This window comes from Cricetulus griseus, chromosome 2 (assembly GCF_003668045.3).
Source record: "Cricetulus griseus strain 17A/GY chromosome 2, alternate assembly CriGri-PICRH-1.0, whole genome shotgun sequence".
NCBI lineage: Eukaryota > Metazoa > Chordata > Mammalia > Rodentia > Cricetidae > Cricetulus > Cricetulus griseus.
The window spans coordinates 398,676,838-398,816,486 of NC_048595.1; the positions used below are offsets into that span (position 1 = coordinate 398,676,838).

Sequence of the window (139,649 nt, forward strand, 5' to 3'; positions counted from 1 at the left end):
CAGCCTGAGCTATATAAAGGTGGGCACTTTACTCCCAGTACTTGGAAGGCAGTGGCCAGCCTGGTCTACAGAGCGAGCTCCAGGACGGCCAGGACTCACATAGTGAAAAGGAGTCTAAAATAAGAATATATCCGTCGAAGGGTACTACACATTTCCTCCCTAGTAATGCAAGCCATGAGGGTTACCTAGTATTTTAATTCTCTTGAAATTTAAAATCCTGACTGAGCATGAAGGTGGTAGGGGTTGGCCATCCCAAAAGCAAAGAGATCGTGTTTGACCCTATGAAGCACTCATCCCTGACTTGGGGGGGAGCACTTCGTGGGTGCCCTTCCGGTCCAGAGCGGAACCCTGCCCCGCCAGGTTTCACGTGACAAGCAGTGTGGCGGGTAAACTACAACTCCCAGAGCGCCACGCGGCCGGCCGGCCGGCGTTGCACCTTCTCACTGATTGGCCACTAGGGATATTTGAAAGGAGGAGCTGGCGCGGAAAACGAAGGCTATCTTTAGGATATTTGGGAGGCTCCGACTGGAGGTTAGTCCTAGACCTGTAAAGAACGGCGACTTTGGGTGAAGTAAGGCTCGAAGGGTCTCCTGCGAGCGTGTTCAGGCCGAGGTGAATGGCATTCCCATTCCTGACCTCGAGGGGAAACGGGGCGCCTCCCTTGCGGAGACCTCTGGGGTGGCGTGGTGGGGACAGGAGGACAGGGGGGCGGTCTGGAGGAAGAGATTGGACAAGTTAGTTTATAACGGGAGCCCAGCGTCTAGGCATAGGATTTTTGGCAGGATTCTTTTCCTGCTTCAGTCTCTTGAATACTGCTACAACCTTCCATCCCGTCTTTCCTCCGGTTATTCCCATTGCAAATCTTCGCAGCCTTCTACAATCCATTTCCTTCTCACTAGCCTTTTGCCATGAGGAACTTCAAAGGAGTCAACTTCGCGGCTCTGCTATGCAGCAAGAAGGACGTCCAGGAGCTGCTGTCTGACTTGAAGGTAGGAGAGCTTTCTGACTCAGGCACACCTAGTTTTCTGATTTGTCTTTTCTCCTTTTCTTTTTTTTTAAATTTTTTCCCCATACTGGGGATTGAGCCCAGGAGCAGGAAAGTACTTCACCACTGAGATATAACTATTTTCTTTTTCTCTCTTTCTTTCTTTCTTTCTTTTCTTTTCTTTTTTCTTTTTTTTTTTTTTCGAGACAGAGTTTCTCTGTAGCTTTGGAGCCTATCCTGGAACTAGCTCTTGTAGACCAGGCTTGTCCGAATTCACAGAGATCCGCCTGTCTCTGCCTCCCGACGGCTAGGATTAAAGGCGTGCACCACCAACGCCTGACAGATAACTATTTTCGATTTAGTTTTAGTTTTTTGAAACAGGGTCTCTACATAGCCCTGGCTGTCTTGGATCTCAGAGAGAGCCACCAGCTCTGCCTCCCAAGTGCTGGGATTAAAGGCATGTGCTGGAATGCCTGGATTGTTTTCAAATTTTTTAATTGTTATCAAATTAGTGTCTCACTAAATTGCCCCAGCTGGCCTTGAACACACTCAAGCCCAGGAAGGTCTTCAACTTTCCACCCTTTTTTGTTAAACACAGACCTGTGCCACCAAGTCTGATGTGTTTTGCCTGAACTTGGAGAGGTATGGGGGAGGGAGAGGAGTCCTTGTCTATGTGACCCTATTTCTAGTTCCTTTTCTTTCTCTACCTCCTTTTCTGTTCGTCCTGCTTATCATCTCTTTCTGTTCCTAGGAGTTCCTGTCCAGATCTCGAACTGATTTTCCCAGCAGCCGATCTGATGCTGAAAGAAGACAAACCTGTGACGCCATCCTGAGGGCTTGCAACCAGCAGTTAACTGCCAAGCTCAATTGCCCTGGGCATCTGAGGAGTCTGTTGGACCTGGCAGAGCTGGCCTGTGATGGCTATTTGTTGTCCACCCCACAGCGCCCTCCTCTCTATCTGGAACGAATTCTTTTCATCTTACTTCGGAATGGTTTGGCTCAGGGAAGCCCAGAGACTGTGCTGTGCCTTGCCCAGCCTCTCCATGCCTGTTTGGTACAGAGCTCTCGAGAGGCTGCCCCTCAGGACTATGAGGCCGTGGCTCGGGGCAGTTTCTCTCTGCTCTGGAAGGGAGCAGAAGCATTGTCAGAGCGGCGAGCTGCATTCTCAACTCGGCTGAAGGCCTTGAGCTTCTTAGTACTCTTGGAGGATGACAGTGTCCCCTGTGAGGTTCCTCACTTTGCTTCTCCGACAGCCTGTCGAGTGGTAGCTGCCCATCAGCTGTTTGATGCTAGTGGACATGGCCTAGATGAAACAGATGCTGACTTCCTGTATGACTTGCTTTCTAGGCATGTGATCAGCCTCTTAGTAGGTGAGGGTGGTCGCTCTTCTGGTCCTCTTTCTCCCCAGAGGGCCCTCTGCCTCTTGGAACTCACCTTGGAACACTGCCGTCGCCTCTGCTGGAGCCACCACTACCACAAGGCTACCCTCGCAGTGGCAAAGGCTCGTGATCACCTAGAGAACAGCTGTGTAGCTCCCAGCCTCCAGTTATGCCATTTGGGGGTTGAGCTGCTGGAAACTGCAGAAAAAAAAACAGGGGCAGTGGCCCAGCTTCTGATCAAGGCATCGGCTATTCTGAGCAACAGTCTGGAGGCACCATTGCCCCCACTTCGGGCATTGTATGACAGCTGCCAGTTCTTCCTTTCAGGCCTGGAGAGAGGCATCAAGAGGCACTGTGGACCTGATACCATATCGAAGCTCTTTGCTTTTGTTGGAGGGTACTGCTCCCTTGTCCGGCAGCTTCGAGACGTGAGTTAAGGACTAGAGGTTGGGTGGGGATGTGGTTCTGTGAAGAACTGGAAGTTCTGGGTCCTTGGTAAGCTGCTGTTTGAGCTGTGCCTGGTAAGCATCTTGTTGAGCTCACCGTCGCTGAGTTTCAGGCTAACTGCTCTTTCCTTCTTCAGGTCTGTGACGTTTCCTCCAAGCAGCAGCAGTCTTTGCTTCAGATGCTCTTCCAGGGTCTTCACCTCTTCACTGGGATGGTTTACGACTTTGCCCAAGGCTGTCAGGTACCATCTGGGAATCAAGAAATATGTTTGGTCTTAGGGTCTGAGGTTGCTTCTTAGAAGAGGTTTGGGGGCTGGGCGGTGGTGGTGCATGTCTTTAATCCTAGCACTCGGGAGGCAGAGGCAGGTGGATCTCTGTGAGTTCGAGGCCTGCCTGGTCTACATAGTGAGTTCCAGGTCAGGCTCCAAAGCTACAGAGAAACCCTATCTTGGAAAAAAAACAAAAACAAACAAAAAAGAGCTTTGGGGTTGCTTTGTTTGGGGCATAATGAAAGGTGGAAGACCCAGTGGACCTTGCATGACTCTTCTCACCCTTTAACCTTCTTGTCCCATTAGGCAGCTGAGCTGGCCCAGCTAGTGGACAGTTGCAGATCTACTGTTGTCTGGATGCTGGAGGCCTTAAAGGGCCTGTCGGGCAAAGAGCTGACTGACTACCTGGGGTTGACTGGTTAGTGCCTTGCTGCTCAGATACACAGTTTTGGGGGAGGGCTGTCACATGGTAGGCTGCCAAGTAGTACTTGCTGTGTATTTCTGACCAGTGAATGCCTTAGGTTTGAGAACTGTGTATAAGGATCAATCACTGTGGTTAATGCCAGGAGAGACATGGTGGGTCTTTTTATGACAGTGGATTCTGATTTTTGTCTTATATTTTGCAGTTTGATTTGGTGTTTGTTTTATAAAAACGTTTGTGCCTAATATGCAATATTACAGCCTTTATATTTGTTAGTTTTGTTTTTTTAACCAGTCACTCTATGTAGTCCAAATTGGGCTCAAACTCATAGCAGTACTCCTGGCTCAGCCTCCCAAAGTGCTGGGATTACAAGTTATATTTTAATTTTTTGCTTTTTGAGACAGTATCTCTACATAACTCTGGCTGTCCTGAAACTTACTATGTAGACCAGGCTGGCCTCGAACTCAGAGAGATCCACCTGCCTCTGCCTTCCAAGTTCTGGGCGTGCGCCACCAACTCCCAGTTTGGGTAACTTTTTACCAACATGAGTACATGTGTATATGTATATGTACCTAATGTGTATCTAGTGCCCATAGAGGTCAGAAGAGGATTCTGCAGTTACAGCCAGTTGTAAACTTCCATGTAGATGCTGGGATTCAGACTTGGGCCCTCTGTAAGAATAGCAGGTGCTCTTAAAACACTGAACCACCTCTCAAGACCCATAACTTAAACTTTTAAGAACCAAATAATGCTGGTATGGTGACACATGCCTTTAATCCCAGAACTGTGAGTTCAAAGCCAGCCTGGTCTACATGGAGAGATGTATACATAATAAGACCCTGTTTTTTTTTTTTTTTTTTTTTAGGCTGGGCGGTGGTGGTACATGCCTTTAATCCCAGCACTTGGGAGGCAGAGGCAGGGGGATCTCTGTAAATTGGAGAACAGCCTGGTCTACAGAGCAAGTTCCAGAACAACCTCCAAAGCATTACAGAGGAACCCTGTCTTGAAAAACCAAAACACAAATAAGACCTTGCTTTTTTTTTTTTTTTAAGATTTTATTTTTATTTATTATGTATACATGTATATAACACTCTGCTTCCATGTATATCTGCACACCAGAAGAGGGCACCAAATCTCATAACGGATGGTTGTGAGCCACCATGTGGTTGCTGGGAATTGAACTCAGGACCTCTGGAAGAGCAGTCAGTGCTCTTAACCTCTGAGCCATCTCTCCAGCCCCAAGACCTTGCTTTTTTAAGAAACAAAAAAGAACAAAATGAGGTAATGATCAGCCTGATCTACATAGCAAATCCCAAGCCAGTCAAGGCTAAATAATAAGACCCTGTCAATAAATAAATTCCAGGTAAAATAATCACATGCTTCAAAATTAAAATTGTTCAAAAGATTACATAGCGGTTCAAACATTGGGGAAGCTAAAACAGGAGGATCACAAGTTGAAGACAGTCTGGGCTATATGGTGAGTTGGAAGTGAAGGTCAACCTCTCAGAAGAAAGAAAGAAATAGACCGAGATGTAGCTCAGTGGCAGAGCATTTGTTTGAAATAAATGTATTAGGCCCTGGATTTAGTTTCTAGTGTAGGGGGGTCATATGGAGCCAGGCTGTGGTTGTGTAGGCCTTTAATCCAGCAAGCGGGAGGCAGAGACAGGTGGATCTCTGTGAGTTAAAAGCCAGCCTGGTTTATATAGCTAGCTCCAAGTTATCCAGGGCTTTTTCACAGAGGAAACCCTGTCTCAAAAACAAAAACAAAAACAAAAAAAGTCATATGGTATAAAAGGTCTCTATTCTCCTCTCAAGTTTCCCTTTGCAGAGGCAATTACTATCTTCTTCTTCTTTTTTTTTTTTTTTCTAATTTATTTATTTATTGAGACTGGGTTTTACTATGTTGACCAGGTTGGCCTCAAACTTAACAGAAATCCACCTGCCTCTGCCTCCTGAATGCTGGGATTAAGAATATGTACCACCACACCTGGCTACAGTGTATATTTTGAGAAATTGCATTAGGTTGAGAATGTAGAAGAGTGGTAGAACATTTGCCTAGCATGTGCAATACCCTCAGTTTAGCCTTAGGACTTCCCCCTCCCCTCCAACTCTATAAATACTTTACTGACATTTACTCACTCATTCAACAAAACTGCCAAGCAGCTGGCACCAGTGGTGCTCGCCTTTAATCCCATTACTCAGGAGGGAGAGGCAGGTGAATCTCTTGAGTTTGAGACTGGTCTGGTCTACAGAGTGTCTTCCAGGACTGTTTCACAGAGAAACTCTTTGGGGGGGGGGGGAAAAACTAACTAACAAAAACTACCAAGCAATATTAGATATATCCTTGTCCCTGGAACCATGCTCTTGTTTTGGGGGAAAAGGTAACTTAATAAATGAGTTATTAACATGTTAAAAAGTGAGAAGAGGTTGACTGGAGAAATGGTTCAGCAGTTAACAACCCTGACTGCTCTTGCAGGGGACCTGGGTTCAAATCCCAGCACCCATATGGCAGCTAACAAGCTAACAACCATCTGTACCTTCAGCTCCAAGGAATCTGACTCATTCTGCTGACCTCTGTGGGTACCTGGCATATATATGGTACACATGCAAGCAGGCAATGTGCTTTTTGTGCTTTTTCCAGACAGGGTATCTCTGTGTAGCTTTGGAATCTGTCCTGGAACTTGCTCTGTAAATCAGGCTGGCCTTGAACTCACAAAGACCTGCCTGCCTCTGCCTCCTGAGTCTGGGAATTAAAGGTGTAAACCATCACTGCCCAGCTTCAAATTTAGAATTTTTTGTTTTTTGTTTTTTGTTTTGTTTTTCAAGACAGGGTTTCTCTGTGGCGTTGGAGGCTGTCCTGGAACTCTCTCTGTAGACCAGGCTGGCCTCAAGCTCTGAAATCTGACTGTTTTTGCTGCTGGCTTCAAAACAAAATCTTAAAAAAATATATATATATATTTTTTAAGCAGTCAGAGCTGGGCATGGTGACTCACCCCTGTTGTCTTAGCTTTAGTTGAGAGAGAATTGCCATGAATGCAGTGTCAACCTGTGCTACAGAGTGAGATCCTGTCTCAGAAACCAAGAGTTGGTACCAGAGAGATACCTCATCCAGTAAAGGCATTTTCGGCCAAGGCTGATGACCTGAGTTAGATCCCTGGAATGCACATGATAGAAAGTGAATCAATTCCTTCAGGTTGTCACGCAGCCTTCACACAGCTCTGTGGGATATGAGCACATATACACAAAATACAGGGTTAAAGGAAGTGGTGAAAACGGGAGACAAGTAGTAGGATAGGAATAGAAAGGGAAGCTGGTGAGACGACTCAGTGGTTGAGAGCATTGTCTGGGCCATGCAGTGGTGATCTCTGAGTTTGAGGCCAGCCTGGTGTACAGTGTGAATTCTAGGACAGCCAGAGTTAGTTGAGTATTTACTTTCTTAAAAAAAAAAAAAACAAACAAAAAGCTAGACTGGTGGCCCACATCTTTAATCCCAGTATTCGGGAGGCAGAGGGTGGCAGATTGCTACACAGAGAAACCCTGTCTGGAAAAACCAAAAACAAAACAAAAAAATCTCTTTTTTTTTTTTTTAAGATTTATTTTATGTATGAGTGCTCTATCTGCATCTATGCCTTTATGCCAGAAGAGGCTTCAGATCCCACTATAGATGGTTGGGAGCCACGATGTGGTTGCTGAGAATTGAACTCAGGACCTCTGGAAGAGCAGCCAGTGCTCTTAACCTCTGAGCCATCTCTCCAGCCTGTCTTTTTATGAAAGAGAGAGAGAGAGAGAGAGAGAGAGAGAGAGAAAGAGAAAGAGAGAGAGAGAAAGAAAGAGAAAGAGAGAAAGAGAAAGAGAAAGAAAGAGAGAGAGAGAAAGAGAAAGAAAGAAAGAGAAAGAGAAATAAAGAAAAAGTCCAGGAAGGGGACAGAGTACAAGTACCATTTTGAATTAGGTGTTTAGGGTCTGCCTGGTGGGTGTGCGACTTGAACAAAGACTTGGAAGGTGTTAGCTATAATGCTGCCTAGGAAAGAACATCCCTGGCACAGCAAATAACCAGTTCCAAAATGTTGAAGGCTGAAGAGGGAATGATGTTCAAGGAATACAAAGGAAGGGGTTGTGGCTTTAGTGGCATGAGGGAAGGAGGAGGTGGCAAGATAGGTCAAGGTTCAGCTCTCCCTAGGAAGTGATGAGGGGCTGCTGGTGTGAATCTTCTCACAGGGGTGGTGGGCAGCAGCTGATGTGGAGCCCAAGGAGAGACTTGTCCTCCCTTGTGTTCCCTGATGGTCTGATTTGATAGTGCTCTCATCCAGAAGCTGATGAGCTGACTCCAGGATGAGCCTCTCAGCCAGACAGGGACATGGAGCCACTGTGACGGTCAGTTGTCCCTTCTCTCCCTGCAGCCTCTTACAGCAGCAACTTGGCCTACAGCTTCTTCACTCACAGGCTCTATAAGGAGGCCTGTGCCATCTCGGAGCCAGTCTGTCAGCACTTGGGCTTGGCAAAGTCAGGCATTTGTTCTGAGCTGCCTCCTGAGAAGGTAGGAGGCAGGAGGAGGTCATGCTGGTGGGGGCCTTGAGTAATGGGAAAGAGCCAGCCTGCAGCTCTGCAGGACAGTGGGGTGGGTACCAGTGTGCAGGGAGCGTTTCCCTAACCCCAACCCCTGCTTGTACTGTTACCCCCCCACACTTCCTGTCCTCCCTCCTTCCTCCTTTGTTTTTGTTTGTTTGTTTGTGTTTTGTTTTGTTTTGATACAGGGTCTCATTGTGTAGCTTCAGCTGCTTTGAAATTTGCTATGTAGACCAGGTGGGCCTCAAACTCAGAAGAGCCCCACACCTGCCTCCACCTCGCAAGTGCTGGGATTAAAGGCGTGTGCAGCCACACCTGGCAATCTTTTTCTTTGAAATGGCTGATTTTCACTTTGGACTTCTTCCTAGGCCAGTTCCAATCCTAGCTTCACACGAGAATCACCTGAGTGAACTTCAGAGACTTTCTCTTCTAATACTTGCCTCAATTTAATTACATTCGATTTTTGCCCTAGAGCTCAGACATCTACATATTTTATTTTAAAAGTGTGTGGGTGTCCTATCCCCGTCCCATCCGTTGTGTCTTCCCCCAACCTCCCTTAAGCAAAAAAGAGTTGAAAGGATGGGTTGGCTGGATTGGCAAGTGACGTGGGTAGTCCAGGGCCTTGAGTTATATCTCAAGTGAGGGGTGAGCATCTGAAGGATACAAGTGGAGCCATGACATGAGGTTGGCATTTGAATTGCTTTCCTGCCACTGTGGCAAACAGTGCAGGGCATGAGCCTTGGTAGTAGGGCTACTATGGTAGCCTGGGCAGGAAGGAAAGAAGAGGATGGTGCAAGAAATCAAGGCTTAATCTGAGTTTAACCAGCCAGGGAGGAAGAAGGAAGCTCTAAGAGTAAGAGTGGCCCTGCATTTCTGTCAGGACCAGACAGTGCCCTGTGCTGAGGAAAGGTCCCAGGATGTGGGGCAGGTCTTTAACTTTGTGGATATTTATCATAAGGGGCCCCTGACGCGGAGACGGCCTGGATGCTTAGTTGTCGGGGTGTGTAGAGATGCAGGAGGACTGCCTGCTGTCCTTCCTTTTGTTGAATGTGTGCTCTGTTGTGCGTACACTCATTGGCTCCATGCTCCAACTCTAACCTGTCTCTTGTCAGCTGCATAGGTGCTTCCGACTGCATGTGGAGAGTTTGAAGAAACTGGGTAAACAGGCCCAGGGCTGCGAGATGGTGACCTTATGGCTGGCAGCTCTGCAACCTTACAGCTTTGAACACATGGCTGAGCCAGTCACTTTCTGGGTTCGGGTCAAAATGGATGCAGCCAAGGCAGGAGACAAGGAGCTACAGCTGAAGTGAGTTGAAGAGGAGGACAGTTATATCTGCCCATGGATTGGCCATATCTCTCTGTATAGTACTGGAACTTGCTATGTGGGCCAGGCTGGCCTTGAACTCACAAAGATCCTTCAGCTTCTACCTTCCTAGTGCTGGGATTAAAGGCGTGTGCCACCATGACCAGCCTCCTCCTTTTGAGAAAGGCAATGATTCATTCATGCATCAGTTACACTTTGAGTGCATGCCAGCCATTAGGTATAGAGGGCATAGGGGTAAGAAGCAATGTTCTTGTTTGGTTTGGTTTGGTTTATGCTCTACTTGGAGAAATACAACAGTGCACATTGCATGTATATTTCATGAAGACAAACTATGACCTGTTTAAAGAGGGATGAACTTTAGGTGGGTTACTTAGGCAAGTCTTTTTTAGAGAAGTGATGTCTGTAAGCCCTGAAGATGTAGAATCCATCTTCAAATGCCTTGGGATAGAGAACTCACAGAATAGAAAAACAATGGGATGGAAACAAGCTTGGGAATGGGAAGTGGCTTGAGAAAGTTAGCATGGAGGATGGAGATAGGATGGGGCTTGACATGCCCAATGAGGCAGTCTAGGTGGGCAGAAGCCAGGCCACACAGGGTTTTACAAATCCTGGGTACAGGTTTGGATGTGATCCCTCAAGCAGCCCCCTACAATAGAGGAGCTGTGTAACCTGATTAAGAGTTTTAAAGGCACAACTGAAAGAAGTACCGTAAGTGCCAACTTAAGGCTGAGGCTCCATAGCAAGGATGCAAAGACTCTTCAAGGTGTTGACCGAGGTGCTGATCTGCCCTTCAGGACTTTGCGAGACAGCTTAAGTTGCTGGGACCCAGAAACACAGGTCCTGCTGCTGAGGGAGGAGCTGCGGGCCTACAAGGCGGTGCGGGCTGACACTGGTCAGGAACGCTTCAATGTCATCTGTGATCTGCTGGAGCTTAGCCCTGAAGAGACAGCAGCTGGAGCCTGGGCACGAGCTACCCACCTGGTAGAACTGGCTCAGGTGCTGTGCTACCACAACTTTGCCCAGCAGACCGACTGGTGAGAAGGGATGACTAGGGAAGCTGCTTTTGCTCCTTGCCCCTAATATTACTGTTCTGGGGTTTGGTTTCCTGCTCTGTTCTTGAAAACTCCCTTCATTTTATGATCATTGGAACTGAAATGTGTCCAGCTGTCTGTAGTGGGCCCCACTTAAGTGCATCTGTCTTTACAGCTCTGCCTTGGATGCTATCCAGGAAGCCCTTCAGCTTCTGGAGTCTGTGAGGCCTAAGGCACAGGAGCAGGATTGCCTTCTGGACGATAAAGCACAGGCCTTGTTATGGCTCTACATCTGTAACTTGGAGGCCAAAATGCAGGAAGTGAGTGCAACTGAGCCTGTGCTACTGGACATGGACCAATAGTTTTTGTCCTGGACTGCTCCTATTGAGCTGGTACCAGTGCTAGTTTTTTTTATCAGTCTCTCTTCTCTCTCAACCAGGGTATTGAGCGGGATCGCAGAGCCCAGGCCCCTACTAACATGGAGGAATTTGAAGTCAATGACCTAAACTATGAAGATAAACTCCAGGAAGATCGTTTTCTGTACAGTAACATTGCTTTCAACCTGGCTGCTGATGCGGGTGAGGGCAGTAAACATAGTGTGGATGACAGATACCACGAGTGTGAAAGAGGCTGGGCTTGTGCTGGGGATGTGGGAGAGTGAGGAGGTGGCTGCCACAAAGGCCAGAGAAAGCCAAGTTCTTTCCAGATGGCCAAGTAGAGAAAGTGGTCACCTTCTTCTGATTTGCAGCTGAGTCCAAATGCCTGGACCAAGCCCTGACCCTGTGGAAGGAAGTGCTTACAAAGGAGCCTGCTCCAGTTGTGCGGTGTCTCCAGCAGACGGCAGCTTCCCTGCAAATCCTCGCAGCCCTCTATCAATTGGTGGCAAAGGTAATGGGACAACTGATGGAGGCTGTGCCACAGGGTTAAACCAGAAACTGAGCTCCTTCACCTTTGACCTGCTGAGAAGCCACACAACCTAAATGTTAAAGAGAATAGGCTCTGCTAGGTGTGGTGCCCCACACTTCCTATGCTCGCGCTTTGGAGGATGAAGCAGGAGGATTGAGTTACAGACCAGCTTGCATTACAAGGGCAAGCTGGGTGGTGGCGCACGCCTTTGATCCCAGCACTTGGGAGGCAGAGGCAGGCGGATCTCTGAGTTTGAGGCCAGCCTGGTGGACAAGAGCTAGTTCCAGGACTGGCTCCAAAGATACACAGAGAAACCCTCTCTCGAACAAAGAAATAAAAAACAAGGGTAAAGTCAGTGGGTGAGTATTTGTCCAGCAATACAAAGTCCTAGGTACGATCCCCAGTGCCCCAAAAAGGTTTGGAAACAATAATTTCACCTTTGAGTATTGTTAACAATCAGCACATAATGCATGGAAAATATTTTGTGTAAATGGAAAACTCAAACATTAGCTTTAAGAATTACTACATTTGGAGCTGGAGAGATGGCTCAGCGGTTAAGGGCACTGGCTGTCCTTCCAGAGGATCTGGGTTCAATTCCCAACACCCACATGACAGCTTACAACCATCTGAAACTCCAGATCCAGATGATCTGATGCCCTCTTATGGCCTCTGGGCACTGTAGGAACATGGTGTACATTTATGCAAACAGAAACTCATAGTTTTTTTAAAAACATCTTAGAGAGAGGGGGGATCTGTTGTCTGTTCTGTTTGAATTATCTCCGTAGTGTAGGCAGGTGTTGAACTTCCTGTCCCTTTCTGCCTCAGCTTCCCAAGTAGCTGGGCCATTAGATCCTGCTTCCTCCCACTTAAGAAAAAATTATGTGCATGAATGTTTTCCCTGTCTGTGTGTGTATGTGCACCACATGCATGCCCAGTGCCTGTAAAGGTTGGAAGAGGGGTCAGATCCCCTAGAACTGAATTACAGATGGCTGTGAGCAGCCACGAGGGTGCTGCCAATCAAATCCTAGGCCTCTGTAAGAGCAGTCAGTACTCTTAACCACTGAACCATCTCCCCAGCCCCATTTTTTTATGTTTGAGAGCAGATCGCATTGTGGAGGCTAGAGAGATGGCTCAGAGGTTGAGAGCACTGGCCGTTCATTCAGAGGACCCACTCCCCACATGGCAGCTCATACCTGTCTATAAATCCAGTGCCTCTCTGGCTCCTTCACACAGACATGCATGTAAGCAAAACACCAATGCACATAAAATAAAAAAATTACTTAGAGAGAGAGAGAGAGAGAGAGAGAGAGAGAGAGAGAGAGAGATCTCATTGTGGAACCTAGGCCAGGGTTAAACTTGCAATCTCCCTGCTTCTACCTCTGGGTTTTAGGCCTATGTGACCATATGAGGCCCAGTTTTACACACTTTGAAAACTATTCAAAGTGTGTGGATGTGAGTGTGGCAGTCAGGGAGTCACGTCTCTCCTTCCATGTGGGTCCTGCTATCTAATTTAGGTTATCAAGCTTGGTGACAGGAGCCTTTATCTGCTGAGCTATCTCACCAGCCTGCCAACTTTATTTTTATGTATAAAAGGGGCTTCACAGATTGATACTCTTCCTTGGACTCATCCCAAATTCACAACCAGAAAAAGGAAAGCCAAGTGGGTGTGGTGGCGTACCCTTACAACCCCAGCTACTTGGGAAGCTCAGACAAGAATCCCAAGCTTTAATCCAGCCTTAAGATTGTAATGACGTTCTGTTTCCAAAATTAAGAAAAGGCTGCGGAAGTAGCTAGGTAGCTTGTTGAGTATGTTCAGGGTCTGGTTTAAACCCTAGTTACCACCAAAAAATAAAATATGGTTTTAAAATTCACACACTTTGTTATTGTGAACTTTCAGGGCATATTTCCAGCACAAGAAGGTCAAAATGCTAGCTCAGACCTAGGTTTGAGTCTTGGCTCTACCACATGAACACTTACAGGAACCTAATCTTTCTGAATCTTAGTTTCCTGCTCTATACAATTGAGATTAGAATTACTATGCAAATTAAATGGGCATGGAAACCTGGCACAGTGCCTGTTATACAGTAAGCACCCATTTACCAGTGGTGATTGGCATCTAGGCTTTTTAATTTAATTTTTGTGTTGCTGGGGATCACGTCCAGGAATTTTGCATTCTAGGCAAACAGTCTAGTAATTGAACTACATTTCCTATTTACTTAGTTTTTATTTTTCTATTTATTTACTTATTTTGGAGGCGGGGTCTCACTGTGACAGTCTTGCTTGCCTAGAACTCCCAGTCTAGATCAAGCTGAGATTAAGGGTGTCATCACCATTATTATTTTTTAATTTTTTTTTAAAAAATAGGGTCTGTCTATATAGTCCAGACTGGCCTCTGACTCACAACTATGGTCTTATCTTAGCTTCTTCAGTGCTGGGATTGTAAGTATAGCCACTTTGCCCTGTCACTATGGCTGTGCTTTGAAACAGCAGGGGCTGTGGTCTTAGCATAGGGGAGGTAGAGGCTGGATAGGAGTTCAGAGCTGGTCTCTCTCTCTCTCTCTGTCTCTCTGTCTCTCTGTCTCTCTGTCTCTCTCTCTGTCTCTCTCTCTCTCTCTCTCTCTCTCTCTCTTTCTTTTTTCCAAGACAGGGTTTCTCTTTGTGAGGCCCTGGCTATCTTGGAACTCACTCTGTAGATCAGGCTGGCCTCATCAGAGATATGCCTCAGCCTCATGAGTCCTGAGATTAAAGGTGTGCACCCACCCACCCCACCTGCATCCCCAGGCCAGTTTGGATAACATAGCCAAGTTTGAGGCCAGTCTGGGTCACATGAGACCCTGTTCCAAAATAGACAGAGAAAGGGGAGGTTGTTAGGGTAGTTTACAGATCTCCTGAGCAGGTTGATAGATTCTGAATGTGTATGAACACCCTGAGGTCTAACATTTCAGAGGCCTGGGGATGGTGTGCTGTGTGTGTGTGTGTGTGTGTGTGTGTGTGTGTGTGTGTGTGTGTGTGTGTGTGTGTGTGTGTGTGTGTGTGTGTGTGTGAGTGATAGGCTCTCACAGGAGCAGGGTTAACATGCTGCTTTGGGATAACCAGCCCCTGCAGGCTCTGGAGACTCTCCTGCTCCTTCAGACTGTATCTAAGAGACTACAGGACCACTCAAAGGCAGTCAGCACCTCCTGTCAGCTTACCCAGCAACTCTTGAGCCTTGGCTGTCCCAGCTATGCCCAGGTAAGTGCTGGCTTATTGAGTCTGGGGCTCCAGGGGGCAGGTGGCTTTTAAAGGTTCATCTCTCCTTGAGTAGATGGGGTAGTAAAGAGGCAACTTTCTACCCAACCTTTGGCTGCAGCACATTAGAGCATGGGAACTAGAGGCTTCTCTCCTGCCTATTACAAGAGCTGTCACTTAGGTCTGAAGATCTGGCCTGTTTCCCACCCATTTCTCTTGACTTAGTTGATGCAACTGTCGTACTTCTAATTGGCTTTCAGTTTCTCCACCCACCCCATCTACCTTTTTTCTTTTCTTTTTTTCCCTGAGACAAGGTTTCCCTGTGTAGCTTTGGCTGTCCTGGAACTCTGCCTCTGCTGGAATCAAAGGCATGTACCCCCTCCCCCACTTCCTACCCCCCCTTTTTTTCTTGGCAGTTGCTCATGGTTGAACCCAGGGCCTGAGGCACATTAGATAAGTGCTTTGTTGCCACTACACTAAAACCCAGTTTTGTTTAGGTTTTTTTTTTCCCGTTTTGATTTCATCTTCTAGTTTCTGCCAGTTGGCACAGATCTGATCATCTCTTTCCCTCCTAAAAGACTCTCATGGCTTCTCATAACTCAAATGATACTATCCTGACTTTATAACACAACTTTTTTTTAAAAAAATCACTTTTTCATTTTCTTTATATTTTATGTATGAGTGCTCTGCATGTATACCTGCATCCCAGAAAAGGGCATTAGATTGTATTACAGATGGTTGTGAGCCACCGTGTGGGTGCTGGGAATTGAACTCAGAACCTCTGGAAGAGCAGCCAGTGCTCTTATCTGATGACCCATCTCTTCAGCCTCCTTTCTTTTTTTCATTCTTTTTTTTTTCTTCTGAGACAGCTTCCCTGTATAGCTTTGAAGCCTGTCCTGGAACTTGCTCTTGTAGATCTGGCTGGTCTCCAACTCACAGAGATCTGCCTGCTTCTGTATCCCAAAAGCTGATATTAAAGGCGTGTGCCACCACTACTGGCTTCTTTTTTCATTCTTTTTTTTTTTTTTTTTTTAAGGATTTTATTTGTCTGCCTGCACTCCAGCAGAGGGTACCAGATCTCATTCAAGGTGGTTGTGAGCCACCATGTGGTTGTCAGGAATTGCACTCAGGACCTCTGAAAGAACAGTCAGTGCTCTTAACTGCTGAGCCATCTCTCCGGACCCTTCTTTTTTCATTCTTTTTTTTTTTTTTTTTTTTTTAAAGATTTTATTTATTTATTATGTATACAGTCTTGTGCCTGCATGCCAGCAGAGGGCACCAGATCTCATTCAAGGTGGTTGTGAGCCACCATGTGGTTGCTGGGAATTGAACTCAGGACCTCTGGAAGAACAGTCAGTGCTCTTAACCGCTGAGCCATCTCTCCAGCCCTCTTTTTTCATTCTTAAAGGCAGAGATTTGAACTTCAGACCCTGAGGGGCATCATAAGCTTATGTAACTTTTCTGTCTTTTTGTTTTACCCAGGTGACTGAGGGGGGTGTTTCTCTATTGCTCTTTAGGCAGCCGTGTGTGTGTGTGTGTGTGTGTGTGTGTGTGTGTGTGTGTGTGTGTGTGTGTGTGTGTGTGTGTGTGAGAGAGAGAGAGAGAGAGAGAGAGAGAGAGAGCGAACTGAAAGTGTTCTAAGGCTCAAATGCATAGCTTTATGTAGATTGTAATATTTGAGATAATACAATATTCAATGCCTTGCTTGCAACTGCTTTACTCCATTTTAATCTGAAGAGCCTATAACTAGCATTCCGCTGGCATCCTCTGTCTTATTGTTTAGTTATACCTGGAAGAGGCAGAATCAAGCCTGAAGAGTCTGGACCAGACTACTGACATATACCAGCTCCTTTCCCTGACCTGTGCTCTGTTTCGAAGTCAACTCTGCTGGGCTTACCAGAAGGTAATTTCCACTGCCCACGTTATTTACAGACAGAAATTCAGTAGAACCCAGAGCTTGCCTGTATAACTAGTGTGATAAACCAGCTTGCTCTAGGGATCCACTGCCTTTCCTTTCTAATGCTAGACTCATGAATGTGTTGCTGTGGCTGTCTAGTATTTCCATGGGTTCTGGCGCTCTGAACTTTGGTCTTCAAGCTTGATGTTTGCATGGCAGAGTCTTTGTCTAAGAGCCATCTCCCCAGCCCCTTTTTTGTTCTTTTGTTTTGTGGTGCTGTGGATTGACAGGGACTTCTGCATGCTATACTAGTGCTGTCACTGAAATTCTCTTCTTACTTTCCTAATTCTCAAAGGCCCTGGACCTTGTGAAATTTTTGGGAATTTCATGTTATTTTTCTGGCCTCTGAGATTTTCTTGCAGCTAGGCAGAATGTTCAGGACCCTGAAAAGCAGTCAGATTTCCTCACTGTAGTAGACATTAATTTCTTTCTTTGCCTGTTTCTGCAGTGGAAAGATACATAAAGGGCTTTAGGAACTGGGGAAGACAGCCTGGTATGGTAATCATCCCTGCAGTCCCAACACTCTGAGGCTGGGGAAGGAACTAGAATTTGAAGTCAGCCTGGCCTTGCCTAGCAAGACTTTCTCAAAAAGAGGAAACAGTGGTTTGGGTGTGAGGAAGCACTGGAGCTCTGATCTAGAAAAATCTAGTAGGTGCCAAAACATCTCAGTTTTTCTCCAAATTAGCTGTGTCTTGATCATTTCTTGTTCTGATCAAGCTCTGGTTTTTCTTTTCTTTCTTTTTTTTTGTGGGGGGGGAAGTGTTGTTTTTTATTGTTTTGTTGTTGTTTAGAGACAGGGTTTCTCTGTGTTGCCCTGGCTTTATAGGCCAGGCTGGTCTTGAACTCAGAGATTTGTCTGCCTCTGCCTGCCCAAGTGCTAAGATTAAAGGTGTGTGCCACCACCCAGCTATATGTGACTCTTCTGGCTTTTTGTCTCTCCCAGGTGCCGGAGGGTGTTTCTCTATTGCTTTCTGTCCTTCGGGATCCTGCCCTCCAGAAGACATCCAAGGCTTGGTACTTGCTACGTGTCCAGGCCATGCAAATCCTGGCTTTCTACCTTAGCCTCTCATCGAACATTCTCTCAAGTGCCCTGCGTGAGCAGCTCTGGGATCAAGGTGAAAGAGGGAGCTCTTAGACAATGGTGGTGGTTTGTCTGTTGTCTGCTCTTTACAGCGGTTTGCCCATGCTGTCCAGCATGTGAAGCAGCCTATCTAAACAGCTTGTGGTAGCAAATGGGTTTCTCTTCACCTGCTGCATCTAATCACTTAACCAGTAGCTGCTTGGAATATTAAACTAAAAGGAATTCTAAGACACCCCTCAGGGGACCTCAGGGAAGGAGTTCTGTGATTGATTAGCTCTGTATGCCTAAGGTGCAGAAGTAAAAGAATGTCTTATGCTTGGGGTTTTTTTTCCTTAGTTAATCAATCAGTCAGTTAATTGATTAATTAATTTTTTGGTTTGTTACACAGACAGGGCTTCTCTGTATAACAGCTCTGGCTGTCCTGAAACTCGATTTGTAGACCAGGCTAGCCTCAGACTCACAGAGGTCCTCCGGTCTGTGCCTCCCAAGTGCTGGAATTAAAGGCATATACTACCACCACCCGGCTTGTGTTTGCTATCCTAGTTGAAGGTGTTACACATGCTGCTGCAATCATCTTTTTCCACCTCACTCACTACAGGCTGGCAGACCCCTGAGACAGCACTCATAGATGCCCACAAGCTCCTCCGAAGCATCGTCATCCTGCTTATGGGTGGTGATGTGCTCTCAGTTCAGAAAGCAGCAGTGGAGTCACCCTTTCTAGATTACGGTGAGTGAAGGAACAGGAGAGCAGGACCCTGGGCGATTGGGCACACTAGATAAGACGGGTTGGCTGCTTTGTCTCCAGAGTAGCTGGCTGTGGCCTGTGATGAAGTCTTGTCTCTTTCATTCACTACAGGTGAAAATCTAGTGCAAAAGTGGCAGGTTCTCACAGAGGTGCTGAGCTGCTCAGAGAAACTGGTTGGCCGCCTGGGCCGTCTGGGGAATGTGAGTGAAGCCAAGGCCTTTTGCTTGGAAGCACTGAAACTTACAACCAAGCTGCAGATACCTCACCAGTAAGTGAGAGGACTCTAGCTCCTGCCATGTGCTTTTGACTGTGTGTATTCCCCAATGATTGCAGAAGTTCCGCATTTATCTAGAGAGAGAAGGCATCCTGCGGCTAAGTAGGAAATTCCTAGTTAATCCGGGTTAGAAGCTAGTAGGACTGATAAGTCTGTACAGGACACCCCAAATACTGCCTTTCGATAAGTTCCTATACCCATGGGAGCTTGGTGAGGAATGTAGTTGGGAAATGTACCTGAAGGGCGATTTGGAGTGAGACTGTACAGAGGGTTCCCTCAGAGAGGCCGTAAGTCAGCTTGAGGACTCAGGCAAAGATGGTGAGGGCTGGGCTAGGGAAAGAACGAGAGAGTCTCTAGGCAAACAGCCTTCTGTTAACTGGTTCTCTTCTCACAAGGTGTGCCCTGTTCCTTGTACTGAAGGGTGAGCTGGAGCTGGCCCGAGGTGACATTGACCTCTGTCAGTCAGACTTGCAGCAGGTTCTGTTCCTGCTTGAGTCTTCCACAGGTGAGCTGCCAGGTCCCTCCCAGGCTTGGTGGGGAGGATCCGTATTGCAACATGTCCTTATATGTAAAGGTTTGGCTACATTCTGAATCAGACAGGTCTCTGGTACCAAGTGACATTGAATTCAGGCAGAACATTAGTGTCCCTCTTGCAGAGAGAATCTGCACAAGCTCAACTCTCTCTGGCTGCTTTTCAGTACTGCTGAATGCCTTTGGCTTATTTTATTTGTTTAGCTGTTTGTTTGTTTGAAGAGCGGGTCTTCCTGTGTGGTCCTGGCTGTCCTGAACTCACTATGTAAGTTGAGCAAATCAGGCTGGCTTTAAACTCAGGAGGTGCAGGAGGTATGCTTGTTTCCTCAGTACCAAGACTAAAGGTGTGTGCTAGTACACCCTGCTACATTTTAGCGGGTTTTTTGTTTTGTTTTGTTTTGTTTTTTTTTTTGGTTTTTGAGACATGGTTTCTCTGTATTGCTTTGGAGGCTGTCCTGGAACTTGCTCTGTAGACCAGGCTGGCCTTGAACTCACAGAGATCCACCTGCCTCTGCCTCCGGGTGCTGAGATTAAAGGTATGCACCACCAACCGCCAGGCTTAATTTCTAATTTTTAAGACTTTATTATTATTATTAGTGGTGGTGGGGCTTTGTGCTATGGCAGACTTGTGGAGGTCAGAGGACAACTTTTTAGGGTCAGTTTTCTCCATCTACTTTTAAATGGGTTCCGCTCAGCTTCTCGGGTTTTTTTTTGTTTGTTTGTTTGTTTTGTTTGTTTTTTGTTTGTTTGTTTTGTTTTTAATGGACTATGTTGGTGGAACATACCTTTAATTCCACCACTCTGGAGGCAGATCTCTGAGTTCCAGGCTAGCCAAGGCCATGTAATGTGACCCTGTCTCAAAAACCAAACAAAATAATTATTTTAGGGCTGACAATATGGCTCAGTGGATAAAAATGTTTTACATCAAGGCTGACAGTTTGAATTCAATCCCTGAGACCCACATAGTGGGATGAAAAATGATTCCTAAAAGTTGTCCTCAGATCTCGACATGCATGTGTGCCATGTTCATGTCCACACACATTAACTGAAAATAAGAAACAACTATTTGGGCACTGGAGATTAAAGGTGTGTGCCACAACGCCAGCTTTTCTAATGTTATCTGTTTTATCTCTGCACCTCCCCTCTCAGGTGAGAACACAGAGCTTTGAGTTACAGGAGTGGGGTGTAGAGTGGACTGTTGAGTCCTTGTTGAGTGAAAAGAAATACTAGGATTTTTTTCTGTAAAAGAATTGCCCTGGTTTTTTGTGTGTTACACAAACGTTCTGAGTAATCTGTAAGTAAATGGCATGTACATTAGGTTGAACCTTGTAGACTTCTGGAGACCGTTTCTCAGTTTTGTAATTTTTGATCTTCTCTCTCCCTAGAGTTTGGTGGGGTGACCCAGCACCCGGACTCTGTGAAGAAGGTCCATATGCAGAAAAGGAAGCAGCAGGCTCAAGTCCCCTGTTCTCCACAGCTACCAGAGGAGGAACCTTTCCTAAGAGGCCCTGCCCTGGAGCTGGTGGCCACTGTGCTCAAGGAACCTGGCCCTGTCCAACCCTCTACAAATTCCTCCCCCGTCCTGAAAACCAAGCCCCCGCTCAATCCTGGCTTCCTGTCCCACTCACCCACCTGTGACTGCTTGCTGTGCGCCAGCCCTGTCCTTTCGGCAGTCTGTCTACGCTGGGTGTTGGTCACTGCAGGCTCAAAGCTGGCCATGGGGCATAAAGCCCAGGGTCTGGATCTACTGCAAGCTGTGCTGAAGGGATGTCCTGCAACTGCAAAGCGCTTCACACAAAATCTTCAAGCTTCATTGAACCACAGAACACCCCCCTCTTCTGTCCCAAGCCTCTTTGATGAGCTCATTGCTCAAGTGTACACACATTTGGCAATGGAGTGCCTGAACCAGACATCTGAAAAGAACTTGGGAAAGGTCCTGGCATCAGGGCTGAAGTTTGTGGCAACACGGATACAATACTTGGAGTTCTGGCGAGCCAACCTACTCTTGATTCAGGCTCTTGCAAAGCTGGCCAGCTTCAGCTGCTATACTTCTCAACTTTTTGCAAGCACCTGGGGCTGGCAGCCACCATTGGTAAAAAGTCCCACAGTCTTGGAGCCCACTAAGAATCGGAGACAAAAATGCTCTGGACAAGGGCGCCGGCAGATAGCCTCTGCTCCCCCACTCCTCCATAATATGTCTCAGAAAGGTCTGGAAGAGGATGGGACACCCTGTACCCCTAAGCCCTCAGGACGGGCTAGGCAGGCTGGCCCTCGTATCCCTTTTACCATATTTGAAGAAGTCCACTCTACAAAGAGCAAGCCTGAGGTTCCCTTGGCCCCCAGGGTACGTAGGAGGGTCCAGACTCGCCTCAAGGTAAGTTGGAATTGTGGTTAGGTGATAGTGACATGAAGATGGGTGTCCATAGAGCATGGTCCTTGTAGAGTAGCTCCCCATAGCCAAGTGGAGTGTTGTCTGTCTGCCCTGACCATGCATCTTCATTAGCTCTGTTCCTTACCTTGTCATCCTTCCTCTCTCTATTCCTTTTTCTCCTCCTTCCAAACTGAGTTACCATGCATGGTGTTTGAGAGTGGCAAGTACAATGAGGGAGGTCATCAGAGAGAGACCTGTTGATGCCTCCATAGTGCCACCTGCTGTTGGAAGGTATTGTTGAGAGTCTCTTGGCCCTTATCTCGTCCTTTCCTTCTATGGAAGGTGAACTTCAGTGATGACAGTGACCTGGAAGACCTTGTCTCAACTGAAGCACAACTTGTAGAGGAACCTAAGAGAAGAGGGACTGCTTCCCGGGGCCGGGGCCGGGGCCAGGGCCGGGGCCGGGGCCGGGGCCAAACTAGGAAGAGTCCAAGCTTGAAGACAGATGCAATAGCTGCTGTGAGTAGTGACCCTGGACACACCAGTCTCAGTGGTAGAGGTCATCGGACCAAGAAGGTGGCATCAAGACATTGTGAAGAAGAGAATTCTAAGACAGCCTTCTGTGTCCGGGCCAGTCTGGGACCTGAGATCATGAGAACTATTCCTGAAGAGGAGCTAATGGACAACCAGCTGGAAATGAGCTTTGAAGTTCTCAGGGGTTCCGATGGGGAAGACTCAGCCTCAGGTAGGGCTGCAAGGATAGGAAGCAGAGGCATGTGTTGTATTGTATGTGTTGGGTGTCCCTGGGACCCCAGGAGGGAAAGAAAGCCCTTTGCTATCTTTGGGAATATATTATAGAAGGGGAAGGAAGGGGCTAGGGCAGGAGGAGAGAGCATCTGAAAAGTTATGTTCTCTCCTTAGCTGAGAAGGCATCAGCTGCAAGCCCTCACCTACCCATAGGAGAATGTGAAGTGTTGAGACGGGACTCCTGCAAGGCAGAACTTCCTATCCTGTACCCTGACAAGGAGGCCAGTAGTGACCCTAGTCCTTGGCTCCCGCCTCTCTCAGCCCCTGTACCCATTGGTGAGTATACTGACCACCGAGGCTGGGTTACCTGGGGAGGGTTGAGCCCGCAGGTCTCTTGGTATCTGTCCTTTTTGGAAGACAAACTTTGAAAGAATTTTTCTTGAGACATTGTCTATATAGCCCAGTCTGGCTTTTAGGATTACAGATATGCACCATCATATTCAGCTTTGTGTGAATGAGAGAGGGAGAGAGTTAGTTTTCATGTATGTGTAGGTACACTTGTGTCATGTCACCCGTGTGTGTGTTCATGCATGTGTGTTTGTGTGTGGAGGACAAAGTTGACATCTAATGTCTTCCTTAGTGGAGTCCCCTTGTCTCTGCCTCCTCAGCACTGGGATTACAGGTGCATGCCACTGTGTCTGGCCGGCTCTTTAAATGGTTACTCAGTATCCAAACAAATCCCTTCATTCTTGCACAAGAGACCCTTTTAACAACTGAACCATCTCCCTTTTTCCCCCCAGTTTTTCCCCAGACAGAGTCTCACTGTGTACACCTGGAATGCCCTCTGTAGACCAGGTTGTCTTCAGACTCAGCAGAGATCTGCTTGCCTTGCTTCCCAAGTACTGGGATTTAGAGGCTCAGCTTTTTTTTTTTTTTCCAAATTTTATTTTTTGAGACAAAGTTTCATGTATACTATGCTGGCCTGTCTTCTTCTTCTTCTTCTTCTTCTTCTTCTTCTTCTTCTTCTTCTTCTTCTTCTTCTTCTTCTTCTTCTTCTTTTTGGTTTTCCGAGACAGGGTTTCTCTGTGGCTTTGGAGGCTGTCCTAGAACTAGCTCTTGTAGACCAGGCTGGTCTCAAACTCACAGAGATCCGCCTGCCTCTGCCTCCCAAGTGCTGGGATTAAAGGCGTGCGCCACTACCGCCCAGCAGGCCTGCATTTTTCTATGTAGTCAAGGATGACTCCTGCTTGATGCTCTTGTCTACCTACCAAATGCTAGGAGTACAATCATACACCAGCATACCACCATACCAGGTTTTTTTTTTTTTTTAAATCTCTCTCATTGTGGTCCCAGCTGGCCTAGAACTTGGGAATACTGAGCCTCGGTTTCTAAAGTTCTGGAATTACAGGCTATACAGTTCTACATCTTCCCAGTCTGGGCTCCAACTTCCTGGGTCCAGCAGTCTCTGAGCCTGGTTGAATACTGCATTTTGTGCAAGAGACTTAATATCTCCGAACTTTTGTTTCCTTCATTGTAAAATGGGGCTTTAGGGAGGGTAGGGTAGAGTGATGCCTGTTAGGAGTATTTCAACCCTCTTGGCACATTCCCTTGCTCTTACTATGGCAAGTGAGATAGAAATACCTTAAAAGGTACAATTAATTGTTTCTAGATCTTTCTACCTTGGATTCCATCTCGGACTCACTGAGCATTGCTTTCCATGGTGTCAGCCACTGCCCTCCAAGTGGGCTCTATGCCCATCTCTGCCGCTTCTTGGCTTTGTGTCTGGGCCACCGGGATCCCTATGCCACTGCATTCCTTGTTGCTGAGTCTGTCTCCATCACTTGTCGTCACCAGCTGCTCACCCATCTGCACCGACAGCTTAGGTGAGTACTGTTGAGGGTATACTGGGCAAACTGCCCGGTAAGTGTCCTAACTTGTGTGGAGATGGACTCATTCCTGTTTGTGTTGCCTATAGCAAGGCCCAGAAGCACCAAGGGTCACCTGAACTAGCAGAGCATCTACAAGGGCTGAACCTGAAGGAGAGGCCTAGAGATGTCCCCCTGGCCCGCATCCAGCGCCTCTTTTCCTTCAGGGCTTTGGGATCTGGCAACTTCCCCCAGGCAGAGAAGAACAGTTTCCAGGAGCACCTGGCTCTGATCCCCAGTGGTATGGTGTCTGCTTTTGGCTGGGTCTCCTGTCCTCTTACACAGCTAGTTGAACTCAGTAAATGAGCTTAAGTGCTTAAGTGATTGGTTAGTTTACCTAGAACTTGCTCCTTATATCTTATCTTCTTATTCCTTCCCTCTAAGACAGGGCCTTAACTATGTAACCCAGGCCTCAAGCTTAAAATCCTCCTTCCTCAGCCTTCTGGGTACTGAGATTTTTAGGCATGTACCACCAAATCATGCCCTGTGATTCATATATTAACTTTTTTTTTTTTTTCTTACACCAGATATACTCTGAAATTGACAATTTTTCTTCAGGTGTGTGTTGAGGTGTCTGGAGTCTTCTGACATTAAAATGAAACATGCTAAGCCAGGCAATAGTGGCACACACCTTTTATCCCAGCACCGGGGAAGCAGAGGCAGGTGGATCTCTTGAGTTTGAGGATAGTCAGGACTACACAGAGAAACTCTGTCTCAAAAAAAAAAAAAAAAAAAAAAAATGCTAACATGATATGAGCACTTACTCTGAATGCAGCCTTTGTTAATTGCTGTGAGGGGTACAAAGAAGTACCAGCTGCCTGTTGCCAGGAGCTGTAGGAGCAAGAGAGCTCACCTTGAACTCCATTGACAAAGGAAGACTTCTGGGAGTTGTCTTGAGGGACTCTGTAGGAGGCAGGTCTGCAAGTGCCTCCTGAGTTTATTGATTCTGAGTGTGTCTTGTGTGTATTAGGAGTGATTGTCTGTGTGTTGGCCCTGGCTACCCTCCAGCCTGGAACCTTGAGTAATACTCTCCTACTGACCCGACTGGAAAAGGACAACCCTCCAGTTACTGTGAAGATTCCCACTGCCCAAAGCAAGGTAGAGTTCCTGTACCAAGGACTAGATTTTGCCCTTCATGGACCTTGATGCCTAAACTCTGTCCCTATGGGATGGGAAGGTGACAGTCACTAGGTAAGCAAATCTCATAACTCCTCATCTCCCATAGTTCCCACTAAGCTCCGTGCTGAAAGAGTTTGATGCCATCCAGAAGGACCAGAAAGAAAACAGCAGCTGCACTGAGAAACGAGCATGGTGGACAGGGAGGCTGGCACTAGATCAAAGGATGGAGGTGTGTGCTCCCAGGGCAGGGCAGGGCGGGCGTGGAAGGCACAGAGCGGAGGGGGAAGGATCTTGACAGGGTTTCTCTGTTCGCCTTGGCTTCCTGGAACTCACTCTGTAGACCAGCCTGGCCTCAAACTCACAGAGATCATGAGTGCTGGAATTAAAGGTGTGCACCATCACCACCACCACCTACCTATGTTTTTAATTTTTGAGTGTCTCAGAAAATGAAAAGACAAAGACTTTTTTTTTAAAGATTTTATTTATTTATTATATATACAACATTCTGCTTCCATGTATATCTGCACACCAGAAGAGGGGGAGCCAGATCACATAACGGATAGTTGTGAGCCATCATGTGGTTGTTGGGAATTGAACTCAGGACCTCTGGAAGAGCAGTCAGTGCTCTTAACCTCTGAGCCATGTCTCCAGCCCCAAGACATAGACTTTTTAAGACTGATAGAAATTCCTCATTTCTAAATATGTTTCCTATCTAACTGCCCTAGGAACTCATCACCTCCTTAGAGGAGCATGTCCTGGGCTGCTGGCGGGGGCTGCTACTGCCATCTAGTGCAGACCCTGGCCCTGCCCAGGAGGCCTCCCACTTACAAGAGTTGCTGCAGGAATGTGGCTGGGAATATCCTGATTCCACTCTCCTAAAAGTGAGTTCAAAAAATGGAAGGGGAAGCTGTGGTGATGGTTTTCTACCAGCCAGGGTCACCCATACCCACTAACCATTATTTTCCTGTAGGTCATTCTTAGTGGTGCTAGAACCCTCACCAGCCAGGATGTTCAGGCCTTGGCATATGGGCTGTGCCCATCCCAGCCAGAGCGTGCCCGAGTGCTCTTGAGCGAGGCTGTAGGACGGGTGCAGGGCCAGGTGGCTCCTCGAAGTCAGCATCTTGTGTTGGTCCTAGACAAGGTAAAGAGCTGAGGCACTGAGCAGTATCCAGAGGGTAGTGAGCATGAGCTCATCTCTGGGCCCTTCAGACATTTGTATTTATGTGGCTGGGGAGAGTAACCTTGAAGTGTTTTTTCCCTAGGACCTGCAGAAGCTGCCATGGGAAAGCATGTCCAGCCTGCGAGCACTGCCTGTCACCCGGCTGCCCTCCTTCCACTTCCTCCTCAGCTATTCCATCACTAAAGAGGTGGGAAAACGGGGCATAGGGCCTGGGGATTCTGGAGCCATGGGAAGATAGGAGTAGCTGAACAATGGGTCAGTTTTGGAATGGAACTATTAGTATGCTGGGAGCTGGGCCTCCTGGACAGACCAAGACCCTAATTGACAGTGCTTTCCCCTCAGGCTGGGGCCTCATCAGTTCTGAACCAAGGTGTGGATCCACGGAATACCTTCTATGTCCTAAACCCTCACAATAACCTGTCAAGCACAGAGGAGAGATTTCGAGCCAGTTTCAGCAGGTCTGGAAATGAGGGCAAAAAGGGGGGGGGTAGAGACATCACACAGGGGCAATATATGTGCTCTTGCTCTAGAATCAGTTATTGCATCTCATTTCTGTCTCCTGTTCCCCTTTTCCCTCTTTGCTACATGGTGTCTGCCACATACTGACTTCTGTCTGTTCCTTGCAGTGAAGCTGGCTGGAAAGGAGTGATTGGGGAAGTGCCAAGCCTTGAGCAGGTGCAGGCTGCCTTGACAGAGCGTGACTTATATATGTGAGCGTTTGGGTCAGGGAAGTAGGGTGAGGTGCATTCTAGAGGACAGTATCACTATGGGTTGATTTGACATTGTAGAGTCTCTGGAAACCGGTAGGGGCCTAGGAATGATGACTCAATAATTATTTATGTCCCTTCCTCTGCCTTAGCTATGCAGGGCATGGAGCTGGTGCCCGATTCCTTGATGGGCAGGCTGTCATGCGGCTGAGCTGCAGGGCAGTGGCCCTGCTGTTTGGCTGTAGCAGTGCAGCCCTCGCTGTGCATGGAAACCTGGAGGGAGCTGGTATCGTGCTCAAGTACATCATGGCTGGCTGGTAAGGCCAAGGAATGAGACCCACTGTAGGGTATTAAAACTCTTGTCCCTATCCCCAGGTTTCTCCTGTCTCCTGTCTAGGGCCCTCCTAGAACTATAAGCCAAGGGAGCTCCTCATTGCTCGAAGCCTCTTTACATATCTATCACCAATAATGTTTTCCAATATTTCTGTTACATAGCCCTTACTTTGTATTTCTTTTTTCTTCGCAGCCCCTTGTTTCTAGGTAATCTCTGGGATGTGACTGACCGTGACATTGACCGTTATACAGAAGCTTTGCTGCAGGGCTGGCTAGGAGCAGGCCCAGGGGCCCCCCTTCTCTACTATGTCAGCCAGGCCCGCCAGGCTCCTCGACTCAAGTATCTTATTGGTGCTGCACCTGTAGCCTATGGCCTACCTGTCTCTCTACAAACACCCTGAAGCTGTTGTATTTATGGTAGAAGCTATGTGTCTACCTACCAACTTAGTTTTAACTATTTAGAATTTTTAAAGTGATTTTCCCTGGTGTTTTGTATGAAATGTTTCCTTTTAATGTGACCTTAATAAAAGATATACCAAGCCTCATTTCAAGAGCATCTACAGATCTGATAGCTCCTTCCCTCAACTCCTGCTGTGCAGATATAAGCAGGTGGAAGGAGCTTTGGGAAGAAAGCCAAAAGACAAAGTTGGGTGATAAAAATTTCTTTATGGTTTATTAAAATGCAAAATCCTGTGCACAAATATTAAAAAACAAAAAAGGGAGCCTGAGCTGAGACACAAGCCACCTCTACCCCCCACTGTTGCTGGCTTCCTCAGTCACATCCCCAATGAAAACCCCACCTCCTGAACAACAACAAAATGCCTCTCAGTTGGCTGGTAGACCAGTGACAGAATTCCCACAGTTGAGTGTGGCTGGGCCTTGGGTGATAGAGCAGGACAGAAGGTCATCAAAATGCCCCAGTGAAAGGCAAGCACAGGCAAGGAGAGTGTAGAGGGTGTGTTTAATGTCTCCATTGTCCTTGCCTCTGCTCAGTGATTTTAGAAACCACTGTTCTTCTCACTAGGGCTACTACACTTAGTCCAGATTCTATGAGCTTTTGCTACTCACAGACAGCTTCTGTCTCCCTACCTAAATTGTTTTGAGGAAGCATATATATTGTTTTTTCAAGACAGGACTTCCCTTGTGTAACAGTCCTGGCTGTCCTGGAACTCACAGAGATCCGACGGTCTCTGCCTCCCTAGTGCTGGGATTAAAGGAGTGGCCACCACCACCACCAGGCGGGGGAAGCATATATCTTACATTTATAAATCACTCATATTTAACACACGTAGCATAATTATGCTGGCACTAGACAGATGCTCAGCAGTTAAGGACACTGGATTGTTCTTCCAGACGACCTAGGTTCAGTTCCCAGTATTCAGATGGAGGCTACCAACTAAGTGTAACTCCAGCTCCAAGCAATCCAGCGTCCTTAACACTACACACACACACACACACACACACACACACACACACACACACACGCAGACAAAACAGACACACAAACTTAAGCTATATTTGTTGGTCGGTAGTTGGTGGCTCGTTAGCGTCCTTTCCACTTCGTTTGTCCTTTAAAGCACCGTTTCCACAAGCACCTTAGTGGTTCTGTCACAACACAGGCTCCCTCCTGGCCTGTCACCAGAGTTGTCCTATCAACGTGCAGCAGCGTAAACAGCTTTACAATCTTGCGGTTGCGTCCTAAGGACTTTCAAGAGTTTCCAGTTCCTTGAAGGCTAAAGCCCTGTTTTTTGCTGCTGAGTCGTGCTGGCTCTAGTATACTCAGCGTCTCCGTTATCCTCTATAAATCAAGCTGGAGATCCTTCAGAGACCCAGGGTCATAGAGACGAGCAGCGCAGAGCGTATCCCCGGGCGGCACCACAGAAATATCGCGGAGGCTGGCTAGAGCGGCGCACGCCGAGCCGGCTTCCTCTTCGGTAGTCCTCCTACCCAACATGGCGCAGTCGATTAACATCACGGAGCTGAATTTGCCACAACTGGAAATGCTCAAGAACCAGCTGGACCAGGTGAGGCCCAGTCCCTTCACCTTCCTCGCGTACCACGTCCTCCGGCCGCGCGAAGTCGTTCGCCCCGCGCCTTCCCGTTGGGGAGGCTTCCTTTCCCAGGGAAACCCCTATCCGGTCCCAGGTCCCGCCCCCTCTGGCCGAGCCCAGCTGCCCTCTCGGGTCCCCGGGCTGACTGACCCCTTTTATCTCCGTTTCTGTAGGAAGTGGAGTTTCTGTCCACGTCTATTGCTCAGCTCAAGGTGGTGCAGACCAAGTACGTGGAAGCCAAGGACTGTCTGAACGTGCTGAACAAGAGCAACGAGGGTATGGGTGAGGCGGGTGAGGGCACCTGGGGAACCGTCGCTAGCCCGCGTCTCTGCCGTGTCCTCCCGCTCTGGTTTTCCGTAGAGAAAACTGCCCGTTACGTAGTGTGTATAGCCACACAAGGCCCTGCATGCTGCCTACGGGAAAGCTAAAATGCACAAGACATCCCTCAGCTCCCGTCACCTCTGTTGCTGTTCTTTTCACTGTCTGGATGCCCCGTAGGAGCTCCCTCCCCCTAACGTCTTCACGTGGGAGCGGCCAGCCTTCCCCAGCTGTTTGTCTTCATTACTTTCACAGGAAAAGAATTACTGGTTCCGCTGACGAGTTCTGTATCCTTTCCACAGGAAATGCTACCTTACCTTCTTTCTCCGTCATTCCCCCAAACCGGGAGAATTTTGATAACAGTCAGCCAAAGATTTTAAGAACAATCATAGCCGGCATGGTGATAGGGAACCCATGGTGATCCCAGCACTTGGGAGGCAGAGGCAAGTGGATCTCTGTGAGTTCGAGACCAGCCTGCTCCACAGAACGAGTTCTAGGACAACGAGGGCTACACAGAGAAATCCTGGCTTGGAAACCAAAAAAAAGAGTCATACACATTTCATAATTCTCTTGTCTTAACCTAGGACCAGTAGCTATCCAATACTTTCTTTCCATCAGAGTTCAATGAAGAATTGAAGTGTAATGTTTCTCTTTGCTGTGTGGGATGTTCATCTAATATGGAGATAAAACTGGCAGTTGGTTAAAGCAATAGGGAAATAGTAAGATAGTGAAATTGGGAACTTGGCTCTGTTAGTTTCATCTTAATTGTGGCTCATTCCAAAACTACTTTTAATAAGAAACCTAGATTGTTTTTCCATTTGTTGAAAATAATCCGTGAAACCGCAGGCTAAGAGAGAAACCTAATTTGTGAAGATTGCTTAAGTTAAATAATAGTGATAGTGTGGTGCTGGAGAAATGGCTCAGTGGTTAAGAGCACTGGCTGCTCTTCCAGAGGACCAGGTCCAATTCCCAGCACCCACACTCCAGTTTCCAGGATCTGACACTTTGACACCAATGCACTAAAACAAATTTAAGTAAATTATTTAGTGGGTAAAAATGTGCAGAAACACATACAACCTCAGTTTAATCCAATAACCACATGGTGGAAGGAGAAAACCAACTCCCAACCTCCACACATGTTCCATGGCATACGCACTTGTGAAAACATGTATACAAAAGCCAGTAAATGTAATCTAAAAGTTAATGATGATCTGAGGCTGGAGAGGGGGCTTAGTGCTTAAGAGCACTTCTTGCTCTTGCAGAGAACCTAGTTTGGTGTAGATAACTCCAATTCCGGGGATCCAGCAACCTTTCCCAACTTATGCAGGCACCAGGCATGCACACGATGCACATATATACAATCTAAAAAAAAAGTTGTAAGAATTTGTAGTAATCCATCAGGATTTATGGCTGGGGTGGATGAGGCTAGCTATCTACTTTCACTGTTCTAGAACCTTGGGAAAGCACAGTTGCCATCTAATCTCTCTTTGTGGAAAGCTAATGGAGAAATCCTGGTGGGATCGGGACAAGTCGGTGTTCCAGCTTCTGTTGTCTTCACAAGGAACCAACTCTGTTGCTTGGGGTTATGGCTCTGGCTGACAAAACTGTGTGTTTTCCCTTAATCCTTGCTTCTCAGATGTATGTCCCTGGGAAGTTACATGATGTGGAACATGTGCTCATTGATGTGGGCACTGGGTACTATGTGGAGAAGGTGAGTTGGTAAGAAGCTTACGGATGTCCTCTGAGAGGTGGGGTCTTCTTTTATTCCCTTACTGACCTCCCATCTTGCAGACAGCTGAGGATGCCAAGGACTTCTTCAAAAGGAAGATAGACTTCCTTACCAAGCAGATGGAGAAGATCCAGCCAGCCGTTCAGGAGAAGCACGCCATGAAACAAGGTCAGTTCTGTAAAACTCTGTCTATGATTGTCTGTCTGTCTGTCATGTCTCTGGGAGGTGGAGGGGAAGCACATGAGTGCCATGGTACATGTGTGGAGGTTGGGGGGAAATTTTCAGGAATTGGTTTTCTCCTTTCCTCCTGGGTTCTAGATATTAAACTCTTGTCATCTGGCTTTGTGGCAAGTGATTCCAGCTGTTAAGCCATCTCCCCTGGGAACTCCTGGCCTCCTTGAAAAAGAACATTTATTGCATAAGGCATGAGTGAATGCATGCATCTGTAATCCCCAAGACTGAGGAGGTTAAAGCGGGAGGATTGCGTAGCAGCAGCCAGGTTTTGTGGTACACACTTTAATTCCTCCATTTCAAGGCCGGTGTGGACTTCATGAGACTCTTGTTCCCACCTCCCAAAAAGACTTAATTGGTTTAGGCTTGGGGGAGAGACATACAGTAGTGAGAGTGCCTAGCATGCTGGTTGGCTGTGGCATACACCTTTGATCCCAGCACTTGGGAGGCAGAGGCAGGCAGATCTCAGTGAGTTCGAGGCCAGCCTGGTCTACAAGAGCTAGTTCCAGGACAGCCAGGACTGTTACACAGAGAAGCCCTATCTCAGAAAAACAAAAAAACAAAAAAACAGAGTGCCTTGCATGTACATGTCATGGGTTAAATCCTTGGCACCACAAAAAAAAAAAAAAAAAAAAAAAATTTACATGTTTGCATATATGTGTAAATATAAGTAAAATGTATGTGTATATATGTGTGTGTGCCCACATACATAATCCATGTACAATACTATCCATTTAAATGAGAAATCCAGCTGTATGTTGTGGGGCACACCTGTAATTTTAGTACTCAAAAGGCTAAGGCAAGAGTTTTCCAGGTTAGAGGCCAGGCTAAGGTACATACCAAGATCCTGTCTCAGAAAACACAGGGGCTGGTGAAATGGCTTGGTGGTTAAGAGCACTTAATGTGCTTGTAGAAGACACAGGTTCAGATCCAAGCACCCATGTGGCAGCTCACAACCACCTACAACTCCAGTACCGGGAGATACGACTTCTGAGTCTCCTATATGAACATGGTGCACATACATCTGCTCAGGTGCACATGAGCGTGAGTGTGCCCACACACATACACTGTATTAACATTTGAAAACAACAAGCATGCCAGGCATTGGTGGCGTATGCCTTTAATCCCAGCACTCAGGAGGCAGAGGCAGGCGGATCTCTATGAGTTCGAGGCCAGCCTGGTCTCCAGAGAGAGTGCCAGGAGAGGCTCCAAAACTACACAGAGAAACCCTGTCTCGAAAAACCAAAAAAAAAAAAAAGCAAGCAAAGCCTGGGGATATGGCTTAGTGGGTTTGGTGCATAAGGACTCAGCACCAACACAAAAGCTGAGCATGATCCAAGAACTTGTAACCCAAGTAGGTTTGTCTCTGGTAGGACAGAGACAAATAGATCCTGGCAGTTCACTGACTGGTCAACCTAGTTGAATGGGTAAGTTTCAGGTTCAGTGAAATACCCCATCTCAGGGGGACTAGACAGAATGATACAGCAAGAGAAGATACCATGCTTTCCTTTGGTCTCCACACATATGCTTAGTGGTGGACACACATAAACATATACACTCAAAAAAGAACATGGATAATAACATAAAACTTGGAGGTATTAGGGCTGGAGAGATGGCTCAGAGATTAAGAGCACTGGCTGCTCTTCCTGAGGTCCTGAGTTCAATTCCCAGCAATCACATGGTTGCTCATAACCATCTATGATGAGATCTGGTACCCTCTTCTGCAGGCATACATGCAGACATAACACTGTCTACATGATTAAATAAATCTTAAAAATAAACAAAGCTGGACAGTGGCCCACGCCTTTAATCCCAATACTCGGGAGGCAGAGGCAGGCATATCTCTGTGAGTTCCAGACCACCCTGGTCTACAAGAGCTAGTTCCAGGACAGTCTCCAGGGCCACAGAGAAGTCCTGTCTTGACCCCCCCCCCCTCAAAAACAAAAACAAAACAAAAAAAACCTTGGAGGTATCTTCTCCAAGTTAAAACCATGTCTCTGCTAGATGTAGTGGTTCACTTCCTTTAATCCCAACACTTGAGAGGCAAAGGCAGGCAGATCTCTGAGTTAGAGACCAGCCAGCACTATGTAAAGACACATTGTCTCAACAACAGAAAAGATGTTTCTGTTTCTCTTTGGTGTCCTGATGTGTTATCCTGGGGGTTGAGTGATTAAGAAGAAATCTGATAATGGGTTGGGATAAAATGTCTATAAACACAGTAGAAATCTGCTAAGAAAACACTAGCAGTTACCACATTGGCGGCTGTACATAGCAGTCCTCCAGGAAGTTTAAAAAGAAAGTGCAGGTCCAGTTCACACCAACTAAATCAGTCTGGAAAACGGGTATAGGAAGAGCTGCTTTTGATGTTAAAGCCATCGAAGTGTTGGTGGCTTTTTGTTTTTGTTTTGAAACAGTCTCATTGGACATACATTCCAGCGGTTATTGTACTGACTGACACAGTGTAGACTGTGTGTGTGTTCCTCACCTGGGTTCTCCCGTATAGTCCCTTAGGATGACTCTCCTCCTTCTCTCTTAGCTGTCATGGAAACGATGAGCCAGAAGATCCAGCAGCTCACAGCCCTGGGGGCGACTCAGGCGACTGCCAAGGCATGAGGATATGTTGCAGAAAAGAAGCAGAGAGGAACCCTGTTTCAAGGGGCCTAGGACTTTGTGGGGAGTGGCCTATTGGTGTCTGGGAAGAGAGGGTCTTGTGTTTAATGTTAATAAATGCGCCAGGTGGGCAAATGGTGGTCTTTTCTTGCGTTAAACAAGGGACTGGTGGTGAACTGGGAGTGTCCAGAGGTGTACTTTCGCCTAGAACACGAAAATGGGTCAGCCACGCTGCCTTTCGAGGTTCCACTTGGGGCTTTGAGGAGCTGGAAGAAAGCGTGCACTTTTTTTTTTTTTTTTTTTTTTTTTGTCGTTGCCGTGGGGATAGCTTGCAGGCGGAAGTGAAATGCACTAGACACTTCCTCTTCCGGGTCAACCTTCCAGGGGAGGGAACCCTATGGGTTGTTTCCTGCGTGATATCCTAACAGTGTTGCTGCCGCTGCGGTCACTTCTCCAAACCCAGCGTCGCATGCTCGGTTCAGAGTCCGTTTCGCCCCCTAAAAGGCCTCGCAGCAACCTCATGGCACCGCCGCGAATCGGGACGCACAACGGCACCTTCCACTGCGATGAGGCTCTGGCCTGCGCGTTGCTCCGCCTCCTGCCAGAGTACAAGGTATGGACGGCCAGGAAAACTAACCTGAGCACCACACCTCTGGAAACCCACCCTTCATCCTCTGACTCCTGCCTGACAGCCCCTCCTTTCTGTGTCTGCAGGATGCAGAGATTGTGCGGACTCGGGACCCCGAAAAACTGGCTTCTTGTGACATCGTGGTGGATGTGGGTGGCGAGTACAACCCTCTGAGACACCGTTACGATCATCACCAGAGGTGAGTTCATAAACACCTCTTCTCTGACTGCCTTGATTTATCTTTCGTTTGTGCTGCAATTCTGCCTTTTACTGCCCAAGTCCACCACTGCCTCGTGGTTGAAACCAAACTCCTTAATCGCTCTGGGACTGAAACCTTGCTGCAGGCAACTGAATCCTTCTAATTCAAGGATAGTCCACTACGGTGGTCTTGTGCATTTTTATTTTAATGTGTGTGTGTGTGTTTCGCCTGGATTCATGTGCATTGGTGCCCGCAGAAGTCAGAAGGCGTCGGGCTGCCCTGGAGTTAAAGGAGGGTTGTGAGCCACCATGTGGATGTAGGTATTGAATCTGCCTCTGGGGCTGCAAGAGCAACCAGCTCTTTTATCATCCCCAGCCCGGTGATGGTTAGTTTTAATTTTCAACTTGACACAACCTGGATTTCAGAATCACCTAGGAAGTGGTTCCGTGAGGGATTATCCACTTGAGGCTGGCTGGTGGGCACCTATGTGGGATGCCTTGATTACCTTGATTGATGTGGGGCGGGGCACTGATTCCTGGACTGCGGGAGTTAGAAGTAAGCCAAGCAATAGAAGCATGCATAGGCTTGTTAGTTTTCTCTGCTTTTGCCTATGGGTGAGATGTGATTCTTAAACTCCTGCCCCTTCCCTGCTGTGGTGAACTGTGGGCTGATGCTGCCCTATGTTGGTCTCTGCCGTGTTTTATCATGGCAACAGAAGAGAGCTGTTACCCACAGCACCATTGCCACCCTTCGCCCTCATCTCAAACTTGAGTGTCCCCACTTCCCACCTCCAAAATTTCATGACTCCTCCTTCCAGTTCAGGAAATTTTGTCCCCTTCTGTTGTGTTTGTTTGTAGTTTATCCAGATAGGGTTTCTCTGTGTACAGCCCTGGCTGCCCTGGAACTTTTCTGTAGACCAGGCTGACCTCGAACTAGAACTCACAGAGATCTGCCTTCCTCTATCACCCGAGTACTAGGATCAAAGGTGTGTGCCACTGTGCCTGGCTTGTTTAATCTATTTATTATGAGTACAGTGTTCTGTCTGCATGTCAGAAGAGAGCACCAGATCTCATTATAGATTATTTTGAGTCACCATGTGGTTGCTGGGAATTGAACTCAGGACCTCTGGTAGAGCAGCCAGTGCTCTTAATCTTTGAGCCATCTCTCTAGTCCCTGGCTTGTTTTGTTTTTTTGTTTGTTTGTTTAAGTAAAAAGCATCTGTATGGAATGTGAATAGGCTTTTCTTGTTCTTTAAAGTATAACACCTACTTACCTAACATCTGTATCCTATTAAGTAATCTAGAGATGATCTAAAAAATATGGGAGAAGTAAGGAAGGTGGTGCACACCTGTAACCCCAGCATTTAGGAAGTAATGGCAGGAGGGTCAAGAGTTAAAGGTTATCATCTGTGAGTAAGTTTCAGCCTAGCCTGGATCACACAAGACCTGTTCCCATCCAGAAAAAAAATTATAGCTAGTCATGGTGGCACTCACTTTTAATCCCAGTACTCGGGGAGCCGAGGCAGGCAGATCTCCTGAGTTGAGGCCAGCCTGGTCTACAGAGTTCCAGAACAGCCAGGGATACACAGAGAAACCCTGACTCCAAAACAAAAAAAATATACATATATACACACAGGAGGATGTGTGTAGTTTATAGGCAAACACTGCCCTATTTTACATAAAGGACTTGAGCATCTGGAGGTCAGGTCCTCATGGTCCTGTGAACTACAGTTGCTCTGTTGTTTTGTCCACCTCCCACTGATGAACTTGAAAGGACAGGATCTTAGTTTTTCTCCTTAATATGCAAAGCACAAAGCCTGGCATTCAGTAAGTGATGAGTTCCAACCATTGTCAAGTGAATGCAGGAATAGAAGCTTTGAACCAAGGCCTATGTTGGCACTGGAGGAAAAGCAAACATCATTTGAGTGGGTTTTCTTCTTGTTCGTACAGCATGCCCCATCCTACCGATTCACAGGTCTCCACATGTAAACTTGTATGCACACACTAGACTCCTGAACCAACTCCTTCACTGTAGCCCTTCCCTGTGCTCCTCAGGACTTTTACAGAAACTATGAGTTCCCTGTGCCCTGGGAAGCCATGGCAGACCAAGTTGAGCAGTGCGGGACTTGTCTATCTGCATTTTGGGCATAAGCTACTGGCCCAGTTGCTGGGCACTAGTGAAGAGGACAGCATTGTGGATACCCTCTATGACAAGGTAGGGACCTGAAGACAAAGAAGGCCTATATATACATTCCCACCAGGTTGGCTAGGAATGGCACTGATGCAACACTGGACTAGGCCTTTATTGGACTGTAGGGGACTGTCTTAGTCACTGTTCCATTATTGCAAAGAGACACCATGACCACTGCAACTCTTATAAAAGAAGTCATATAATTGGGGCTTGCTTATGATTTCAAGGGTATAGTCCATATCATCATGGTAGAGAGCATATTGGCCTTCAGGCAGACATAGTGCTAAAGAGGTAGCATCCAGTTCTATATCCAGATTGGCAGGCAGGAGAAGTGACACTGGGCATGGCTTGGTCATTCCCAGTGACACACTTTGTTCAAGGCCACACCTAATCCTTCTCAAGTAGTGCCACTCCTAATGACTAAGCATTCAAATGTATTAGCCTGTGGAGGCCATTCTTACTCAAACCATCACAGGTTCCCAACAGTTATCTCCCCATCAGGTATGCTCTTTGTTCCTTCCCAACCTACATCCTGGAGTGGGGAGTGAGGGTTGGACATTAATACATAAGAAAGGGGTCTTAATACTTTATTATTTTCAGATAGGTTCTGCCTATGTTGCTCAGGCTGGCCTTGAACTTGTGACTAAGTAGTATGCTTGCTTAAGGTCTGAGACTGTGAGTATGCACACCACAGCATTCAGGGGAAGAGCTTTGAAAGTAGCATTTTCCAGTCTTTCATGCCATACATCCAAAAACAATTATTCCAGGTGTGGTGGTATACATTTCACCCAGCACTTGAGAGGCTTAGACAGGAGGATCTTGAGTTCCAGGCCAACCTGGATCCTGACTCATAAAAGCAGACCAAACAAACAAAAGAATTATTCAGTATTTCTCAGTAAACAGATAAGGCATTGGGCTAAGAGAGGCTGGCTCCCTGGCTGTTGAGCATCTCCATGCTTCACTGGTGGCACAGGAGATGGCAAGCTTGGGCAGAAAGGAACAGATTACAGAAGCATCTGCAGGTTCAGGCTACTGTTCTTCAGGCCAAACAGTACCAAGTACAACACTTAACCCTATTCCTGTGACATTCAGTCAAGCCTCAGATTCATCCAGTCCCCAGCACCTCAGACTGCATCAACCCTGAAGTCCAGCCCACAGCTTTGCAGGTGGACTGTTGGGTTCAGACCTCAAGCTCAGTTCTCCAGCATCTTCCCCCATTTTATGTGCCAAGGGGGAAGAGGTGAGTAGGATAAGAGCTTTGGGAGTGCTGGGCGGTGGTGGCGCATGCCTTTAATCTCAGCACTCGGGAGGCAGAGGCGGGCAGATCTCTGTGAGTTCTAGACCAACCTGGTCTACAAGAACTAGTTTCAGTTTCAGGGTAGCCTCCAAAGCCACAGAGAAACTCTGTCTGGAAAACCAAAAAAAAAAAAAAAAAAAACTTTGGGGGTGCCAAGGCTTTAGACAAATGGGGTGACTTACTTCCTCTGCTGATGGGTTTTCTAAGTAGCTGATTATGCTAGTTTTAAGTGAGTATCACCTGGTACAACAAGAGATGCTGTGCAGGGAGGAGTTAACATTTTCGATTCTCAGTGCTCTTTCGACACATCACACATGTGACTGGTATGAAGTGCATTTTGTAGGGGAGTATCTCCTGCTGCTGCCCTAGAATTTAGGCATTATTCTGTTTCTTCAGACTCAAGTGTTGCAGCTGCTGAAAACATGGTATAGTATGGCTTCATCTCAAAGCCCATGTCTTAGGTCGTCCCCCCCCCCCCAATAGCTCTTTATGTCCATCAAACACTTTCCCACTTAACTGCCTCATTAATTTGCTATGCAGCCTAGTTAGCACATATACTCTTCCCTCCCTTGGCCCAGGAATCCATTTCCACAATCTTACGTAGGGAACTAAAATCCTTGTTCAAACGGCACAGCCAAGCTGCAGGTTAAGAGCACAGGATCCTCTTCCAGAGGACAGGATTCGGTTTCCAACATCCAGATGGCACTTTAGTCTGTGGCTCCAGTTTCAGGGGATCTGATGCCCTCTTCTGGCCTCCACTAGCATTAGGCATACACATTGTGCACAGGCAAGCAAAACACCCATACACATGAAAAAGATTTTCTATCTTTTTTTTTTTTCCCCCGAGACAGGGTTTCTCTGTGGTTTTGGAGGCTGCCCTGGAACTAGCTCTTGTAGAGATCTGCATGCCTCTGCCTCGAGAGTGCTGGGATTAAAGGAGTGTACCACCACCACCTGGCCATAAAAAAGTTTAAATTTTTTTTTTTTCCTCCAGATGGGATCTCACTATGGTTGTCCTGGAACTCAATGTAGACCAGCTTGGTCTTGAACTCATATCTGCCAGCCTCTGCCTGAGTGCTAGGATTAAACATGTGTGCCACAATGCCCAGCTTAAAAAATTTTTTTCAGTGAGGCCTGGAGCGATGGCACAAGCCCCTGAGAGCACTTTCAGAGGTCCTGAGTTCAATTCCCAGCAACCACATGGTGGCTCACACCCATCTATAATAGGATTTCACACCCTCTTCAGGAATGCAGGTATATATACAGAACAGCAGTCACACACACACATACACACACACACACACACACACACACACACACACACACACACACACACACACAAATTAATGGGAAGAGAAAAAAAAAAAGCAGCCCCCGGGTACACAGGCTACTCTGGCCTTGGCCACAGGTGTGTTAGAAGTCAGGTGATCTGAATTCCAGTCCTAACACTAAGCTGTTTCCTTCCCTCCTTCCCATCTGGTCAATGGTGAAACACTCAGGACTGTTGTGAGGAAGTATGTATTTACATTCTGTGAAACCTATGCCATCTTTACAATGATGAGTATCAAGTACATCTCCCCTGCTGCTTTAGATGTACGAGAACTTTGTGGAAGAGGTAGATGCCGTGGACAATGGGATTTCTCAGTGGGAAGAAGGGGAGCCTCGATATGCACTGACCACTACACTGAGTGCCCGGGTTTCTCGACTTAATCCCACCTGGAACCAACCCAACCAAGATACTGAGGTAAGGAGAGCCTGAGTACAAAGGAAGAACAGATGCCTTCCAAGTCCTGTGAAGTAGAATTTGGGTCAGTGCACATGTTTTATGGTTTCCACTGTTCCCAGGCAGGGTTCAGGCGTGCGATGGACTTGGTGCAAGAAGAGTTTTTACAGAGACTAAATTTCTACCAGCACAGCTGGCTGCCAGCCCGCGCCTTGGTAGAAGAGGCTCTGGCCCAGCGATTCCAGGTATACCTGGGAGGTGTCCTGAGAGCCAGGGATGCTTCTGAGCCATCTGGTCTACTGGGTCTCCTGCTTCTACCCAAACCTAGCCACACACTACTTCCCTTTCAGGTGGACTCAAGTGGAAAGATAGTGGAACTTGCAAAAGGTGGGTGTCCTTGGAAGGAGCATCTTTACCACCTAGAATCTGAGCTGTCCCCCCCAGTGGCCATCACCTTTGTTATCTACACTGACCAGGCTGGACAGTGGCGAGTCCAATGTGTACCCAAGGAGCCTCACTCATTCCAAAGTCGGTGAGTCCCCACAAAACTACTCTACCTTCCTTCAGGTCTGTTTCAGCACTGTTGGGAGTCTGCCACCCTTATGCCTCTGTTTGTTCTTAAATATAGGCTGCCCCTGCCAGAGCCATGGCGGGGACTTCGGGATGAGGCCCTGGACCAAGTCAGTGGGATACCTGGCTGCATCTTTGTCCATGCCAGTGGCTTCATTGGTGGGCACCGCACTCGAGAAGGTGCCCTGAACATGGCCCGTGCCACTCTTGCCCAGCACCCAGCACCCACACCCCTTGCAAATGCTGTAGTCAAATAAAACTTCATCTCTGACAACGGGCTCTTATCCACCAAACCTATTAATTTTCTCAGACTTGGTAAGTCAATATCCCCTGTACAGGACCTATGGTAGGTGTTTTCCCACTGCTTTTCAAAACATTTGAAAACTAACATAGTGGGCTGGAGAGGCAGCTCAGCAGTTACAAGCATTGTTGCTCTTGGAGAGGAATCAGATTCAATTTCCTGCACTGACGTTAACTGTCTATAACTCCAGTTGAGAGGGTCTAACACCCCCTCCTTCTGACTCTGTGGGCACTAGCTACACATGTGATACACATATGTACCACAAAACATTAAATTCTAAAAAAATAAAGGGCTGGAGAGATGGCTCAGTTGTTAGGAGCACAGTCTGCTCTTCCAGAGGTCCTGAGTTCAATTCCCAGCAACCACTTGGCTCACAACATATTATTATTTTTTGGTTTTTCAAGACAGGGTTTCTCTGTGGCTTTGGAGGCTGTCCTGGAACTAGCTCTTGTAGACCAGGCTGGTCTCGAACTCAGAGATCCGCCTGCCTGGCGAGCACCAACAACGCCCCGCCTAATTTTTTTTTTTTTTTTTTTTTTTTTTTTTTTTTTTAAGATTTATTATGTGTACAGTGTGTACAGTGTTCTGCCTGCGTGTATGCCTACTTGCCAGAAGAGGGCACCAGATCTCATTCAAGGTGTTTGTGAGCCACCATGTGGTTGCTGGGAATTGAACTCAGTACCTCTGGAAAAACAGGCAGTGCTGTTAACAGCTGAGCCATCTCTCCAGCCTCTCCTACATAACAGATCTTAAAAAAAAAAAAAATTCTGAGGACTAAATAAGTTGATCAAATTCTCAGCCAGTTAGAAAATGACAGTAGAATCTTGGTCCGTGGACCCAATCCTTGTTTTCTATTGTATCCAAGCAATGTACTAGAAAAGAAAAATACAGCCTGGTAGATAAGTAGAAAACCAGAAGACTTTATTTACAAGTGAGAGTGAGGGGAGTGGGGTTGAGCAGGTTGTAGTCCTGGAAGAGGGTCCCAAGGGGCAGAGGTTGGTGATGTCTCAGTAAATAGTGGCACTTCATGAATGGAGCCTCCACCTCCAGCTGGGGGCTCCTGGGCCCGGCCAAACACTGGGCTAAAGCGTGGAAACTGGGCATTGACAAAGTACAGAGGGATGTGGGCAATTCGGCCTGTGGACCAGCACTGCAGAAAATGAGTAGGGAAGAGTCTGAGGTTCCAGGCATCCAGAAGACATCTACATAAGCAAGCTTACATACACACACCTAGCCCATCTACTCACCACACTGAGCAAGGCCCCTTTGTTGAAGGAAGGATGGAAAGTGATGAGCTGAGCCTGGGCTCCTGGCTCTCCCTGAATAATGCCACTGTGGCAAGAAGAGGAAGAGAGGTGAGAGACAAGTGTGGGCAGGGAAGTTTGTGCAGTTGCACATGGCAGGTGCTGTGGAGTCCAGACCCAGAGGTCTGCCAGGCACTTACCAGGGAAGCAGCTCAAACACAGGTGTGTTTCGAGTTCGAAAAAGGAGGATTACGGGATTCCCATCCTGTACCCGTGGGTTTCCTGTAAGAAAGGAGTCAGCTAATATAGGGAACTCTGGAAGCCAGGCCCAGAGGGAAAGGACAGAACAGCAGCCCTGCTACTATCAGAAATCTATTAGGCTGTGGTTTAAGAAAGGCCCCTTTTCTCTAGTGGGTGTAATGAGGCAGAAGCAAAAGGGACAGCCCAGGCTACTCAGTGAGACCAAAAGAAAGCATGCCCCATTCTCTCTGCTCCTTACCTTTCATGAGCACAGCCAGACGTTCACCACTAGGGTCCCAAACCATGGAATGGACCTCTCCCCCAAGCCTGTGACAGGACAGGAGCATTCAAATGTGGCTCTTCCAACTTTTCATCACTCCTCCCACAGGCACTGAAACCCACCTCTCCTCTCCATCTGGTGTCTGTATTGTTGTCTCAGAAAGATCGGCTACAATCGTTGCTGACTTTGCACCTCCAACATGTCCCTTCTCCGTTCCTGTAAGGGCAGAGGTTTCTAGCATGCAGTGATTGGCTGGTTTCCTAGGTTTCTATACTTCCTTCACCCCTCAGTGCACTCTATTGGCTGCTGTCTCCCTCTACTGCCCCATACAGTCTGTATTATGAAATGTCAACTCACCACATCCTTCTGGGAATGACAAGGAATAAATTAGTGCTTCCCCTAGTACAGTGAACAGCAATCGATTCCCATCTGGACTCCAGCAGCCAGTCTGGGGACAGAAGAAGAAGCCAGGAGAAAAGAGGTCTAAGACAGGACTAAAGAGGACAGTAGTAGAGCTGGGGAACCATCAAAGGGATCCAGTCCAATTAAAAAAAAAATCCCCTTCCTAATTTCTGTGAGTCCTAGGCCCCTCTTACCTGACAGCGCCCTGAGAGAGTTGGCCACCTCTCACAAGTCCACATCTGGGTCTCCCAGACTCTGAGCCAGAGAAAGACAGATTATAGCCTGGGGCCTTCATGCTCCAAACTAGGATTGTCCCCAGGTTTTTGGTCCCCAGAGTCAGGTCCAGAAGCCATGTGCCTTTCTCTAGATCTTGGCTTCCTTCAGCTTTTTACCCACTCACCGAAAGACAGCTGAAGGAGTAGTAGCCAGGACTTTGCTGCCATCTGGGGACCACAGCAAATTGGTAACTCCCCCTCCTCGGAACCAGGGAAGGGGGACACAGATTTCTGTTGAGACATCCCATACCTGAGAGGAAGGGAAATGGTACAGAAACTCAGAGCACTAACAATCAGCTCACTTAGGCTACCCTCGTCCCTGCACAAAAGCCCAGAGAAGGGGACACAGCAAGAAACTGTCTTCTCAATAGGAAGACCTGGGTTTATGATTACAATGATAGTCACCAGAGTAAGATCTGGGGATAGCTCCTTCACTATATAAACTGAAGACAATCTCACTCCCTGCAAGATTTCCACCACCAGGTGAAGAAGGCTCTTGTCTCAACATAGGGGTGGAGACCACTCACCAGAATAGCAGCATCTACAGGGGAGGCTGAGAGTAGCCGCCCCCCATTGGGGGCCCAAGCCAAACTGGTGACTGGTGTGTGTCCAGGGTGAGATAATACCTGGGCACAGCCAGAGGAGGGTCTGTGGGATAAACAAAGGGATAGGGTAAAAAGATAATAAAAGCTAGAGAGTGGTGGCACATGCCTTTAAATCCCAGCACTTGGGAGGCAAATACAGACAGATCTCTGAGTTCGAGGCCAGCTTGGTCGAGGCCAAGACAGAGAAACCAGGTCTCAAAAAAAAGGGGGCAGGGGAATGATAATAAACAGGCTAGGGTGGTGGCACATGCCTTTGATCCCTGCATTTGGGAAGCAGATTTCTGAGTTCCAGGACAGCCTGGTCTGCAGAACAAATTCCAGAACAGCCAGGACTACACAGAGAAACCCATCTCAAAAACAAAAAGATGGTAAACGCATCAAGGGAGCTAGAGAGAGGGTAAGTGGCTAAGAACACTTGCCTCAGTTTCAGAGGTAGGAGTTTGCTTTCCCAGCACTCACTGCAGGTGGCTTAAAACCACCTGTAACTCCAGCTCCAGGATATCAGTGCCCTCTTCTAACCTGCCAGCACCCAAACACCACAAAATGGAATTGTCATATCATGATTCCATTTCCTTGCTTTTGCTAGAACCCCTAACTCATAACCTCCAGGTTAGGAAAAATGGACAATAATGGTAAAGGTTAAAGGAAGATCTATGGAGAGCCCTGATGTGCAGGATAGGAGCCCAGATAAAAATATATTTAAAAAAAGAAGCTAGCTGGGTGGTGGTGGCATTGGACTTTAATCCCACCACTTGGCAAGCACAGACAGTTGGATCCCTGAGTTCCAGGCCAGCCTGGTCTACAGAGCAAGTTCTTTTACAGCCAGGCTACACAGAAACCATGTCTTTCGGGGGGAAAAGCAGAAGCTGCAATCCAGATCTCTGAAGACACTCCTGGCAGTGAGTCTAAAAGAGGTTATGCTGGAGTGTCACTCCCCACTGTGCTGTGTCACCAATGACATTACCTCAAGGAACCAACCTCCACTCGTCCTCTTTCTCAAGCCCAGCACCAATCTCCCTTCCATGTGCCCACAGCTTTCTAGTTACCAGAAATAGCTGCGTGAGGACTGACCTCCACTACTGGGACCTGGCTCTCCCTTTCCACCGAGCAGTAACCACCTTTAATTCCTCTGAGGGCCTTGCCACTGACAGATAATTCAACTTTACAGTGAATGGCAACTATCTTTCAAGTCAGCTCAAACTTAAGAGCTCCAACTCACTCTGGGTAGCTCCACTGTCCCAATAACGTGTGCATGTGACACATACACGTGATCAAAACTAAATCTTTGTTTTATGTATATAACTTTTTATGTGTATAACTATTTTGCCTGCATGCACATCAGTGCCCCAGTATATGTAGTGCCCATGATGGCCAGAAGAGGGCATCAGATCCCCTGAAACAATCTTTCCTGAACCTTCTACCCCTAAAATAAAAACATTTTAAAGAGCAGCCCATTTTTTTTTTAAGCCTCCCTCCTACAGGAACTGTTACTCTATTCTCAATAAAACTTTGCTGGCTTCTCCTTAGGGGGAGAAAATTAATTTCCTAGAAGGGATGGAGAGATGATTCAGTGGTTAAGAGCACTAAGTTCTCTTCCAGAAGATCAAGTTCAATTCCCAGCACCCACATGGTGGAAATCCTGAAGACCTGCATTCAATCTCGGAGGCCCACATAGTAACTCCCCAAAATTGTCCTAATGACCACACTTAAGCAGTGGCATGTGTCCCCACAGACACACAATAAGTAAATGTACTTTCTTTTCTCCCCCCGTACATTTATTTTTTTTGTTTTTTTGTTTGTTTGTTTTTCAAGACAGGATTTCTCTGAGGCTTTGGAGGCTGTCCTGGAACTAGCTCTTGTAGACCAGGCTGGTCTTGAACTGAAAGAGATCCAACTGCCTCTGCCTCCCGAGTGCTGGGATTAAAGGCATGCGCCACCACCACCCAGCTTAAATGTACTTTCTTAAAAAAAAAAAAAAGAAAATGCCAAGCATGGTAGCACATACTCTGTGAGCTCAAAGCCAGCCTTATCTACATAATGAATTCCAGGCCAGCCTGGTCTACAAGAGCTAGTTCTAGGACAGCTAGAGCTACACAGAGAAACCCTGTCTCAAAAAAACCAAAAAAAAGGAAAAAAAAAAACAAAAAACCAAATTCTTTTATTCTCTCTCACGGGTCCCTTTCCTCCACCACCCACCATCCTGCTCCCTCCCCCTCCCCCCTTTTTTTTAAGGTGGTCTCGGGTCTCAGGCTGTTGTTCAGGCTGTCCTCAACCTTCTGAGCTGAGGTGGTCCTGCTGTCTCAGACTCCTGAGCAGCTAGCTGGGCTGCAGGTACAGCACTGTCCTTAGTTCTTCCACATCTGGAGCTGGCCAAAACGTTTCCTTATTTGTTCATAATTTTAGAATTTTACGGTTTTTATATTTAGTTCTTACGGAGAATGTTCCTTCCCCCCCCCCCCCCAGACAATGTTTCTCTTCATAGCCCTGGCTGTTCTGGAAGTTGCTCTGTAGACCAGGCTGGTCTGGAATTCAAGAGATCTGCCTTCTGCCTCCCACTATTGGGTTACAGGCATGTGCCACCATCAACTGGTGACTGCCCCAATTTTTATGGTTTCTACTCATATCTGTATTTGTCCCTGCTCTACTTTTATAACTCTGACAGTGTATGACTTACATTCTCCCATGATCCCAGAAGCCTCTAAGTTCTGTCCCTTTGTCTTAGCACCTACCTGACCTTAGAAGTGCTATGAGGAGGGTAACCTGCAAACCCCCACAGGCCCCAGGCATGACCCCCAGGACAGGTCAGCACAGGCTGCTAGGACTCACCTTGTGGATAAGGAGGTGGGGTCCAAGGTCCAGATGAGAATACAGCTCTGGCAGGCCACAGCCAAGACAGAGGCACTGAGGGGCTTCCAGGCCAGGGCTGCCACATTTCGCTGTAGGCGATGCTTCAGGGAGGGAACTATAGTGCTAGGGTAAAGGGAAGGGAAGCTGAGTCAAAGCAGGAACACTGAGCTCAGGGAACCTGAGTTCAATTAAACAGATAAAACAAGGTGCTGGAGAAATGGCTCAGTGGTTTACAGCACTGACTGATCTTCCAGAGGATATGGGTTCAATTCCCAGCATCCACAAGGCAGCTCACAACTGTCTATCTCCATTTCCAGGGCATACGTTGCCCTCTTCTGACCTCCACAGGCACTGCTTGCATGTAATGAACAGGCATACAGGTAGGCAAAACACTCAAAAAATAAAATTTAGGTGCTGGAGAGATGGCTAAGCAGTTAAGAACATTGGCTGCTTTACCAAAGAACCAGGGTTCAATTCCTAGTACCCACATGGCAGCTCACACAACTATCTGTAACTCCTAATTCCAGATCTGACACCCTCACACAGACATTCATCCAGGAAAAACACCAATCAATGCTCATAAAATAAAAATTTTAAAAGAAGATAAAACCAGGCTGGGTATGGTGACAAATGCCTTTCCCAGTATTCAACAGGCAGAATCAGACAGATTGCAGAGTTCCAGGACAGCTAGGGCTACACCAGAACCCTGCGCCCACCCACAAAAAAAGGTAAAATAAAAAAGATGAAAGGTAAAACCACACAGAAGAAAGCTACACTCAAGGACCTAACTCTGGTACTTTGCCTGTACAATGGCTTAGATCTGCTCCCCAGCACAGAGGGGGCAAAGCGGGGACCCTCCCAGGGATTGGTTCAAGAGCATGGGGTATTGTGGGACAGAAGCAGAGATAAAGATGTACACTGGGTGTCATAGTGCACACCTTTAATCCCAGCACTAGGGAAGCAGAGACAGATGGATCTCAGCAGAGATCACATCTGGTGGGGCGGGGGGGGGGGGGGGGGGGGGGGGACACGACGGGACACTTAGAAAGGACACATTCAATTGTGGATTGTCCCTAACCAATTCTAGAAGGAAGTTCTATGGACCAGCCCACGAAGGGCAGACAGTGAGACTAGTATGAACCGAACAGATACTGCTGTATACACCCATGTACCTGCTGGCATTATACACACGGATAGAGTCATCCAGGAGGGCCACTGCAAACTTGTTGGTATGAGGGTGCCATGCGAAGACCCGCAAGCAGCAGCTAGACCTGGGGTGGGGGGATGAAGTCAGTAGCTGTACCTCCACAAACAGCCTACCCATTCACTCAGACTCCCTTCCACACAAGAAAAGGATGCTCAGTTTTTCTTTTGTTCCTTTCTGAGGGTGAGGAGAGGAGTGTCTTAGGGTTTCTACTGTTGTGATAAAACAGCACAGCCAAAAGCTTGTAATCCAGCATCCAGGGGCAGTGAGGGTAGCTCACCAAGAGCCATAGCAGGAACTAGAGCAGAGGTCGTGCTGTCCTAACCTACTGGCTTGCTCAGTCTGCTTTCTTTGTTTCTTTATGGGGGGTGGGGTGGGTGGCTGGATAGGTTGTTTTGTTTTCAGGTTTCTGAGACAGTGCCTCACTATGTAGCTCTAGCTCTCCATAGCTCACCATGTAGACCAGGCTGGCCTGAGCTCAGAGCTCTGCCTATCTCTGCTCCGGTGTTGGGATTAAAGACATGCGCCACTATATATATATATCTTTTTCCTTTTTTTTCTTTTCTTTTTTTTTTCTTTTTTTGGTTTTTGTTGTTTGACAGGGTTTCCCTGTGTAGCTTTGGAGCCTGTCCTAGAACTCACTCTGTAGACCAGGCTGGTCTTGAACTCAGAGATCTGCCTGCCTCTGCCTTCCAAGTGCTGGGATTAAAGGTATTCACCAAGCTCAGTCTGCTTTCTTATATCATCTAGGACCACCATAGTGAGCTAGGCCTTCCTACATCAATCATCAGTCAAGAACACATCCCCACTGCTGGGTGGTGGTAGTGTGAACCTTTAAGTTCCAGCACTCAGGAGACAGAGGCAGGTGATTTTTGTGAGTCTGAGGCCAGTGTGGTCTACAAAGTAAGTTTCAGGACAGCTATGGCTGTTACACACATTAAAAAAACTAACAAAAAACCTGTCTTGAATTTCACACTTCAAGATGTCTGACCCACAGAGGGCCTGGGTTTATGCACTCACCAATTAGTTACTTGGGCGAATTCAGCAATCAGATCTTCACTCCTGAGCTGTAAGAACACAGCAGATAGACATACCACACAGAGGAGCTCACCTAGTCAACCTTCCCACGGAAGAACTGGGTCACTCCCACCCCCAGCCCTGTCCACAAAGGAAAGAGGCAGGAAGTCAAACTTACAGATAGGTGTGGGAACAGGGAGCCATGGAGGGAGGAGGCCCATCGACAGAGAGTCAGGGCCCAGCTGGATGCTGTCTTTACCCACTCAAACACTGTGGGGTTAAAGAGACAGCTTGGATTACATCTTACTAGCCATGCTCTTAGAAGACAAAGTCAAAACTCTTTAATTCTTGTGCCCAGCATGGATTGGGTCTAGATACCTTCTTCCTATTACCCACTCTGAGGCTTATTGGTATGTAAAAGAGACAGTGACAGAAAGAAGCAGGCTATGGGAGTAGTTGGACTAACAGGTGTCGGGCTGAGTTTGGGGAAAGTATGAAGAGGAGACAAGCTTACAAGTAGAGGGGACGAGAGGAGTACGTACCTTCTTCCTCTGAATTTGCAATTTCATTCAGGACTCCAAAAAGGCCCACATCACGCCTCACAAGGAGAAAAAGATAAGAGTTATTCTCATCCTGTCACAACCCCCCTTAACAGGTCTCATTCATTCAACATACATAGTAAACAGGGTCGGGGTGTGTGTGGCACAGATGGTACAGTACCTGCCTAGCATAAATATAGCCCTGGGTTCAATCCTACCAGCACATAAAATCAGGTTTGGTAGCACATGTCTATAATCCAGCACTGGGTAGATAAAAATTGGAGAATTAGAATTTCAAGATCCTTAGCAACAAGGTGAGTATGGGGCTAGTCTGGGCTTATGAGGCATTCGGTACTGGATTTTAATGAGTGCCAACTAAGCATCAAGCACTTTATATTTTGCTTCCCCCCACCCCAAGACAGGGTTTCTCTGTGTAACAACCCTGTCAGCCCTTTGTATACCAAGTTAGCCTTGAACTCACAGAGATCCACCTGCCTCTGCCTCCCAAGTGCTGGGACTAAAAGTGTTCGCCACCATGCCTGGCTCATCCTTTTGTTTATCTATCATGCTACTCTAAATGAGTTTGCCCACTTACAGGTGAGGCAACTAAATCTCATGGATTAGGGATGGTGGACTTTCTGAGCAAGTCAGTTAGGGCTTGGCCAGGTGTAGTGGCTCACACCTTTAATTCCAGCATGCGGGAAGAACCCTGTGAGTCCTCAGCCAACCTGGTCTAAATAGTGAGTTCTATCCAGCCAGGGCTACATACTGACTGAGATGAGATCCTGTCTCAAAAGGATAATGAAGGAGGAGGGAAGGAGCGAGAAAGAGAGCATCAACCTTATTTTCCAATAGTGAATGGCAAGTCATTGAAGTGTCTTACGCAAGGGAAACAATCATATGAGCATTTCAGAAAGATCAATCTGAAGTTAGAAAAGTCCAGAATGGAGAAAGAGATCACTTAAGAAGCTACTTAAGGCCAGGCATTGGTGGCTCATGCCTTTAGTCCCAGCACTCGGGAGGCAGAGGCAGGCGGATCTCTGTGAGTTCGAGGCCAGCCTGGTCTCCAGAGCAAGTGCCAGGATAGGCTCCAAAGCTACACAGAGAAACCCTGTCTCGAGAAAAAAAAAAAAAAAAAAAAAAAGAAGCTACTAAAGGACTCCCGAAAAAAAAAATGTTGGAGTAGCCTGAACCTGCCCGACATAAAAGAGACTTGGGAAACAGAGTACACAGACTTGAGAAATAATTAAGACATCAGTAAGGAAAAGAACAATATCCTGAGAAACATCTAGCAGTAATTATACAGCAAATATGCCAAAGATGTGCCAGGCATTGGGCTAGGTACTTCCGTAGTCCAATTTAACCATTACCACAATCCTATCGCCCAGGTTCTCTGTTTTATTTGGATTTTGATTTGGTTGATTGTTTTTGAGACAGTCTCATGGAGTCCAGACTGGCCTCAATCTTGCTATAAAGCCAAAAGTGACAATAAACTTCCCCCTCTGCCTGGTGCTGAGACTACAGGCATGCACTGCCACACCTAGTTTTATGTGGCAACAACTCACAAAGTAACCCATGAACCCAGCAACTTAATTTCCAGGGATCCTTCTTACAGATAACGGTAAGGATAATAACGGTGACAACAAACATTTCAAGGTGTGTGCCAAGACATGCCTCAGTTCTTTGCATCTCTTTAATACCATACTGTAAGATAGGGTTTGTTGAGAACAGAGTTGATTAACTTTCCCAAAGCTACACAGCTAAAAGTAGTGGTCAGGTTGTCGTAATTTTAAAAAGTGGAGTTCGGCCAGGCATTGGTGGCACATGCCTTTAATCCCAGCACTTGAGAGGCAGAGGCAGGCGGATCTCTGTGAGTTGAGGCCAGTCTGGTCTCCAGAGCAAGTGCCAGGATAGGCTCCAAAGCTACACAGAGAAACCCTGTCTCAAAAAAATAAATAAATAAAACAAGAAATTAAAATAAAATAAAAATAAAAAGTGGAGTTTGGGCTGGAGAGATGGCTCAGAGGTTAAGAGCACAGGCTGCTCTTCCAGAGGTCCTGAGTTCAATTCCCAGCAACTACATGGTGGCTCACAACCATCTGTTATGATATATGGTGCCCTCTTCTGGTGTGCAGATATACATGGAAGCAGAATGTTGTATACATAATAAATAAAGTCTTTAAAAAAAAAAAAAAGTGGCGTTCAAGAGAAAGACGCCATGAGACAGAGCTTGGATGGAGAGGTTTTTTATTGGGGAAAGTGAATGGGAGAAGTGGGGAAGGGAGAGGGAGACAGGCCTTTGGGAACAGCAGCAGCAAAAGAGAAGAGAGAGACAGAGGGAGAAGAAGGAAGAGAAGGGGGGAGAGGGAGACAGAAGCAGAGAGAAAAAGTTGGGAAGTGGGCAGGGCCCTTTTAAAAAGGAGCATAGTGAATGTGCACAGGTAGTGCTCTTAGTAGCTGCATCTGAGGGCGAATCCTGTCAGAACCCCAAGGGCAGGCCAGTACAGAGGCCTGAATACTAACACAGGTAACACAGCTTCAGCTCTTACATGTGACCTATGTATGCCTGAACCAATAAATCCTTTAGCTAACTTTCCTGAGCTTCAGATCTAAGCTCAGAATGAATAATGAACGACATGAGGTGGGTGCTGAGAACAAGTGTGTAAAACCATACCAGAAACTACCGGGCGTTGGTGGCGTACGCCTTTAATCGAAGCACTCGAGAGGCAGAGGATCTCTGTGAGTTCGAGACCAGCCTGGTCTACAAGAGCTAGTTCCAGGACAGCCTCCAAAGCCACAGAGAAACCCTGTCTCGGGGGAAAAAAAAAAATCATACCAGAAACCAAGACAAGCCATTAGGGATAAATGAAGCTTTGACAAAGCCTTGGGTTTTGGATGGGTTGTCTAATATGTATGATTTTTTGTGTTACAGATATGACGATAGAGACTGGATAGTGCAACCTTCTCAAGAGCTTCCCAAAGCAGAGGTGTGGTGACAACATCCCTCCAGACTCTGTAGACCACGGCCTATGCAACCCTTTGCCATGCCTCACCAAACATTGATGCACCTCTTCCACACTTGCTCCCGGTGATGGATGAAGGCAGTTCTCGTACCATGGTCCAGCCTCCCAGGAGTTTTTAGGGGATCCTTGGTCAGGTGTAGGACAGGAAGATTGATCCACTATACCTCAAAATTGGGGGATGGAAGTCAGTCTCTTCCCCAGATCTTACCAGAACTTCCTAACATCTCCAACCCATGGCTGGACTAGGCATAAGAGATTCCACGGCCCCATTTCCCATATCCACAAATGTAACTCTTGTGAGACAGAAAAACAAAGTTTAGCCCTTATCTGCAAACCCCAATCATTTTTCACAGGGTTGACATTAGAAAATACCAGACTCAGAGCATCCTTCCTTTTCTCTACCCCTTCCAGCATCTCCTCGCATGCCTTGGCATCCCCTACAAGCCAATACCAGCCTTCAAATACATTTCGCTCTCTCTAGTCTCCGTGGCAGGCAAGCCCTTGCCACCCATTCCCAATTTCCGCAGACCCACCCCTGCATCCCCATCCAGACCACCTGGCCCCGGAAGTCGGGAGGCGGGCTCTCATAGCTGTTGCCGGTCACCAGCTCGTTATTGTGCTCATATAGGGTAACTTGACCCCTAGGAGGCGGCGGGGGGAACAACCCCAGGGAACACATCTTGCCAGTCCGGAGGGCGTCTGGAATCTACAAGCTCCCGGGTGTGGACTGCGCTCCCCTGACTTTTAGTTCCCGGGCTAGATTCGTGTGCGGACGGGTAGCCGTACAGGACAAACAACAGCGCGAAGCTCAACGGAAGTGCAATGAAGAAAAGTTCCGTGTGAGGTTCCCGGACGGACTTCCGGAACTTCCTGGCGCGCCCCCTAGCGGACGGAGCGGGCACGTCGCAGGGCCAACCTGCAGTAAAGAGCACCGCGGTTTGGTTTTGGTTTGTTTTTTTTTTTGAGACTACTGTTTTTTCCAACTCCGAATCCCCAACAGCGTCTCCCACTCATTTACTTAGTACGGAAAAAGCCCAAAATAAGCCAGGTTTAGGAAAGTACCTAATTAAACCCTCCAACGCCCGTGAATAGCCCTGAGGAAAATACAGACTGTGTCATCCTGTTGGGGCACTCTCAGGAAAAACGTTAGAGGACAGTCAGAAAGGACGTTAGGAAGACAGACAGTGCTGTGCCTGCGGAACCCAGCGCCCACAGATAAAGGAGTCCTAAAAAAGAAAGACGGACATTGGAAAAACAGTTACATTTCCTGAGTACATTACTTATAAACGCTTTTACAATCCTTATAATAACCCCAAAATACACCATTGAACTACCAGTAGCAAAGTGGCACAGATTGGATCTGGATATACCCAAACTAGACAGTGGCAGGGTATAGTGGCCCAAGGCTGCAATGCCTGCAGGATGTGGAGATAGGAAAAAGGGAATACAAGGTCAGCATGGGTTACACAGTAAGACCCTGCCTCACCATCCCAGTGAGACAGAAGGATCAAAGTTCAAGATTCACTTCATAGTTCTTTTCCAGCTTGAAATAGATACCACTGTACCAGGCTTTTCTTTTGGGCCACCAACCAGCTTCCAAATCACGACACAGCACATTAGTTTTGAATGCTCAGTCTGGCTTAGGCTCATTTCTAGCTAACTCTTTTAACTTAACCTGTTTCTCTTCATCTACCTTTTGCCTTGGGGCTTTTACTTTTCTTTCCTTCCATATCTTTTACTGTTTCTCCTGTCTGCTGGTGGCATCTCCCTCCTTCCCTCCTCTCTTCTCTTGTTCTGCTTTTCTGGAGCCTAGACTTCTCCTCCTATTTATTCTCTGCCACTAGCCACACCTGTTGCTCTTCTGCCTAGCTATTGACTGTTCAGATCTTTATTAAGCCAATCAGGTGCCTTAGGCAGGCAAGGTGAAACAGATGCAACACACCTTTACATAATTAAACACACATCCTTACATCATTAAATGCAGCATAAATAAATATAGGACACCTTTACACAGTAAAGTAATATTCTGCAGCATAAACAAATGTAACATATCTTTGCCTAGTTAAAATAATATTCCACAACAGAATGGTACCCCTCACCCCTTCCTGTTAATACTTTCTCTCTGCTTCCTGGCCACCAAGAATGAGCAGTCTCTGCCACCTGCTTCTTCTGCTGCTACAATTCTTTACCTCATCTGAAGCCCAGAGAAATGGATTCCCCTAAACTTGAATTGAAACCTCTGAAACTCAGTCTGCCTTCCCCACCCCCTTAAAGTAATTTTGTCACTGGGCATGGTGGTGCATTCATGCCTGTCACTCCAGTACTCAGGTGGCACTACATCCATTCCTGGTGCCTGTAGGGCCAAAGAGGGCTTTGGATAGCCTGGAACTGGAGTTAAGGACAGTTGTGAGCTGCCATATGTGTTGTAATTTAAAAACTCTATAAGTCTTGCCATACAACAGGACTCGCATGGGAAATTTATTGGAAGAGGGGAGGAAAGGGTGCAGAGAAGAAAGCAGAGACCTTGGGAACAAGGGAACAAGAGTTCCTTGGGAACAAGAGTGATAGGAGGGGGAGGAGAGAGAAAGAGAGAGAGAGAGAGAGAGAGGGAGGGAGGAGAGAGGGAGGGAGGGAGGGAGGAATGGAGGGAGGGAGGGAGGGAGGGAGGGAGGAGGAGGTGGACCTTTTTAAAGGGAATTTAGTTAATATGCACAGATGGTACTCTTCATGGCTGCAGCTGAGGGCATATCCTGTAAGAACCTCAAGAGCAAGCTGGGCAGTGATGGCACACACTTTTAATCCCAGCACTTGGGAGGGCAGAGACAGGCAGATCTCTGTGAGTTTGAGGCCAGCCTAGTCTACAGAGCAAGTTCCAGGACAGCCAGGACTGTTACACAGAGAAACCCTGTTTCCAAAAACTAAAAAAGAAAGAAAAAAGGAAAGAGAAAAGAAGAAAAGAAGAAAAGAACCCCAAGAGCAGGCCAGTAGAGATACCTGAATACTAACAATGTGGGTGCTAGGAATTGAACTCAGATACTCTGGAAGAGCAATAATGCTCTCAACTGCTGTGCCATCTTTTCAAACATCATAATTATTTTATATGGTTGTTTCACAAATAGAATAATGGAAGTGAAGTAGTTTACTAAATTGGTAAGTATTAAACAAATGTCAAGTTATTAGCTACAACTCTAATTTCACAATCAACTAAGTGTCCTTGGACATTGACACTTTTTTATTTATTTATTTGTTTGTTTGCTTGTTTGTTTGTCATTGCTAGGGAAGAAGCCCAAAGCCTCTGCTAGCTAGCTAATCACAAAATCTAACATTCAAGGTGTACTCTCAACCCCTACAAATTATTAATAAATTCAAAGATGTGGGCTGGGAATGTAACTTAGTCAGTAGACTGCTTGCTTAGCATGCACAAAGCCCTGGGTTTGATCTCCAGGACCACATAAAAACAGCAATGTCATAAATAACTATTTTTAAAAATAAAAGGATAGAGAGGAGGCGTAAGCTTTTTTAAAAAATGTGTATTTCTGTTTTGCCAATATGTATATATTTGCACCACATGAATGCAGTGCCCACAGAGAACAGTAGAGGAAAATAGACCCCCTGGAACTGGAATCACAGGGGGTTATAGATCATCATGTGGGTGCTGGAAACAGAAGCAGGGACCTCTGCCAGAGCAGTAAGTGCTCTTAGCCACTGAGCCATCACCACTCTAACCCCAAAGAATTTTGGGGGGTGGGCAGTGAGTGAGACAGGGTTTCACTGTGTAAACAGCTCTGGCTGTTCTGGAACTTACTTTGTAGACCAGGCTGGGCTTGAACTCACAAACATCTGCCTGCCTCTGTCTCCCAAGTACTAGGATTAAAGACATGTGCCACTACTGCCTAGCATAAGTAACTCTTTAAAAAGAAAAACAAAACATGTTAACCTGGCCTAGTGGTGCATGTTTTTAATCCCAACACTCAGGAAGCAGAAGTAGGTAGTCACTGTGAATCTAAAGTCATCCTGGTCTACATAGGAAGTTGCAGGCCAGCCAGGGATAGATACATAGTGAGACCCTGTCTCAAAAACTGAACAAACACAAGTAAACCACACAAAATGCCTAGAGTTCAGGAATCCAAGATTATCCTCTAAAGCATAGTTCATACTATTCCTTGACTGTATAAGACCTTGCCTTAAATAAATCCACAGGATAGGACTAAAACTGGAGTGTGAAGAAGAAAGGGAGGTATAACAATTAAGTACTTGATTAATTTTTGTTTTTGTTTTTGTTTTTGTTTTGAAAGAGGCTGGGATCTTCCTATCTCAGCCTCCTCAGTGCTGAGAAGTAGAGACAATGGGGATTAGTCAACCTTGGTTGCCAAGCTGGTGCACAGTGAACTTGAGAGGCTAGCCTCATATACATAAGACCCCATCTCAAAATAAATAACAAAAATTCAAAGCTATGTTAAAGCTTAGGCCCCATGTCCCAGAGCTTTCCGTCTCACTGAAGAACATAAGAGCAATAATGGGATTCTATTTCTTTTTCTTTTTTTAGTTTCCTGAGACAGGGTTTCTCTGTGTAGCTTTGGAGCCTATCCTGAAACTTGCTCTGTAGACCAGGCTGGCCTCCAACTCACAGAGTTCTGTCTGCCTCTGCCTCTCGAGTGCTGAGATTAAAGGCATGCACCACCAACGCCGGGAAGAATTATATTTCTTTCATCCTCAAGTTTCTGCATCTGCCTCCCCTTTCTATCTAAAAGGTTCTTCCAGGAGAGCTTCCCAGGTCAGAAGACAAGAATGTCCTGAAGGTGCCTGCAAATACACTTCATCTGAGATAAGGCAGTCGGTTTGCCTCTGTTTTATTTTACTTCATTTCATTGAGACAGGATCTCACTCTACAGTCTTGGCTGGCTTGGAGCTTGCTGTCTTCAGTTTACAAAGATCTGCCCTCTTCTATGTCCTGAATCCCATGCCACCACATCAGACTTGCCTCCAGTCTTGTACTCCTCAAATGTTAAAGGATATGGGAGTCACCTGAGATTTTCTTTTCTTTTCTTATTTAATTTTTAATAAATTTGCTGGTGGAGCTGAAGAGAAAGTGGCTTAACGCTCTTCCAGAGGACCATAGTTCTGTTCTGAGAACTCACCTCAGGTAGTTTACAACTGCCTGTAACTCTAGCTCCAACATATAAAATAAAAATAAATGAATTTTAAAAACTGCTGGACATGGTAACACAAACCTTTAGTCCTAACACACTGGAGGCAGAGGTAGGCAGATTTCTGTTACTTCTAGGTCAGCTTCATGTACATATTTATTTCCAGGACAGCTAAGGCTACATAAAGAGAGCATGTCTTAAAAAATTCCCAGCACCCACATGGCAGCTCACAATTCCAGGGGATCTGAACCTTCACACCAACGCATTTAAAAAAAAATAGCAACATTTATTTACTTTTTATGTGTGTGGATGTTTTGTTTGCATACAGAAGAGAGGCGGGCTCTCTTGAAACTGGAGTTATAGTTAGCCTCCATATGGGTACTAGGAATTGAACCTGAGTCCTTTGCAACAGTAGTAAGAACTCTTAACCACTGTGCTATCTCTCCAGCCCCTGAATTTAAAAAAAAAAATGCAGATTCTAGGCTCTCAGAATTATAGTTTCAGAGACTCCTCAGGTAACTCTTCTCAGACCTTTTTTTTTTTTTTTTTTTTTTTTTTTAATATGTAGCCCAGGATGACTTCAAACCACATAGCCCAGGCTGACGTTAAACTCCGAAGTGCCAGGATTACATGCATACATCTTGTTTTAAGTGACCAAACTCTAACCTTTTCCTATTAGCCAAGCTAATGCTTGACAAATCAATTCTCTGTAATCTGGGAAATCACTTAACCGGCACTAGGCTGGGAATCAGGCAGACTCGAAGAAAGAATGGAATTGACACCGTCAGATGACAGATGAGTACTGAGACAAACCGCGGGCAGTTTTTATTTGAACATCCATCACCACCCTAACCTCCAAAACATTATTCCTGTCTGCAATGTCCAGCACCTTTGAATGAAGTCCTCCACCCCCACCCCCGCTTCATCCTCGGGTTATGTTATCTGCTAAATGTCTGAGCCGACCTTAAATGTGCCCTGGGATAAAGCTACAGTGCCATTCTGCCATTCTGCCATTCTGCCCCGGCTCGGCCTCGTTCAAGTACAGCCCTCCTCTTCCACACTGCTTGCTAACTTAACATTTTTAAAAATGGCTTTTACAATTTGCGGGGAGGCCAAAGTCCAGGCCTAGCACCCACCCCCCTAACTTCACTAGGGGGCGCGACAGCCCCGGAGATGCAGCGACTGTGGCCCGGTGGCACCCACCCCCAGGGCTCCGGGCATTCTGCCGTAGGTTACCACCGCTCCTCCTAGGAACGACCTGAGCGGGAAAGCCCGGGCAGCGCTCGAGCTGCGGCCAGAGACTTCTAAGAGGCCCCACACACAGTCTGGGAGGCATCGCCGGGGTCTGAGATCGCCCTTCTGAGCCGGGCGCCCTGGCCGGTAACCAGGCGCACATGGCCCGCCCGGCCCTGTTTGTCCTGGCAGCGCGCCGCCGCTATTTGAGGCGGTTTTTTATCTCCCAGAAACCAGCAAAACCCCAAGCCGAGTCTAGGAAGATGAAAGGGGCCGAGGGGCCTGGGAGGGGAGGATTGCGAGGCTGCGGCGAGCGGGAGCTGGCACCGGACAGGCGGAGCCAGGGAGGCGACATGGCCAGCCCCTGGGGGGTCTTGTGCGCCACGGGGCCCGGGGTCCGCTCTCGCCCTCCGCCCCCGGTGTGCGCCCGGGCGTCCCCACGTCCTGCCCGCTCTCCCGGTTCTCCTTCGACACAGCCCCGAGCCCACGCGACAAATGCTCGGAACTCGGATTTCTTCAAAGTGCCTTTGAAGCCGCGCGCCGGGCCAGAGGGCTGGGGATCGTGCACCTGGGCAAGGGCACGGGTGTCGCGGGGTGGGGTCCCCTTCGGGTCCCGCTCCTCCACTCCAGCGGCGGGGTGGACGGTGGTCGGGGCGCCGCTGCCCGGGAAAACGCCTTACGCACGCCCTCAACCCAGCGGGGGAGCCCTGGGGGCGGGGGGCGCACAAAGCCCTATTGTGGCTTGGGGACGGCCGCCACAGAGTGGCTTTTGTTTCTCCACTAACTCCGAGGCAGGCACGACTGATTGCAGGCCCCGGGCAGAGGGCGGGTTACGTGCCAGGCGGGTCAACCGGCCCGGAGTCTCACCACCACCGACGCACTGGGGCTGAGCTGAGAGCTGACCCATACTGTGACCACAGTTGATGCCCCGGCCTGGTCACTGCCCAGACCAAGGTCAATGGTACCCACTGAGAAAGAGCCCTGGAAGATGACTAGGCCTTCCGGACTCTTCAGATAGCACCAGGCGACTAAAAGCTCAACTCCCTTAGAGAACTTGGCCGACCAAGTTGTCTTTTTTTTTTTTTTCCTCCCTTTTCTTTTTTCCTTTTTTCTTCTTGTTTTTTCGAGACAGGGTTTCTCGGTGTAGCTTTGGAACCTATCCTGGTACTCGCTCTGTATACTAGGTTGGCCTCCAACTCACAGAGATCCTCCTGCCTCTGCCTCCCGAGTGCTGGGATTAAAGGCGTGCTCTACCAACGCTGGACTCCAGGTTGTGAGGTTTGGGGGTTTTTTTTGTTGTTGTTCGTTTGTTTGTTTTTGTGCCTTCGGTATGAAGCACAACCGAACCACATTAAATATCTCCGACAGGAAATTCCCGCATTGCTAAGGAAATATCCCGCCGCCCATCCATCTCCTTCCTCTTCCCTTTTTCTCACCAGACACAATTTCAAATGAAACTTTTATTTATTAAATTAAAAAAAGAAAGATTCCACAAGGGGATGATCTCTTCAGCGATGTTATTTATGCTCTTCTCAGACTCCACTGGCTTTTATCTGGGGGCCTAGAAGGAGCAGAGGACGAAACAGGAAGATCCAATAGTCTCAGGAAAGGCGTTCAAAGGCACGAAGCGGCTTTTAAGTCACTGGAATGGAATGGAAACTCCTAGATTGGGGGCCTGTGGATGTACCCCCAAATTCGTTTAGGGACCTCTGTCCTGCAATAAATTCTTTCTCATGGCTTCTAGGCACCAGGCCTTGCACATAGTAGGCATTCAATAAATACTTGATTTACTTGGATTTGATCCCAGAGAAAGCCTTTCCCAACCTGTTTTTCAGAAGGGGCACATCCAAATCAAAGTCCTCCTGTTAGTTTGGCTTTCCCCAAAAGGACCAGTTTAAGATGGCAGCCGCAAACGCTCCATAACCATGACAACAGGGGATTAGCCTATTGAGGTCATAGGGTATGAGGAGGGTCAGTGGCAGAACCTGCTCTGAGGTCGAGAGCGCTGGGGTACAGTCCAGTACTCCCCTCCGTAGGACTTGAAGTTTCACAGCTTCTGGCTGGGGCTGGGGATCTTAGTGACCAACTGAGAGACACCACATAAATTCTCACAACTCTCATTTTAAAACTCCACTGAGAGCTGGTGGTGGTGGTCCATGCCTTTAATCACAACACTCAGGAGGCAGAGGCAGGCCTATCTCTGAGTTCCAGGCCAAACCTGGTCTACAAAGTGAGTTCCAGGACAGCCTGCAAAGCTACAGAGAACAAAAAAAGAACTCCCCTGAAAAAGAAACACGGATGAGACCTCAAAGAGAGATCTAAAAACAAGATCTCCACTATTGTTCTGTCTATACAGATACATTTGACTAGATTTCCTTAGTTAAAAAAAAAAAAGGATCCCCTTCCTTCTCCAGCTCACTGTACCTGACCCGTCATCATAACTTAGATAAATAGAATTATTATTATTATTACTATTCTTTACTCCTGGCACATAAGGGTTAAGTACTCAAGCTGGGGCAGCCTCCCTGACCCTGGGGTCACCCCAACTTTGGGATCAGATCCCCGCTGGTCTGCCCCCTTCTTGGCACTCTGCTCCCAGCCAAGTTACTAATACCAGTCTCCCTAAAGCTGCTTCCTAATGAAGAACCACCAGGGGGCAATAAATTATCATCATCATTGTGTTTGTTGTTTTTGTTTGTTTTTTGTTTTTGTTTTTGTTTTTTTTAAAAAAAAAAGGTTCAAAGGAATAGAAAGCACAAGGTAAATCTGGAACACAGCTGCAGGGAAAGTGGCAAATAGGGTAGGGAAACAGAAAGACTCGATGGCAAAGAGTTGAAACCCAAATGGAAGGAAAGTAAGTGAAGCTGCGAACAGGGACAGGGAGGAAAAAATTAGGAAGCCAGAGCATAGGAACTGGGCACAGGCAAGGGCTTGAGAGGAGTTTGGCTAAGACTTGTGGCAAAGGGAGGAGAACTAAGGAAATAGCCAGACTAGGAATGTCTAGGGGAAGGCAGAGAGAACCCCAATGTATAGCATGCATAGAAAAGAGTGAGGGGTAAGCAGTGGCCCACCACACCAAGAGAGCCTGGGAAGAGGACCCTGAAGCTGGAGACCTTCCTCTACCCAGTTTAGATCTCTAGAAGATTGCTCTGCTCCGGGCTGCCTCCGGAGGCTTTCTCTGGAGGTGCAGGCGAGGTGGAAGATCGGGGAGGCTGACTGGCTTCTTCTTCCCCGACGCTGCGGCTCTCCACCAGCTCCTTAGGGCCACTTGGGGGCGGCCCCGGGCCTGGTTCCGCGTGGGTGCGCTGGTGTTTGCTCAAGTGGTCGCTTCTGGTAAAGCGCTTGGAGCAGAGCAGACAGGTGAACTTCTTCTCCCGGGTGTGAGTGCGCACATGGCGCTCCAGCTCGTCGGAGCGGGTGAACCTCTTGCCGCAGAAAAGCCAGTTGCAGACGAAAGGCCTTTCGCCAGTGTGCCAGCGTAAGTGGGCTTTCAGATGTGAAGCCTTGCCGTACACCTTGCCGCAACCAGGGATGTGGCAGCTATGAATGGGCTTCTTCCGCAGCCCAGCCGCTGCTGCCCCCAGCCGCTCTAGCTCCTGACAATTGGGGCAGTCGCAAGTAGAACGCCCTGCCCCACTGCCTGCATATCCGCCACTGCCCCCAGTGCCTGCACCCCGGGGGGTTTTGCCAGCACCACTCCCTTCCAGTTGGCCACTATTGCCAACTGCCTTGGGCTTATAGACATCTTGGGGTAGGACATGCTGGGGCCCTGGCTGCAGGAGGTGGGGCGCTGGATAAGGGGCTGGATTAAGAGGGGCAAAGTCAGATGGGTAAGTAGGCAGCTGAGGGTTCAGTGGAGGCTGGGTAGGGCCTGTGGACAGTGTCCCTTGCAGCCCATCACCTTGGCCCTGCCCACCACCTAGCCAGTTGCCCCCAGGGTGCATGTCCCACCAAGGAGTAGGTGTGTTGCCTGGACCTGGTGAGATGCCTGCATGGATGCCTGCCTTGTACCAGGAGCCATAAGGATGTGCCATGTCCAGAGAGGTGTAGACACTAGGCAGGCAGTCAGAAGAGCCGTGCCCCTTGGGCACCAGTAGCCCAGGGTCTTGGCCACCCGTGGGCCCAGGAAATGAGTGAGGAAAGGGTGGATAGTCATTGGCATAGCCAGAGGCCGGGGCTGGAGGACTGCCTGCCGGTGAGAGAAGTCCATTGGTGCTTGAGAAAGGAGCTGGGTAAGCATCCCCCATGGTTTTGGGGGTTGAAAGGTCGGAATATGGCTTCTTTGTGGTTCCTTTTCCCAGCGTCGTCGTTGAGTCCCGAAGAGGGCTGGAGCCACCAAATTTACTGCAAGCCGCTGTCAGCATGGCCAGGGGACTGGAGCCATAGTGAGCTTCTTCCTGTAGACAGAGGGAGATGGCTGCTTAGGAGCAAAGAAGAGAGGAGAGAGCGAAGGGCATAGTTATGGGACTGAGACCTGCAGACTTGAGGACAGAGCACAGAGGTTAGGGAAAGGTTAGAAAGAAAGGGGAACTGGAGGGAAGAGTGGTGTACCAGTGAGGCCCTGTATCAGGGCAGAACTAAGATTACATCATGAAGGGACAGAGAGGCCCAAACCTGATACTCTAGTCCACTGTGGAGTCTGAGGGAGAGCTGGCTGAGGTGACAGTTAGGGTTCTGATCTAGTAAAGTGGATTTGAAGCAGACAGAAGCCAAACCATGGCCAGGGACTCAAAAAAGGTGCTCCTCAAAGAGGAGCATGGCCTGAATGCAGTAGTTCACACCATAATCCCAGCACTTAGGAGGCAGAGGCAGGGAAAACCAGAGACTCCAGTTTTCAGTTACACAGCAATTCCAGGCCAGAATAGGCTACATAGCTAGACCCTCTCAAAGTAGCAGACAGGTCAGGTATGGCAGCACATACCTTTAGGCCTGAACTCTGTAAACAGAGGCAGGAGGATCTCTGTGAGTTCCAGGCTACCCTGGTCTACACAGTAAGTTCCAGAACAGCCAGGGATATGTAGAAAGACCCTGTCTCGAAAAACAAAAACCAAAACAAACAGGATGCTGAGGCGGAAGGTCACTTGAGCCCAGGAGTCTTTGAGATGGGCTTGGTCAGCACAGAAAGGACACCTTCTTCCATACCTTCTCCACAGAGAACAGTGTGAGGTACAGAGAAGCAACAGTACTGGGGGGCCATATTCGACCCCAACCCAGATTTTCCTGGCATCACCTCAATTCCATTTCCTGTTTCTGCTTCAGCCCCTGACTAAAGAGCCACTGCCTCATCTCCCTGAAGTCAAGGCCACATGGCCCTAGGAAGGAATCTCTTGGCATGAACCTTGGAGCTGGGGATCTAGAGGAAAGGATAGCAGAGACACTGAAACATTGAGAGGAAATAGGGCTGCAGCCAAGCTTAGACTGTGGTGGAGCAAAAGTGTCTCTCAAGTGGGCATTGGGCACCTCCTGCTTCTTGGTAATGGAAGAGTCCAAAGTCCAAGACTCTCCAAGACAGGGAACTGGTTAGGACACTGGGTGACAGCCTTACTCCTCCATGCCTCAGTGACCCCTAACGTGTGGTACATGGGAGGCTGGTCTGCACTATATCATCCAAGTGATCGAAAGAAGGCATGAAAGTGGGCTAGGGGAGAGCTTTTAGAAACACAGAGAGGTAGCCAGGTGGTGGTGGCACAGCCTTTAATCTCAGCACTCAGGAGGTAGAGGCAGGCTCATCTCTGAGTTTGAGGCCAGCCTGGCCTACAGAATGAGTTCCAGGATAGCCAAGGCGAGAAACCCTTTCTTGAAAAACAAAAAACAGAGGTATCTCTTTAATGCCTACCAATATGCTATGACTGATCTGACTACCCTCGTGACCATCATTCCTCAGGAGCTCCCGGGTCCCCTCCTTAGGTCAGATTCAGAACCTCTTTGGGAAGAAAGGCACACCAGCATCCTTGGCCAGCATATACAAGGGCCTGTATTCAACCAAATTACCTTACATAAAGGAGAGAAAATAAAAGACGTCCTTCAAAAGCTTGACCATATGAGGCCAGTGAGATGGCTCAATGGGTAAAAGTATTTGTTACCAAGCCTGAGAACTCCCATAAGTTGTCCTCTGACTTCCACACATGCTATGATATAACATTCACATAAATACACTCTATATATCTCCCCCCTCTCATGTGTGTGTGTATCAACCATTTTTTTAAGAGCTAGTCATTGGACCGGGCAGTGGTGGCGCACACCTTTAATCCCAACACTCAGGAGCCAAAGACAGATGGATCTCTGTGAGTTCCAGGCCAGCCTGGTCTACTGAGAAAGTTCCAGGACAGCCTCCAAAGATACAGGGAAACCCTCTCTTGACAAAACAAACAAACAAACAAACAAAAAAGCTAGTCATTGAGACCAGAGGGTTGGCTTGGCAGTTAAAAGCCCTTATTGCTCTTTCAGAGAATTGGGGTTAGCTTCCCACATGGAAGTTCTAACATCCTCTTCTAGCTCTGGAGGCACCAGGAATACACATGTTGCACACATATCCATGCAGGCAAAACACCTATACACATAAAATAAAAAGTACTAGTTGTGGTGGTGGCATGTGCCTTTAAACACAGCACTCAGGAGGCAAAGGCAGGCAGACCCCTGAGTTCAAGGCCAGCCTGGTCTATAAGAGTGAGTTCCAGGACAGCACAGCAAGACCTGCAGAGAAACCTTGTCTCAGAAAAAAAAAAAAAAAATAATATATATATATATATATATATATATATATATGAAAGAAGAGAGAGGGGAAGGAAGGGGAAGGAAGAAAGAAAGAAAAAACAAGGGGAAGGAAGGAAGGAAAGGAGGAAGAGAGTCAATTGTCTAATGGTCTGGTGTCTTCCTAACAAAACTTACAAATGAAGGCAAGAGTCCTGGGTTCTCAGACTGGCCTAGTGACTCCTAGTTCAATATGTATGTGTGTGAGATGCCAAATCCTATAGGTGAGGCTAGTGTCTCAAGGTTTCAGCTAAGATGTTGTCAATGAGTCCTGTGCTGCACCCCTGCCCAACTTTCCATCTCTTTCTGAGGTCCTGTCAATCCTATGGACTTCCAAACATGAGCCATCAAAAGCCACCCAAATAAACTTTTGTTTATTGTTCAACAGTAAACCCCTGGGCTTTCCCAGTAAGTGTTTCCCTGAAGCCTCTAATGGCCCAAGCAGAGAGGAGGTTAGGGCAGGATAGCTGATGGGGCAGGAGTGAAATCTTAGCATGGAGAGGTGGCAACATGGGAGCTCAAAGACACACGGAGATACAGAAACGTGAGCTGCAAAGGACACTGTGCCAAGCAAAGCTCCATAGGGACAGAGAAGGGGGACCATAAAGGGAGATGTTTGCATTAAGAGACAGAAATGGACAGGAAAGTTAAAAAACAAAAGGGTGGGGGATCGAGTGAGGCAGAATAAACAAAGAAGAGCTGGTAAGAGATCCTGGGCCAGGAAAGCTAAGGAAAACACAGGAAAAGACAGGAGAAGGAAGACAGAGGAGGAGGAAGGCATACACGTCCCACCTAAGAGGAAACCCACCATGGCGAAGGGCCACAGACAACCCCGGACCAGGCCATTCCTCCCTCCTTCTTCCCCTTAGCTGCTGCCCCCTCCCCCCTCTGCCCAGCACGGCCCTGCTCTGCTCCTGCTCCGGTGGCTTCCCTGCGGTCGGTTTATTTTTAAAAACGCCGACGCGGTCCCCCGCCTGCCCGGCCCTCACACTGTGGCCACAAGGGCCTCAGCCAAGCTCGGGGACCCCACCCAGCTGTGGGGAGGTAGGGAGGGGTAAAATAAGACAGCCAACCCTAGGCTGACATGAGACCCTGGCTTTGGGGAGTAAGGACCCGCGAGGCCCCTGAAAGCCAGAAAGAAAAAGCAAATTATTGGACTGCTCTGGGGGCCAAGCGCTGGAGGTTAAGTTCCTTCACATCACAGCTTTTCTGGCTGATTGCTCTGTATGAAAGCTAAGAAAAGGGTTCAAAGTTCTGGGTATATGTTCCTATATCTGATCATATGTACCTTGTAGAAACCAAGGCACCCATTTTCCAGTTTCCCTGTTCCCCACGCCTGCCCCTGCACCATTTAAAATAAATGCTTGGCCAGGTGTGGTGGCTCATGCCCTTAATAGCAGCACTCAGAAGCAGGTAGGTCTATGAGTTTGAGTTTGAGGCCAGCCTGGTCTACATAGAGAATTCCAGAACAGTCTACATAGTGAGACCTGTCTCAAAAAGCAAAAATAATGAAGAAAATAAAAGGCTTAAAAAAAATACTGAACGAGGAGTCTGTAATGGAAGATCATGCTAGGAGCTGCCTCAGTTTTTGTTCTGATGTCATGTGAACTAAAGGGACCCTTCTTTCAAGTAAGGCACAGTGGAAATGCTTACTATACATCTGACAGTTGGAACTACCTACATAGGCTGAGCACCCAAGGTCCCTGTTCTTAGTTCTTAGCTTCCTCCCAAGTTTCTTAATTCACCCAGCTTTATAATTCTTAAAAATTTTCTTGCCAGGCAGTGGTGGAGCTCGTCTTTAATCCCAGCACTTGGGAGGCAGAAGCAGGCAGATCTCTGTGAGTTCGAGGCCAGCCTGGTCTATAGAGAGAGTTCCAGGATAGCCAGAGCTACCCAGAGAAATCCTGTCTCGAAAAACAAACAAAAATAAAATATTTTCTTTTATTATGAGTATTTTATTTTTATCTTTGTCATCCTAGGAATTCAACCCAAGGTCACTCTCATCCCTGCCGAGCAAGCACTCCAGCACTGAGCTATATATCCCTCTAGCTCTGGCATCCCAACTCCATGCCTCGTGTCCTGTCTTCCTCTCCCCTCTCCAGCTCCCCTCTCAGTTCAGCTAAGTGTCTTACCCCAGCAGCTGCTTCCCTCTCTGAATCCCAAGTTCCTCCCACTGCTGGAGAAGCTACTCATACCAGACTAGGACCTTAAAAACTAGATAAAAGAAATGGAGAAATGGAGAGACTGACTTTTGTGGTGGCACATGCCTTTAATCCCAGCACTCGGGAAGCAGAGGCAGGCAGACCTCTGAGAGGCCAGCCTGGTCTTCATAGTAACTGCCAGGACAGCCAGAACTATGTAGAGAGACCCTGTCTCAAAAAAAAAAAAAAAAAAAAAAACAGGAGAGACTGGTGCATCTTTGGGTTAGGCATGTTCTGTTCATAGGGAGTTGGGTCTAGCATCCATGACACATTATTTATTTATTTATTTATTTATTTATTTATTGGTTTTTTTCAAGACAGGGTTTCTCTGTAGCTTTGGAGCCTGTCCTGGAGCTTGCTCTGTAAGCCAGGCTGGTCTCAAACTCACAGAGATCCGCCTGCGTCTGCCTCCTGAGTGTTGGGATTAAAGGTGTGCGCCACCACCGCCTGGCTCCCATGACACATTCTTATTGCCAAATGCTTCCCCAAGTCTGTGCCTTTCCAGAACGTCTCTGAACTGCCCTTCCCCCAGGCACTAGTGCCACGCTGGCAAGGCTGGCACGATGTGCATACCATGGCATTGTTCCTGCCCTGGGCAGACCAAGGACTTACATGCACCTTTTTTCTCTTGTTTCCTCAAATCCATTGTTTTGATGATGACTCACCACAGAGTCTGTTAAGTAAACATATGTATCCCTAGTCATAATATACATAATAATAAATAAATTTAGACTCTATTGGGGAAAGGGTCATAACAATCTGTACACAATGCAGCCGAGAGTAGGTCTCTATATTTGGGATTCCTATCTGCTTATAGAGTGTGTCCATCCTACTGGCTGGCAAGCCATTACCTCAAACTCAGTCCCAAAGCCATTATCTCATAGCCTTATGGACACAATTCCTCATTTGGATTAGGTACTAAAGTAATCCATTTTATAAGTATACATTCACTCTTGCGCCTACACACACAAACACACACTTGTACTCACAAAATCAGCAATGTAGGCAACTCTAACACTTATACACAGGCCAGTGGACACATAAGTGTCACACACATGCACACACACACACCTGCCACAGGTTTATCTAGGTGACTTTCTGGTGAATGTCACCAAAGACTCATCACTCCTGGGCCCTGAGTTAGGGCATCTAGAACAGATTCTGTTTGTTTGCTTTGTTTTTGAGACAGGGTCCCTCTATGTAGCTCTGGCTGTCCTCGAACTCTCTATGTGGATCAGGCTTGCCTTATACTCACTTGTTCCTATCTCCGGAGTATTGGGATTGAAGGTGTGTGCCACTATTTTGGGTTGAGATGGTGGCTTCTGTAGGCCCCAAGAATAGGGTCAGTTTGATGCTGCTGGAGAGTACTGACATTTAAGGGGGATTATCTCAGCCCAAATTCCTTCGGGAGGACACCCTAAAAGCAGCCTAGAGATGGTAACAGAGAAACAGCACTAAGAGACCAGGAAGACATCAGGTTCTGAGTAGCTGTGAGTCTTTGCTTTCCAACTCTGTGCCTCAGGTTCCCCAGAATCCCTGACAACGTTAGTAATTTCTCAAGAACCCAAATTCATATGGTACCCTAATTCCCTCAATCTTCAGAACCAGAGGCAAAGGATGCTGGGGTCTTAGCCTGGAGGGGAAGTGGCCCAATCCTCCCTGGAGCCTCCCACTCCCAAAATAGAGCTTAGTTTGTCTTTGGCTGAAAGCTAAATATTTGTGAGCTGGGCAAGCAGCCTCAGACCCTGTCCCTCCTCCTTGGTTCCCTCTCAGGCCTGGGCTCAGTTCCCCTGGCCAGCCCCCCCACATGCAGGGCTGTCCTCCTCTTCTCTCTCACAATCTACCTCCTCTCCCACACACCAGCTCCCAGGCCAAGCATTCCCCTCAACACAGACCTGACCAGATCTTGTTTAATGTAGGAGCCCTGGACATGGGACTCCCCCCAACCCAAAGAATGTAGCTGGAAGTTCCTCCACACCCACTCAGATACCACCAGCTGCCAGCCTACCTGTTTCCCACTGTCCATCTCTTCTCCCTGCTTTCCCCATTGCTTTATCACTCCATTTAGTGCTTAGCTGACCATAGGGGTCCTCGATTTCTTTTTACCCAATTCTCTCTCCTGCTTCTTTGATTGCCCTCTAACCCTGGCCATATTTTCCCCTCCCTTTGCTTCTGCCCTCTGCTTGCCTCTCCTAGGACCCTACTCCTCTTCATCAGAAGGACCCTGAAAGTGACTAGCTTTGCAGCTACTGTCTATGTAAGCTGAGGGGGTGGGGTAGGCATGGATTAGGATCAGGAAGATTGTAGCTGGTTTCCTAGGAAGAGGAGGAAACAGTTACCTCAAGCAGAGAGGATGCCATCCTCAGGCTGGGGATCGGGTCCCAAGGAGCCAGGCAGATGGAGAGAACCGAGGAGCCAGAGGGAGAGGGAGAAGGGAGAGGGAGGGAGAATGGGAGAATGGGAGAGAAGAGATCTAAAGTTAGAAGGGACTGGGGGGTGGGGGTGGGGGGGCTGCTCTCTGTCTGTAGGGATCCACCCTCTAATTACAGCTTTCCCAGCGGAGAAGACTCCGGATCCAATGAGGAGGGCGAGAGAGGGAGGCAGAGGGTCCAAATTTCCTGCTCCATTTGCTGAGCTCCCCAAAGAAGGGATCTGGGAGGGCGAGGAGAAAAGGGGGTGTCCAGGGAGCGGGTGGGAAGCAGGAATATGGGCAAGTTGTCAGAGCTTCTTTGGGGGTGCTCCAGGGAAAAGTGAAAAGGGTTGGTAGACCCAGGTGTCCTACATACCCCAGAAATCCAATGGGCATCTGTGGGCAGTCCCCCAGAGCTGCTCAGCATCTGTACCTGGGGAGTCTGAGGTTGGCTGTCCCGTCTCCTCTCAAGAGGTCTGGCACGAAGACTGCTGGCAATGGGTGGCCTGAGGGCGCTGGGAGGGATCTGCTCCTCTCTCAGGCCAGCTCACTCTTGTTCCCACTCAGATCCAATCCTATAATCCTACTCTGACTCGGAGTCCTTGCAGCTACTCAGTGTCGCGGCAGCTTCTGCTGCTGCTGCTGCTGCTGCTGCTGCTGCTGCTGCTACCGAGGCTGCTACCGAGGCTGCTGCCGCCGCCGCTCTACTGAGGGAAGGAACAGGAGGGAAAAGGAACAAACCCCAAACCACTAATTAGAGATTTGGGGGGGGGATGGGGGATTGGGGACGACACTCACACAGAGAGACTGGAACACACTGACATACACACACTCATGGACAAACACAGGAATGATGCATGTACACGTATATGCTGCTACCCACATGGGACTGTCATTGTGGTGAATGAACACAGACAAACTCACATACAATGAATACGATGACACAATGGGGCACCTACACTACCACCTACCACCCCCCAGGCTAGCAATGGAAATGCTTTCTTGTTCATTTAGCCACCACCTCATAAGCTCAGGATGGCACTGTGTGTGTGTGTGTGTGTGTGTGTGTGTGTGTGTGTGTGTGTGTGTGTGTGTGTGTGCGCGCGCACGCGCGCGCACAGGGCATGCGAGCGAAAGTACACAAGCATATTCATGTTGTGTGGAGTAGGAAGGATGATCTATCTGCTCAGTGTGGTTGTGTCTACAGTTCAGACTTTCAGTGTCAATGACTTAGGCTCTAAAGCCAGCCTGGAGCAAGTGATGGAGAGTGGGAAGAACATAGCAACAGTTTGCAGAGGAAGATGTCCCTAATTTCATTGTTGGGCAATGAACCTAGGCCCTCCTCAGTTTGTAGGGCAGAATTTGGAACCTTAGAAGATTTAAAGTAAGCAGGAATGAGGGGCAGAACAGAAGGCCACTGGGCCAACTCATTCATGCCCACACTTAGACTCCTGGGATTAATCTACCCCAAGAGGAATAATCTAGTGCCTCTCATTACTTCCGATTTACCAGTTGCCATCCCTGATGCTCTCTTGGCTAGGGATTTCATGTCCTTCCTTCAGTAAGTGATTTCTCTCATAAGTCACCTTGCTTCCCTGGGTGGGACTTCCTGGCTCCCTTCTGGATACCCATGCAACAATTCCCTCTCCAGAAAGAACTTATACTAGTTCTTGGTCAGGACTTCCAACTGTAGCATCCAACCCAGATGAGAAAGAGAAGGAATGTCAATCCAGATGGGAGAGGGAAATCTAAAGTATTTATTAAGTGATGCTTTGGCCCCAGGACGAGTTCATTGGAGAGGACTGAACAGCCTAGTGGTAAGCATAGCATCTTTTGGGTCTGGAAAGATGGCTGGGTGGTTAAGAACACTCTCTGCTCTTTCAGAGAACCTGTGTTCAATTCCCAGCACCCATGTGGCAGCTCACAACTTTCTGTAACTCCAGTTCTAGGGAACCCACTGGCAGGCATCCTCACCCAGACATATATGCAGGAAAAACACCAATGAATATAAAATAAAATAAATAAATACTTAAAAAAAATAGCATCTGTCCCACAGGGAGGCCTGCCTGGGAAAAGGGACTTCAAGTCAGCCCTGCCCTCACCCCTCTGTCCTCAACCAGCCTTGCCTGTCCTTTCTTGCTCTCTAGCAGCCCTTATTTTCTCTTGGTGGGGAGGAGCAGAAAGCCCACTTTCTTGTTCTTTCTGACCTCAGAGCTCTTCAAAAGAAAAAACTGAGAGACAGATGGTAATGAAGCTTCAGGGACATGGTAGTTGAAGCTGTAAACAGAAGCAAATTTCAGGTGGGACTCAAGAGTTCAGGATCCTAACTCCCAGATTTGATTTCTCCAGGGAAGGCTGAGGATATAACTCATCGGTAGAATGCATGCTAAGGGGTAAGGTATGTAGGCCTGGGCTTAACTTAATCTCCAGTCTCATTCTCTTCTCTCTCTGATTTCACAAAGGAACCCTGTGAGCCCAACACTTAAGGAAAGTATTGGGAACCAAGTGGCTGTCAGACAAAGAAGCAAAGCAAAAGAAAAGCTAGAGAGAACAGAGGACACAAGAGCACAGGAAAACAGTCCCAAGCACAAGAAGAGGTATTAGAGGACCTATGAAAAAGAGAAGCTGGGTGGTGGCACACTCCTTAATCAGTGTTTGGGAGGCAGAGGCAAGAGAATCTCTGAGTTTGAGGCCAGCCTGGTCTACAGATTGAGTTCTCAGATAGCCAGGACTACATAGAGAAACCCTGTCTCAAGAAAAAAGAAAAAAGAAGAAACAAACAAAAACAAAAAACAAACAAGCAAACAAAAACCAGATACCTGGCTTTGAAAGAGATAAAACAAAACCCAGAAAAAGCAGAAAAGAAAAGGCAACAACAACAAAAACCACCTTAAAAGAAAAAGAAACAGATCCAGACGGACAAAGATAGGACACAAAACTACAGAAGAACAAGGGAAATAGCTAGAGGAATAGCCAGGTCTGGAGGAGGTGAAGGGTAAAGCAACCAGCAGGTGGGGGGTGGGGATGAAGTATAAATAGGGCATAATTGTGTCCGATGATTACATGGGCCACCCCACCCGTCTGCCCAGAAGGAAGTGCCCGTGGTGGGACATTCCTATGACCTCGTAGTCTCCTCCATGGTGGTGGTAGGGAGTCTAAGGCCTAAGTGTTGGTTGAATTTCTAGGGCTTTTTCTTAATTTATTTATTTTTATATGCATTGACGTTTTTGCCTTCCTGTATGTCTGTGCAAGGGTGCCAGATCACAGACAGTTGTGAGCTGCCATGTGGGCACTGGGAATTGAACCCAGGTCCCCTGGAAGAGCAGATGGTGCTTTTAACCACTGAGCTACCTCTCCAACCCCTAACTAAGAAACTGGGAAGATGAAAAGGAACTTCTCCAGCAGTTACTGTATGGTTAGAAGACCAGAGGATAGCTCAATCAGGAAACTGAGGCGGGAGGGAAATCTAGACTCTAGGAACAAAGTGAGAGAGGGAGATGGACTCAAACCTGATTGGACAAGAAAGAGAAGGAAAGGGTAAGGGATGAATGAAAAGGAGAAAGGAGAGACTCCATCCACAAGGGGGTAGATGAGGCCAGGGTCAGCCTTTCCATTCCCTGTAGGAAAGGGTAGAAGCATTCAAACCCCATGAATGTTAGGGAAAGAAGCAGGAGGAGCAGGGTCCCAGAAGATGTAAGAGCCAGAACCTGACTAGGAACCCAGGTGGGCAGCCCCTGCACACCAACAAGCCTCCTGGACAAGGATCTGTGTCAGCCAGGTGAGTGGCTCCTTGACGCTCTGAGATGCAGCCTTCACCCGAGGCCTTTGAGCTCTGGTTTCTGACTTCTCTCACACTCCAGTTAAAGACACTATTGCAAGCCAGCTGTGGACCTGGTATTCCTAGGTCCTGCTCTCCACCCACCTCTCCAGTGCGCTCAGGGGCTGGGGCGGGGGGGGGGGGCAGCAACTGGAATCCCTTCCCAAGCATCTACCTCCACCCTCACAGGCCTTCCTCAGCCCAGCCTCCCAGGGGGTGGGGCAGCCCAGGCAGAGGCGCCATGTGGCAGGGGCGGGTAGAGGCTGCGGCTCTGGCCCTTCCAGTATAAACCCCCTAGGCATCTGGTTTCTATCCACCTCCCCCACCACCCTGGGGGCCCCTCAGCCTCCGCCCATGGCCACCCAGATGCTGAGCTTTGAGATGGACGTCCCTTGAAGGGGTGGATGGTGCCTTCTGATCTCCCAATGCAGGCACTGGGCTGAACCGCAGGGACCACTCCCTTCCCTCCCTCCCTTGAGAGATTCAGGGTGGGCTTCCCTAGACTAGAGGGGTTAAATATGGAACCCGCCTTCAGTTCTAATGATTTTACATCTTTTTGGAAAGGTGGAGGGAGAACGGAACTCGGGGAGGATGGGAAGTTTTACCCCCTGTTCCTTGAGGGGAGTTAGGTATCTTCTTCTACAACCTCTGCCTGTGCTCTAACCACCTGTTAAGATTTTCTCACTGAAATCTCGAATCCAGAGTCTCCTAGGCTTTTTCCTCGAAACTTCTATAGATTTGACTGCTTAGAGAGACTCACCAGAAAGGAGAAAACAGAACTTTCAAAATTGACACATAACCCCACCAGCCTGATAAATAACACACAGTCAGGTACACATACTAGCACACTTTCTGGAGAACACAGACCCCATTCACATTATGTAATGTGCAGACACCCACAGCAACACACACTAATTCATAGATGTGTTATACATACCACACTTACCCGAAGGATCCCTGATTCCCATTCATATCAGCACAAATACACACAGTATATATATATATATATATATATATATATATATATATATATATTCAGTGACCTTGATACCTCTTGTGGACTCACATAGACTCATATCAACATAGCATCTCCACACAAGCAAATGCCATAATCCCACCACTTGGGAGGTAGAGGCAGGAGAATCAGAAGTTTAAGGTTATCCTCAGCTACTTAGTGAATTCAAGGTTAGCCTGGGCTATACGAGGCACTGTCTCAAAAAAGCAAACAAAGAAATCAGAGGATAGGCATGATATGGCCAGCCCTATGTATTGCTCACTCTGGCTTCTATTTTACTACTTTGATCCTTTACTACCCCCACCCACAGGAGTCAAGATACCCAGATGGCCTTAAGCAGACTCCTTGGCCCTGGGGAACCCCAGGCATCCCCACCCCCACCCAACTGCCCCCCTGCTCTGTGGCCCTGCTGACTCATCTCTCCCTCTGTGGAGCTCCCCAACCACAGGGGCCTGGAAGAGAAGCTTGGAAAGTTGCGCTCATGTCCCGGGCCCCTAGTCTGGCCACTACCCGCCCCCAAGCACCCAGGCTCAGCCCTCCTCTCCAGTGGTGACTCCAGTGACAGACAAAGAGATAGGAAAGAAGGCACCCAGATATAAGAAAACAGAAAGACAAAAAGAGCCAGAAGCAAGAGTGTGAGACTATCATCTCCGTTACTAAGAGGCTGAGGCCAGCCTTGATGACATTGTGAAACCACACCTCCAAAAGAAAAGATGGCAGGTATGCTGCCACATGCTTGTAATCTCAGCACTAAGGAAGCTGAGGCAGGGGGATTGCAACAAGTTGTAGACCAGCATAGACTCCATACTGAGTTCTGATACAATATGAGTTACTGTGGCATCTGCCTGAAAAAACAAAGCAGTCAGATAGTTCAGTGGGGAGGGACAATTGCTGCCAATCCTGACACTCTTGAGTTTGAACCCCAGAATCCACATGGTGGATGGAAAGAACTGACTCCTACAAGTTGTCCAATGACCTACATGTATGTGTTGTGCGTATGCCTCTTCCCCATAGAGAAGAAAAAGTACTAACAAAAGAGAAAAAAACAAAGACATGATATCTGGGTCAAGGTAAGATATTACTCCTGGGCTCAGGATTTAGACACTGACGAGTGCCCAGTCTAGCATTTTGATTTGACATTGAGGAGTCTGGAGCTCTAAGAGGCAAAGCTGATGGCACAGGAGAGAGAATGCTGGCAAACTCCATTCAAGAAAACTTGGAAAGGGAGTCCCCTATCCCAACAAGTAGTCATACATATTCCTGTCTTTTTATTTTATGTTCATTGATGTTATTTTTGTTGTTTTGCTTTCGAGACAGGGTTTCTCTGTGGCTTTGGAGGCCATCCTGGAACTAGCTCTTGTAGCCTGGTCTCAAACTCACAGAGATCCACCTGCCACTGCCTCCTGAGTGCTGGGACTGAAGGCGTGTGCCAACACCGTCTGGGTGTTCATTGATGTTTTGACTGTATGTATGTCTATGTAAGTGAGGGTATCAGAAGCCCTGGAACTGAAGTTATTGACAGATGTGAACTGCCATATGGGTGCTGGGAATTGAACCCTGGGTCCTCTGGAAGAGCAGCCAGTGCTCTTAACCGCTGAGCCATTTTTCCAGCCCCCTACATTGCTATCTTTTAGGAGCTGCAAGACTCTAGTCTTGGTTCTCCTCTTCTCTAAACCTTAATTTCCTTGGTTAACATTTGAGCCCTAAAATGAAACGGTAGTTTCAGGGGAGACAGATCAGAATCTGAAAGAGATGTTTTGAGAAGAGAGAGAAGGAACAGGGACAGAGAGAACCATTGTGGGGGTGGAGGGGGTGGGAAAACAGCCTTGGAACACAGGAACCCTCCCTGCTTTTGTATCTATCACACACAGGTCAGTATTGAACTTAGACCCTGTTGGTCTCTGGGAAAGGCCCCTTTGTTAAAATTGTCCCTGGAGGGTTCCCTTCAATAGCACATACACTAAAAATTGGAACTCCTAGATATACAATCAACAAAAGGAAAAGCTCCAGGCAGTGGTGGTGCATGGCTTTTAATCCCAGCACTTGGGAAGCAGAGACAGGCAGATCTCCGTGAGTTCCAGGACAGCCAGGGCAGTTACACAGAGAAACCCTGTCTAGAAAAGCAAAACAAACAAAAGGAACAACACAGAGATCAACATGGCCCCTGTGCAAGGATGACACACAAATTTATGAGTGTTCCATATTTTTATTTTTTGAGAAGTAGTGTGCTCTGGAATCTTACATAAAATATATTAGCATCTTTAGGGCTGAAGAGATGGCTCAGTGATTAAGAACATACACTACTCTTTCAGAGGACCTCAGTTCGACTTGTTGTACCCAGTCAGGTAGCTCACAACCACTTACAACTCCAGCTCCAGATCTGATGTCTCTACCCTTTGTGGGCAGCTGCTCTCGTGTTCACATACACCCACACAGATATATTCACATCATTAAAAGTAAATCTGGCCTGGCGTTGGTGGCGCATGCCTTTAATCCCAGCACTTGGGAGGCAGAGGTAGGCGGATCTCTGTGAGTTCGAGACCAGCCTGGTCTACAAGAGCTAGTTCCAGGACATTTACCTACATTTTTGTTTGGTTTGGTTTGTGACATAGGGTCTCTCTACATAGCCCTGGATATCCTAGAACTCACTCTGTAGACCAGGCTGGCCTTGAACTCACAAAGATCCATTTGCCTCTGCCTTCCAAGTTCTGGGATTAAAGAAATGTGTCACCATGCCCAACTAAGAAATGACACTTTTGAATGATAAGGACCACAGCTTCTATCTCTTGGAATAGGACTAAACAGCCACCAAAAAAAAAAAAAAAAAAAAAAAATCCTAAAAAATCCTGAATATCCGGCTGGAGGAATGGCTTAGCAGTTAGGAGCACTGACAGCTCTTCTGAAGGACCCAAGTTTGATTCCCAGCACTCACAACTACGTGTAATTCCAATTTAAGTGGATCTGACCTTCCAGCCTCTGAAGGTACTGAATGCACATAGCACACAAACATACATCCAGGCAAAACACCCATAAATATAAAAATAAGTAAATCTACGGGCAGGTGGTTTTGCATGCCTTTAATCCCAGCACTCGGGAGGCAGAGGCAGGCGGATCTCTGTGAATTGGAGACCAGCCTGGTCTACAAGAGCTAGTTCCAGGACAGAGAAACCCTGTCTGGAAAAAGAAAAAAAAAGGAAAAAAAATAAAGAAAGAAAATTAAATTCTGAATACAAACCAGGCACTCTGGAGGCTGAGGTTAAGGTATTAAGGTCAGCCTGGACTACTCAGGACTTAAGTTTCGTGCCAGCCTGGGCTTCTTGACCTTGAGCTCCCAATGCTCTTGTTTCCATCTTCAAAGTGCTGGGATTCCAAATGTGTACCATGAAGTTCAGTCTATGCAATGTTAGGGATCATACCCGGAGCTTCATACATGCCAAGCAAGCACTCCATCAACTGAGCTATATCCCTGTTTTTACCTTTCTCTCTCTTTTTCTTATGTGTGGTATGGCAAGGGATTAAACCCAGGATCTCCTGCATACTGAACAAGCATAGCCCTCTTCCAATTATTGGGGTCACAGATATATGAAATGTGGAATGAGTCTGCAGAGCATTGAGTCATTCGACAAATGTTCAAAGACCACATTGTGCAGCGCATGAAGAGCCAGGCACAAGCCTGCAACCATAAACATGGCTGGTCCAACTCTGCCTCAGCAACGAACAAAAGAAAGGGAATCATTTTAACTAGAGTGAGTACTCAATGATATAGGAGACAGGGTTGATCTAAGTCAGTGTTGGAGGAATCAAGGAAGGTTTCTAGGGGGAAAAAAATGACTGAATAAAGAAACCAAAAAAAAAAAAAAAAAAAAGCTGGACATGGCAGCTCATATCTATAATCCTAGCACTTAGGAGGCTGAAGTAGGAATGGCATGAGTTTAAAGCTAACCCGAGTCAGGCAGTGGTGGTACACACATTTAATCCCAGCACTTGGGAGGCAGAGGCAGGCAGAGCTTTATGAGTTCAAGACCAGCCTGGTCTACAGAGAAAGTTCCAGAACAGCAGGGCTACACAGAGAAACTCTGTCTCGAAAAACCAAAATACAAAGAAGAGAAAAGAAAAGAAAAGAAAAGATGACTCTGGCTGCAGAGATAATAATGAAATAGTCTTAGAGCCAGACATTCTGGGTCAATCAGCCATTTAGTCTGGTGCAAGCTTGGTCAAACTGTTTAACCTATGATGCCTAAGATGCCTCTTCTGCAGAAATGGGAAACAAGACACTACATTCCCAGGGTTGTTACAACATTTAGAAATAGGACTCAGTGGGTAAAGGTACCGCCATCAAGCCAGAGTTCCTTCCCTTTGACTCACTGTCTCCTGAAAGTCATCCTCTGACCTCCACACATGCACTGTGGCACAATGCACCTTCCCAGTAAAAGTAATTTTTAAAAATCCACAAAAATTAGAAAGGTGTGAACCACCACCTTTAGCTGCCACTGGACTACACACCTATAGCCCTTGTAACTATAAACAGTGTCCACCACTTAGTATTTGCTTCATAAATGATACCTGTTAGTGTTGTCATAGGTTGGTGGAGGACTAAACAGGAGATGAGGAAACCGATTGTGTCATCAGACCAAGCCACAGGTGAGATGTGCTCTAAGGCAACAGAGTTGATTGTGTCAAAGTGTGTATGGGGCGGTGGGGGGGGGGAGTAACGTGGAAAGGAGAGCCAACCCGATTGATCAAGAGCAATGAGCAGGCACGCAGCTGTTAAAGTCCAGTTCTGAGAATGGCCCTGGACAGCCAGCGGCTCTAGTCTACAGAGTGAGAGAGGGGCCAGCGCCGGGTCTTCCCTCAGCATTCTAGCAGGCATCCCCTGAACTCTGTTGGAGTCCCTACCCTTTGACACTCATTCCTGCTTCTCCCCTTTTCTGCCCCCCCCGCCCCCTTTTCTGCCTCGCTTAGAAACTTTCCCCACTGCCATTGTTAATGAGAGTCCCCGGGAGTCTACCACCATCCCCATCTCCACCAGCCTCAGTAGGCTATCCCTCTGGATTTCAAAGCACTGTTGGACATTGTCCATGTGGAGGCTCGAAGGTGTTCATACAGTGAAAGTGTAAGAGTGAATCTCGGCCTCCAGCTAAGGCTGTTGGAGAACAGACGCAGCCAGAGGGACAAAGCCGTGAGATCTCCATGGGGGCATCTCCCATCGCTTACACTGGCCGCCAGGGACCTCTTGTATGTCTTGGTGTCCGGGTTCCGCCGGCTGGCGAGGGGCGGGACGGCTGGGGGCGGGGCGCAGGCGGGGCAGGCCGGGCCAGGCGCCCGGGCAGGAGGCAGCTGCATATCTGCGGTCCCGACCACAATTGCTGGGAGTCGCGTCCCGGAGACTGGCGGCGCTGACTCTGCCCGCTGCGGCCGCCGCGCCGATTAGAGCCCGAGAGGGAGCGCCAACCCGGGGAGGGGGGCAGTGGCGGGGGAGTGCCGGTGCCCCTTTCCCTCTGTCCTAGCCAGCACCCCCAAGTTGCCCAGCCGGGTCTTTCTCAACTTCCCTTATAAACCCAGGATAGGAATCCAGCCTTCCAGCCTTGGCTTTATCCAAACTAGATCTAAAGCTAGTGCTTTGGGACCCTGCAACAACGACCTGACGGTGTTGACATCCCGTTGACCCGAGGCTGACTGCCTGCCTCTCCCTCTCCCCAGAACACCCAAGAAAGAGGACTCAGAAGCTCGGGACTCCACTTTCTCTTATCCTACTTTCCTCAGAAGCGCTCTCGGCAAAAGCAGATCCTAGGAGCCCGAGACACCAGAAGACAAGCATTCCGAGGCCAGAGCACCCCCTGCTGGCTGGCTCTAAGCCCCTGCCCCTCCCCCGCCAGCTGTGACCTCCAGCTGTGTTGGTCGGGTGGTGGGGAGAGCTGGCCTCTTTGATCTAGGAGCGTGGCCACCCCCTCCAGGCGCCCCATTAACCTCCATTATCCCAATTAGGCATCCCTCCCAGTCCTGGACACTTCAAAGTCCCTTTCAGTGTGGAGAGAAGAGGGGCTGACTCCTTTGCCCCTCGACAAATCATTTTCAGTCAAGACCCTGGTATTCGGGTCCCCAGCTTGTGTTCATGGTAACAGAGCTATAAAAAGGATCTCGAGAGAATAAATAGGGAAGGGACCCTTTTTTCCTCATTCCCAGGTCTGCATTAAATGATTGAGGCAGTGGCCTCCAGGGTCCTGGTTGACCCGAGCCTCCCATCAGCTTACCCAGTTTTATCCTATCCAGAGGGGAGCCAAGAGCCACCCTCCTCCTTCCTTAATCCTATCTCAACACTCCCTCCTCTCCTCCCTCCTGGAACAATTTCCGCTGGGGGAGCCCGAGCAGGGTTCAGCACAGTGGCCGCTTCCTGGAACATTTTCCTGTATCCGAAACCGCGGCTCCCTCCCCAGGGACCCGCTGATCAAGGCCAGATGGGAGCAGGGATGGGGGTGGAGGCAAGGGAGCCAGGCTCTCACCATCACCCCCCTCCCAACACATTTGCACACCACACGGAGCCCCTGCCTTGACACACACTGACATAGGCACACACCACATGCCACAGTCATACACCCATGGGCATTCATGGCGACACAGGAACCACAGGACTGAGTCTTAGCCAACACACCATAGATATCACCACACACTGTATCCACCCTACCCCACACCCTTCTAACCACTCTCTGGGCCTTCCTTGCCTCAAAAGACCTTAGGGATCCAAAAATACTGGGACAGTGCTGCAGGAAGTTATTAGATGACAAAGAGGACAGATTGGGGCATCTATGTGCCCTACTGCACAGTATCTAGTACCTCACTCCATTTCTGGGTTATTATGTCTGATCAGTCTCTTCTGGGTCCTGGGAAGATGCTAACACTCTCCTCCTTGGGTGCTTCTCTCAATCCTCTTTCTAGTTGTTTCCATTCGTACAGAAGTACAGGTTATTCATGAGGTTTACTTATGACCGTCGGAGTCAAAGAGTAGAAATGAGCAGCTGCATAGATTCTACAGTCGGGTGCAGAACACTAGACTGATTCTCAAGGACAGACAGGAAATCCAGAAACCTCCCTGATGACAGGCCACTCCTCCTCTCTTCCTGCTGTTCCTCTGATATTTATTCATAAGATTCCACCACTAGTTGGTCTTATACTCTCAGAAACCAGAGACCAGCCTGTCTCTACCTCCTGAGTGCTGATATTAAGGCATGAGTCACCTGGGGCTGGAGAGAGGGCTCAGTGGTTAAAGAGCACTGGCTCTTCTTCCAGAGGACCAGGAGTCTATTCCCAGCACCCCCATGGCAGCACATGGCAACTTACAACTATCAGTAACTTCAGTTCCAAGAGATATAACACCCCCAACACAGTTACACATGTAGGCAAAACCAATGCAAGCAAAAATAGTATGTAAGTGATGGTACATACCTTTAATCCCAGCACTTCGAAGGCAGAGTCTGGCAAGTCTCTGTGAGTTCCATACCAGCCTGACATACAGAAGGAGTTCCAGGACAGCCAGGGCTACACAGATAAACTCTGTCTCGAAATAAATAAATATAAACCATGGAAAGAGAAAAGGCATGAACCACCATGTGACATCCAGCTGTTTTGTTGTTGTTTGTTTTGAGACAGGGATTAAAGGTGTGCACCACCAACACCCAACTCCTCCCTTCTTTTTTGCTTTGCTTTTCTTTTTTTAAAAAAAAAAATTTATGTGCCCTAGGCATGAAACACTTTGGCCACGAAGTCAGGCATCAAGCTAGGACGAACAAAGGACTGCCATCTGCCCCTGGCTGACATAAGAACACCACCACTGCCGGGCGTTGGTGGCGCACGCCTTTAATCCCAGCACTCAGGAGGCAGAGGCAGGTGGATCTCTGTGAGTTCGAGATCAGCCTGGTCTACAAGTTCCAGGACAGCCTCCAAAGCCACAGAGAAACCCTGTCTCGAAAAACAAACAAACAAACAAACAAACAAACAAAAAAGAACACCACCACCACAAGGTGTCTCTTTGCCCATTGCCAGGAGTTTCCTCCCTTCTTTTTCAAGTCTAGATTTCACCTCCTATTCATTCTTTCTGCCTGGCAGCCCCACCTATTCCTCTCCTGCCTAGGTATTATTGGCCATTCAGCTTTTTATTAGACTAATCAATTAATTTATTAGACTAATCAATTAGACTAATCAATTTAGGCAATTAAGATGACACAGATGCTACACATCTTTACATAATTAACACACACACACGTAAATCATTAATAAACAAATACAACATAAACAAAAGTAACACACCTTTCCACAGTTTAAGTAGTATTCTGCCGCATAAACTAATATAACACATCTTTACCTAGTTAAAATAATATTCCACGAGGCCAGCCTGGTCTACAGAGTGAGTGCCAGGATAGGCTCCAAAGCTACACAGAGAAACCCTGTTTCGAAAAACCAAATAATAATAATAATAATAATAATAATAATAATAATAATAATAATAATAATAATATATTCCACAACACAAAGTCTCTTGCTTCTTGGAACATCTCACTGGTTCAGAGGAGGTATGTGAAACTGAAAAGTTTCAGAAGTCTGAACTATGTTACTTTACTATGTTACTATGGAAGGATGGGGGAATGAATATATGTATATGGTCATAAGAAAAACTGAAACAGTAGGGCAGTGGTGGCACACGCCTTTAGTCCCAGCACTCGGGAGGCAGAGGCAGGTGGATCTCTGTGAGTCTGTGAGTTTGAGACCAGCCTGGTCTACAAGAGCTGGTTCCAGGACAGCCTCCAAAGCCACAGAGAAACCCTGTCTTGAAAAACCAAAAAAAAAAAAAAGAAAGAAAGAAAGGAAGAAAAACAAAACAAAAGAAAAAAAGCACATCAATTCAAGAGATACTACAAAGACATTTAATTAAATTCAAGGTGACTCTTCTTAAAAGCCTTTAAGACAGAATTGAACAAATGGTAGAGATTGTAGCTTTGAGATATTTGTTTAAGTTGAAGTCATTTTCTTGGAGCTGGGGATACATTCTGATTCATTAGGGGAAAAATGTTATGGAGACATCTTGGTGTCACAGGCCTATAATCTCAGCACTCAGGAGATGGAGGCTGGGGTCAGGAATTCAAGGTTACCCAAAGCTATATTGAGTTCAAGGCAGGCCTGAGCTGAGTGAGAGAATGTTGGGTGGATGGTGTCAAAGTTGAGTGTGGGGGCTGGAGAGATGGCTCAGGGGTTAACAGCACTGACTGTTCTTCCAGAGGTCCTGAGTTCAATTCCCAGCAATCACATGGTGGCTCACAACCAACTTGAATGAGATCTGGTACCCTCTGCTGACCTGCAGGCAGAAGACATAATAAATAAACAAAATCTTAAAAAAAAAAAAAGTTGACTGTGGTGTTGAATGCCTTTCATCCCAGCACTTGAGAGGCAGAGGCAAGTGATCTCTGGAGTTCTCTGAGTCTGAGTACAGCCTGGGCTACACAGAGAAACCTTGTCTTCACAAACCAAAATTAAATAAATAAACTAATATAAAAGAAAAAAAAGTGTGCTGATGAAAGCCTTTAATCACAGCACTTGTGAGACAGAGGCAGGAAGATCTCAGTGAGTTCAAGGCCAGCCTTTTCTACAGAGGGAGTTCCAGAACAGCCAGGGCTAAAAGAGAAACCCTGTCTCTAACAACAACAACAACAAAAATAAGTGTATTATGGCATATGCCTGTAATTCCAGTACTCATGAGACTGAGGCAAGAGGATCTTGAGTTGAGGCCAATCTGAAGTACACAGGAAGATCCTATCTCAAACTCAAAAACAAGAAGCCAGACTTGGGGGCACACACCTTTAATCCCAACTCAATTTCTATGAGTTTGAATGCATAGTGAGTTCCAGACCAGTGAAGGCTACATTGTGAAATCCTGTGTCAAAAGGAAAATAAATCCCAAACTAAAAAACCAACAAACAAAAATACGAAGTAGGGCTTGGTAGCACATGTCTGTAATTCAAGCATTTGTGAGACTAAGGCAGAAAAATTGCCACAAGTTCAAGGCCAAGATAGACTACAGAGTGAGACTGTTTTTAAAAAAGAAAGTATGAGGGCTGGAGAGATGGCTCAGAGTTTAAGAGCACTGACCGCTCTTCCAGAGGTCCTGAGTTCAATTCCCAGCAACCACATGGTGGCTCACAACCATCCATTATGAGATCTGGTGCCCTCTTCTGGTGTGCAGATATACATGGAAGCAGAGTGTTGTATACATAATAAATAAATAAAATCTTTAAAAAAAAAGTATGAAAAACAACAACAAAAAATTTAAGTCAAGTGGTGGTGTCTCATGCCTTTAATCCCAGCACTCAGGAGGCAGAGGCAGGCCGATGTCTGTGAGTTCAAGGCCAGCCTGTTCTACAGAGCGACTTCCAGGACAGGCTCCAAAACAAAACAAAACAATACAATTTCCTGTCTGGAAAAAAAAAAAAAAAAAAACAAGTGTGGGGGCAGATTGGATATTATTTTTGGTTACTGAAGTGTAGACTCCCAGGCAAGACCAATTCATTTAATACAGTAACTCATTGATGAATAGGGATTGTAGACTTACATTAGGAATATTCTTTGTTCCTGGGGGGGGGGGCAGTCTGTATTGTTGCACCCATCCTCCATAGTGTGTAGTTCCTAGTGGTACCCACCAGTGCTAAGCTTGAAGAATAGCAAGGCAGAAATAATAAAACCACAGAAACTTTTAAAGAAATTACTTGATGTTTCTTTTTAGGAAAAAAAAAACATATACTTTTTAAATGTATTTAGTGTATGTGTGTTTATACCAAGATGCGCATGTGGAACTCAGGGTTCAACGTCTGCTCTCTCCTTCCTCCTGGGAGCTAACTCAGGTCATCAGACATGGTGGCAAAAGCATGCACGTATACATACACAATACAAAAAGGAAGTCCTGGAGAACAGGGCAGTGTGCAAAGAGCTTTTACTAAAACACATCTCCCCATCTAGCTAGAAGCCTGGATGAGAAAAGTATCGGCAATGTTGTTCCATACCAGCAGGTGGCAGAAGTGAGCTGCTGAGAAGACCCATCTGGAGCACTTGAGAACCCTCTGAGCCTCCTCCAGCACTTGCCACTTTTCAGCAGGGGGCACTAGCAGAGCTGTGAGTACTGAAGCAAAGGCTGGGGTGAGGGAAGGTCTATGGTAATGGTTCTAGCCCTTCTCACAGTCTTGGCTGAGAGAGGCACTTGACAAAGGCCCAAAAGTATCTTGTTCTCTAGGCCAGAATCCAAAGTTTCCATCGATTCCCTACCCCACCCGCCTTTCTTTCTTTCTAAGACATCTCTTGAGGCCCTTACTGTGTGCCAGGGGTATCCTAGAAGTGTGGGAGGAAAAGTGTGTAAACTAGTGGAAGACAGACAGCGTGGTGAATATCTATACTTGGATGATGACTCTGGAAGGCAGTTTGAGTGAGTCAGCACACTGCCTCGGGAGTCAGATAACCATGGAGTTACTTTACTCTCAGACTTTGAGGGCATTCCCTCCAAGGATGATCTTCGGGTTGCAGCTCAGTGGTAGTATGCTTACCTAGCATGCATAAGGCGCTGCATTCACTTCCTGGTACCGCCACATACATGCAATCACCCAGCTCAGTCTTCTCAGGCAGGGGTAGATAGATGCCTGTGAGTTTGAGTCCAGCTTTGTCTACATAGCTAGTACCAGGACAGCCAGGGCCACATAACAGAGAGATCCTGGGAGAAAGAAGGAGGCAAAGACAAGAAGGAATAAAGCAGATAACTTCAGAGAACAAAGACAAACACTCCTTGTTTTACTATCAACAGGGACAAGGACAAGATTAATTGAGGATGGCCTGGTCTGAGTTCTTCCCACATACCAACAGGCCTTTATCAAGCATCAACTTGAGTTTCTTTCCAGAGCTGTAAGACAATGGGGCTGGTGGAATGATGACCTACGGCACTGCAGGGAGCCCTGGGTTCCAACCCTAGGGTAACAACACCTAGTGGGATGGCTTGCTTGTAATCCCCTGCACTCAGGGAGTCGGGAGGATCAGGAGATCAAACCATCCTGGGTACAAGTACAGTTTGAGGCTACAAGAGACCCTGCTCTAAGTGCTGTGTGGTGGTACATGCCTTTAATTCCAGTACTCAAGAGACAAAGACAGGTGGGTCTATGTAGCATGAATAATAAAAACCCAGAGACAGATATTGGGGTTAAAACTGAAGATCAGCTGGGTGGTAGTGCATGCCTTTAATCCTAGCACTTGGGAGGTAGAAGTAGGCAGGTCTCTGTGGGTTCGAGGACAGCCTGGTCTACAAAGTGAGTTCCAGGACAGCCAAGACTGTTATACAGAGAAACTATTTCTCAATTAAATTTCTCAATTAAATTAAATTTCTCAATTAAATAAATAACCAAATAAATAAATAAACAAACAAACAAAACCCTGAAGATCAGAGAAGCAAAGCAGCCAGCCACTAGAGAGTTCTCACCTCTACCAATGCTCAGACTAAAGGGGTGATCACCGAACCTCAGCTCCTGTCTTTTCCTGCCTTATATTTCTCTCTAGTGCTGGGGTTAAAGGCATGGGATCCCTAGTGCTGAGATTACCTTTGTGTGAGCTCTGTCTCTCTTTCAGATTGGATGACTTTCCTATAGCTCAGTGTGGCTTTGAACTAAGAGATCCATCTACCTCTCCCTAGTGCTAGGATAGAAGGTGTGGGCCACCACTGCCTGGGCTCCTATGGCTGTGGCTAGCTTTGCTCTCTGATCCTCAGGCAAGCTTTATTTGTTAGATCATAAACAAAATATCACCACAGATCTCTGTAAATTCAAGGCCTGCCTGGCATACATAGTAAGTTCCAGGATACTCAAAGCTACATGGTGGGAACTTGTCTGTAAAACATATATTATCAGTAAGACAAACAAGAAAAAATATGCCCTTGGATGTATCTTTTCTTTGAAATGCCGCTCTCTATTTTAACTATCAAGTTTAAAGGTCACTTTAAGCTATCTTTACTAGATCTCAACTTTGTTTTTGAAAAATACATTACCATAATAAGAAAACATTAATCAAATTGGGTGTGGTGGACTACACCTAAAATCCAGGGAAGAGGGAGGAGGATGGAGGAAGCCTGGGAGGTCAAGATTATCATGTGATACAAAGTAAGTCTGAGGCCAGCCTGAGATACTTGAGGCTTTGTCTCAAAAATAAACTAAAGCTGGGCAATGGTGACCCATGCATTTAATGCCAGCACTGGGGATGCAGAGACAGGCAGATCTCCATGAGTTCAAGGACAGCCTGGTCTACAAAGTGAGTGCCAGGACAGGTTCCAAAGCTAGACAGAGAAACCCTGTCTCAAAAAAAAAAAAAAAAAATTAAGTAGTTGATTAAGCCAGCCAGTGGTGGCCCCACAGCTTTAATCCCAACACTCCGGAGGCAGAGGCAGGTGGATCTCTATGAGTTTAAGGCCAACCTGGTCTACAGAGCAAGTTCCAGGACAACCTCCAAAGCAATACAGAGAAACCCTGTCTTGAGGGATGGGAGAGGGGGGACAGACAATCAAACAAAAAATAATTCTCTTAGGATTTTTTTTTCATTACAGGCACAATTTGAAGCATTCAATCTCCTCAGTGAATAAAAAAAAAAAAAAATGTGATGTGGTCTGGAGAGATGGTTCAATGGTTAAGAGCACCGACTGCTTTTCCAAAGTACCTGGGGTCAGTTCCCAGCACCCACATGGTGGCTCACAACTGTCTGTAGCTCTAGTTCCAGATCTGGCACCCTCACAGACACGAAGGCAAAACACCAGCACACATTAAAATAGAATAAAGTGGGCTAGAGAGATGGCTCAGAGGTTAAGAGCACTGACTGCTCTTTCAGAGGTCTTGAGTTCAATTCCCAGGAACCATATGTTGGCTCACAACCACCTATAATGAGAGGTTTTTTTTTTTTTTTTTGCTTTTTTTCGAGACAGGGTTTCTCTGTGGCTTTGGAGGCTGTCCTAGAACTAGCTCTTGTAGACCAGGCTGGTCTCAAACTCACAGAGATCCACCTGCCTCTGCCTCCCGAGTGCTGGGATTAAAAGCATGTGCAGCCACCACCCAGCTATAATGAAATCTTAAAAAAATCTTCAAAACAAAAACCATGTAGTATCTTTATTTTCTATTTATTATTTGTTTTATGTGTATGCCTGCATGTATTCCTTTGTATCATTCACAGATAGTACCTGCACAGGTCAGAAGAGGGTATTAAATTCCCCAGGTCTGGAGTTATAGAGAGTTGTGAACCACCAAGTGGGTGTTGAAAATTGAATCTGGGTCCTCTGGAAGAGCAGCCAGAGCTCCTAACTGCCAAGCCATCTCTCCAGCCCCCATGTGGTGGTTTAAAAGAGAAATGTCCTCCACTGGCTAAGGTGTTTGAAATCTTAGTCCTCTGTTGGTGGTGCTGTTGGGGAAGACTTAGGAGGTTGGCTTTGTTTGAGAAAGTACAACATCAGGTGAGTATGGGGTGGGGCTTTGAGAGTTTGTAGCCTCACCTTGATTTATATTTTACTTTCTTTCTGCTTTTAGATTTCATGAAAGGATATGAGCTCTCAGTCTGCCCAGTTGCCACACCTCATATCCCTCTGAATTCCCTTAGCCAAAATAAACTTTTTCTCAAGCTGTCTTTGGTCATGGTGTTTCACAGCAACAGAAAAAGTAACCAATACAAACCAGTACTAAAACAACAAACAAATCAAGGAAAACAAGTAAAAAACAAATTACACTAAAACAAGTTCCACAACCTTGGATAGGATTCATACAAAGATAAACGAGTAGAGGCAAGAAAGCTTAAGCTTGTTAGAATTTTTTTTTATTTCTTTGACAACTCCATACATGTATATAATGTATCTGAATCACAGACTCCTCCACCTCATCTCTCCTAATCCCTCCATACCCACCAATAATATCCACCAATACTACAACTCACCCTTTATAACAGGGTGGCCAAGATCCTTTTGCCTCTACCTCCAGAGCTCTGGGGTTAATTGTGAGTACCACCATGCTGCCTTAAGAGCTTTTGGGAGATGCTAGAGAGATTGATGGCTCAGTGGTTAAGAGCAATGGCTGGTTTTCCAGAGCACCCAGATTCAATTCCCACATGGCAGCTCACAGTGATCTGTAACTCCAGTTCCAGGGAACCAAGCATACCCTGATACAGACATACATGAAGGCAAAACACCAATTGTCATTTAAAAATAAAAAAGAAAGAAAAGTTATTTTCTTATTATTTTTTCTATGATATTTGTTTATATCTGTGCATTTATGTACATGTATGTTACAGTCAATATTGGGCTAAAGAGTTAGAGTGAAGGGACCAGCTCCCCGTTTTGGCAGCCATGACAGTCTAACACGTGCTTGCCTGACCTTGCCTTGGTCATTAGGAGCTCAGATGCCTGTCTCGTGGCAAGGAACCAATCAGAAGTTAGGTGCTATGCTTTACGGCTCTGGGTGTGCTTTACGGACAAGTGCACAGCAGAGACATGCAGAGCATAGCAACCACCCTGGGAGGGCCTATGGGCCATAACAACCAGTTGACCCAATCAACACAGGGCAAGACCTCCAAGCCTGGAGGCACACCAATCCTGAGCCTTTTTGTACCCCTAGACACTCCCCTTACGCTGTCCTATAAGATCTCTGTCCCGTGGTTTCTCAGGGGTTTTTCCCCAGCCTTCTGCCATGGTGGGTGGATGAAAGGCCCAAGATAATGGGGTTAGCTCATTAAACAACTGCAATAAAAGATTCTTTGCTTTTCCATCAAAATGGGCCTGTTGGTGATTTGGGGGTTCAGAATTTGGGCAAAACAAGAGCCTATTTCAGAAACATAAAGTGAACAAAACCAAGAACATTAAAAAAAAAAAGGCCAGGCAGTGGTGGCACACACCTTTAATCCCAGCACTCAGGAGGCAGAAGCAGGCGGATCTCTGTGAGCTTGAGACCAGCCTGGTCTACAAGAGCTAGTTCCAGGACAGCCTCCAAAGCCACAGAGAAACCGTCTTGAAATCCCCCCCCCCAAAAAAAAGGTGGAGGTGGTTTTAGTCTGAGATATGGGTGTGCACAATAACTTGGTTTGGAAGGCAGTGTCATCGACACAGGCCTATATGCCAAGCACTTGGAACCAGGAGGAACAGGAGTTCACAACCTGCCTTAGCACATAACAAGCTTGAAGCCAGCTTGGGCAACATGAGGTTAAAAGAAGTACCTGCTCAGGACCCCCAAGACCAAGTTCTCAGCATAAAGGAAATTTATTTGCTCCAGAGGGACAGACGGCAGGGAATAAGAAACAAAAGGAGATAGAGGACAACAGGGAAGGAGAAGGAAAAAGGGAGATGGGGCAGCCTTATTTGTCCCTGAGGAACAAAAGACTGCCTCTGGATAGAAGGAAGACAGACCCATAGGCAAATGGCAGTTTATGATGGTAAAAGGGCAAACCCCATGTTAGGATGAGGTGTTTAATTTTAATTGGACATGTTAATTAGGTGAACCAATAGGGGCTTTTGATTGTTGGACTTTAATACTTTGAGAGCTGGACCTTGGTAGTCAGCCTCAGGAGGAGGAAGTGACCAAATAAGGAAGAGACCTTGGTGGCTAGCTTTAGGGATGTAATCTAACAGTTTTTAGCAAGGCAGAGGGGATGGGGAGAAGGGTAATGCCTGCCAGAGCCATGCTTGCCACCCTTGATCAGGCAGAGTCCCTTCAGAGGCCCTGTCCAAAAATTGCACAACAGAAGAAGAGAAGATCAGAAATTCCCTGGCCTGCTACCTCATCATCCTCAGCTTTTGTCTCATGTCTGTCCCAGGAAGGACTCTTAATTTTCTGAGTCTTCTCCTTTTCCAGGTTGGCCACAGTGTGGAGGGTCTCACCCACATCCTCCTACCACCAAGAGACAGCTTAAAAAGGCACTATGCCAGAGACTTTTCCACTTCTACTTCTCTCCTCAAACTTCCAAACCTGAAGGTAGATGGCAAGAAGAGGCATGCCTTTGGCACAATGCCTGAAACTGAGGTGACAAAGGAAGAGAACCACTGCAAAGGGGATAAATTCTACCACAAAGAGAAGCAGGCCAGAGTTAGACTGGCGTGGCAGGAATGAGAAGCCTGTGGGCATTTTAATTATTATTTTTCCATCCAAAAATCCTAACCCATTTTTGCCAGGTGTGGGGCATGTATATAATCCCAGCCTGAGGGTGGGGGCTGGGAGGTAGCTCAGACAGAAGGATTAAGGAGTGTAGGCCATTCTAGGTTACTAAACAAGATCAAGGCTCCCTCTTAAGAAAGGAGCCAGGTGTGCATGTGACATTGGGTGGCCTGTAATCCTAACAAAACTAGGGAGGTAGAGGCAGGAAGACCAAACATTAAAGGTTATCCTTCACAGGGCTGGAGAAATGGCTCAGTGGTTAAAAACACTAGATGGCAGAGCTACACAGAGAAACCCTGTTTTGAAAACAAAAACAAACTACTAGCTGATCTTCCAGAGAGAGGTCCAGAGTTCAATTCCCATCAACCACACAATGGCTCTCAACCATCTGTAAAGAGATCTGGTGCCTTCTTCTGGCCTGCAGGCATACACTCAGACAGAACACTGTATACCTAATAAATAAGTCTTTAAAAAAAAAGTTATCCTTCCCTTACTATTAAGTTCAAGGCCAGCTTGGGATACAGAAGAACCTGTCTCAAACAAATCTAAACAAAGAAGAAAATGAACTTAAAATACGAACCAACTTTTACTATAAGCCACATTTAGGTCAGTTACTCCAATTTGTTTTGTTTTGTTTTTTTCCCCAAGATAGGGTCTTTATATGTAGTGTAGCCCTGTCAGTCCTGGAACTCGCTCTGTAGACCAGGCTGGCCTTGAATCACAGAGACCCTCCTGTTTCTTCCTTCTGAGTGCTGGGATTACAGCCATGTACCACCACTGCCTGGCCCAATTTGTTTTTAACTAATTATTATTATTAATTATTTTTAATATTGAGGATGGCATGGCACATGACTTTAAATCCAACACTTCAGAGGTAGAGGCAGGTAGATCTCTGTGAGTTTGAAGCCAGCCTGTTGTACACAGGGAGTTCCAGGACAGCCAGGGATGCATAGTGACCTCCTGTCTCAAAAAATAAATTGTATGTTTGTACCATTTGTTTTGGAGTATGTGGATGTGAGTAAAGTTCCAGGCTGTTGTGAGCTTCCTGATGAAAGTGCTGGGAATCAAAACTGGTTTTGTGTAAATGACTACTGAGCCACCTCTCCAGCCCCAATTTTTATTTATTTATTTTTAAAGATTTATTTATTTATTTATTATGTGTACAGTGTTCTGCCTGCATGTATGCCTGCAGGCCAGAAGAGGGCACCAAATCTCATTACAGATGGTTGTGAGCCACCATGTGGTTGCTGAGAATTGAACTCAGGACCTTTGGAAGAGCAGGCAGTGCTGTTAACCTCTGAGCCATCTCTCCAGCCCTATTTTAATTTATTTTAATTAATTAATTTATTTAGTTATTTTTTTGGTTTTTCAAGCCAGGGTTTCTCTGTGGCTTTGGAGGCTCTCCTGGAACTAGTTCTTGTAGACCAGGCTGGTCTCGAACTCACAGAGATCTGCCTGCCTCTGCCTCCTGAGTGCTGGGATTAAAGGCATGCGTCACCAACACCCGGTTATTTTTTATTTTTTAAAAAATTCATTTAAACTGGGAGTTGGTGGCGCATGCCTTTAATCCCAGCACTCGGGAGGCAGAGGCAGGCAGATCTTTGTGAGTTTGAGGCTAGCCTGGTCTACAGAGTGAGTTCCAAGACAACCTCCAAAGCCACAGAGAAACCCTGTCTCGAAAAACCAATAAATAAATAAATAAAAATTGATTTATTTATTATGTATAGTGTTCTGTCTGTATGTTTGCCTGTAGGCCAGAAGAGGGCATCAGAGCTCATTATAGATGGTTGTGAGCCACCATGTGGTTGCTGGGAATTGAATTCAGGACCTTTGGAAGAGCAGTCAGTGCCCTTAACTGCTGACCCATCTCTCCAGCCTCTAAAGATTTTATTTTTATGCATGAGTGTTCTGCCTACATATGTGTGTGTGTGTGTGTGTGTGTGTGTGTGTGTGTGTGTGTGGTGCCTACAGAGGCCAAAGAGAGCCAAATCCCCTGATACTGGAATTACAGAGGGCTGTGAGCCACCACGTAAGTGCTGAAACTGAACCCAGGTCTTCTGTAAGAGTAGCAAATGCTCTTAACTGCTGAGCCATACATCTGTCGGCCCATCATTTATTTTAATTATTTATTTACTTTTTTTTTTTTTTTTGAGGCAGGGTCTCACTGTCTATCTCTGTCTGGCTTGGAACTCACTCTGTACGCTCAATATGTAGCTCATGCTGGCCTTGAATTTAATAGAGATCCTATCTCTGCCTCCCAAGTGCTGGGATTAAAGTTGTACTGCACCACTGTGTTAGCTCTCTCTTTATCCAGATCCGGTGTCATGTGGCTCAGGCTTGTCTCAACTGCTATATGGCCAAGGGTGACCTTCATCCTGATCCTCCTCCCTTCCGTCTCCCAAGTGCTGAGATTAGAGTCAGTGCTGCTATCTTCTTTTCATTGTTTGTTTTTGAGAGGGAGTCTCCATAAGTATACTAGATTGTGCTACACAGACCAATTTGTCCCCAAGGTGATGAGAACAGAAGATAGAAACTGGGCAGACAATTTAAAAATCAGATATGCTAGAACTGTTTGGAGGCTCTAGTTTTCCACTCTTTCTTCTTCTCCTTTTTTTTTTTTTTACAGTTGCCTGGTATTCCTTAGGTGGGAGCAACTCTCCATCCAGTCCACCCTTCCTTTTGTGTGAACAGCATTTGATCAGGTCTCTAGATTTTCATGGTGGGAATAAAATCTGCTATATTAGAGATGCTATAAATCTTTGGGTCTTCACTTAACTCTGTCTTAATTTTTTGGGTTTTTTGTTTGTTTGTTTGTTTTTTGTTTTTTGAGACAGCCTTTCTCTATGGCTTTGGAGGCTGTACTGGACTACAAGGTACTAGCTCTTGTAGACCAGGCTGGTCTCAAACTCAGAGATCCTGCCTGGGTGTAGGATTTTAATACCATATAAAAAGGTGGGGAGGTCCAAGGGAAAGCTACTTCCTCCTGGTCAAAAGAATGGAATCTGAGTTTGACCTCTGGCCCTGGGTGGAGAAATGACATTGTGATCAGCTTCAAAGATTAGAACATTACAAAGGATTGTCTCCTCCCTTAAGAGTTAATACAGCAGGGCCTAGTCAGAAGACCAAGGTCTAAGGAAAGTTGATTCATCTGAAGATGTACCAGGAAGAGGGAGGATTAATTATCCCCTTAAAGAGTGAGTAATGTACCTGTACTTCCCAGAAGCCCCACCCCTATGCAGTTGCTTACAGAGCTTCTGGGAGGAAGTGCTGCTAAGCCTGCTTGTTTTTCTGGGTTCTGGGTTCCAAAAGCGTAGTTTGGACTGGCAAGATGGCTCCCTGAGTAAAGGCTCTTGCCACCAAGCTTGATGATCAAGCCAAGGACCACCACAGTAGGAGAGCATCAACTGTCAAAATTTGTTCTCTGATCTCCGCACATATACTGTGGCACTATGTATCCATCCTCTTCCCAATAAATATAAACAGTAGGGCTGGAGAGATGGCTCAGAGGTCAAGAGTACTTGCTATGATTGCAGAAGACCTGGTTAGGTTCCTAATATCCACATGAGAACATACATATGTAATAGCTGTATATCAGTCCTTAAGCAGCAGAGATGAATCTGATACTCATGGATACACATAGGCCAACAATCATACACATTGAATCTTTAAAGCTAGGTGTGGTGGCGCATACCTTTAATCCTACCACTTGGGAGGCAGAAGCAAGCAGATTTCTGTGAATTTGAGGCCAGCTTGGTCTACATAGGGCATTCCAGGACAGTAAATCTACAAAACACAAACCACAAAAACAAGCAACAATTATTTAATGGCAATTTTTTTAAAATTAAAAAGTGTTAAACATTTCCATTTCCTCATTAATTTTTCAAGGACCTAGCAAATCCTAAGTATTTTTTCCCTGGCACTATAGAATCCCTCATTGGTTTTCTGAAGACTATGCCCCCTATGCCCACCCAAGACGCTGTGATTTTCTCTTCTCCATCTCCCTCTTCCCAGAAGTTGTTATGCTTTTCAGTTTTTGAGCATCTTTCTGAATGTTTTTAAATTCTTTAGTGTTTTACTCAAGATATCTATCAATCTATCATCTATCTTTCTATGTGTGCATGTATGCATGCCATGGTGTACGTTAGAGGACAATTTACAGTAGTTGTTATTTTGTTTTTTTTGTTTGTTTGTTTGTTTTTGACACAGTTTCTCTGAATAGCCTTGACTGTCCTGGAACTCGCTCTGTAGACCAGGTAAGCCTTGAACTCACAGAGATTCGCCTGTGTCTGCCTCCAGGGAGTGCTGGGATTAAAGGTGTGAGCCACCACTGCCTGGCAGGAGTTGGTTGTTTTCTCTCAATACGTAGGTCCCTGGAATCAAACTCAACTTGTGAAGTTCTTATAGTAATGAGACAGTAACCCATGGACCCTGAGTTTCCCTGGAAACAAATTTTGCAGTGGTTCTCTGTCTCTTTCCTCTCAAGTGCTAGGATTACATTCCTACCTTGTTATGAGATGAACCTAGGACCTTTCCTATGCTAGGCAGATGCTCTACCACCCAGCTAGATCCCTAGGCCTTTCTTTATTTTCAATGACCTATTCTTTTGGCCTTCATATTTGCTACAAACGAGATATTAATCTAAAGGCTTGCCTATATTCCAGCTTAATGGTCTGCAAGGATTATTTGTCAGGCTAGGCAGTGTTCTTCCTATTGCATCATAGTAGGGCCACGTCAGACACATAGTAATGTCTGATTCAGTTTCTCAAGCAGCTGAGGTGACTTAGCCTGAGGGGGTATCTGTAGCCAACCACCTATGAGCCAGAATCTGACCTTTGCTGCCACTGGCCTGTGTGGGTACATGTGGGTCAAAGTCCGAACTGATGTCAGCATCCGGAGGAGCACTGCCTGTGTTAACCAGCTTCCCTTCAACCAGGCTCTGTATCTAGCAGGGATAAGGTGACCAAACCAAACCCGTTTCTCAGAATAGAGATGGAGCCATTAAAACCCTGTTCAGAAAGCCTGTCTTGTACTGTCTACCAGGGAAACAGGAAGCCTCCTTTTTAGTTCTGTTTTGTTTTGTTGATGGTCTCTGTACAGCACAGGGTAGGTATCTTCCTGCCTCAGCCTACAAGTGTGGGATTTCCAGTATAAACTTATTTCTTTTTATTTTATTAATTTTATTCATTTATTTATTTATTTATTTATGGTTTTTCAAGGCAGGGTTTCTCTGTGGCTTTGGAGGCTGTCCTAGAACTCGCTGTTGTAGACCATGCTGGTCTAGAACTCAGAGATGTACCTGCCTCTGCCTCCCGAGTTCTGGAACTACAGGTGTGGGTCACCACCGCCTTGGCAGATCCCATGGCAGTCGAGGGACAAACACACCAGGCAGACAGAATTTATGTGGGAAGTTTTACTGGAAGAAAGGAGAGTAGGGAAAAGGAAGGGAGATGGGGGGAGAGAAGAGAAAGAAGGAGACAGACAGAGCCAGGGAAAAACAGAAGACAGAGACAAAAAGTCCTGCCTGCCCCTGCAGAGGAACAGCAGGAAAGAGAAAGAAAATGGGTGGAGTTTTCCTGTTAAAGGGCCCTTTGCAACTTTGTGCAGTACTACAACTATGTAGTAACATGGCAGCCATAGGACCTTGGGCTGGCCAGTGTACTGCCTGAGTGCATCCTGCCAGATGACAGGGGGCAGGCCAGCATAATGCCTGAATCCTAACAGTGTTGATTGGGCTTCTGGCCTCTAGTGTGTTAGGAAAGCATTCTACTACAGAACCATAGTTTCAGCCCATTAAATTTTTGTTTGTGATAAAGAAGAGAGAGAGAAAGAGGAAGGGAGAGAAAGGGAGAGAGAAGAGTCTGGCCTGGTGGCACATGCCTTTAAGTTCTAGCACTCGGGAGGCAGAGACAGGAGGATTTCAGAGTTCGAGGCCAGGCTGGTCTACAGATAAAGTTCCAGGACAGCCAAGGCTACACAGAGAAAACCTGTCTTGGGAAAAAAAAAAAAAAGAATGAGCCTGGCTGGTCTACAAAGAGCTAGTTCCAGGACAGCTTCCAAAGCCACAGAGAAACCCTGTCTCGAAAAAAACAAATATATATGGGTTAATTTAATTAACAAGAGCTAGTTGAGACAAGCCTAAGGTAAAGACCAAGCTTTCATAATTAATAATAAGTCTCCAGGCCAAAGATAGTTCAATAAGAAAGCTTGTTCTAAAGAACAGACTCATGCGGGTTGTCCTTAGACCTCCACATATCCTCAGTGGCACATATATGTTATAAATCACACACAGGAACACAAAACAAAATGTAACACAAACAGAGAGTACTAGTAAGTTAGCCCACCTTTCCTGGAGCTTCCTTTTCTTGTCCTTCAATAGCTCCATGTATTATTGTAATAGTTCCCTAGACTTCAATCATTTACATTCTGCCTTCATAATTTTACCATAGTCAGGTCCAGCTTGTTCTACAGTATAGTATTATTTTCCTTCCTGCTAACAATAGTCTCTTGTGAGATGATAGGTTTGATGTGTAGTTCTTTTTTCCTTAGGCATTGAACAAATAAACACACATAAGCTGGTGAAATGGCCTCTGCTTAGAGTTCCAGCTGCAAGAGTGACTGATGAGTTCTGGAGTTCCAGAATAGCTTGGGTAACAAAAGAATACCACAACCCACCAAGGTGGTGGTGGCACAGGCCTTTAATCCCAGCACTCAGGAGGCAGAGGCAAGTGGATCTCTTTGAGTTTGAGGCCAGCCTGGTCTACAAAGTGAGACCTGTCTCATGAAATATAATAAAATCTTTTAAAAAGCTGCTGTTTCAGAATCTGATTAGAGGAGTCTGGGTTGAGAGCAAAGATGTAGCAGCCAACCACAGAGATGACTAGGCCGGGAAACGTCTGGGACAGTCATGCCAGTGCCAGGCCCAGATATTAGATGGCAGGTTTGTGGAACCTCTCAAGTGTGGGTATCCACTACTTTTGGGACCTCAGGTGAGGGAGTAAGACCTTGTGTAGGTCTCAAAATACATAACCCAAATCAAAAGTAAGTAAACACCCTCCCACCCCAACCCTCCCCTGAGTGCAAAACCTGGCACAGAGCAAAATTCTATCTCTGATAGTGGACACCCCATGTTTTAGGATAACCTACAAATTCGTGTAGACTAGAGCCAGGGACTCTGGAGACCTTGCAAAGACTTGGAAATGCTCAAAGTGCAGCATCTCTTTCATAATCTTGTTTGCTTCCAAACACGGTTTTACTAAGTAACTCTGGGTGTCCTGGAATTATGTAGACCAGCCTGCCTCTGCTTTCCTAGTGCTGGGATTAAAGATGTGAACCACCACACCTGGTTCTTTTTCAAATGTCAGGGATGGCCTAGGTTACAGGTCTCGTGAATTGACTGAAGCCTCCCAGGGATCTTTGTCCTGGGGGAGGCGTCGTAGGGTAGCCTTTCAGAGAAGGGCGTGGGTCAATGGAAGCAAAACCTTCAGGGCTGGAAGTTAGAGCAGCTTCAGGCAAGTCCCTCCTCTCCACCAAAATCGCTGAGGAATTCACGTGACCTTTCCTCTACTGGAACCACCCACTAGTCCAGCTTGGCTCCCTGGGGCTTGTGGAAACTTCCTGAAGAAGACACGAGAAATCAGGTGTCTAGCTTCTACGAACTTCAGCTGACTTCAGAAGCCCTACAGGGGGAGAAAGGGTTCTAAGGCTGGGGCGACCAGACGGACCAGCCCTAGCCGGAAATAGGGTGCGAGCCCCGCCCCCAGTCACCCGGCAACCGGACCACAGGCCGTAAACCACACCCCATTCTTCTAGCAATCCAAAACCCAGACGGGTTTGTTTACAGATCCAGCTCCAGTCCTGGGTGGCCCAGGAGAAGCGGAGCCACTCTAGCCCCTGGCCAGCGCCCCCGGACCTTTCTCCTCTCCGGGTGTATGGCTGGGGGTGACTGCACTTGCTCCCAGCTCTGAATTGCTGGAGAGGACTCTGGGCTGTTTCTCACATGAGGGGAAGGAGAAAGAAAGTGCTGCAGTTTTGCTTAAAAGTGAAACAACAACAAAAGCTGCCTGGCAGGACCCATCACCTTCCGGGTGCAGGCTCGGGTGGGTCACAGGCTACAATTGAGCGCTGCTTCCCTCCTGGGTGTGAGCTCCGTATTTGGGGAAGGAAAACGCGCTGATTACGTAATAGCCCCAACGAGATTCCCTGAACGGTCAGACTTAGAAAAAACTTTCGAAAATTATTTGCTCTGTTCCCCGTTCAGGCCATCTCGTACCCTTCTTCCCAGTTCCCACTCTCATGAAGTGCAGACTATCCCTATGCTCGGTGCATGGGTTTTGCTCGATTTTTCGAGTTCTCAAGTATGGGGTGTGTGTACACGCCCTTAATCCCAGCTGGCAGGAGGCAGACGTAGGAGGATCTCTGAGTCCAAGGTCATCCCTGGTCAACCTAGACTACTTAGAGAGACCCTCTCTCCTTCCTCCCACCCCCAAATGCAGATGGACTATGGAATTTAAAACCACTTCTGTCTTTCTCAGCATACCTCAAGCCTCCCTATTTGTTTTTAGAAACAAGGTCTCTTTATGTAGCCCATGCCAGCAATCAACTGGCTTTGTATCCTGCCTTAACCTATCGATTGCTGATATGACTGCAGTCCCTGCCAACACAGCCACCTCCTACCTTTTTGTTGTTTTTTGAGACAGGGTCTTACATACCCGGTATTTGAGACCCTGTCTTACATACTCACTTTTCTGGCTTCACCGGGTGGTGGTGGCTCACGCTTTTAATTCCAGCACTCGGGAGGCAGAGGCAGGTGGACTCTGTGAGATTGAGACCAGCCTGGTCTACAAGAGCTAGTTACAGGACATCCTCCAAAGTCACAGAGAAACCCTGTCTCAAAAAAAAAAAAAAAAAAAAAAAAAAGAAAAGAAAGTTTCTGGCTTCAGACCGCCTGTGGAGTTAACATCAGGACAGCCTTCTTATAACTCTTCTCAGAAGAAGCAATATTTGTTTGTAGTTATACCAGAGTTCAGCTACAGAAAGAACTAACATTGTGTGGGTTTCTTTTTGTCTCACTACGTAGCCATAGCTGGCCTGGAAGTTGCTATGTAGACCAGACCTTGAATTTTCTGAAATTAGTTTATGTTTGCCTCTTAGGGAAGGAATTACAGGATTAAAAGTGTGTGCCTCCCCCCCCCCCCAGGGTTTCTAACAGTCCTGGCTGTCCTGGAATTTACTCTGTAGACCAGTGCTGGAATTAAAGGCGTGCACCACCACTGCCCATCTAAGTTTTACATTTTTTTTTAAAAAAAATTTATTTTGGGCTGGAGAGATGGCTCAGAGGTTAAGAGCACTGACTGCTCTTCCAGAGGTCCTGAGTTCAATTCCCAGCAACCACATGGTGGCTCACAACCATCCATTATGAGATCTGGTGCCCTCTTCTGGTGTGCAGATATACATGGAAGCAGAATGTTGTATACATAATAAATAAATAAAATCTTAAAAAGAAAAAAAATTATTTTATGTGCATCGCTGTTTTGCCTGCATGTGTGTCTGTTTGAGAGTGCCAGAAAACCTAGAACTGGAGTTACATACAGTTGTGAGCTGCCATGTGGGTGCTGGGAATCAAACCCAGGTCATCTTGAAGAGCAGTCAGTGAGCTTAACTGCAGAGCCCTCTCTGCAACATCGGGGTTTTTAATATTTTAAGGCAAGCCCTCAGATACCTCGGCCCTACATCTCCAGAAACTAGCTATGAACTCCAGATCCTCTTTCCTCTGACTCCCAAGGGTTGGAATTACAGGCAAATCAGGCAAATGCCACCATGACTGATTTATATCAGCATTGTGGCTCTAACCTAGGGTTTTGTGAATTCTAGCATACACTCTATTGACCATCGGAGCTGCATCCCCTAAATCATTTTCTTCTTTTCTTCCTTCCTTCATTTTTTTCTTCTTTTATATGGGGCTTTCACTACATAGCCTTGACTGGGCTGGAGTTTACTTTGTAGGCAAGGCTGGCCTTGAATAGTCCCAGCTACCTTTCTCTCTTAGATTAAAGGCCTGTGCTGTCATGGGGGGGGGGGCTTTAAATTGTTTTCTTGACCTTGGCTCCCTATACTCCCTTCCCTCTCAGTCTTTCTTCCTTCTTTGAGAGCCCTTCAATGCCACCAGAGCCACCAGCTAATTGTAGGATTGAATGCCTGCCTAGTACTAGGTACTACTCACTGTCTAGGTTAGCATGAGTCACAGTGCTTCTCCTACAAGGAATCAAAGACAGCAAATATGCAGAATGGGTCATTTAAAATAATGATGATTGCAAAGACTGTTTGCACCTAGTTCTAGGATTCTCATGAGTTCCCTGGATTCCCAAACTGAAAAGCCTGGTTTCTCTCCACCCCTTTAGTGAGTGAGTTAGGTGTGGTCTGGTGCCGAATACCCTACAGAGCTGCCAGAACCCTCAGACTTGTTTTATAAGGATGAATAATGTAGTCTCTTTCTTCCAGAAAGTTTCTTTGGTCCTAAAGCTTTCTTCTCTACAGTCTCCCCCATTCCCCTTTTTCCTTTAGATTACATTTAGGGGAGGGGGTGGGTTCAGATCAGTGTGTGTATGTAGGCAGTTTTTAGGAATTGCATTTATTTATTTTGTGGGGGATACAGGTCACTCACGGGAGGTGGGTTGTGGGTGAGAGAGCAGTATTTAAAAAACTGGAAGTTTTTTTTGGGGGGGTCTAGCACCCATGACACATTCTTTCTTTATTTATTGGTTTTTCGAGACAGGGTTTCTCTGTGTAGCTTTGGAGCCTATCCTGGCACTTGCTCTGGAGACCAGGGTAGTCTCGAACACAGAAAGATCCACCTGCCTCCGCCTCCTGAGTGCTGGGATTAAAGGCGTGAGCCACCAAAGCCCAAGTTATTTACTTTTTTTTTAAGATTTTATTTATTATTGTTAGACCCCTCCGGAAAAACTCAGGTATCTGGGGTCCCAGGCCACCACTGCAGTCACCCCAATCACCAGGCAGATTTGAGAGCTTGATGCAAACTGCATGAGGCTTTATTGTTTTTTAACAAGCTAACCCCATGTTAGCTCGGGTCTTTAACCCACCCGCCATGGCAGATGGCTAGAAAGGGGAGTGTCTAGGGGTACACACAGGCTCAGAATTGGTGTGCCTCCAGGCTTGGAGGGCTTGCCCTGTGTTGATTGGTCAACTGGTTGTTATATAGCAACCGCCCTCCCAGGGTGGTTGCTATGCTGTGCGTCATTGCTGTGCACTTTTCTGTAAAGCACACCCAGAGCCATAAAGCATAGTGCCACCAGCTAACTTCTGATTGGTTCCTTGCCACGAGGCAGGCACCTAACCTCTTAGTGACCAAGGCAAGGTTATAGCGAGCATGTGTTACTGTCATGGCTGCCGAAATGGGGGGCTGGTTCCTTCATTATGTATACAACATTCTGCTTCTGTGTATATCTGCACACCAGAAAGAGGGCACCAGATCTCATAATGGATGGTTGTGAGCCACCATGTGGTGGCTGGGAATTGAACTCAGGACCTCTGGAAGAGCAGTCAGTCCTCTTAACCTCTGAGCTCTCTCTCCAGCCCGGGCCAAGTTCTTTTTTTTTTTTTTCCAGACAGGGTTTCTCTGTGGCTTTGGAGGCTGTCCTGGAACTAGCTCTTGTAGACCAGGCTGGTCTCAAACTCACAGAGATCCACCTGCCTCTGCCTCCTAAGTGCTGGGATTAATGGCGTGCACCACCAACACCCGGCTCCAGCCCAAGTTCTTTACCAAGTGGATTCCTGATATTGAACTCATATGTTCACATGTGGTTGGCAGGGGTTACCTGAAACATCTCCCTTGTGCAGATTTTTTGGGGGGAGGGCGATGGGGGTTTGAGATAGGGTTTCTCTGTGGCTTTGGAAGCTGTCCTGGAACTCACAGAGATCCAACTGCCTCTGCCTCCTGAGTGCTGGATAAAAGGTTTGTGCCACCACCAGTGATTTTTTTTTGTTGTTGTTGTTTGTTTTGGTTTTTTTTGAGACATAGTTTCTCTGTGTAACACCTTTGGCTGTTCTGGAACTTGCTCTGTAGACCAGGCTGACCTTGGATTCACAGAGATCTGCCTGTTTCTGCTTCCTGAGTGCTGGGATTAAAGAAGTGTGCCACCATCTTTGGCTCCCTGTTCAGATTTTGTTTGTTATTTGTTTTAATATTTCCTGCCTTTAATCCCAATACTCCTGAGACAGAGATTGGCAACCTCTGTAAATTCAAGAACAACCTGATCTACAAAATAAGCTCCACACCACAGGCAGACATGGTTTCAAAAAGTAATTAAATAGCCAGGTGGTAGTGGCATAGGCCTTTAAACCAACCACTCTGGAGACAGAGGCAGGCAGATCTCTGATTCCAAGGCCAGCCTGGTCTACAAAAAGTTCCAAGATACCCGGAACTACATAGAGAAACCCTGTCTCAAAAAAACAAATAAATACAATTTTATTTTATGTATGTGTATATTATATGCAATTATTTTAGAGACAACAGTCTTTGTAGTCCAGGCTAATATTGAATTTAACATCCTTCAATTTCAGATACTATATCGTATAACATTGGGGTTGCAGTTGTGTTCTGCCTTTGAAGAAAGCACTGATGGGGATGGAGGGTTGAGTATAAAGCTGCTTCCTGTGGACAACACATTGGTAAAGGAGATCTGACTTAACACCCACCTCCTATAGTAATGAAAACAAGGACCTCCCATTTGAGGGGACAAGCACTTTAATGTCCCCACTGGAAGCAAGTAAGGGAGATTGCTGGTTCCGGGCCAGCCTGGGCTACATAGTAAGACCCTTATTCCTTTAATCCCAGTACTCGGGAGGCAGAGGCAGGCGGATCTGTGAGTTCGAGGCCAGCCTGGTCTCCAGATCGAGTGCCAGGATAGGCTCCAAAGCTCACAGAGAAACCCTGTCTCGAAAACAAAAAACAAACAAACAAACAAAATATCCTTATTCCTGTTCCCTAAAGACAAAGTAAAAAAAAAAAAAAAAAATTCCAAGGTGGTGGTGAATGCTTTAATCACAGCACTCAGAAAGCAGAGGCAGGCAGATCTATGAGTCGAGGCTAGCTCTAGCCTACAGAGTTAGTTTCAGGACAGCCCAGGTTATGCCGAGAAACCACATCTTGGGATGTATGGGGGCGAATCAAAAACAGAACAAAACAAAAAAAAAAAAAAAAAAAAAAGAAGAAAGGTTTTGTAGGGAATTGTAAATCCTATTTTTTGTTTTTTGTTTTTTGAGACAGGTTTTCTCTGTGGCTTTGGAGGCTGTCCTAAAACTAGCTCTTATAGATCAGGCTGGTCTCAAACTCACAGAGATCCGCCTGCCACTGCCTCCCAAGAGCGGGGACTAAAGGCGTGCACCACCACCACCTGGCATAAATCCTTTTTTAAAGCCCAAATTGGTCTCAATCTTTCAGTAACCCAAATGCCTCAGTCTCCCACGTACAGAATTAGGATATAATTCATTAGCTTTGGCCCAGCCTGGTCTACAAGAGCTAGTTCAAGGACAGCTTCCAAAGCCACAGAGAAACCCTGTCTAAAAAAAAAAAAAAAGCCAGGCGTTGGTGGCACACGCCTTTAATCTGAACACTGGAGAGGCAGAGGCTTGGGGATCTCTGTGAGTTCGAGGACAGCCTGGTCTCCAGAGCAAGTGCCAGGATAGGCTCCAAAGCTACACAGAGAAACCCTGTCTCGAATAACTAAAAAAACAAAAACAAAACAGAAAAAAAAAAAAAAACCCAATTCATTAGCTTTGTGATCTTGGGCTCTTGGGCATGCTATTTCCCAGGTTCAACCTTTTTTTTTCCCTACATATTTCTGATAGTTAATTTTTTGTTGTTATTTTTGTTTTTCGATACAGGGTTTCTCTGTAGACTAGGCTGGTCTCGAAATCACAGTGATCTGCCTGCCTCTGTCTCCAGAGTGCTGGGATTAAAGGCGTGTTCCACCAACGCCTTGATAGTTAATTTTTTATCTTAATTTTCATTGTTGTTGTTTTGAGACAGGACCTTTCTGCATATAGAGCTCATTATTTAGACTAGGTAGGCCTCGAATTCAGAGTTCCTCCTGCTTTTGCCTTCCAAGTGCTAGAATTAAAGGTATGGGCCACCATGTCTGACAATATTTTTCTTATGAGCTTGACATAAGTAGTACTAAATGCTTATCTAACTGGGACATCCAGCACAGATAACTGAGCTGTCACTTATTTTTTCCTAGGCCACCTCAGAGGCAGCAGATACCTCAGTTTCTATCTTCAAAGTGCTTTAAGCTGTCTAAAGGAGAATTCAGCTAGTAGTATTCACTGTAAGTGCTAAAGGTTTTTGGAGGCAAAATGGAAGCCGAGGATTGAAGTGCCTGGGGCAAAATCGTGAACCTTTGTGATTGCAAAAGGAAGTAACTAGGTTACTGTGCTTTCTGCTGAAGCGGTGTTTACGAGTAACGAAGTGAAAAGGGAGTAGTTTAGGAGAGCTTTGATCCCGGAAGTTTTCTAGTCAGTCTCAAAGAGTTCTGGGCCCTCGACTTAGCGCGTTCGGGACAGCTTAAGAAAATGGCGTTTGCTAGAGTTTCCCGAAAGCCTTCCATATTGGTGAGCTCAGAACTGACTGAGCTCTCGAGGGCCGTCACCAAGCTCTCGTCCCGCCCGCCGCCGCAGGGCTTCCACCCACGGCCAGGGGGAGCCGCCCACCCACCCCTGCAGGGGTGGGATTCGAGAGGGTGTCGGGTGCGAGATGTGAAAACTGGAGCGATCCCGTGTGGCGAAACACGCGGCGCTCGCCCGCCTCGGCAGGGACACTTGTAGAGCTGCAGGGCTCAGCTGGAGTGTACAACCTAACGACGTAAGGAAGTCTCCCGAGCAGGGCCAACATGGCGACGAACTCCTTTTGGCACAGCCCCTGTTCCCTCCTCACGATGGGCGGCCCCACAAACGACCATTGGCCAAGCTAGAGGCGGTGCCAGGGCTTTTTCTTCCCCTCATTGGCCTGAGTATCTGAGGAGGAAGCCAGGTCTCCTCTCCCCATTCCAAGTTCCAGCCTTCGCCTTTTATTCGGCGTCTAATTGGCTGTGAGCTCATGTCAATATGCATCCTGTTCCGGATCGTCTCAGTTATTGACCAATCAGAACTTTCTTAACTGCCCGCCTGAATCCTGATTGGTTTAGATAGCTTGATCCTATCCCATTCCGGCCTATTTCTTACTCTCCTACTAAACGGACTTTGCCCCGGCATGCTCAAGATTCTAATTGGTCCTTGTCCTGTCACTCCTTCCTAAGCTCGTCCTATCACCACCGTTCACGGAGCCCGCCCGGCGAATCACTGGTTTCTCTCCAAGTCGATCTTCCTTATGTCCCGCCCACTCTCACTTCCTGAAGCTTTTATTGGCTGTTAGAGCTGAGAGGGCGGCCTTTTAAGGCGGACACCAGCACGCAAGTTGGTCTTACCCGCCTTTGCGAGGGAACGAGTCTTCCCATTGGGTCGTCTGCCCGCCTTTCTACTGCAAGGCTCTCCTTTCTCCCTCCTTCATTGGGCGGGGCAGCAGATAAGGGGCGGAGACTAGGCCGGGCTTGTGGCGCGCTGCTCCCTCCTCCTTACCCCCCCTCCCTGTCCGGTCCGGGTTCGCTTGCCTCGTCAGCGTCCGCGTTTTTCCTGGCCCCCCCCAACCCCCCCGGACAGGACCCCCTTGAGCTCGCCCCTCAGCTGCCACCATGAGCGGTAAGGATGAGTCCACTCCATGCCTAGGGGTGGGAGGGGAGTGAGGGGGCGCGCGCGAGGGCCGACCGGGCGGTCCCCGCTGTGAGGGGGGGCGGGCGGGAGGCGGCGGCGGCGGCCTTGGTCCCGCCCGGGGCGGAGGGAAGGGAGGGAGAAGGGGCAGTCGCGGGGCCTCGGAGGAGGAGGGGGATGGGCCACCCGCCCCGGGGGAGGGGGCAGCGTGGCCTCGCCCGCCCCCTGCCCGCCCCGGCCACGGGGGACGGGCCTTACCCCCCACTACTCGGCCTGCCGCCTGAGGCTCCTCCCGTCGGGGGCTGGCGCCGCGGGGGCGGCCCGACCAGTGCAGGCCCCGCCTGGGCCAACCGCCTCCCCGGTCCGCCCTCCGGTCACTGCCTGCCCCAGGCCCTCCCCCGCACCCCCGAACATTTCCCTTCCCCCATCTGACCCGCCCTTTCCACGCCCCTCACCCCGAAAACGCCCCTTCCTTCTAAGGCCCGCCCTCTCAGCCCCAAACCTGGGTTCTAAGCCCTAGACCACTTTAGCCCCTTACCTGTATCCTCAGAAGTGTCCCTATCGGTACTTATGATGTACTCTGTCTGTTCCTGTTTTTATTTATTTAGCTTTACACTTGGTCTTTCTCCATCTCTCTTAATCCTAATTTTAGCACATTTTTCCATCCAACCACATGTTGGGTCTCTTCTTCCTCCCAGAATGCTTTTTTTTTTTTACTTTTGAGACAGGGTCTGTGTGGTACTATGAAAACCAGGCTGGCCTTAAACTTTTAGCCATCCTCATGCCTCTTCCTCCTGAGTGCTGAGATTACAGAGTGTGCCATGCCAACACTAGGGGCAACTAGTATTCCTGAGATACTGCCCTCAAATTCCCTTTTTCAGAAATGCTATTTGTCTTGTTTAAGGCCAGGTCTCACTCTAGTCCAGATAGACTTAGAACTGATGAACAGGTGTGAGTCACCATGCCTGGCTTCCAAAGCACTTTTTTGGGGGGTGGGGGTGGGGATGGGGGTTTGAGACACGGTTTCTCTGTGGCTTTGAAGGCTGTCCTGGAATTCACTCTGCAGACTAGGCTGGCCTTGAAGTCACAGAGATCTGCCTGCCTCCGCCTCCTAAGTGCTGGGATTAAAGGTGTGTGCCTTCACTGCTGCCACCACCACCATCCAGCTCGAAAGCGCTTTCTTTTTGGTTTTTTAAGACAGGGTTTCCCTGTGGCTTTGGAGGCTGTCCTGGAACTAGCTCTTGTAGACCAGGCTGGTCTCAAACTCAGAGTGATCCACCTGCCTCTGCCTACGGAGTGCTGGGATTAAAGGCGTGCGCCACCACTGCCCAGCCCAAAGCGCTTTTTGAATGGTTTTTGACTTTAATTTTGTACATGGGGAAATAGTGGCCCATCTTGGACACCATTGAGGCACATGCCTGTTCTGCATGCCTGGCATGAGATGCTGGCATCTCAACTGATGTAACTGAAAATTTCTTTGAACTCTTATTTCTCTTGCCTCCATGTCCCTCTTGCCTCCACTTCCAAATTCTGAGATTTCAGGCCTATCACCATATCTATATCTGGCCCTATTTCCTTTTTTACTCTGCTTTTAAACATTCTATTAGTCATTAGGCTGGTTATCAGAGCCTTATTTTAAACCTTTGGGTGATTTTTTTTCTCCTTCTTCCACTTTAAGTTATTGTTTTGTAATTATTTTTAGATCAAGATCACTCCATGGATGAAGTGACAGCCGTGAAGATTGAAAAAGGTGTTGGTGGCAATAACGGGGGTAACGGTAATGGTGGTGGTGCATCTTTTTCTCAGACTCGGAGCAGCAGCACAGGCAGTAGCAGCAGCAGTGGTGTCGGAGGAGGGCAGGTGAGTGATCAGTCAAAGGTGGGGAAGGTGTTGAGGGTGTAAATATTCTTAGAAAGTTCCTTAATCAAAAAGCTGGGAGAAAAAAAATACAGTAGTGAAGTACACACAGAAAGATAGATGATCTAGAGGGTCCCCAAATAAGAAAGTTGGAACAGTACACAAAAGTCAGCATTTTATTTCTGGTTTTTGCTCTTTATATGCCTGCATTGTTGCTGTTTGTCTGTTGAATACTGCCCCCTAGGCAGGCTATTGGGTGCCACTAACTCCTTTCCTCTCTTCTGGCCAGGAATCCCAGCCATCTCCTTTGGCTCTGCTGGCAGCAACCTGCAGCAGAATTGAGTCACCCAATGAGAACAGCAACAACTCCCAGGGTCCGAGTCAGTCAGGGGGCACAGGTGAACTTGACCTCACAGCCACACAACTTTCACAGGGTGCCAATGGCTGGCAGATCATCTCTTCCTCCTCTGGGGCTACCCCTACCTCAAAGGAACAGAGTGGCAACAGTACCAATGGCAGCAATGGCAGCGAGTCTTCCAAGAATCGTACAGTCTCTGGTGGGCAGTATGTTGTGGCTGCTACCCCCAACTTACAAAACCAGCAAGTTCTGACAGGTCTACCTGGAGTAATGCCTAATATTCAGTATCAAGTAATCCCACAGTTCCAGACTGTTGATGGGCAGCAGCTGCAGTTTGCTGCCACTGGGGCTCAAGTGCAGCAGGATGGTTCTGGTCAAATACAGATCATACCGGGTGCAAACCAACAGATCATCACAAATAGAGGAAGTGGGGGCAACATAATTGCTGCTATGCCAAATCTACTCCAGCAGGCTGTCCCCCTCCAAGGCCTTGCAAATAATGTGCTCTCAGGACAGACTCAGTATGTGACCAACGTTCCAGTGGCCCTGAATGGGAACATCACCTTGCTGCCTGTCAACAGTGTTTCTGCAGCTACCTTGACTCCCAGCTCTCAGGCAGTCACCATCAGCAGTTCTGGATCCCAGGAGAGCGGCTCACAGCCTGTTACCTCAGGGACTGCTATCAGTTCTGCCAGCTTGGTGTCATCACAAGCTAGCTCCAGCTCCTTTTTCACCAATGCCAATAGCTACTCTACAACTACTACCACCAGCAACATGGGAATCATGAACTTTACCACCAGCGGATCGTCAGGAACCAGTTCTCAAGGCCAGACACCCCAGAGGGTTGGTGGGCTACAAGGGTCCGATTCTCTCAACATCCAGCAGAACCAGACATCAGGAGGCTCACTGCAAGGAAGTCAGCAAAAAGAAGGAGAGCAAAGTCAGACACAGCAACAACAAATTCTTATTCAGCCTCAGCTAGTTCAAGGGGGACAAGCTCTTCAGGCCCTCCAAGCAGCACCATTATCAGGGCAAACCTTCACAACTCAAGCTATTTCCCAGGAAACCCTCCAGAACCTTCAGCTTCAGGCTGTTCAGAACTCTGGTCCCATCATCATTCGGACACCAACAGTGGGGCCCAACGGACAGGTCAGTTGGCAGACTCTTCAGCTGCAGAACCTTCAAGTTCAGAACCCACAAGCCCAGACAATCACCTTGGCCCCTATGCAGGGCGTTTCCTTGGGGCAGACTAGCAGCAGCAATACTACCCTTACACCCATTGCCTCAGCTGCCTCCATTCCTGCTGGCACAGTCACTGTGAATGCTGCACAACTTTCCTCCATGCCAGGCCTCCAGACCATTAACCTCAGTGCATTGGGCACTTCAGGGATCCAGGTGCACCAGCTTCCAGGCCTGCCTTTGGCTATAGCAAATGCCCCAGGTAAGACATCCATTCTTTTGCATTTATTACAAACTAACTCTAATGCTTCCCTGAAACTATTGAATCCAAAGGGGGGAATAGACCCTTCTGAGATGTCCCTTCAAGGAGTAATTAATCAGGCAAGTGTAAAATGGTTTATTTAAGACATGTTGAGCTGATTCAATAGAAATGTTTTTTTAGTTAATCTGATGAGAAAGGGCTACTTCTGGGTAATGTCCTGTGTCTTGGTACCACAAAATAAAGTTTGGTGAGCTTTCTGCATAGGGTCAGGTACTAAATAATTTAGGTCTTGAGAGCCACATATATTCTCAGTCATATTTCATATTCTCTTTGGTTTTCCCCTTACCCAGCCGTGATAGGGATTGAACATATATGGCCTTCTGAATCTCTTGCACACTAGCCTGATATATCCCCAGCCCCATGGTTTGCAATTTGTTTTTCAAAAAAACCCTTTTAAGAATGTAAAAGTGAGGTAGCCTGGCTGCCTCCACTTGGGAAGCTGAGGCAGGCGGATCTTTTCAAGTTGGAGGCCAGCCTGATTTACAAAGTGAGTTCCAGGACAGCCAGAGCTATTACACAGAGTTTCTGTCTTGGGAAAAAAAAAATGTAAAACTTGATGAGGCAAGTGAATATCTGTGATCTCAAGGCCTTCCTGATCTACATAGTTCCAGGGCTATTTAGAAACCCTGTCTCAAAGATTGTAAGATTGGAGCCAGGTGGTGGTGGTCCACCCCTTTAATCCCAACACTTGAGAGGCAGTGGTAGGCAGATCTCTGTGAGTTCGAGGACAGCCTGGTCTACAGAGTGAGTGTCACCATAGGCTCCAAAGCTATACAGAAATTCTGTCTCAAAAAATAAAACAAAACAAAAGACCAGGATTGCTAACTGGTACAGTGCATGTCTAACATGTGTCTAAATACTGGATTCATCTCAGGACCATACTGAAAAGTCCTTTTTTTTTTTTGGTAACCTTGGAATTTGGTCAGTCCCTATGAATGCTGGGATCACAGACATGTGCTGTCATGATCAGTCCCACCACAAAAATTAAAAAAAAAAAAAAATGTAAAACTACTCTTTACTTCTAGGGTTGCCTTTCTTCTCAGCTTCCTCCTTCATTTCTTTTTTATTTTATGTGTATGGGTGTTTTGCATGCATGTGTATGGACTACATGAATTTGCGGTGCTCGTGGAGGCCAGAAAAGGGAGTTATCAGATACCCTGGATCTAGAGGTAGTTGGTAGCCTGCCATGTGGATGGGTTCTAGGAATCAAACCTGGTTCCTCTGGAAGAGTAGTAGGTCTCTGCCTGCCCCAACCCCCTGTGTGTGTGTGTGTGTGAAATTTGTCCTGGAATTCACCATGTAGACAGGATGACTTTGAACTCACAGATCTGCTTGCCTTTGTCTTTTAAGGAAGAAGATGTTTATTTTGGCTGACAGTTTTGTGTGATTAAATGTGTTGAATATACTACATTTTGTGGAGAAGGCATGGCTACTGGGATAGTACCTCCTTCCTTCAGTGACAGGAGCAGGAAGCATGCAACTCCTCATATCTTGGTTGGTTCAGGAAGCTAGCTAGCTCAATAGCCTTCTTTTGGTCTTCGGACCACATAGGTTACAGATTGTGATGATTAAACTTGAACAGTCTTCTCATTGGTTGTCGCTCATAATTGAGGGGAAAATGTCTTAATTGATTACAGAGTGAGTTCCAGGACAGCCAGGGCTACATTGAAAAACTCATGTCTCAACAACTCTTTCCCCACCAACACACTCTCTCTCTGTCTCTGTCTGTCTCTCTCTCTGTCTCTGTCTCTCTGTCTCTCTCTCACAAGCTGCTGGCTATATGGGGAAGTCCTATCTCAAAAAACAATACAAAAAAAACCCCATGAAAACCAACAGAATGATCTTAGAAAAAGCCAAAAATCAGAGCCATAAAATAAAAATGAAAGTCTTTTTAAAAGAGTGCGTTATTTTAAAATACATTGTGAGTCTGGTGTGTGTCCTTTGTCAGGGGAGGATGAGGCAAGAGGCTCAGTGCCAGTTTGAACTACATAGTGATTCCTTGTTTCCCCCCCAAAGTTGTTGTTTGTTTTTTGAGACAGTTTTTCTGTGTAGCTTTGGTGCCTGCCCTGGAACTCCTTCTGTAGACCAGGCTTAAAGAGATCTGCTTGCTTCTGCCTCCCGAGTGCTGAGATCAAAGGTGTGCACCACCATCACCCAGCAAAAATAAGTTTTAAAATTTATCATGTAGGTCAGTGTGTGTGTGTGTGTGTGTGTGTGTGTGTGTGTGTGTGTGTGTGTGTGTGTGTATTTTGAGCTAGTATATTTGGGGGGAGTTGGACATAGGGTCTTTGTTTTTTGTTCTGTTTTTTGTTTTGTTTTGTTTTGCTTTTTTGGTTTTTTGAGACAGGGTTTCTCTGTGGCTTTGGAGGTGTCCTGGTACTAGCTCTTGTAGACCAGACTAGTCTTGAACTCACAATGATCCACCTGCCTCTGCCTCCCGAGTGCTGGGATTAAAGGCGTGTGCCACCACGCCCGGCTTGTTTTGTTTTTTGTTTGTTTCTTTGTTTTGTTTTTTGGAGACAGGGTTTCTCTGTATAGCTCTGGCTGTACTAGGACTCCCTTTGTAGATGTTGGCCTTGAACTCACAGAGTCCTGCCTGCCTCTGCATCTATAGTGTTGGGATTTAAGGTGTGTGTCACCCAGTAGTGCACAGAGTCTTATTCTGTAGCCCAAGCTAACATAATTTACCTGTAGGAGCCACTAACACTTAGATCTAATTTATAATTAAATACAATAAAAAGATTAACAGAAAAAAGCCTGGCTGTGGTGGCCTACACCTTTAATCCCAGCAATTGGGAGGCAGGAGGCAGGTGGATCTTTGTGAGTTCAAGGCCAGCCTGGCCTACAGAACTATACAGAGAAACCCTGTCTCAAAAAACAAAAAAAAAAAACAAACAAAAAAAGGAGGTATAGTTACATAGAGACTTAGACTTCCAGCTATATAGTTGTTACAAAATATCTTATTTTATCCTCTTTTCTGATACAGTATTGCATACTAGAAAACTCTAACAATACTTTCAAACTGTTCCCAGTACAGTGTAGTAGAAAGCCCATTGAATGTGAAACAATCTTTTTTATTTATTTTCTTATTTTTTTTTAAGACAAGGTTTCTTTGTGTAGCTCTGGCTGTCTTGGAACTAGCTCTGTAGAGTGCTGGGATTAAAGGTGTGGGCCACCACCACCCAGTGGTGGCTGATTGTGAAACAATCTTTATGTTCTGAAATGAGGTAGGTAGCCATAGAAACTACAGCTTTGGGCCATATTTGGGTTCATACCTTGAATTACAGTATTCTGGAGGCAGAGGCAGGCTGAGGAGGTCAACCTGGATCTATATAATCCAAGCCAGCCAGGGTTACATACACAATGACTCTTTTCTTAAAAGAGAAAATGCTTGGCAGTGGTGTGGCATGCCTTTAAACTCTGCACCGGGGAGTCAGGCAGGCAGATCTCTTGAGTTCAAAGCCAGCCTGGTCTACAGAGCGAGTTCCAGGACAGCCAGGGCAACACAGAAAACCTGTCATGAGAGATACTGAAGACTATAGTGTTCCTCATGCTCATTCATTTTGTCTGTTTACATTTAACATAAAAGATAACTTTTAAAATGCTTGCTTAAGGTTTCTTGTTGATGTTTATTCTTTCCGTGCTGAATACCCAAGCAAAGGCATAAATCTAGAACCAAGATAAACTCATACTTTTGTGTCCCATGTTTTTCATTCTTTGCTCCTGGTGGGTGGTAGTAGTGAGGGAAGGGACCACCCTGTTAACTGAGGTTAGTTTCCAAAATGAAATGATACATAGATTCCTAGAGTTATTTTTTGTTAGTTTGGCTTGTTCTGTTTTTAAATAAACCACAGACTTTTTTTCTTTTTTAACCAACACCTTTGTCTTTTTATCAGTAGCCTTTTCTCTCATTTTATATTCTTAATTTGCAAATCTCTCCCCTCTCAGCCTCTGTCAAACACTGAAAACTTGCTTTGGATGTGCATAGGGGCAGCTTTAAAAAATTGAGTTTGGTTGAATGTTTAGGAGTTCTAACAGAGAGAGAACATAGGGCTGGGCTTTGGCATGAGAATAAACAGATTTATCTTGATGTCTATAATTCACTCATGAAGAAAATTTCAGGCACTAAAAATAAAAATTCTACATCTTCTAAGTTTTATTAGGGTCAGGAAAATGTTTTGTCCTAATAGTTAAGTTGAATGTGATACTGGGATTGGTTTTCCAGCAGTCTGACTAAAGTTGGGGTCAGATTGCCGACCTAATTTGTTTAAAAAATTTGTGTTTTCGACTAGTGACTGTGAACATTAGAAATCATTGTAAAAATGTTTTCTTTTTTCAGAGATGGAGTCTTAATTTGTAGTTTAGATTGGCTTGAGACATACTATGTAGTACAGGCTGGCTTCAAACTTGTGGCAGTCCTCCTGCTTCAGCCAATGAATGTTGTTGGGATTACAGATAGGAGCATGCACAATCAGCCAGAATTAGCGTTTTGTACCAAAAAATCATATGAGAAGCATTTCTATATGTATTATCAGCCAGGTAGTGGTGGTGCACACCTTTAATCCCAGCACTCGGGAGGCAGAGGCGGGTGGATCTCTGTGGGTTCGAGACCAGCCTGGTCTACAAGAGCTAGTTCCAGCACAGCCCCCAAAGCCACAGAGAAACTGTCTCAGGAACAAAAAAAAAAGTCTGTTCTTTCTGTTCTCTCCTCTCTTCTATTTCCAGGGTGTTATGTAACACAGGTTGCCCTCTAGCTGTGTAGTGGAGGCTAAACTTCAACTCCTGATCCTACAGCCTCTACTTCTCAAGTTGCCATGATTAGGGGTTTAACCTCAACACCCAATGAAAACTGTTTCTGTGTAAATGTTTTTTAAAAATGATTTATTTATTTTTATCTTATATGCACGAGTGTTTTATATGTCTGAGGGTGTCTGATCCCCTGGAATGGAGTTATAGATAGTTGTGAACAGCTGTGTGGATGCTGGGAATTGAACCCAGATCCTCTGAGTTGCCAGTGCCCTTAGCCATGGAGCTGTTAGCTGTCTCTCAGAACCCCTTGTAGAAAGCTTTTTTTTTTTTTTCTTAAAGATTTTATTTATTTATTTTGTGTACAACATTCTGCTTCCATGTCTATCTGCACACCAGAAGAGGGCACCAGATCTCATTACAGATGGTTGTGCGCCACCATGTGGTTGCTGGAAATTACACTCAGGACCTCTGGAAGAGTAACCAGTGCTTTTAACCTCTGAGCCATCTCTCCAGCCCCCTTACATGTGCTTCCATGTTTTTTAGGCTGTGAGTTGTTTATAGAAACTGGGCAGTATTACCTGTTATACAAGTTCGGATTTGCCTAATTTTTGTTTGCCTGCCTTAGCTGAATTAGTTTGAAGTTTTTTTTTTTTTTTTTTCAACAGGAAATACCTAGGTTATAACAAGGATTTGCTTTTTTTTTTTAAGATTTTATTTATTTATTTATTTATTTGGTTTTACGAGGCAGGGTTTCTCTGTGTAGCTTTGGAGGCTGTCCTGGAACTAGCTCTTGTAGACTAGGCTGGCCTCAAACTCACAGAGATCCACCTGCCTCTGTCTCCCGAGTGCTGGGATTAAATGCATGTGCCACCACCGCCCAGCATAAGATTTATTTTTATTATTTTATGTTTATGAGTGTTTTGCCTGCATGTATGCTTGTGTGTCACATATGTGCTGGGTGCAGGAGGTTGTGAACCTCCATTTGGATTCTGGTCTTTTGAAGCAAGTGCCCTTAACTGCTGACCCAACTCTCCTGCCCCCAAAGATTTGTTTTTTAGGAGATGAGGGAACTTTTCACTAAGCAGTGGTGGCATACATCTTTAATCCCAACACTCAGGAGGCAGAGGCAGAGGCAGGTGGATCTCTGTGAGTTTGAGGCCAGCCTGGTCTCCAGAGCAAGTTCCAGACAGCCAAAAACAAAACAAAACAAAAACAAAAACACCACGAGAGAGAGAGAGAGAGAGAGAGAGAGAGAGAGAGAGAGTGTGTGTGTGTGTGTGTGTGTTTTGAGGGTGGGGGAGGGAATTTAAGTTCCGACCTTTCTTCCTTTAGCCTTCTCCTTTCCCTACATTTTATTTATTTATTTTCAAGGCAGGTTTCCCAGACATACTTGGGACTTGTGTTTGTCTTGTCAGCTAGTCTGTTAACCTGAAAACTTCCTCTGTCTTCTTGTTTCTGTCCAACTAAGACCTAGGGTTACAAGCGTGCACAGGACAGTGATTGTTATGTGGGTTCTGGTACCTGAATCTAGTCCACATGATTGAGCTGGGAGCATTCTTTAACTGTAGAGCTTTACTTGAGCACACCCACATTCTCTGTTGGTGTGTAGAAATATGCAGAAACCAGAGGTTAACATTACGTAACTTCCTCAGCTACTTTAAAATATGTCTTATTCAGTAAGATTTATTGTTTTATGTGTATGTCTTACCTGTGTGTATGTGTGTACACCACATTTGTGCCTGAATGCCTGAAGAGGTCAGAAGAGGATATCAATGAAAGCAGAGTATTACAAGCGCCAATGAGATATTGTTCAGGGATACTGTGCTCATGTTCTCTAAGAATGTACCTAGAGAAGAAATTATAGAGGGTATGGAATGGATAAATGACAGTTTTTTTTGTTCAGTTTGGAAGTTTAGTTCATAAGTGTTTTAAGTTTTTGTTTTTTTGTTTTATTTATTGTTTTGTTTTTTTGGTTTTTCAAGACAGGGTTTCTCTCTGTAGCTTTGGAGCCTATCCTGGTACTCGCTTTGGAGACCAGGCTGGCCTCGAACTCACAGAAATCCACCTGCCTCTGCCTCCTGAGTGCTGGGATTAAAGGCGTGCGCCACCAATGCCTGGCTTGTGAACTATTTCTACTTGTATTTATGTGCTGCTATTGTGCTAGAGAATGAATTGATGCTGAAAGTACACAATAGCCAGGAATGGTGGCTTCTGCCTATGAATCCTAGCAGTTGGGAAATTGAGACAGGTTTTTCAAACGCTTTGTTTTATTTTACTCTCTGAGTAGCTGAGGCTGTCATTGAATTCAGTATGTGACAGTGACCTCAGACTGACCATATTCTTGTCACTTCACTTTCTGAGTGCTGGAATTACGGGTATTCGGCATCATGACCTTCCTTTCTAACCTGTACTCTTTGATTCATGATGATGACAAAACTCAAGCTTTAGCTGGGAACATTATCAAAACTTACAGTTAGGGAACATTACCAAAACCGAAATTAATATTTAGATTTAATGGAGAGACTTCCAAAATATCTATGTTCCTAAAATTTGTTCAGACCCCCTCTTTTCTCCTTTTTGTCTTTAACTATGTAGGAGGGTGGTATAACGTTTAGTCACAGTGACATCTAGTGGTGAAAGCCATTAACATTTTTTACTTAACCATATGGAAAACTACCCATTTTTAAATCTACCAAAAAAAAAATTTAAAGAAAAAAAGAAATGGTAGCCTGGTGGTGGTGGTGGCGCATGCCTTTAATCCCAGCACTCGGGAGGCAGAGGCAGGCGGATCTCTGTGAGTTCGAGACCAGCCTGGTCTACAAGCGCTAGTTCCAGGACAGCCTCCAAAGCCACAGGGAAACCCTGTCTTGAAAAACCAAAAAAAAAAAAAAAAGGAATGGTAATATACCAAAGAGAGAATTATACAGTCTAAACTTTTGGTTCCATAGATATTTTCACTGATAAAAAAAAATTACGGAAAATATAAAAGGGAGGGGAAAAATAATGCTTCCCATCACAATTTGTAGCATGAATTCTCTTTGCCCTTAATAATAAAAACTTGGAGTCAAGCTATCAGGGAGTGAAAGCTGAAGGATCAGAGAAGCAGAGCAACTAGCCACTAGAGTTCTTATCTCAGTGCTCAGATCAAGGGGAGATCCTGTCCTCTCTCTGCCTAGCCATATCCCTTCCTATCTTTGCCTCCTTAGTGCTGGGATTAAAGGCATGTAACTCCCAAGTACTGGGAATAAAGGTGTAAGCCACCACTACTTGGCTGTTTCTCTTTTGGACTGGATCAATTTCGTATAGCCCAGGGTGGCCTTGAACTCACAGATCCACCTGCCTCGTCTCTTCCCCAGTGCTGGGATTAAAGGTGTGGACACCACTTCCTGGCCTCTGTGGCTAACTCGTATGACTAGCTCTTCACTCTGATCTTCAGGAAAGTTTTGTTAGATCATTTAAAAAAGTATATCACCCCAACAGTCACCAATTAAACTATTGTTTGTGTGTGAATGCATGACAGGATAACCCTTTATAGCCCAGACTGGCTTTGGTTTTACTATCCTCCTGCATATCTGCCTGCTAGTGCTGAAATTACAGCCATATTCCATTCTTCTCAGCATGAATATTCAAAGACTTTTTTGTTTTTTTTTTTTTTGTTGTTTTGTTTTTTGTTTTGTTTTTTTTTGTTTTTTTTTTTGGTGTGTGGGGGTGGTGGTTTGAGGCAGGGTTTCTCTGAGGCTTAGGAGGAACTAGCTCTTGTAGACCAGGCTGGTCTCAAACTCACAGAGATATGTCTACCTAGTACTGGAGTAAAGATGTGTCTGTGTTTTGGGGGGCGGGGGTGCCGTTCAAAAATTTTCTTGTGTAATTGAATAATTGGATTTTTTTTTCTTTTTTTTTTTTTTTTTTTTTTTTTTTTTTTTGAGACAGGACTTCTCTGTGTAGTCCTGGCTGTCTTGGAGCTCACTTTGTAGACTAGGCTGGTCTACAAACAACTCGGAGACCTCTGCCTCTGCCTCTGCCTCTGAAATGCTGAGATTAAAGGCATGGGCCACCACACATGGCCAGAGAACTAGTTGGTATTTATTTATTTAGGTTTTTTGAGGCAGGATTTCTCTGTGTAGCTTTGGAGCCTGTCCTGGAACTCCCTCTGTAGACCAGGCTGGCCTGAATTCACAGTGATCAGATTCTCCTCTCTCTGCATCCTAAGTGCTGGGATTAAAGGGGTGTGCCACCACCACCCAGTCCCAGAGAACCAGTTTTAAGTATTTATGTAAAATACATTTAAGTTTGTATATCATAACCAGTCATTGGTGTGCACAGACCAGCCTGGTCTACAAGAGCTAGTTCCAGGACAGCCTCCAAAGCCACAGAGAGGGCTGGAGAGATGGCTCAGAGATTAAGAGCACTGACTGCTCTACCAGAGGTCCTGAGTTCAATCCCAGAAACAATATGGTGGCTCACAACCATCTGTTATGAGATCTGGTGCCCTCTTCTGGTGTGCAGGTATACAAGGAAGCAGAATGTTGTATATGTAATAAATAAATAAATAAAATTTAAAAAATAAATGATTCAGGAAACATTAAAAAAAAAAAGCCACAGAGAAACCCTGTCTCAAAAAAAGGTTTGTGTATCAAGTGTATGCCTGCTGCCCATAGAGATCAAATCCCCTGGAACTGGAGTTACAGGCAATTGTGAGCAGTCAACATCTTTCCAGCTCCCATGCCTAGGTTTTTTTCTCCCTATGATGCCCAGTGTTTTTTTCTTTGTTTTTCTCAGAGATCTATGCTTGCTCTGTCATATATTCTCAGCCCTCCTCACATTTTTGGGGGGGAAAGGAAGGGAGAGGAGGTTTTCATTAAGTTGCCCATGTTATCTTCTGATCTCTCTGGCACCCCAAATACATGCAGTACACTCATACACATAAATGAATTAAAAATACTCTCATCAGATTGCTTGTAGACAAGTATGTAGGCCATTTTCTTGACAGGAGGACCCAGCACACTGGGGGATGGGTCTCTCCTGGATAGGTGGTCCTAGATAGTCTACCAGAATAAGCAAGCCTTGGAGATTAAGCCAATCCTGTCTCTCGGTTCTTGTATCAAGTTCCTGGCCTGATTTCCCTCATTATGGAGTATGATCTAAGAGTTGTAAGATAAGATAAACCCAGTTCCAGGACACCCTACAAAGCTATAGAGAAACCTTGTCTCGAAAATCTCAAAGAAAGGGCTGGAGAGATGGCTCAGAGGTTGAGAGCGCCAACTGCTCTTCCAGAGGTCCTGAGTTCAATTCCCAGCAACCACATGGTAGTTCTCAACCATTGGTTATGAGATCTGGTGTCCTCTTCTGGTGTGCAGATACACATGGAAGCAGAATGTTGTATACATAATAAATAAAATCTTTAAAAAAACAAAAGAATAAAAGAAACCCCCCCCCCAAAAAAATGAAATAAATCCTTTGCTTCCCAAGTTGTTTTTTTTGTCATGGTACTTATCACAGCAAGATGACAGATAAGAAACCAGAATCCCAAGTAGAATTTTTGGAAATATATGGAAACTAGCCTTCAGACTGGTAGAATGCTTGCCTACTATGTGGAGGCCCTTGGCTCAGTTCCTAGAATGGTGATTTGTTTTACAGTTACTGACATTTTAATTTCATCATGCTTTAGTAATTCCCAAGGTTTTAACTTTTAGGTCATGGCTTTACCTACACTTCTTTACTTTGAAGAAAATAAAAAGATATAACATTTATAGTTGTTTCAGAAATGGATGCTAGAGGTAACAGCTCAGTTTGCCCAAGACTGTCATTAAACTGCCTCTGGTTTCCTAGTTATTTTCATCACAGGAAGGCCAATCTTTAATTTATCTCATTGCTTAACTAGTACCATATTTTAAGATTAAACTGTTCTTTTCTAAAACTGTTATTAAAAGGGATGGGGAACAAATTCCAATATGTTGATGTCATGTTGACTTTTTTATTTGACATGGGTCTTACTCTTTAGCCAAGGTTAGTCTGGACCTACTATGTAAACTTAAACCTGTAATCACTTGGGAGTCCCTCAGGTACTTACTTGGGAGGTTGATTCAGAAGCCTAGGAGTTCAAGGACAACCTGGGCAAAGCAAGACCTTATGTCAGATTATAAAAAGAGATCTTGATGCAGTGGTGCCATATTGGCTAGTGAGATGGCTCAGCAGATAAAGGCATTCGCATCAAGGCTGATTGATAGCCTGAGATTGATTATTAGAACCCATGTGGTGGAAGAGAACTGATTTCTAAATGATGACCTCTGGCTTGGACAAGCATACTACACACACCACTCATGGAAGAAAGAACTGTAATTAAAAGTTGGTACTGTGAATGTAATATCAGTGATGTTTCTATAGCTGTTCTATCCTGTCCACTGCCACCTTTCTCCTTTTCTTTTTATTTCAGGTGATCATGGAGCTCAACTTGGCCTCCATGGATCTGGTGGTGATGGGATGCATGATGAGACAGCAGGTGGAGAAGAAGGAGAGAACAGCCCTGATCCCCAACCCCAAGCTGGTAGGAGGACTCGGCGGGAAGCATGTACATGCCCCTATTGTAAAGACAGTGAAGGAAGGTGAGTTCATTCTCTTGAATATGGAGTTTGTTTTGTTTTTGAATGTAAATAAATTAAAAATGGACTTAGAAATAAGAGGGAAAGGGCATATATATATATATATAATATTATAATATATACATATATACATATATACATATATACATACATACATACATACATATATATATATTCAAGACACAGGGAACTGGGCCTGGTGGCGCATGCTTTTAGTTCTAGCAGCACTTGGGAGGCAGAGGCAGGCCTGGTCTACAAAGTGAGTTCTGGGACAGCCAGAGCTTTACACAGACAAACCCTGTCTTTAAGAAAAAAAGCAGGTGTGTGTGTGTGTGGTTGTGGGTGTGGGTGGGTGTGGGTGGGTGTGGCGGGTAGTAGCTCCGCCGTTAAAGAGTAGGCTCACAACCAAAAAAAAAAGGAACGAAGAAACCCAAAACAACCCCCCCAACAAAAAAAACAAACAAACATTGGAGGGCTGGGTGTGTAGCTCAGTTGGTAAAGGGCTTACCTAGCATTTATGGAGTCCTGAGTTTGAATCACAGCACTTAATAAAGCAGTGTGGTCACACATGCCTGTAATTGCATGTTGTCTGGAGATGCAACACATACATGTATCTACTTAACCCCAGAGTGTATTGTATAGAGAGTGTATAAAGTGAGGGTTTTGACACCAGGTGCATTAAGTGCAGACATGACCTCTCCAAGGTATGGTTGAGGGGAAGGTTTTTATTGTAGACATGAGGAGAGTACAGTCAAAGTCCAGAGCGGAGAGAGAAAGTAGTAGACTAAACATGGCCAATAGATTGGACCCAGCCATGAGAGAGAAGCGGGGAAGAGAGTGGGAAAGGAAGATAAAATGTGAGAGGCAAGAGAGTGCATATTGGAAATGACAGGGTTATATGGGAGCGAGAAGCTTGGGAGGAAAGTGATCTGGAGAAGTATAGGGGTAGTGGTGGGGTAAGAAGAGCCAGGATGGACTCTGTAACAGGTATTTGCTATGCTGAGAGAACCTGGAGGCTAGCATGTGCTTTGATGTGCTAATGGGCATCACAGTTAGCCATTTGGACCTAAAAAGGATCCCATGACAGACCAAAGTATGGTAGCATCAAAGCCCAACTTGGTGAACCAGTGAGTTTTATTGGGATTAGTTAAAGGAATATGGGGTGAGGGGCTACTTACAGAAAAGGAGTAGAAGGCTGAGCATTGGTGGTGCATACCTTTAATCCTAGTACTCGGGAGGCAGAGGCAGGTGGATCTCTGTGAGTTTAAGACCAGCCTGGTCTATAAGAGCTAGTTCCAGGACAGCCTCCAAAGCAGTACAGAGAAACCCTGTCTCAAACCTCCCACCCCCACAAAAAAAAGAAAGAAAGAAAAGAAAAGGAGCAGAAGTGACTCAAAGACGTCTGAATCACCAAAGCCTACTCCAGCATAGATGAGTTTACAAAAGCTGAAGAACTGGAGCATGCAGGCAGCCAGTATCCCTTCTGTCCAGATCAGTTGGTCTAAGCCCCTTCAAGGCAGCTCTCTGGGCTCTTGAGAGTCTTCTCCTTGCAACTTGGCTTGTCTGAGAGTAACTCATGGCTGGCTGGCTTTATCTTTTACTCTTGGAAGGGACCTAGTGAATCTGATCAGTTTCAGGGGCTTCCTGAAACTGTTTTGAGTTGTTCATCCTCTGTTTTATGGGAGATAGTGTGTTTTAACCCCAGAGTATATTGCTACACAACATCCTTGCACTTGGGAGGTGAAATCAGAAATATATTTTATATTTGGTTCTCTGGCTAGGTGTAGTGGTGCATGCCTTTAATTTTAGCACTCAAAGGCAGAGAGGCTGGCGAATCTCTTGAATTTGAGCCCAGCCTGGCCTCCAGAGGTTTTTGAGACAAGGTCTCACCATTCAGCCTCATAGAGATCTCTTACTTCTGCCTCACAAGTGTTGGGATTAAAGACATGCTGCCACACTCAACAGTCCTTATTTTATTTTTGGGGGTGGGGTGGGGTACAATGTTTGACTCTTGTGGAACTCACTGTTCAGACCAAGCTGGCCTCACATTCACAGAGATACTCCTGCCTCTGCCTCACCAGTGTTTGGACTAAATATGTGAGGCACCACATCCAGCTCCTTATTTTATTGTACATGGAATCAGGTTCTTGCTACAATATCCTTGCTTGGCCTTGAATTTTTGGTTCTTGTGCCTCATTCTCCCAAGTAGCTGAGATTACAAGGATGAACCTCTATTCCTTCTTTCACCCTTAAGATTTAGGCCTGGAGTAATGGCTCAGGTTTGTTTTGTTTGTTTGGTTTTTCGAGACAAGATTTGTCTATGTAGTTTTGGCTATCCTGGAACTTGCTCTTGCACATGAAAATAAATAAAAAGAGAACAAGGGCTAGTAAAATGCAGCTTTGTGGTACAGCACTTGCATTTCAAAAAAGTATGCAAGAAAGTCAATGAAGCCAGGTTTGTTAGTGATTCACATCTGCTACTTTAGCACTTGGAAGGTATGGACAGTAAATTGCAAGTTTGAGAATAAGTCTAGTCCAAAAGCCACTTCAAGACCAACATGAACTGAATAAAATAGGCTGTCTCAAAAAAAAAAAAAAAAAAAATCTCATGGAACAAGGCATAATGGTACGTAGCTGTAATCCTCATCACCCAAGAGGCAGAGGCAGAGGCAGAGGCAGAAGGATAACCCTAAGTTTGAGGCCAACCTGGTCTACAAGTTCCAGGGCAACGGTTATACAATGAGGCATTGTCTCAATAATAGGTAAGTAAATAAATAAACTCACAAGCTGGAGATGAACTCAGTGGTAGAACACTTGCCCAGCATTCAGAGTCAATAAGAAATCAAAACTAAAAACAAGAGCTGCATAATATGACCTACTCAAATGTACTATATTAGCCTTTTGCAGCATCTGACCCCACCTCCCAAGTGCTGGGTTGCAATGGCTGAGTATTTAAGGGCAGTTGTTGTTCTTGCAGAGAACTAAAGTGGCAACTCACAACCATCTGTAACTCCAGTTCCACAGGATCTGGCACCCTCTTCTGGCCTCTTTGGCCACAAATATTCATGCAGGCAAAACATCAAATAAATAAATCTTAGAAAAAGATTTCAGGCTGGTCAGGAATAGTGGCACATGTCTTTAATTCAAGAGTTGGGTGGATCTTCATGAGTTCCAATCCTGCCTTGTCTACATAGTGAGTTCTAGTTTAGCTAGAGTTTATACAGTGGAACCCTAGCTCAAAAACAAAACAAATACATGTATATATAGATTTAGGACTATAATTGATCTCTCTTTGGCCTAGAGAAGTCAGATGGAGCTAGATAGCTTAATGATTAATACCAAGTATCTGTTGTTTCAGTAAGATTTCTTATAGCTGGGAGGTCGCAGTGCACACCTTTAATTCCAGTGGTGGGGATAGGGGTGGGGGACAACACTGAGGCAAGTGGGTCTCTGTGAGTTGAGTCCAGCCTAGTTTACAGATAGAGTTGCAGGACAGCCAAGGCAATACAAAAAACCCGTCTTGAAAAGAAAAAAGAAAAAGATTGTTTGCAAAACAGCAATAAATAGAAACCTGCTTCTTGTAATGAGTCCCCCCCCACCCCACCCCCGTAGCTTTAGGAAAATTACATGTTTTAACAGTTCTGTTATCACTCAAAAAGACAAATATATTTATTCCAGGTGCTTTTTTTTTCCTTGAGTCACGCTTTCTCTGTGTAGCCCTGACTATCTTGTGGACCAGGCTGGTCTTGAACTCAAGAGATCTGCCTGCCTCTGCCTCCCAAGTCCTGGGATTAAAGGTGCTCCATCACTGCCCATCTCTTAATCAAGATGTATATTTTTCCACCAAGATTTTTCTTTCACTGAATTTTCTAGAGATTTGCTCATTTTGTGTATATGAATGTTTCTTGAATATATGTATGTATGCCACGTGCATGCAGATACAACCTGTGGAGCCCAGGAGAGGGCATCTGATTCCCTGAAAAGATTCATTTGCTTAGTTGGGAAGCTGTGTATCATGGTATACATATAAAAAGTTGGAGGATCACTTGAGGGAAGTGTTCTGGGGATTGAATTTAATGTCATACTTGGTGGCAAGAACCTTTACCTGCTAAGCTGTCTTGTTTCCTCCTGAATATTTTTTTCTTACTAGCCTGTAACAGTTCTCTTAAGTCTTACTCTTTTCTTTGTAGTCACTGTATTTTCTATGTAGCCGTGGCTGTCCTGGAACTCACTTTGTAGACCAGGCTGGCCTCGAACTCACAGAGATCCACCTGCCAGTGCCTTCCAGGTGTTGGTATTAAAGGTTGATGCCACCACTGTCCAGCTTAAAAAAGTACTGTTTTGGTTTTTTCGAGACAGGGTTTCTTTGTGGCTTTGGAGGCTGTCCTGGAACTGGCTTTTGTAGACCAGACTGGTCTCGAACTCACAGAGATCCACCTGCTTCTGCCTCCCAAGTGCTGGGATTAAATGCATGTGCCACCACTGCCAGGCTAAAAAATACTTTTAAAAAATGTAAATCTTAGTGACAAGTATGGTGGCACACACTTTTAATCCCATCGCTAAGCAAGCAGAGGCAGGTGGATTTCTGAGTTCAAGGCCAGCCTGGTCAATTTATGGAGTTCCAGTACAGCCAGAGCTATATATAGAGAGATCTGTATCCAAAACAAAAGAATGGGTTAGGTAATTGCTGCTGACACTTCTTGATTCCTTAATTTCTGTCTCCATAAATTAATTATTAATTATTAATTATGTTCTCATTCTTAGAGGCTCTGGAGACCCTGGTAAAAAGAAACAGCACATTTGTCACATTCAAGGATGTGGCAAAGTATATGGCAAGACCTCACATCTCCGGGCACACTTGCGCTGGCATACAGGGGAGAGGCCATTCATGTGTAACTGGTCATACTGCGGGAAGCGCTTCACACGTTCAGATGAGCTTCAGAGACATAAACGCACACATACAGGTATGACCTAAGGGAAGAGAAAAAGAGTAGTAGACAAAGAGAAGACATGATATGCCTATGAAATAACTGAAAATCCTGAACAATTTATACGTGAAACAGTGTGTCTCAAAGAGCACTTGGATTAATCTGGAAGGTTTTAAGAAGGAGCTCCATTTTAAATGGGACTTTTTAAAAAGGTTTTTTCATTTATTATATATACAGTGAGGGCACCAAATCTCATTCAGATGGTTGTGATTGCTGGGATTGAACTCAAGACCTCTGGAAGAGCAGTCTATGCTCTTAACCTCTGAGCCATCTTTCTAGCCCCCCCCCCTTAAGTGGGATTTGAAGGATAAATATCAACCCAATCTTTATTTTGACTACTTTTGAACTAAGTTATCTTTTGCTTTTTTTTATTTAGGTGAGAAGAAATTTGCGTGCCCTGAGTGCCCCAAGCGTTTCATGAGGAGTGATCACCTGTCAAAGCATATCAAGACCCATCAGAACAAAAAGGGAGGCCCAGGTGTCGCCCTGAGTGTGGGCACTTTGCCCCTGGACAGTGGGGCAGGTTCAGAAGGCAGTGGCACTGCCACTCCTTCAGCCCTTATTGCCACCAATATGGTAGCCATGGAAGCCATCTGTCCAGAGGGTATTGCCCGTCTTGCCAACAGTGGCATCAACGTCATGCAGGTGACAGAGCTACAGTCCATTAATATCAGTGGCAATGGTTTCTGAGATTAGATACCTAGAGCCAGAGACATATGGGCCAATACCCACCAAGCCTGGGATGCAAGATAGCATGGGTCCAAGAGACATGTGGAAGAGAGAGCCATGAGGCATTAATGTGCTTGGTGGTGGGAAGAATTGGGGGAGGGTACAAGAGAAGAGATGGGATTGTGGCACCAATCTGTCACTGGTGACTTCTTGAAAATGGAAAATATTAGTGAAATTTCTGTTGGTGCCACCCTTTGATAAGCATTTATTTCATCCCAGGTTCTTCTTACACTTCTTACCCCAGCCTCCCCTTCCTGCGTTTCCCCTCTGAGCTCTCCCATGATGGATCCCCACTCCCCACCCCCAAAGCCATCATGCCTTGATAAATATATATGATCATTGAAATACTTTTTAACAAAAACAGATTCTATATTATATATATATATATAAAAAATATATAGAGATGCTTTCACAGGGGTTGGCTGGGAGGAGGAAAAAAGACCATTTTGTGACCAAAAAATACCTTGGTCATTTTTTTTTTTTTTTTAATATTGCCTTATTTCTCAATGGCTGAGCCTTATCATGACACATCAAGCTTTTCTATAAATGTTGTCCTGGCATCCCACCAGAGTAAGCAAATGCTGTGCTTTTAGTTCATATATACATACATAATGTGTCTTCTTCCTTAATTTTTGTCATTTTATTTGGGATCAGCTCCTTGCGCTCCTTTCCTGACTCAGTCTTTTTTTTTTCTCCCCTTCTCTCACATGATCACTTCCTGTGTTGTTTTTGACAATGATCTCTGAATTAGGCCCTTCACTCATTATTTTAAAGAGCTTAGTTCCAACTGCAGAATGGACAGCCTTGAAGTGCAGCCTGATGCTTGAAGTAGCTATGGGGAGTGTTATTACTACTGACGCAGGCACCTTCTCAGTGCTGGAGAGTCAAAACCATTTCCCTTTGTTAGCTGCTCTAAACATCCGGAGTCAGAAGTCTCTATGTGGAATTGTTTAAAAGGCCCTTGGAGAGAGATAATCTGGGATCAGTGTGTATAAACTGTCAAAAAATGGTCAAATAGTAGGCAGCAGCTTTTAGTAGGAAAAAGATGTTCTCAGAAAAGAAAATAACTCAGTCTCAGTTATTGGAATTATTTGGATTTCAGTATCATTGTCTTCCAAATAGCCCTAAGCCTTAATGTAGGGGCTTCTGAGTTCACACACTGAAAGGAAGTACACTTCCTCTTTTGAACATTTCTGTAGTTCTTGTTAATGTTTGAATGTTAAGGAACATTAGCCAGCGAATCTGTTCTGACTTTTCATGCTGTAGAATGCAAAACTTGTGCCAGTGACAAAAGAATAGTTCTTTAAAAATTTTCCCCCTTAACTCTTCCTTATATGTACGTGGGTGTTTGTAAGGGAAAGGGAAGCACACAATCATGGGAACGATGGCCCAGAACAAAAAGAAATCTTGTCTTACCACTGTGGATTATAGGAGAGATCGGGAGAAATTATCCTGCTTTTTCCATGGCCTGATTCCAGAAGTGACTGATCCAAAAATTATATCGGCAGGGAAACTCAGTGCATTTGACACCGAGACTTAAATGCAACCAGAATTGTCCTCAAGGCCCAGCCATTAAAGCATTGTCTCTCTTGACCTTCTGGTATCTTGTCAGAGAGCCTTTCACTGTGAGGAAGTGTGGAAGTGGTTGTGTGTATGTGTGTAATCTATTAGGTTGGGGATAGGTTTTCTGTTAGCCAATATTTAAAGAGACCTGCAATAAAAAATTACCCTGATCTGATAGAGAAAGTAAATTGTGTATGACTGTGTGTATGAATGGGTGTTTGTGCCTGTATATATCTACGTGCAGATGAGAACTTATATTTGAAATTGTTGGAAAGTAAATTCAGATTAAAATGCCTTTCAGGCCTGTTACCTAGGAATTGGTTATAAAACTTGGGTATGTTCTTGAGGTCAGTTCTCTGCTTATGCTAAATCAGTTACAATTATGAATGGGGTGGGGGATCTCCTAGTGCACTTTCTAAAGAAGAAACTATTTTTGTGTTTGAAAATGAAATCAACATCCAAATCTATAGCAGAGTCCTTGTTTTAAACTCTTCTTTATCTTGGCTACAAATAGATTATACTATTATTATACATTTTATGTGAATTCCATCTAAACTAGATTCTTGGTAAGTTTGTGGTGTTGTTAGTCTGAAATACAAGAGCTGTTAATCCTGTAACATTAGTCTATTTCATTTGGTCCTTTCTGTGCAGACTTAATACTGTTATCAAGACTCAGGAAATAATATTTTAAGGCATTTTTCCCAGATCACGTTATTAATGTTGAAGTAAAAGTTATCTGTCCTCAGTCACCATGAACCTTTTATCCCCACAGAAAAGCAGAACTCAAACCTTGTTATTTTATGTCTATAATCATGTACTATGGCATCTCTGGAGGAAGGGGCAGGCAGGATAACTCACTGGAGTGTGCAGTATTTTGCTAGATCATTTCAAGGAATAGAATCTTGTTCAGTGTGAGGTGATTAGATAATGATGCCAAGGACTATAAGCCTGTAGAGAAGTTATTTGATAGTGTTTTCTCTCTTGGGTGAAAAGCTGATGATTTACACTCAACATCTGCTTCATTAACATTACCATGAATTAATTTGCATCAGACCTCTTCTACTTTTCCTATTTTCTTCTCCAGTGTCTTATTTGACCCTAAAATGGGAGCAATTTCTACTTCTGTCTTCCTGTCTATGAGCCACTTGGCCTTTTTCACAGACAAGAGACTGCATTCCTCCAGTCAGTCTCATTACTGAAAAAGAACGTTCCCCAAACTTTTGGCCATCAGAATTTAACTAATTGACCTGCATATTGCTTCTGAAATTCTTTTCATTGCTTTTTTGTAGTTTGGTTTGGGTTTTTTGTTTGTTTGTTTGTTTTTTTGTGTTTTTTTTTTTTGTTTGTTTTTTTTTTTTTTTTTTTTTTTTTGGTCTGTTTTGTAGCCCAGGCTAGCCTGGAACTCACTATGTAACCCAGACTGGCCTTGAGCTTTGGATAATTTTTTGCCTCCTAAGTGCTGGGATTATAGGTATATGCCACCATGCCACCATGTCCAGCCTTCATGATCTTTTACTTTTCTTTCTTTTTTTTTTTTTTTTTCCAAATGATTATACCTTGCAGGGTGGTAGGTGACCACAAATGTGATAAAATCTTGTTGGGTCTGTCTATGTAACCTTCCCTGGTCTGAACTTACAAATAGTCCAGACTGACCTTGAACTTTGAGATCTCACCTCTGCCTTTCAAGTGCTGGGGGTTACAGATGTGTGCCACCACGCCCAGCAGAAATAGTAATCTTAAACGCATTCATCCCTTTGTTCTGGGTTGCCCATTCATAATTCATCTGCATCCTATTTGACTGTCACCTTTTTCCTAGAAAGGACCAACCCACCATCTTCCTCTGGGGACCTCCCAGCAGGCACTCTCTTTTGGGGTGCTATGCAAAATTGCAATATAATGGATATTTCTCAGTCTGGTTTCAGAATAAATAGAACCTTTAATTGCAGAAAGTATAGACTGAAGTATGGGGTGAAGGGTGTTATAATTTGGGGAGGGTTGGAGACTAAAGCTGTAAATTACTATGGCTGATTTATTTCTACTATATGCATATATATTTTTTGCTTTTGTATATCCTATATAGAAAACTAAGCATTGTATTTTTTTAACAAATCTGAGAAAGCACTATGAACTGCAGGTGTTTGACTTTCAGGATATATTTTGTATTGTTAATACTTCACATTGTGTGAATACTGGAAGCTGCAGCTCTTTGTTAGACCGCAATAAATTTGAATACTTTTTGAGGGATTCTTTTGGGGGTGCTAATCAGGCCTCTGTTATACTTTGAGGGAGCCCTGGTGCTACACGATTAAAACTTTTCATTCAGTTTTAAGTGCCCTAATGCCTTTTAGACCTTGGGATCAGATCAGAAGTGGTTCAGAGAACAGGTACCAAGGAAAGGAGGACAGTATAGCTGCCTCAGTTAAGGGCCCTTTGCATGGTTTTGCTTTCCCTATACAAAGTTGGGTAGCCTCTTGGGGTTAGAAGGAGAAATGTTTGAAATCTTTTAGAAGAGCCAATAACTTACAAGGATAACGGTAGCAGCAGTTGCTTTGGGGAAAGGAGTGTATGGCACTTTTCCAACCCCGGAAAACATTGCTTTGAAAGCTGCTGATAAAACATGGGCAGGTTATTACTTTGGTGTAGAAGACTGTTTTCTCTGTAGTGCCTCTCTTGGCTCTGCTCCGGGGGGTGCAGATCTCATCTAGGAGGATGAGTAGCCCAGCTTTGAGGTTGACCTGTTTCTTTTCTTTGTCTGGCTTCCCTAAACACCATCCCCCAGAAAGACATTAAGCAGCCTTTAGCTGAAGTTCCTACTCCCTCTTCCAGACATGGCTCATGTGCTGTAGATGGAAGGTTAGAAAGGGAGAAGAGTGGCAGTCGTTGGCTCCATTCCTTCCCTGAGTCATCTCTGCTCTGACTTCTCAAACCTGAAAAGATTTCTCCACAGCACTCATTTGAAAAAGTGAAGTTTTTTTTTTTTGTTTTTTTTTTCTCATCTGCCCCTTCTTTACCAAACAGCCCAACCTTGTCTTGGCTAAGAAGGTCAGGGACTCATCTGTCCTTCAGCTTCTCTAAGTCCCAGCTTTTGGGGGGTTGAGCATGACAAATTAGGCTGGTGCTGCAGGTAGAGAAGAATGTTGGTACATCTGCTTGGTTGTGTGCTTTCCTATTTCTTGCCTTCAGGAATCACACTGTGCCTTCTCCACTAGGGAATTGATTCTATCTACCCAGCTTTTTTCAGTAACTGCTCTTGAAAACTTTGGATAATGGCAGTTCTTCATATTTCTGATGATTCTTTTCTCCCTGTAACATCCTGATAGCCCTTACCTAGTTAAAGACTAGGCAAGAAGTCTGAAGGGAATATGCTGATACTGATCTGAGGAAACCAGAGGCAGCTGTCCTAGAGCCTGCTTCCCTCTCCCAAGTCTGTCATCCCAGGGCAGAGGAGTAGTGCTCCAATTTGGTGCCTAAAGCAAGTTTATCTTTCTTTATACTGGCAATAACCAGTCTCCATACCACTGTTGCCTTTAAACCTCAAGCTATGTTTGTTGTGGGTTCCAATCCAATTACCACCAGGGCTGTGGGTAAATACTTCTAAACAGTCACTCACCTTGTTCTCTACCCTCACTCTTGTGTACGTATGATGTTAATATCTTGTCTTCCTGCTCCTTTTGTATCTTCCTTGTCTCTCTCCCCCTAACTTTGTTCCTGGGTGTTTTGGGGATCTCAATATCTCTTTCTCTATTTCTCTATCTCAGTCTCTCTGCCTTTTGTACAAAGATTAGTTTCAATGTAGTCTGTAGCTCCTTTGTAAACCAATTAAAAATTTTTTTTTAATAAATCATGTCTCTGGTGTATTGAGAGGGTTGGGAATGGGGAGTATATGGTAACTTCCTATTTTGAATCCAACAAATGTTGCAGCTATACTGTATTGTGCTCCCATATATTTTAATCAATGCAGTTACTCTACACTTTAATCTTAGATCAAGGTTCATGAACAGATAAGTGTGTTTTTACTATATAGAAATGGGAACTTCCAGGTTTGATAGTTCATGCTATAATCTCAGGAAGGCTGAGTAGGTTGGGTTAGTGTTAGTGTGAATTTGAGAGGTCAGATTGGTCTACATAGGGAGTTTGGGCCAGGTTGGAATCTGTCTCAAAAATCCAAAAATGGGGCCGGTGGTGGTGGCTCATACCTTTAGTCCCAGCACTCAGGAGGCAGAGGCAGGCGGATTTCTGTGAGTTCGAGACCAGCCTGTCTACAACAGCTAGTTCCAGGAGAGCCTCCAAAGCCACAGAGAAACCCTGTCTCAACTCCCCCCAAAAAAATCCAAAAATGGGGGGGCTGGTTTGACACCAACGGCTGGGTTTCATAGTTCAATGATAAAGTACTTTCATACTATACACGATGCTAAGTTTGATCCCCAGGACCCTTAAGAAGATGACCAACTACACACAAGAGAAACTCTCAAAAAAACAAAAACAGGATGACTAAAAGACCATGAAGATTAGGGGCATCTCCAACTTCTGTAATTTTTTCCTGCATTTGTGTTGGATGGGGCACATGCTTGCCATGTGCATATGCAGGTCAGAGGACAGCTTGCAGGAGGTTCTTCCACCATGTGTTACCAGGGCTCAGACTCAGATGTACAAGCCATATCCCCCTTTAGGATTTTGAGACAGAGTAAGTCTGTGTAGCCTTGGCTGCCCTGGAACTCACTGTGTAGCCCAGGCTGACTTCCAAGGGATAGAAATCCACCTACCTTCTGCTGGCTACTGCCTCTTAAGTTCTGGGATTTAAGATTATTTTTGTTTTATGGGTTTTTTTTTTTTTGTCAGCATGTGTGTCTGTGCACCAATATGTACAGTGCTCATGGAGGCCAGAGGGTACTAGATTTCCCTGGAACTGGAGTTACAGGTGTTTGTGAGCTGCCATGTGTTGGTAAACAACCCGGGGTCTTTTGAACCACTAGTCAGTGCTCTTACTGCTGAGTCATCCCTCCAGCTCCCATGTCCCCCCTCCACCTCCACCCTCATATTTTACACACAGAGTCTCTAGCAGAGGATGAACTTTTGTATTTTTGCCTCCATTTCTTCCTGCAAGGTTTACAAGCATGTACCCATGGCCTTATGCATACTAGGAAAGCATACTACCTACTGAACTATATCTTTATCCACCTTTTAAATAAGCTGCTTATTTTGGAATAGTATCTTTTGGGGGGGGAGATAATTTTATTTTTTAAAGATTTATTATATATATAGTGTTCCTACCTGTATGCATGCCTGCAGGCCGGGAGAGGACACTAGATCTAATTACAGATGGTTGTGAGCCACCATGTGGTTTCTGGGAATTGAACTCAGGTCTTCTGGAAGAACTGGCAGTGCTCTTAATTGCTGAGCCATCTCTCCAGCACCAGAAAAGATAATTTTAGATTTACAGTAATGTTACAAAGGACTTTTATACAATCCAGTTCCCACATGGAGGTCAAAGGGCAACCTTGAATCCATCCTTTTTCCACCTTGTTTTGAGGTGTGCACATACATACTTGCCAACAAAATGCTAGCACTCGGGAGGCAGAAGCAGGTGGATCTCTGAGTTTGAAGCCAGCCTGGTCTACAGAGCTAGTTCCAGGACAGCCAGAGATAGACAAAAATCTGTCTTGAAAAATCAAAAAAAAATAAATTTAAATTAGAAAATTATAATTTTAAAAACAAGTGGTGGTGATCCACACCTTTAATTCCAGAACTGAGGAGGCAGAGGCAGGTGGATCTGAGTTTGAGGCCAACCTGGTCTACAGAGCGAGTTTCAGGACAGCCAGGGCTACACAAAGAAACCCTGTCTCCAAAACCAAAAATTTAAAAGTGTTAATAAATGTATAAATGTAAATGTATTGCACATGAGTGGATGAATATGCCAAAGTGTGAACGTGTAGATCAAGGGACAACTTAGAGAAGTCTGTTCTTTTACCTTGTGTGTCCCCAGGGATTGAACTGGGGTTGTCAGGTGGTGGCAAGTGCCTTTACCCACTTACTTAATGCTAGCCTGCATCTACCATTAAATATCGGCTGTGGGTCCTTCTGAATAGATGTTATCTCTTTAGTTTTCTAACACACTGGTTTTATTTCCTCTTACACCTTTCCAAAAGTCTTTGGTCAGATGCTTATACTATAATTAACAGCATTCTGATTATCTTTCTTGTCTTCTTGTACCTATCTGCTTTATCAGTACTCAATCATGGGTTAGCACAGTCATGTGATTGTTTCTTGTAGCCGTTAAAATATAACATTTTAACATTTGGCTTTATTGGAAATTCTGGGCATGCATGATCCCAGTGTACAGTGAAAGTAGGGTACATACATGTCCATGCTTATTTTTGGAGATAGAGTCGCTGGACCTCAGCAACTCAGCAAGACTAGTTGGTGACAGGGCTTCAGATAACCTGTCTCTGCCTCTGCCTCTTCCTCTCCAGCTCTGGGACTACAAGTTCATGCCGCTACATCCAGCTTTTTAACTGAGGACTGAGTAGTTTTCACTCAGCTCCTCATGGTATTACTGACTGATCGATCTACTCGGATGTGTGCTCTAGTATTTACTTTCTTATTTTTGAGTCAGGGTCTTCCTGTGTATCCCTGCCTACCCTGGACTTCCATGTAGACTAGGCTGGTATCAACTCTCAAAGTAACCAACCGCCTGCCTCTGCCTCCCCAGTGGTGGGATTAAAGGTGAGTGCCACCATGCCCCACCAGATGTGTGTTTTAACAGCCTGAAACTGAGCTCAGGGTAGTGTTATGTATTTATTCAATAAATGGTTTTTGAGCCTTTGCTATTTATCTGGTACTAAGGCAAAATGCTAAGTGAGACAGGCCTTCCTGCCAAGGCCTCTGTAGTGGTGCATGGGAGACAGATGTCATCAGTTGCTGTTTCTTCATCCTGACTTCATTTTCAGCTTTGTACTTCATGGAGAAAATGGAAGCTGGAATTTCTTCAAACTGTCCCTTATCTCATCACAAATGTATTTTTCCACCAATTTGCCTCATGCCCTCCCTCTTCTTCCTAGGAGAGGAATATTGTTTTTTTGTTTTTTGTTTTTTTTTCCATTTGAAGAACACCCCATTTTGTTCCCATTTGGCTGTTCTTTGTTCTTTGTTTTGATGTGATTTTCTCCTTTCATCTTCAGCCTCCCTTTGGTTCCCGCCTTAGCTTATAAGTATGTTCCTGGTCTTCCTCTCCCCCAACCCCGTTCTGAAAAAGAAGAAAAAAACCCCAAAACCTGCTTCCTTTTCAGGTTGCTGATCTAATTATTGTCATTCCCAAACTGAGTGGAAGCAATTTGCACCCATTTTTCTCTTTATTCACCCCTTAGAGCTCTTTGTTAGCACCCATCATTTCAAAAAATGTTGAGGTTACTGTCAGCCACTTGATTGCAGCACCAGTGATTTCTCTCTGCAGCAGTGTGCTCCTGTTTGGTGACTGCTGCATCTTTAAGCCTTTTGTGGCAGAACGGGATGCTTATGGCTCAGTGAGATGGCTCAGTGGGTGAAGGTCCCTGCTGCTGAGCCTGATAACCTGAGTTCAGCCCCTGGGAACCATGTGGTTGAGAGAGAACAGACTCCCTGACTTCCACTAATGCACTACATAAATAGAAAGCATTAAAAAAAAGCCAGAGGTTTCAGTGAGAGATAAATATAGACATGCACACCTTTAATCCAAGCACTCTGGAGGAAAAGGCAGGTGGATATGTGTGAGTTCATGGCCAGCTCAGGCTACACAGTGAGCCCTTGCTTCAAACAAAACAAGCCATCAGGGGCCAGAGAGACAGTAAAGAAAGCTTGCTGCTTCCAGAGTTCAGTTCCCAGCACCCACATCTGGCAGCTCACAATTGCCTTTACTCCAGTTCCAGATCAGTTTCCTCTTCTGGCCTCTGAAGACACCAGCACACAGGTGGAGCTACACATACAAACAACTAAAAATAAAAGGACATCCAAGCTACATAGTGAGGCTATCTCTAAATAAAGTAAAATCCTGCTGAGCTGTAATGGTGTACACCTTTAATCCCAACACTCGGGAGGCAGGAGCAGGTGGATCTACGTGAGTTGGAGGCCAGCCTGGTCTACAAGAGCAAGTTCCAGGACAGAAGGTCCCAAATCTACAGAGGAGCCCTGTCTCCAAAAACCAAAAGTAAACAAAGTAAAATCTTAAAGGGGTTGGCTAGGAGGGGCCAAGGACACCATGGGAAAACACAGTCAACTGACCTGGGCTCATGGAGGCTGAAAAGCCAACCAGAGGACTTGCATGGGACTGACCTGGGCTTTTGTGGGCTCTGGCAGAGGGCTCCACAGCTGTCTCTGACTCTGTTGCCTGCTCTTAAGAGACTTTCCTCCTGGCCAGTTGGTTTATCCAGCCTTACAGGAAAGGAGGTACTTAATCTTGCTGCAACTTGATATGTCATGGCTGGCTGAGGCCTGAACTTTTCTGAAGGCAAGGGAGAGGGAGTGGATGAGGTGTGTGTGTGTGGAGGGGGGGTTGGGAGGAGGGACTGGAAGAAGGGGAAACTGATTGGGTTGGAGGAAAATTGATTAATGAAGACAAAAAGGTTTTCTATTGGTTTAAAAAAAAAAAAAGAAAAAGTAAAGAAAATGAGAGGTGATGAGATGGCTCAATGGATAAAGATAATTTCCCCTAAACCTGACAACTGAGTTTGAAACCTGGAACCCAAATGGTAGAAGGAGAGAACTAGCTCTTGA

General features: G+C 46.1%; 6 protein-coding genes and 1 pseudogene across 13 annotated transcripts; 5 read left to right on the forward strand and 2 right to left on the reverse strand.

Moving 5' to 3' along the window:
• The first annotated feature begins 412 nt into the window (after positions 1-412).
• Positions 413-28,070, forward strand: Espl1 (extra spindle pole bodies like 1, separase). Of its 4 annotated transcripts, none has more exons than XM_027396684.2 (31): positions 413-531; positions 900-989; positions 1,737-2,792; positions 2,948-3,052; positions 3,386-3,497; positions 7,901-8,037; positions 9,179-9,372; positions 10,185-10,424; positions 10,597-10,741; positions 10,861-10,999; positions 11,170-11,309; positions 14,424-14,558; positions 16,339-16,458; positions 17,456-17,627; positions 18,192-18,320; positions 18,450-18,606; positions 19,008-19,117; positions 20,529-21,517; positions 21,857-22,259; positions 22,436-22,597; positions 23,931-24,144; positions 24,237-24,427; positions 25,157-25,284; positions 25,412-25,534; positions 26,031-26,186; positions 26,276-26,446; positions 26,568-26,672; positions 26,828-26,943; positions 27,112-27,195; positions 27,345-27,509; positions 27,719-28,070. In XM_027396684.2, the coding sequence occupies exons 2-31, from the start codon at positions 909-911 to the stop codon at positions 27,924-27,926; spliced, it is 6,387 nt and encodes a 2,128-aa protein (XP_027252485.1). In that variant the 5' UTR covers positions 413-531; positions 900-908; the 3' UTR covers positions 27,927-28,070. The 4 variants fall into 4 exon arrangements, with proteins under 4 accessions (XP_027252485.1, XP_027252489.1, XP_027252487.1 ...); XM_027396686.2 differs by having other exon boundaries at positions 448-531; positions 871-989; XM_027396685.2 differs by having other exon boundaries at positions 469-612.
• A 1,319-nt stretch (positions 28,071-29,389) lies between these two features.
• On the forward strand, positions 29,390-34,599 carry Pfdn5 (prefoldin subunit 5). Its single transcript, XM_027396693.2, has 6 exons — positions 29,390-29,549; positions 29,750-29,852; positions 30,150-30,181; positions 31,531-31,605; positions 31,686-31,791; positions 34,391-34,599. The coding sequence occupies exons 1-6, from the start codon at positions 29,478-29,480 to the stop codon at positions 34,465-34,467; spliced, it is 465 nt and encodes a 154-aa protein (XP_027252494.1). The 5' UTR covers positions 29,390-29,477; the 3' UTR covers positions 34,468-34,599.
• Positions 34,600-34,823: 224 nt separating this feature from the next.
• Myg1 (MYG1 exonuclease) lies at positions 34,824-41,349 on the forward strand. Its single transcript, XM_027396692.2, has 7 exons — positions 34,824-35,077; positions 35,179-35,291; positions 37,346-37,505; positions 40,370-40,522; positions 40,624-40,746; positions 40,852-41,033; positions 41,130-41,349. The coding sequence occupies exons 1-7, from the start codon at positions 34,862-34,864 to the stop codon at positions 41,326-41,328; spliced, it is 1,146 nt and encodes a 381-aa protein (XP_027252493.1). The 5' UTR covers positions 34,824-34,861; the 3' UTR covers positions 41,329-41,349.
• Positions 41,350-42,270: 921 nt separating this feature from the next.
• On the reverse strand, positions 42,271-53,861 carry Aaas (aladin WD repeat nucleoporin). Of its 3 annotated transcripts, none has more exons than XM_027396689.2 (16): positions 53,605-53,860; positions 53,079-53,206; positions 50,029-50,084; positions 49,665-49,756; positions 49,490-49,536; positions 48,438-48,536; positions 47,245-47,388; positions 44,341-44,461; positions 43,939-44,063; positions 43,733-43,793; positions 43,494-43,584; positions 43,259-43,352; positions 43,116-43,183; positions 42,817-42,898; positions 42,620-42,704; positions 42,271-42,522 (listed from the first exon to the last, which is right to left on the reverse strand). In XM_027396689.2, exons 1-16 carry the CDS (start codon positions 53,725-53,727, stop codon positions 42,298-42,300), a joined length of 1,641 nt encoding a protein of 546 aa, XP_027252490.1. In that variant the 5' UTR covers positions 53,728-53,860; the 3' UTR covers positions 42,271-42,297. The 3 variants fall into 3 exon arrangements, with proteins under 3 accessions (XP_027252490.1, XP_027252491.1, XP_027252492.1); XM_027396690.2 differs by lacking the exon at positions 53,605-53,860 and adding an exon at positions 53,421-53,574; XM_027396691.2 differs by having other exon boundaries at positions 42,320-42,547; positions 53,605-53,861.
• A 7,074-nt stretch (positions 53,862-60,935) lies between these two features.
• On the reverse strand, positions 60,936-63,814 carry Sp7 (Sp7 transcription factor). The gene has a single exon (XM_027396694.2). The coding sequence runs from the start codon at positions 63,790-63,792 to the stop codon at positions 62,557-62,559; it is 1,236 nt and encodes a 411-aa protein (XP_027252495.1). The 5' UTR covers positions 63,793-63,814; the 3' UTR covers positions 60,936-62,556.
• A 13,916-nt stretch (positions 63,815-77,730) lies between these two features.
• Positions 77,731-77,829, forward strand: LOC113833657 (annotated as a pseudogene).
• A 30,467-nt stretch (positions 77,830-108,296) lies between these two features.
• Sp1 (Sp1 transcription factor) lies at positions 108,297-131,521 on the forward strand. Of its 3 annotated transcripts, none has more exons than XM_027396695.2 (6): positions 108,297-108,551; positions 110,263-110,420; positions 110,707-112,216; positions 123,459-123,627; positions 128,389-128,588; positions 128,989-131,521. In XM_027396695.2, exons 1-6 carry the CDS (start codon positions 108,545-108,547, stop codon positions 129,300-129,302), a joined length of 2,358 nt encoding a protein of 785 aa, XP_027252496.1. In that variant the 5' UTR covers positions 108,297-108,544; the 3' UTR covers positions 129,303-131,521. The 3 variants fall into 3 exon arrangements, with proteins under 3 accessions (XP_027252496.1, XP_027252498.1, XP_027252497.1); XM_027396697.2 differs by having other exon boundaries at positions 110,851-112,216; XM_027396696.2 differs by lacking the exon at positions 108,297-108,551 and adding an exon at positions 108,988-109,124.
• The last annotated feature ends 8,128 nt before the right edge of the window (positions 131,522-139,649 follow it).

What these genes read in the sequence shown, in the direction of transcription:
- Espl1 (XM_027396684.2), top strand. Translation starts at nt 909, where the DNA reads ATGAGGAACTTCAAAGGAGTCAACTTCGCGGCTCTGCTATGCAGCAAG. An exon ending in TCTGCTGGGCTTACCAGAAG is followed by an intron (nt 16,459 to 17,455) that starts GTAATTTCCACT and finishes TGTCTCTCCCAG; the next exon opens with GTGCCGGAGGGTGTTTCTCT. An exon ending in AAGCTGCAGATACCTCACCA is followed by an intron (nt 18,607 to 19,007) that starts GTAAGTGAGAGG and finishes TCTTCTCACAAG; the next exon opens with GTGTGCCCTGTTCCTTGTAC.
- Sp7 (XM_027396694.2), bottom strand. Translation starts at nt 63,792, where the DNA reads ATGCTGACAGCGGCTTGCAGTAAATTTGGTGGCTCCAGCCCTCTTCGG.
- Myg1 (XM_027396692.2), top strand. Translation starts at nt 34,862, where the DNA reads ATGGGTTGTTTCCTGCGTGATATCCTAACAGTGTTGCTGCCGCTGCGG. An exon ending in TGGATACCCTCTATGACAAG is followed by an intron (nt 37,506 to 40,369) that starts GTAGGGACCTGA and finishes CTGCTGCTTTAG; the next exon opens with ATGTACGAGAACTTTGTGGA. An exon ending in CTCTGGCCCAGCGATTCCAG is followed by an intron (nt 40,747 to 40,851) that starts GTATACCTGGGA and finishes CTTCCCTTTCAG; the next exon opens with GTGGACTCAAGTGGAAAGAT.
- Sp1 (XM_027396695.2), top strand. An exon ending in GTGGTGTCGGAGGAGGGCAG is followed by an intron (nt 110,421 to 110,706) that starts GTGAGTGATCAG and finishes TCTTCTGGCCAG; the next exon opens with GAATCCCAGCCATCTCCTTT. An exon ending in TGTAAAGACAGTGAAGGAAG is followed by an intron (nt 123,628 to 128,388) that starts GTGAGTTCATTC and finishes TCTCATTCTTAG; the next exon opens with AGGCTCTGGAGACCCTGGTA.
- Pfdn5 (XM_027396693.2), top strand. Translation starts at nt 29,478, where the DNA reads ATGGCGCAGTCGATTAACATCACGGAGCTGAATTTGCCACAACTGGAA. An exon ending in TGGTTCCGCTGACGAGTTCT is followed by an intron (nt 30,182 to 31,530) that starts GTATCCTTTCCA and finishes CTTGCTTCTCAG; the next exon opens with ATGTATGTCCCTGGGAAGTT. An exon ending in CTGGGTACTATGTGGAGAAG is followed by an intron (nt 31,606 to 31,685) that starts GTGAGTTGGTAA and finishes CCCATCTTGCAG; the next exon opens with ACAGCTGAGGATGCCAAGGA.
- Aaas (XM_027396689.2), bottom strand. Translation starts at nt 53,727, where the DNA reads ATGTGTTCCCTGGGGTTGTTCCCCCCGCCGCCTCCTAGGGGTCAAGTT. An exon ending in CTCCCGACTTCCGGGGCCAG is followed by an intron (nt 53,207 to 53,604) that starts GTGGTCTGGATG and finishes TTTGAGGTATAG; the next exon opens with TGGATCAATCTTCCTGTCCT. An exon ending in TGCAAATTCAGAGGAAGAAG is followed by an intron (nt 49,757 to 50,028) that starts GTACGTACTCCT and finishes TTAACCCCACAG; the next exon opens with TGTTTGAGTGGGTAAAGACA.